Genomic DNA, 121,205 nt, shown 5'->3' with positions numbered 1-121,205 from the left:
CCAGCAGGTGAGAATTAGCATCACTGGAACCAACCATTTTGATCATTTTTGCAAAAACAACTCACAGCTTGGCAGAGTTAGAAAAAATCTGAGAAATAATGAAAAACTGCAGAGCTTTGTTGATGTAATTTCCCAGTAAACATAAAAATATGTCTTTGATTTGGTTGATAAAGTGTTTAAGCTCACAACCGTAATCTGGATGGTTTTATTTATTCGTCCCTCTGGAATCTAGAGGGCCACATAAAAGGGCTGAAATGACTAATAGTAATAATCGTGATTAATCGCTTATTGAAACAATCAACTAAATTAGTAATCGATTAATCATTAACTGGAGAATAAAGACTCAAAAAGCCATTTGGGGAGAAAAAGACAACATATTCAGAGCATGTGAGTTTTGGGTAAGTTTTAATTTCACGTGGTTTGAATTCTGGAAAAAAAAAACAACTTTTTGAATTATAAACCACTTAATACAAAAATAGTCACTAGATTAGCTGAGCAACGTGCTGATCCCAGTTCAGTCAGAAAAGAGCTTTTCACAAGTTCATGTCAAGTGTTCACTAAAGGAATGTAAATGTTGGGTTTTAGGTAATTAAATGTTTTATTATTTAAAAAAGGGACTGAATTATTCCTTTATTTTCATCTTTTAAAGTATTTCTAACATTGTATGAAAAATCTGCAGAATGTGGCCATTTTTAACTGATCAATCGTCAGAATAATTGATTAATCCATAGCTAAAATAACAGTTGCAGCCCTGCTTTGATTATTCATTATATTAAATAGTTTAACTATTTTATTGTGCTTCCTCTGTAAATGTCTTTATTTACAAAAATGTAGCTTATTTAGTCTGTTTGACATGTTTAGTTCACCTTAAATGGTGGAAACCAGCAGCGTTGAAACTGAGTTGAGTTTTTCAGGACAACCGATTCCACAGTGACGACGTGAACCTGCATCGCTGCTGTTTACGGTGGAACGTAAAATAATGATGCAACGTGTTTCTTTAACAAGCAGGTCGGCAGTGAAGGCGGCCATGTTTCACCGCTCCTGTATGAAGCAGTAGACAGACGCTGCTCCGCTGCTGCAGCTGTTCTCGGGGAACCATGTCGGCTCCTTGGCCTGGTACACGGCTGTTGCCACGGTAACGAATGCTGATGCGCCGAGTCTTGGGCATGTCGCCATGGCGCTGCTGTGGAGGGGGATTGAAACGTGCTCAAAACAACAGCAGAGAGAGAAAGACAGATGCATTTCAGAGGAATATGCTGATCAGTTTTGTCTTTATCCATTTAATTGATCATTTTTTTGTTTTCTTTTTGTTGTTTGTTCTCTAATTGGTTATTTTGTCAATCAATACCGCTCTCTGCTTTCTATGTACTAACTGACGAGTAATAATACTATTAACTATTTCTCAGAGAAATCATTTGCCACAAATTGTTGTTTTGAAAAGTTTCAGGATCATTTTCTGAGGTTTGAGGATTTATTTCTATTTAGAAACAATGTTTGAATCCTGAAACGACAGAATCTCCACCATGAAATATTTACAATTTCACAAGCCTGTGATGAAATAGAAGGATTCTTGGGTAACCCAGTAAATACTCCGTCTTTTACAACATGTAATCAAAACCATCAGATGGCCAAACCAGCACCTACTCAGTTTTATTATTAAACATTTTAGTTATATTTGCTGGATGGCAAACTATCTTCTCTATCAAAAGCTGCAAATATTTGATGAAAATCTGGTGATTTGTTTAATAACTAAACTGTAGATAACATCAGTAAGTCAGGACTCCTAAAGCACGCTGCCTCAATTTACGGAAGAATATTGGTGCCATAAAAAGTTATGACTTTAATATCAGAATCAGAATTATTTAAATCGTTTATATTACATCAGGCAAATCTAGTCTTAAAATTCAAATCAACAAATAAATTTGAGAAATACATTTTTAATAGTCCAATTTCTTAACAGAAAATTTCTGAGCTTTATCTCTAAACGTGGAAAACATGAAGGTTTACAAATCCTACCACAAGGAAGAGACAGTTATAAGATTATTTTCACATACTGGCAACATAGTTGACACCCAAGAAAGTTTGATTATTCATTTGGATTTTCACATAGATTGGCACAAAACTAGGAGATTAAAGTCAAAATTCTGACATTCACCTATTTTTATGCAAACTTGTTTAACTTAAATAATTTAATAATAAATGACAAATAAAGTTAATTTCACCTGGACTTTTGTTTGTAAATTTCTCTCTTTGCCTCCAAAACTTTGGATCCTCCCTCAGCTTCTTCGTGCTCCTTTTAAAGGGCCGGGCCCCCCATGTTGGGAATCACTGACATGAAGACAAAGTCAACAAAATCCAAAAATAAAACATGCAGTTCTAATGACATTTACAACTGATACATTATTTCAGAAAGCCTCTTGGTGAATATGACTCTGATTTCTGATCTAAACAAACAGAAAATGGAAACAAACTTGAAACATTTTCCTGGTTTTTCATAAAATGTGTGTCATTTAGTAGCTAACAGCAGAGGGCATCATGCTACAGAGAGAAAATATGTTTCTGTTTCTGCAGCACAAAAAACATATATTTACATCAAAAATGGTACAAAACACATTCACTGCATTCTTTTATCTTAATATAACTTGGTGTGATTAATTTTTAAAGTGGTTCCCAAAGTGTGCGGCGGCCCCTGGTGGGGGGGGGTCAGTGCCATTGCAGGGGGGCGCGGGAAGCAGTATGGATGGAAAAAAAACACAGTTACACAAAAGTGTTTCACTGTAAAGATGGTTTGCAGTTTGTTTTGTTGCAACCTGAAGTGTGAAATAAACTTCAGGGGAGTTTGAAAACAAAATATGTGTAAAGGTTTATGTCTGGTTGAACCATGAGGGACCAGTTGATTTTGTTTTTCTTTTTTGGGGGGATTTTATTGTAATCCATAGGGGGCCCAGAAAATCTTTGGGCACCACTGGGCTGAGCAATGGAGCAGATTACAAACCAATCAGGAGCTCAGTTTTCAACAATAAAGATTTAAAAGTGGATTTAAAGGGGGCCGACTATGCAAAATTAATATTTTATAGTATTTTGTACTCAGGTTTATTTCACATTTCTAAACTTTTGTTGTTTTAAAATTAATTTAACCCAGGTTTGCTTTATTTCTCCCTCTCAGATGGTTTCTTAATGTTTAATAATCAGATTTATTTATTTCTGTTGACAGATGCTGTGAACGGTTAGAAGATGAAAATCCTCAAGAAGGACAAGCAGCAGGTTTGTACTTCCACTTTACTGAATTTAACCTCCAGATTGATATGAATGATCAGGTAAATCTCACACATATTCTGTTTAATCCAGTTTAACACCCAGTTAAACCTGGATCACTGCTGTGTGAGTTTTCCTAACTAATTCCTAAAGAGGATTATGGGAAATCATCTGAGGGATGTTTTCAGCTTGGCGTTGTTTGGATCCATCAGATTCACTGTTTTTTTTTAAAAAATATATTTTGATATTTTGCTCTGCTTTTTTTTTTTGTCAAACGTTTGTGCTACATTTGTGCTGGTTTGTGCAGCAAAAATTTTCATTTGTGCAGCTTTGGCTTTGAAAATATTAAAGTTTAAAGGTCAAAAGGTCAGCCAGTCCCCCACTTCCATAAAATCAGACAAAATAGGTGTCAATCAACTCGGCTACGTTTTTGCTGGTTTGTGCAGCAAAAGTTTTTGTTTGTGCTGCTATCATTCTAAAGATATTAAGAGAAATGTTTGTAGAGGTCATCAAAGGTCAATGATCATCAGTTCTTTTATAAACAATTTATGCTAGTTTGTGCACTGATTTGAAGTCGTGAAAATAAGTGCTGATGACTGTCGATCATGAAATTGAGATGGAAACAGCAGACTAGATAGTTAGCACATGTTTTGCTCTAGTCCTACTTTTCGTATTTCAACAGTACAGGTTGTCTAATAGCGCCCTCTGGTGATCAGAAACTAAAATACAAGTCACCAAGTGTTATTGTTGTACCAGTTCATTCTAAATAAGACCTGGTTCCAAGTGAATTTCATCAACGTTAAAATTACATTATTCATGTTCATAGGTTAGCACTGAACAATTTCAAATGAAATTCACAGATCCAGCATGAACTGATGATCATTGACCTTTGATGACCTCTAGAAACATTTTTTCTTAATATCTTTAGAATGATTGCAGCACAAACGAAAATTTTGCAGCACAAACGAAAATTTTGCAGCACAAACGAAAATTTTGCAGCACAAACATTTGACACCAATTTTGTCTGATTTGAAGAAGGTGGGGGGCCAACTTCACTCAGGTGGAAAACATTTAATTTGCAGAATCCCAATAATAAAACTTCAATTGTGAATTGAATGATTACATTGCATCTAGACACAAAAAATCAACTGTTAATTAGTAATCATACTATGGAAATGACTAACAAGATCTGATCAAACAAGAGACTTGACGACCTCAAGGGATTTCTCACATTGGAGAAGGAACCGTCTGACTTCCTTTAGCCCACTAAATTTAACCTTACCAAAGTTTTGCCGTTAAGCAAACAGGTTCTGAGTTTGAAGCGGATCAGACGCCTTCAGCCATCTACTAAACCTAGACTCTGGCCTTTCTCACTGAAATATAAAACCTTAGACATAAAAAAGTTAAACATCACTTAATTATCATCAGCTTGTTGTTTGTACTCATCTTAAACAAGTGGCAGGAACGTTTGGATAAAAAAAAGCTTTATAAGTTAATCGATTTAAGTTGAGTCCATGCAATAACTAAATAGATCATTAATTATATGACTCTCCTTGCCCCTTTCCTGTCAGCCTACTTTCATACAAGGGACACTAGAGTCCAAAAAAAAGACATTTCCTTGTAAATGTAGCCATGATAGCTGTTTGAATAAGGTTTCCAGTAAAAGAAAAAAAAAGCGTGAAAGTCTATTTATTATTTAGCGAGTTATGATTAATTAAATGCGCTGATACTTCATTACGCCTGCCAAACACATAACGCCGCCTACTGGACAAATACAAAAATAGGTTGCTAATAATAAAAAAAAATTGATTAATTAATTTAATAAAATAATATTTTTTTATTTTTAGGTCCCCCTCTAGAGAATGACATTCTAGGCTAATTACGACAACTACAAAATCTTTTTAAAACAAATGTCCTCTGGCTTATGAACTATACTTATTTATCTCAACAAGAGCTTTAAAAAAATATCATGACATCTTTTAAGGGGTAAATAAAAAATCATTTAAAAATGTCTGAAACGACTTAATTTTACTCAGGCACTCTATAGTCTATAGATGGGGTCCTCCGACTACACATTGCCGCGGTGCATGCTGGGTTCTTCCTTTCCAATCCCTGACTCGCTTCTGCAATCATGGGTAAGACTCAGTTTTCATAAAAAATACTCAGTTTATGTCTTGGTTATACCAATTTTTCATATCAACGTTTTATGTGAACGTCTTCTGTGGTGTTTCTACTGTGTTTAGTTCAGTAAAATGCTAAAGTGAATGAGAAAAAACAGGTTTATACGGCGGCGTCTCTCCGCAACGTGGAGCGGCCATAATGTAGCTATGCTAGTTGCTGGTCGGCAATTTGATCTTAATGCTGATTAATTTGTAACGTTAATATTACTAACAGACTGAAATTAGCGTATGTAGACTAAGCAGATAACATCAAAAACTTTTAAATGAATCGTTTCTGGAAAGTTACTTTTTTTTGGAGATATCTGTTAGTACGGTTTCCATGTTGTAGTTCCCTGTAAAAACTGCTTTGCTTTCGGTATTGAATAATACTTGTAGTTTTTAACATACCGATGCTATTTTGTGAGATTCATGTAGATGTAAACAGTTTTTTGTTTGACGGGGCGGCTTCAGACTCCTGCAGCAGATCGAGAAGTCAGTCAATCAGGTCCGAAACAGTCCGGTTTATAAAGTAACAGAACCAGGAAGGTTTCGCCTTATAGTCCCGTAACAGTTGTTACATTTCAGGCAAGTAAATCATTGTCTCAACAGAAAAGTGACATTAATATTTATTAGATCTGCCTTTTGCAAAAATAACAGCCTGTAGTTGCTTCCTGTAGCTTTTAATGAGTTCTTGAATCCTGTATGAAGGTATTTTTGACCATTCCTCTTTACAAAACAATTCCAGTTGAGTTAAGTGTGATGGTTGCCGAGCATGGACAGCCCGCTTCAAATCATCCCAGATGTTCAATGATATTCAGGTCTGGGCTGGGATGGCCATCCAGAACATTGCAATTGTTCCTCTGCATGAATGCCTGAGTAGATTTGGAGCAGTGTTTTGGATCATTGTCTTGCTGAAATATCCATCCCCGGCATAACTTCAACTTCGTATCAGCTTCTTGAATATTATTCTCAAGAATCTGTTGATATTGAGTGGAATCCATGTGACCCTCAACTTTAACAAGATTCCCAGTACCAGCATTGGCCACACAGCCCCAAAGCATGATGGAACCTCCACCAAATTTTACAGTGGGTAGCAAGTGTTTTTCTTGGAATGCTGTTTTTTTTTCTCCCTGCCATGCATAATGCCCTTTTTTATGACCAAACAACTCAATCTTTGTTTCTTCAGTCCACAGGACCTTATTCCAAAAATGAAGCTGGCTCGTCCAAATGTGCTTTTGCAGACCTCAAGCGGCTCTGTTTGAGGCGTAATTGCTGAAAAGGCTTCTTTTGCATCACTCTCCCATACAGCTTCTCCTTGTTAACACATACTATCTGTAATAGTGCAGCTAAACTAAATATGAGAAAAAAGTGAAGCCCTGATCATAGTTTAATACACTACACACTACAATTACACTCTCAATGACCGATTGAACTCACCAGTCTGAGTGGGTAGCAAATTCTGTTAAAGTAAGTAAATCACATTTTCCAGTCATAAATTGAAATTATCAGACAGAATGAAATCCTAATGTCAAATCGTATTAATAGTTTTCATTAAGCGGCAAAAAGTGTGTAACTGGTCACGTGGCGTGTCACCCATTGATAACCAATAGTAACGTGACGTTGTGGAACTACTGCATCCCACACTGGGATCTTCTCCAGCTGTGTCCTATCAACATGCCTGTCCTAACGATTTTGCGAAGGGAGAAAGTGCCTTTACCTGAACGTGTCGTCTTCTAACCTGGTCAATTTGTTTATTTAAAAGGAAAGATCTTACTCATTCTTTTGCTAAAGGGTATTATCTGTGCTACCATGTGGAAATTTTTCAAGTGCAATAGTAATGAGTTCAGCTAACATGCTCACTGATGTGTTTGTTTGATACCCAAATGTTTGTTACTATTTAAAGCACTCACATTTGACAGAATATCTTTTCAATACAAAAGCTTTTATTGATGCATTGTGTACATTTATCAATTGTTTAAGACAAACTACAGGAAATGCTAACATTGACAGCTTTCGGATAAACAGATGTCACAACTGTGACCAAATTAGAAGTGTCTTTTTTGCTGTCCCAGTGATACATAATACATTTTGAAAAAAACATGTTTAATGACAGATAGCACAACAAAAAAATACATCTCCAATAAAAGCTTGTTTTACATTTTTGCTGAAAACAGAAGTGAATGATTTCACAGACCTGAAGATGTTGCACAATGGAGATCCATGGCTATAAAAAGCCAAAAACTACTTATATCATATGTTAGACAGATTCTTCAAACATACAGATTTGAACATTTTGGACAGTGAGACACCATGTCATTATTCCAGCAAAGAACCAAGTAGTACTATAAGACAATTTTTCAACGTTAAACATGTTAATGTTTCACCTTCGCTCTAAAAGACATAACAAGGCTCAACTTCTGGGAGTCTGACAATGACGCCAAGTTTTTCTTGAATCCACATGCCAGGTGTGACCACTGCTCACATGTGTTGCAACGTCGCCACTCACGCCACTTCTTCTTGGCATTTTTTTTCTCATCACTGAACAGACAGTGGCAGATGTTGCAAACATCCGTAGTATCTAAATAAAGAAAAATAAGTCATTTATTGACAAATGTAGTTTAAAAAACATAAAAGAAGCATAATGCCTTAATTTATTTAAATGCATACCATCTGTAGTCGGTTCTCTTGACAGCACTTCCGTCAAACCCATAGGCTCTGTTACGCTCCGCTCATCTAAAGATCATCTAAAGTTTAGTTGCAATGTGATCTCAAGGTAGGTCATACCTTCAAGTAACGTTTAACATATTATACTTTATACGGGAATATGTTGAACTCAAGCGTTACTATCAGTTCTGTGTAAACAGCATATTTAAACATATTGAAACAGTTTTGTTATTAATACTTTTTATTTTTATTCATTGTCGTCAAAATTAGGGCCCTGAGGATGGGCATCCTGCATGTTTTAGTTCTCTCACCGGTGGAAGTTACAAACTTTTCATCATGTCAACCTATTCATAGGCCTTGCATTAAACCAGGAACAGAACTAAGAAATGCAAGGTGCTGGCCATTGAGGAACAATTTTGGGAACCCCTACTTTAAGCTATTGGTTAGTGTGATTTGTATGTAATTATTTCTGCAATTTTTTTTTTTATGTTGAAAACAAATTATTGCCTGCTCATTCATTAGTTCCGTAATTTGAGATGTCTTCTACTTCCTTAAAGTTAAACAAGTGATGCAAGATAAGCATCTATGCTTTAGTTCTGTACTACTGTATTTTGTGGTACATCTAATTTAATAATTTCTTTAATGTTTGCATGTGTAATTAAAGCTGGAAATGTGGTTGATGTACATAGGGAATGAGAGTTTTCTGTGTTTTGTTGTGTGACTGATGGTCTCCACCTCAAGTGGTTTGAATAAGCAATAAAACATAACCAAACATAGTGCTGCAAAGTATTCGGATTTATGTCAGCTGTGACACCAGCTGCAACTATTACTTTTAACAGCTCACAATAAAATATTTCTGTATTCCGCATTTGTGAATGTGACTATTGTTCAGAGGGAACATCAGCTGTTGTGAGACTTGCCAACTTGCTAATTGTCACAACTACATTTGTTCAACAGTCTTAGCATGAGAAACGCATCACATGCACTATATTACACATAAATTGTTGTACAACCACAATATCAATGCCGAGATGAATCTTGCAGACATTGACATGACAGTACAGCTATAATCCAACTATACATAATAGCCATATAGAACATTTTGAAAGGTGTTACATCCTCACTAATGAGATCACCCAATACACGTACCCCAAAGCGTATGTGATTTATCTAAGTATGGAATATTTATAATTTCTTAAACATATCTGGTTGTACGTCAGAGTGACCTAAAGACAAAGCTGGACTCCCCACACTTTTTGTATCTGAAAACCTATAAATCATCCGGAATACATATTTTCCTAAGGAAGACCAGACATATTGTGTTACCGAGGGTGTAGTGCGCTTTGTAATATACCCACATAACATACATGACAACATTGTAATGGAGGACATTCAGGATAGACATGCAACGAACTTACCATTTGCACACATTGCATTCAAAATGTCTTCCACAGTTGGTGTCCTAATTTTCCTCCCGGGGTCTGATACAAAGAATAAAATATAATTATTGAAATTGTTTTTCCAACATATCTTCAATATGAGTACAATAAAATGCAATATCAAAACTTGAAGTACAAGTATCCAGGACATGGCTTAAACAGTATTTCTCAAGTACACATTGTGAAGTGTGAACGATTAAAGGTTTTCTTAAGGCTAATATTAATCAACACAACATTGTACTTTATTAATTTTAATGAACGAAAGGACAATTTCCCATACTCCAGGGTATATTTGTTTCATTTCTCGTTGTAAGTTGGCATCTGCTTCTGCAAACTTTTTACAGTAACTATTCCATCATAGACCATAATTGCAAATAACTAAGCAGGTATCTGTTGGGATACACTGAATAGAATTGTCACAGGGAAAGAGATTGATTTCTAATATAAATCTGATATAAAAACCATATATACAATTTCAAATGTAATTGTATGATTAAAACAAGTCCAAAAAAACCCCCCTATTACATGGAAAGGGATACTGAATGAAGTCCTTCCAATAAGTGTATTTGAAAGTCATAGGTATAATCTTCTACTTAACACCACTAAAATGTATTAAGGAATACAAACCACCTTCACTATGAGAAAAAAACTGTGTATAAAGTTCAATCTGAAGACATACCATTTGCAGTTATCACCACTCCAGTGTCAGATGTTACAACTGATTCTTCAACAGTCTTTTCATCTGAAGAGAAAATTGAAATTAGTAGTGTGAATGCTGCATCCATTTTGTTTGTATATGTGGCGACCACAAAAGTGTGACATTTGTGTTTATGACTTGAAATTGTTAATACAAGTTCTGTACTTTATTTTGGAGAAGAGTTTTTCTATATTTTTTTAATGTGCTCCGTAACATTTACTCCACGCCAGTAGGGGGCGGGTGGCGGTTTTGGTGTCCTGCTTGTATTTTCCCTCATTGCTGCATGACACTTGAGGTTAACAAGCCGTTTCCTCGTCTTTCTCCTGTTCTTCAGGTGGGTAAATATGTGAATAGGTTTTTAATCCAGTAATTAGACATGCTGGAACGTATTTGGAATATTTGTGAACGTATTTGGAATAGTTATGTACTGTATTAGTTATTCAGTTTTTGACTTTGTGTCGTTATGTTTGAAGAAAGTAACTACGCACGGTGTACATGCTAATATTAGCCATTAGCCAAGTCTGTTTAATACATGCGCTTCACCCACTTCAGGTTATGCTGGAATAACCGTTAGAAACTGAAGAACTCTGTCTATTTTTCTGTTTTGGCTTTTGTAAGGTCCCCACCACCAGTGTTAAAATAGTTCTTTTACCATTAGGATTCAGGATGGAAAAAAAGCGACTTTAAAAATGATGTTTGGTTCTATTAAGGACTTTAGTTTATTGAAGGTCAAATGCAGTACTGTCTTAAGTTAAAAAGTAGCTGGTTAATGTAACCACTGTCTAATGCGTTTCATTTGGGATAAACAGCTAGAAAGCTAAGAAGAAGAATGAGTGGATATGTGGAAAGTGGAAAGAGATGTTTGTTTTGTCGCTAAAAGATGTTTGTTTTTGTCACTTATGGACACTGAAATGTATTAAAAAGGTTGAACTTTGAATATATAAACTGTAAAGAAAGAAACTCAATACAACAAGTATGTTTGGATGTGAAACTTGAATAGATTGCTGCATGACACTTGAGGTTAACAAGCCGTTTCCTCGTCTTTCTCCTGTTCTTCAGGAGTATATCTGTCAACAGCGGTGCTGTCGCTACGGTACCCGTTACATATAAAAATAATTATTGCACTGTCAATACATTAATTATAATACATGTTCTTTGTTGTCAGAGGAACACAATAACGCCTTCGTCAGCACAGAAGTTCGAAAGCAAAAAGAAAAAACAAAAAAAAACGAGGATGGATGATCTTTCTGCTAAAATATGACTTCCCATCATCCGTGTTCTTTCAGCAAACATTTGAGACAGAGATGGTTTTTGTTTGTTTTCCACTTTACCTGCCATAGAAAGTATTCGTAAACGTTTGTCTGTTATCCTTCAACTCATGTGACCGTACTAGCCGAGGAGATGAAACGTTAAAAACAATAAACATTGTCTTGTACAAAACAATGGAGCAACTATTGTCAGGATCTGTGTTTTTCTGTGTTTATTTAGAGTTTTCTGTGTCCTTGAGTCTCTTCGTTGTCCTGTCCTCCCCTTGATTGTTCCCAGGTGTGTCTCGTTTCTGTGATTACCTGCCCATGTATTTAACTCCACCTGTGTTCCTTGTTCCTCGTCGGGTCCTTGTTGTTGTCGATGTTTTGTCAATGTCGCTAGTCAATGCGTTCTGAGTCCTTCGTGTTGTCCGTTGGTTTAACGGTTGCTACCGGCGTCGAGCCCTGGCTTCTGCTCGGCCGTGCTGCCCGTTGTTTGGACTGAGTTTCTGCCAATAAAATTCATTATTCATCTTACCTGGGTCCGCTGTGTCTGCCTCACCACACCGTTCCATGACAACTATAAATAAAGAGACTTTTTTGTCCATTTATTTCTAAAAGGACAAAAAGTGTGTCTGTAAGAAGCTATTACAGACACGCCATTATAGTACGCAAGTATAGTTATTTAGAAGTTTGACTACATTATACTAGATGAGTATGACAAAATGTTAAGGTGATTATGACAGTAGTGCTAAACAATAAACTTAAGTGAATAGCACAATTCATGGGGCACAGCAGTTTGAGCGAGTGTATAAAGACAGACTACAGAACTCATGCGGCCTTCCAGACTTTGACTCTGATCCTTGGATCCTTTACCAAATGCTTTTCCCAAAACATATGCTACTTTTGGATTCTGCTCTTTAAATACTTCAAATTAAAGTCTAGCAGTGCAAAAGGAATGACTAAATATAAGAACATAAAATGATGAAAATGACATCTCAACAACAGACCACCCCATTGCATGATTACAAAGTACGTTTTTACCGGATGACTTCCATTTAAATATAATCTATCAACATTTATGCTCAAACACTTACTAATTTTAAAGGAAATGTTCGCCGCATTATTTAAAATGACTTCTAACTGTTAGTCTTTGAATTTTTATTTTCAATTAGAACACTATGCTTTGCCTAAAAATTATGTGACCCTTATAAATTTATAAGCAAAATAATACAAAAACTTAGCAATACTTATTCCATTTTTAACAGTGAAAATTATTGTCACCTTTTTTTTTTTGGTTATCAAATTAAATCTTTATATAAAAAAGTATTTTCTTTTTATTACCATTACCTTATATGATTAAACACTTTTTTATGATGTGAAAGAGTTAAGTGGGGTAAACTGCAAGCACAGACTAAATATGTCATGCGCAAGCATCTTATCACAGATAAATAATAAATGGCATCTGGAGCAATGTATAGTGCTTCACTCAGTCTAGAGGAACTGAAAGGACTTTACACTACATTAAGTAATTTACACACTGATGGTGGTGGGCATTAGCTCACCACCCAATAGGGTTATAGCCACAGCTGGTTTCAGGCAGTCTGACAGAAGTGAGGCTGTCATGCACTGGCACCACTAGCAGCCAAAGCATGTCGACTAAGACAGACGTAGTAGGCATTCAAACTGGAAACCCAATGATTACAGGGTTAACTCCTAACACTATTTCCAATATACAGTTAAATGGCTTGAAAACATTCTTAAGGTCTTAGCATATATGGAAAACCTCTATTTTCATCTGCTTTAGGTGCTTCTTCAATTTCAGGCATCGCATATCTGGGCTCATGTCATCTGAAGTGCGCTGAACTTTTAGAGCTGCTGCCTCCTCCGCATATTGCCTCTTCTGCTCTTCTGCCAAAGTGGACCATTTCTGCGTAATATCTTTCAGGCTTCCTAGCAGGAAAAACAAAACAAAGAAAAACAGCAAGCAATCCATTGACATTGTACAGATCTCGTATGGCTCACCCCGACTCAATGGGTGTAGATTTTGATAAAGTTAAGGAAACTCTCTAACATTACATGGCAAATAGGAAAGGTTTCATCAAGTACTCAAGATCTCACAAATGTAATTTGACAAGATAAACTAGACAATACAAGTCAGATTTGTTTTGTAAGGATGGCTTATAAAAAATAACAGTCAAGGGCTCCTGTGAGCAGAGCAGAGCCAATTACAGGGGTGCCCAAACTGGGTCCTTGAGGACTGCTTGTTTTACTTCTCTGTCTGGTGGTTGTAACCTCCTCAACATGTCAATTTCCTTCTTTGGCCTTCTAATGAGCCATGATTGAATCCAGGTGTGTTAACCTAGATTCAATCATGGCTCAAGGGCATGAAGGTTCCAGCCCTTGAGAATCAACTTTGGAAACCACTGTTCTAGAAAGTAAATCGAACAGAACAATGCAAGAATTACACAACTACAAAATAACTAAGACAAGATACTTTTTCCAAAAATTAAGTTTATGAATAGCCTGGTAAAAAAATGACCCATTGTAGTACACATTGAAGCATCCAGAGGGTCTGGGCTATGGCTATTGAGACACTATTGCTCATTTAACACCTCTATAGAGGTGTTAAATTTTACCCAATCGCTAATGTTTGTCTGTGACGTATGTCATGTGCCAGTTCAATGCCAAAAGTTCTACTTGAAATTGCATTTGCTGCAAAAATAAAATAAAATAAATAAATACATAAAATCTGTCACTACAAAGACAGAAGCCCTGAGCTCATCGAGGCAGCTGTCCATGTTAATTCCATATTTGGAAGGCCAACAAAGACTGAATGGCTTCCTTTACTTTGCTACAACTACAAGCGGACTGCAATTCTAAAACAGCACAGAAAATTGGCAGTCTTAACAACTTCTCCTTCTGTTTACTGATTGGCACAATGAAACGTCTGCAGGAGATAATCCGAGTCAAGGGGAGAAAGCAAAGGCTGTGCTGTAAGTGAGAATTGCAATGATCAGGCTAGCTATACACACAACAATGCTTGTCAACATAACAGCTACAGTAAATCCTCTCTCACCCTTGTTCTTTAACTGATCCCTGCAGAACAGGTTGTAACCAGACAGGTCCTTGGTGTATAACTTCTTGTTTTTAGGTTGAGAAGAAGATGTTTTTTTTATTCTATAGTTTCCAATCCAGTTCTAAAAAACACAAAAGTCTTGTTACAAAACAGGAAGCTTGAATTTATTTTTATATAAAATTGCATCTTGCTTTCTGAATTCTGAAATTGAACGGCTAGAAAGAACTTTGGTAAACATACATCAATGACAAACGGTGGCAAGCCAGTGGCCTGGGATGCTGCTCCAACCAGTGGAGATCCCACCCTGGTCATCCCTTCTTTATAGGCTTTCTGGAGGAAGACCTTCGCTTCCTCCGAGATATGTGTTCTCTCTTATCATGAAATGAAAAAAAGCAGAGCATATAAAAAAATAATATTCAGGACAAACACATATTTTCTTAGATCTTGCTGTATAGCTCAATGTTTAAGAGATGCTACACATACCTCTTCTTGACATTAAACCTAAAACAAAGACAGAAAATACAACCATGACTATGAATAAACAGAAGGTAGCTGTTTTTTCTGGTATGTGATAAATAAATATTAGCATGCATTGTGCTTGCAGGGTATCCCCCAGAAAACATGGTAAGCCCGGTGGTTGAGTTTTATGACAGTCAGTCATCCTGTAGCTGGTCATGTTTTTGAGATAAAAAATGTTAAAAGTTGACGGGAAATTTGAAATTACATTTTGAGAATTATGTGTTATTGAAAGATTAATACTTGAACAATAACTATAAAGTCATAGAAAATGCAAACATTTTACAAAGACTTAAATAAATAAACAATGCTTAGCCTGGTGGGGCAACAAATAAAGAATGATGGCCTCAGGGCTTATAATACACTGTGGGAAACGATGAAATGTAATGAACTGTATGATAGAATCCTAACATTAAATCAATATACTGATATAAACTAGTATACTGAAAAGTATACGGTTTTTTAAGATATATGAAACAAAATTTTAGCACATTGTTATTAAAGGTATGAAGGACAGCTACATTTGAACCTGACTGGCTTTTAAGAGGCTACTTTAGCTGCTAAAGTAGCCTCTTTTCTACCAAATAGGGTTAAAAACGTGTCTAAATCTGTACAAACACATGCTGTGCCACATACTCGCTAACATTAACTCATAGAACTACCATCAGCAGATTTATAAATGTAGACTTTCGGTCTTTTACTACATTTTTATTTGACAGATTCAGGGGCTACTCACCAGCTCCCACCGTGGAAAGTGTCGCGTCGAATGACGTAAGCTTCTTCTTCTTCTCTAATGTTTTGTCGGGTGCAATCCATAATTTATTATTATTACTACTAATACAAATATTAAACATTTTCATATGGTACAAACACAGATTTTCATATAAACATATGAGCAAATCCATCCGTATTTTTATTTTTAATTTTTTTAATTAAAAATAAGATTAGGGCCAACCCTAACTTCTTCTTCTCATTATTAATGGATTGCAAGCAACTTCAGATGTACATACAGCCACCTAGTGGAAGGCTATGAGGTTGGACAACTCATAACACTACATAACTCTAGAATATACCTTTTAATTTCATTGTATATATATATATATATGTATATAAAATTGCACTACCGGAAGATAAAAACACGGCATGTATTGAGAGAACACGTATTGTAAAGATCCAATAAAATTAACCAAGTATGTTAAATTTTGGCATTTATTCTGAGTGAATTATTGAAAAAAATCCAAAGAAATAAAAGGCATATTGGAAATATAGGTCTTTAAAAAAGCGAACAAAAATAAACAAAACAGAAAAAAAACAAACTCCGGTTTTAGATTTTAGTGAGTTGTTTTTAAATACTGTAACGATTATTACAATACCTAATTAAAATCTTATGACGGATACGTTTGGCTTTTGTATTTTTAGTAAATTCTTAATACCCTGTTCAAATTCGCAAATAAATTATAAATAAAGGTTTTTTTAAAAAAAAGGTTCTATTAGCGACAAGCGGCTGTTATCACCGATAGAGTGGTTGATAACAGCCTGATAGCAGGCAGAGCAGGGACCGACTGAGGCCATTCTATGGGCTGATAACGTCCGAAGCAGGTGTTTTGTTGCCTTATGTGACCTTGGGTACAGTTTCTGTTTTATGTGGAGAACCTTAAATCCTCTTTTTTTTACCAGATCACACACATAAGTTTGTAAAAATGATCAGAGGTTCTGTTGCAAATTAAATACAGTTTATTGAATTCACAAGTTCAAAGATAGTCCGTTTATTTTATTATACACAAATGAGCATATTAAAATAAGAGTCTATGCTGGCCCTGGAAACCTTGTAGCTGAGACATCGTTAAAGCCCTATTAAATAAAGTTTGACTTTTTTGGGGAGAGGAATAATAAAGAAAACACAAATGCAACTAAATGCACCAAGTGATCCCCAACAAAAACACAGTCACACAAAATGCCCTGGTGAAACAGCAAAGGAAAGAAAATCTCCCCTTCCACTAGTCTCCTCAATCTGAATAAAACAGCCTGGGACCCAGAGACAGCAGAGATCCTTTTATTGTGTTAAACAAGCCAGAGGGCTGGACAATAAAAACTCTGCTTCCTTCAACAAAACCAGCAAAAAGAAAATACTTTTGATCAATAATAGTGATGTTACGTGATGTGCCGAGGCTTCGAGGCGTGTGTCGAGTAATGGAGGGGGCGTTTCCCTAAAGCGCGTATCGAGGCTTGCTTCATTTAGGGGAGGAGCCGGAAACGATGACGTCCGAAGCCTCGCTGCCCGGCTGTACCACGTGACTGCTTCGGGAAGTGGCTCAGAGTTTGGCGCGGGGTTTGACAGCTTTAGACATAGACATAATATAAGGGTAGACGCCGCATTGGCCGCTCCGGCGCAGGAAATACGGCGGCCATCTTAGAGCGGTAAACCCTCGTACTTTGCTGAACCAAAACAACAGAAGATGCCTCAGTTCTGCTCGGCTTATTCGTGTTTAAATCTACGAACTGTTGATGTCAGGGACCGGGGGATAACTTTTCACAAGTAAGAATGACATATTATTGTTAGTATGTTGTGAATGTAATATTACTGTACTGTATTTATGCCCACCAGCGAAATGACAGCAAATGTTAGCTATCGGTCTTCAGCCGGAGATTTGATGACAGGACTATGTTTCAAACAGGCCTACTCACAATTTCAGTAGCTTTGTTTAATTATCATTATCAACAAATTTTAATCAAATTTGGAGTTTTATGTTCTTTAAAATATGAAGATCAAAAATAGTGAGTGTAACGTTTTTCTGAATGCTCAGCTTAAGCAGGCAACAAGGCTCCTTAGTTTCAACCGTTGCAAATAACATGGACCTCATTCGGACAATGTTTTTGTGTACACACTCCCAGATATCACGTTTTTGTTTTAAAGGTTTCCAAAAGATAAAGAGAGGAGGAAGAGGTGGGAAATAGCTTTGAGGAGGGATGGATTCACTGCAAGTGATTCATCTGTACTATGCAGAGAACATTTCAAAACGGAGGATTTTGACAAAACAGGTCAGATTGTCAGACTGAGAGCTGATGTGATACCATCAATTTTCAGCTTCCCAGTTCACCTTCAAAGAATAGGTGCATTATTAAAAGTTCATTAGCATTCATAAATGTGCATAATGTTAGCCTTAAGGGATATATGTGTGTTTATGTACAGGTAGTATATACTGTGAAGTCCATATTCATAAGGTTTTTACATTTAAGGTTGAAAACTACAGAACTACAATAACCTCCACAAAAGCCCAAAGTAGTGAGTATGTGGCCTCTCAAGATGACCCAGAAACTTGTAGTTCAGACCTGCAACCTCAGTCTAATGATGTGAGTATTTTTTCTATTGTAAATATCATATCATAATGGTCAAGATCATATTAAAATCTAAATTATTTTCTAACCCTCATGTTGAATGTTCTCACAAATAAAACAAATAAAACCAACATAGTTGAAGACACACACAGTGCTGCTGTCGTCTGAAAGAAAGTGTGCCATAGTGATGTCTAAGTGATGGGTGATGTCCATCTCTCTGTCTTTAGGATCATTGCTATGCTTTGCCAGCTTCTCTTACCGCTGTCACTGCAAAACATAAGAGAGCGTTGGCAAGAGTGGAATATCTGGAGCGGGACAAGAAAAACACCATGGCCAGAGAGAAGAGGGCAAAGACCACAGCAAAGTCACTTTTGGGGGAATTGAGTGAAAAAAATCTCATTACTGAAGAACTCAAAGAACGGCTTGAATTCTACTCTGGTAATTCAAAATTAATTCCTCAAAATTTATGTACATTTTCTTGTATGTTTATTTTTCCTCCTGAGCTACATCAGAAGAAGAGTTTATATTTTTTCCTCTTAAATTGTCAGATCTACAACTAGAGTTTATGGAGAAAAAGGGCCATGAATACTCCAACGAATATAGAGAGTTTGCCCTCACACTTCATCTCCATGGCCCAAAGGCATACAAATACCTTAGAGAGAAGCGAAGATTTCCCCTCCCACATCCGCACACATTACAAAGGTAGCCTTAATATTCCCCAAATGTTTTTTTTATTTTATTTAACCTTTTAATATTGCAAACATGTTAAATATTGATGCTCCTCCTACTTTTTACAGGTGGTTGTGTTCAGTAGATGACAGGCCTGGCTTGAACAAGATGATGCTGGACATGCTGGAGAGGATGCACCACATTGCAAAAGTCACATGTCTTGGTTTGCAGAAAGGCAACACCAGAAAAAAGCTCTGCAAAACTGTCCTATTTCAAGGCTATTAGATTGTGTAAAAATGTAATGAATATGTAAATATTGTTGTCACAACAGATAAGTATGTGTTTGTGTGTGTATGTATATATATATATATATATATATATATATATGTGTGTGTGTATGTATAAGGCTATTAGATTGTGTAAAAATGTAATGAATATGTAAATACTGTCACAACAGATAAGTATGCATGTGTGTATGTGTGTATATATGAGATTATCGGAATATATACATAATGTGTGTGAATAAATTGCATCTTTGGTTGTATCTTGCAAAACATGTCATACTTTAAAACATTGTATTCCACCAAAATTATTTAAATATGCTAAACTATACGTTCCTATACATGCAATTTTAATAGCTGTATGCCTAAAATTTAATTATGTGACAATGTGATTACTATTCAGCGTGTTATGATCTATTAAATGCGCTGATCCTTTATTGTGCCTGCCAAATATATAAGGCTGAGTGGAGTGGTATACCGCTCCAAGATGGCCGCCCTAAATCTCGTCAGCTCCAATAGGCGAGAGCGGCCCATGAGGCGTCTATCCATATATTATGTCTATGGCTTTAGAAACCACACAGGCTCCATTCAAAATGTGGGTTGTTGTAGGCGAGTTGCGGTCAGTTGAGAGAGTGGATAGAGTTTTGATAGTTTGGATAGCAGAGTTTGGATAGTGGTTATTTAGTTTGAGACAGTTAGTTTGGTGTTTGGAGAGTTTAGTAGATAGATAGATTTAGGAGCGTGAGGACAGGATAGGAGTAGGATGGAGCTGGCGAGAAAGAGGAGGATTTCCCCTATGTGGGAACATTTTGATTTGATAAGCCCTAACAAGGTAAGGTGAACTGAACATTTGCAGATGCATTATGTTTGCTTATGAGGAACTGTATTTTTCACTGTTTCTTATGTTCTGTAAAGGTGAGGTGTTTATTGTGCTCCAAGGAGTTGGGGTACAATAACAACACCTCATCCATGTAGTGTCAAAAAAGAGAAATCGTTTGAAACCAAAAACTGTGGAGAAATTGTTGTTTCTTAATAAAAATGCATGAAATCATCCAAGTTACACAAGCATTAGCCTATTCACCACCCCCTCCCTAGTTCCACAAGCACTTTCACTGTCCTCTGCCTGATTAAGCCCAGGCCATTTTTCTAGAGTCACAGAAAAACTTTACTACACAACATGCCATATCACATGACACTACTATTTTGGGAATAATTACACACAGAGAATACATTCAAACAATATTTTATTATACACATATGTGTATACATAATTTATGTAGACAAATGATTTCGTCCTACACCTTTTGTGAAGTTATTCCCAAGAGCCATAATAGACAAAAATTCAATGCATCACACGTGTTAAGATACAGCTGGCTGTGATTATACACCTGGCCAGTAGGTGGTTTCGTGTGCACATGAAGCTTCAAGAAATGAACCCTTTCTCGAACCAGTTGGCTCAAGTGGTTCAATGCCTCATGAGGCTTGATCTCACCATCACTAATGGGGGGGATATAATTATATCCCCCCCCAAAAAATAATAATTCTAAACTAAAACAAAAACTGAAACAGTAGCAGGCCAACCTACACACAAGAGACCAAGTTAGACAAGCACCTTAAGTAGCCAGATAATGATGAGAAACTGCCTTCACCTTCTGTAAAGTGAAACCAGTCAGCGGCGCTCTGTACGTCCCTCCAGCCTCTGCAGGAATCATCAGCCTGATCTGATCTCCTCAGAGATCTACCTGCTTTTAAATGGAACTGCTGATTACCTGTGATTACCTGTCTGGCTAACGAACCAGCTGCGCTCTGTCACAGCGTCTTCCATATATGGGCAAGAGGAGTAATGCACAGCACCATACTTCCGGGACAAGATGCCCCGGCTACACTTATAAACACAAACGTCAGCGTATTTTGTTTGAATTTTAATGAACATAATTGTAAAGTTTAAGCAGAAAGATTTTTTTAAAACAATTTTTCATTATAAATATTTGAAAAGTGTGGCATTCTGATATTCCAAAATAAAACTCAGCCAATTGCTTTTTTATTTCTTGATCTGTTAACACGTAATAAATGCACTGCAAAAACACAAACTCTGACCAAGTAGATTTGTTCTAGTTTTTTTAGTACATGAAGTAAGACAAAACTAACTTACAAGTAACTTTTCAACAAGATATGAGCTTTATAAAGTAAATAATTCCTTAATATTAATTTTAAAAAGTAGTTCCACTGACAGGTCATCCTTTTAACAAGATATTTTTCCCATAAGTGAAATAATCTGCCAGTCAAACTAATACTTTTTAAAACCAATGCTAAGGAATTATTAACTTAAAACAATCTCCTCTGTTGTGTGTAAAAGTTACCTGTAACAGACAAAATACACATAAAAAGTAAAAACAAAGTGCAGTACTAACTGGTGTGTCAACCAGAAGGACGTCAAACTTACTGGCAAAATAAAACACATTCAGATTTGCTATTTTAAAAAAAGTTATTCAGAACTTGATTTAAATAACTGTAAATGTGCACATCTCTAATGAGTAAATCAAAAAGCTGATTTATTTCAATAATATTAAAAGTTGGCCCCCATATGGATTCCTTGCACATGTTCTACATTTTTATTTCTATGAGTTTTGATTATGTGAAATATTATGTCCAGTAATGACAAAGACTGTTGACAGATTTGCAGCAGAAAGTCTCTTAGCAGACATTTTTACCGTGTCTCTATAATAAAATATTAGAAAATTCACACAAAAACTTCTTTATTACGGCAAAATCTAACAGACAAAAATATGTTTTAAAAATGCACAGAAAGGATTTGGGTGTTTTTAAAACAGATTTGCTTTTATTTGCAAAGAACTTGGACTATTATCGACTACTGAAGCTGAAACTTCATCAGGGAAACATTTCAGAGCTCAGAATGATAAAACATTTGCTAGACACAATCAGAAATGTTGAGATTATCAAAATGTTTGTATTTAGTGTTTGTTTTTGAAAATGAGCATTTATCTAAATCCGACAACACTGTACGTTCATTAACACGCACTGGGCAGATTAGGTGTCGTGGTTCTGTTGCTGTGGTTCTGAACCGACCGTCAGCTGTTTGGCCCCACAGGTGGCGCGCCGTCTGTCCCTCAGGAAACTGCTGAGCGGCGGCCAGGCCATCGAGCTGCTGGCGCAGGACGGCGACAGGAAGAGGTTCCGCTTCAGGACGCCGATGGGACAAACGCCCGACTGCTGCTTCTCCTTCGCCGGGCTGCGGAACCAGGTCACCTTGCTGATCCAGAAGCAGGAAGTCGAGGAAGGTAGGACGGTTTGTGGACTTCCTGTGCAGCTTTAGCCTTCCTGACCACAGCGATCCCTTTGCAGGCGTAGAGGAAGGAACGGTGCTGTCGTGTGTGAACGACATCGCCGCCGCCACGCAGCACACCCTGACCTCACACCTGGCGAAGAGGACGCACCGGGCCGTCCTGTTCTGCAGAGCCAACCGACTGCTGCCGTCACAAAACCCGACGCTGGTGAGAAACTGTCCACTGGATCCGATTGTTTCTATTCCATCACATTCAGTTCAGTTAGCCGCCAACCAGAGCATCAAGATCATCAAAAGTTTCTGAGGAAACCAGCTGGGCTTCCAGTGTTTGACATGCAGCGATCACTCCTCCTGACCAGCAGGGGGCGACAGCAGACAGAGAAACTTCCCTTTAACAGGAAGAAACCTCCAGCAGAATCAGAACCACCACCGGCTCAGGCCCAGCAGCCATCAATACCTGCGTTTCCATTCACTGTACAATTATGCAAATTGGAATAAAAAATGAATAAAATGAAACAAGATAATTTCAGAAAAACTCGTTTTTCAACAGAAAGTTTTTGCTCTAAGATGAGATGTTTTTCACCTGTACCAAAATTCACAAAACTTCCATAGAAACATTTTTCACATCACGCAAGTCACATGATCAACAACAGGATGTTACTGCTGGCAGAAGCGACAAAGATGACGACAGGAAGTGGGATGAGGATTTTAATGATTCATTGTGTGAACAAACTTTTGACTGCAGTCGTCTTGAAATTCTCTGCAGGCAAATATTTTATCTGCTGGGCAAGAAAACTAACTTCAGAATCAGTATCAGTTATTTACAAATTAAAAAAAGAAAGCTGCAGTGTTTCCATAGCAACCCAGCATATCCAAACTTTTAGATTTGACCCAGAGTTTTTTCCAGGTGTAGTCTGGAGGTGTTCCCAGCAACCAGTACATCTGTAAAGCTCTGGCGGTCGTCGCCAAGGCGACCGGGTTGCGGCTGCTCTGCCCTCCGGCCCGGTTCTGCACCCATAACGGAGCAATGGTCGCCTGGTGAGTTCTGGTGGCGTTTGGAAATGAGTCCAGTTCACCTGAGGCATTTGGTTTCCTCTCCGCAGCAACAGAATGGAGCGTCTGAGGGAAGGAACCGGGACCCTGGCGCCGGAGGTGGAGGTAGAGGTCAGCTACGAGCCCAGGTCAGTCAGAACCAGAACCAGTTCACGTTCTGGTCAGGGCTTCACTTCCTCTCATTCATATTTTAAAGAAAAAACTGTTGACAGTAGATTTTTGGATCATAAAATAACCAGTACATTCTACCGTACCGACCCGGTTCCTGCTGTTAGCAGATCAAACCCTCAGACTGACATGAGCTGCAGGTTCTGACCCGTTCTGCTGGTTCTGCTGCAGAGCTCCGCTGGGCGTGGACATCACAGCCGAGGTGAGGGACGCCGCCATCAGGCCGCCGCCCATCCGGATCAAGATCCCAGCCTGACCGGCAGAACTCCCTCTATCCAAACAGTGCAGATATGAGATGTTTATATATTAATGAAGTATTTTAATATGAAGTTTTATGACTTATTTAAAGGAATCTGATCAGAAAGGAATAACCATGAGGTGTGAAGGGGGCGTCACCATCTAGGCCAAACACACCACCTTCAATCCTCAGAGCTAAAAAAAGTAAAGGAGTACTCACTTTTAACCCAGACATTAACACCAGGGCAGAGCGCGAACGCAGGCCCCAACTACCATAAATTGTGCAGTTGAGATTCTCCCATGTGGAGAATTCACAGAGGTCAGATCGCCGCAGTGCAATGGCTGATCCTCACCCTGGAGATCCACCTACAGGATCATTTGATCAATGAAAGACTTGTCACGCCACACAGTTACTGTTGTTAGCTTGTCCGTGACAAAGTGGCACCATTCCAATCCGCTGGTTTCCAGCTGACCCTGTACCTGCATGTGAATGCCTCAAAACAGCCTGGCCATCCTGAACCTTGAGCTGAGCAACCTGAGACACATCATTCTTCATGCTGCTTTTCACCTCAACCAGTCCAAACGGGGCTGATTCTGATGGGTCACATCTGGAGTTGCACCAAGATATGATGTGTCAGGGCGAACAATGAATCCCACAGGGAGCAAGTTGACCCTCAACATCTCAGCAGAGTTTTCCAGCAGCTCAGACTCCATCTGCAGACCAAGCTTCATGGTGGTCTAGGCTTAGGCTTACATTAGCATTTTGCTAATTTTAGCTTATACACTAATTTCAACATACTGAATGGTGCAAGTCCAGGTTCGTCAACATGCTTGTTACTCTTCACATGCTATTGATTACATTGCAGCTTTCTTTAGCATTGATGCTAATTTTTAGCATCAGAACGCTGGGTCCAAACCGACGGGTACACTTTGGCAGGCCCCGGTTAAATTTCTTCAGGAATTTTCTAGTTTAACCTTTTTGTTCATTTTTTTCTCTGTTGGCACCGTTGTCAATAAAGGTTGGTAAATTGAAGTAGGCACTATACACATCCACTGAAGAAAATAGTTCCATAGCACATTTGAATAAGGAGGACTATATTTATTTATTTTCATTGAGAACGTTTGTGAGTGCTACATCGGTTTTACATCTGTTAAACCGATGTAGCACTCTCAAAATTAATCTTGTGTTTCTTGGAAAACGTAAAATTGTTAACTGCGGATGGATATGGGGTTTCAAAATCAAGCGTCTTTTCTTCAGCAGTCCGTTGGCGCGGAGTCTGCGGGTTGGCTGTCCTACGAAAGAATCTGTAAGTACATTTCTTCTGTCTGTTTTACCTGTATTGTATAAAATTTTAGGGAGAGATTTTAAATCGCTAGTTTAAAAAATTTGCTGCTCGTAACAGATTGGATGACCGGAGCGTAACGTCAGTCCGTGATGTTAGCCTGCACCGTTAGCATACGAGGCTACTTAACGGCAACTAGACTCTGTAACGACAGTGTTTTCCGGCGAGCCTTTCGGGTCAGAGCTGCTCTTAATGAAGGTGGAATTACGACGGACGATAGTATAAAACGAGGTGATGTTTTATTTTGAGTCAAAGCTTATTTAAATGCTGAAAGTGATCGACTTATTTCTCTTGCTGGTTGTCAGGCTAAGGTCAAGAAGCTGGCCGGTTCGGCAGCTAACGCTAACCGATACCTGTCTCTATACACGTGTAATGTGACAGTAAGTCCTTCTGCTAGCGGATAATGGCCGAACCTCTGGATCACACTGATCGGGAGTTAAGATGTTGAGATAAGATGTTGTTTCTCCAAAAGTTTCATTCGCTGGAAGCTACCTCTGTGTAAATATGATTGTACCAAAGACCAGAGGCGTTGGTAGGTTTTACCACCCGGGGTAAAACCTATGTATCAATTAGGAATGGAAACGATTAACTATTTGGAGCTTCTCCCATGCATCAGAGGGCGCCGCTGGTCATCCTTAAGCAGAGCCAGTTGACACAGAATCAAAGATGGCGGGGCCATACCAGAACAGATGGAGTCTGGTGTGGGATGCAAAATTCAGTTTATGCGGTTCTGCTTAGAAAAATAAACGCATGACAAGATCATTAAGTTATTAGCTTAAAGGCACTCATTCAGCAGCGTCAAAAATTTCAGATTTTTTTTATCGAAGATGAGGATGTGATGATGACGGCAATTCAAAGGACAATATGCAAAAAAACTGACATGACATAAAAACACGATGCCAATAAGCTCTGCTGATTTTGAGGGCTTTCTAAGTTTAATAACGGGAGAAAACCACATCTTTCTGTTTATTCAGTCTGTGTTGGACCCACAAAAAATGTTAAAATATAATGATGTGCTTCTTTTTTCAAATTCAGCATATGAAAACTGTAGCCCTTTATGTTATGGAAAGACGGTTTTCCATCCTGATAAAATGGGAAAAGTCGGGTTTTTAAGACAAATGTTTGAAGGTTGTACAACAACTCAAAGGACTTTAGACTACAGACAGATTCACAACACACACAGTCATGCACCATGATAGCGATACGATTTACAATAAATAAAGAACTAAACAGCATTAATTAGGGTTGGGCGATGTGGACTTAAAGTTTTATCATAATATTTTGTGGTATTATTTTTTAGGTAACTAAATAACTGACTATGCCATTATAGCCCCACAAACACAAATCCTGCTCTTGCAAAACACTAACATTTACAATACTCTCCTTAAGGACTGCAGCCACTTAAAAAGTGAGATTTATATTAGAAACTGTACACAGTAATGGCATTTAATTATATTTTCAAATATAATCCCAACAATACGTACAATTTTAGGATGTTTTAAACATCATTATCAGGAATTTATTGTGACAACAATAAATCAAAATTCTTATCATGATAAGAAATCTATCACAATAAATAAAAAACAACACAATGGTGTTAATATCGTCCTGCGCCTTCCCAGCTGCTAGATGAATAAAATCATTATTTCTATTGAAACAACGAGGTTTTCTTCTGCTGGTTTGATCATTACTCTTGTTGCTTAAAGCAGATTTTTAAGCTCCATTAAACAAAAAGCACTTATGTTGTAAAATCCTGCTTGAGTTAAAGCAGAACTCACAATACAATATAGTCCAGGGAGATCTGGCACAGGAATCAGGTAAAATATGTTACACCATTAATTTGATTTAAAAAAACAAAAAAACAACCACTCAATAAGAAATTTGTTGATTTTTAGCAGCAATGATTTATTCAAAAAGAATTACAATACTAAGAAATAATAATGGTTATCTTAATAAATAGATCGATAACCAAAAATCCCTCAAAAAATAATTATAGGTTAGATTTAAATCACTCAGTTTGTATCAGCAAAGAACCTAAATAATTAAATGTCCAAAAATTTTTCCCGTTCTTTTTCAAAAAGATTACTGTCCCCAAAGGAGTTCCATATCCTCCAACAAAACCAAAGTCCTGGAGGTATTTCCCTGTTGTAATCCAAAGGCTCGATCCAAAATGAAAAATCCAAACGTCCAATCTTAATCTTAATATGCATTTCTAATATTGTATTTAAAAAGGCTTATAAGTGGTTAAATAAAAATCTGCAGAATGTGCCAATATTTTAATCAGATTTTACTCTGAGAATAATCAAAAGATTCATCGATTACTAGGTAATCATTAGTTGCAGTGCTGCTGTTTTGCAAAGCTAACATGTTCCTGATCAGTGAAATAAACGGCGGCTCTTTGAAGGACACGACTCAGAGTTGACCTGAATTCAAAGTCCAAATAGATAGAAATTGTAAAACAAGATGGCGGCCCAGGGCGTGCTAGCGTCACTCTGGACTTTAGAAACCCCAGGAGTTCATTGAGAAAAAAAATCCAGATTTTCCAAACACTAAAAACCAAAAAAGTGATTAATCGATAAGATTGATTTATCGTCCCATCCCAGTTAAATGTGTCAACATGTCGGCTCTCCTGGAAGTCAGGTGACCTCTTCCTCCAGGCTACGACTGGAAGCTGGAGTCTGTTCAGATGTTTTCTACTCTGCTTCAATAGAAAACCGTTAATTGGATCTGGCGGTCCCTAGGAACTGTGTTTGGCCTCCTTCTGTTTTTAGGACACATTGTTTTAGCTTTTAGGGAACCAGAAAAGAGAACGCCTCACTGATATTATGAATCATTAAGTCTCTGCTTTGTGTCACTTCCTTTCCTTGCAGTAAGCGGCGACCCCTCACTGACTGACACCCTGCGATTCCTGTGGTTCCCCCGCATCCAACTTCAGTGCGTCAGGGTTCTGTCGGTGGTTTGGACTCTCATTGGACGCTTTATTAAGTGGCCATTTGGTATGGCGCAGCGTCCCCCTGGGGCTGTACCTAACCCACAAGATGGAGGCGTTTCTCTGGAGCCCTTCATACACCAGGTGGGCTGCACCCTGAATACGAAGAACCTGACTTTTACACTGCAAAAACAGAAATTTTTCTAAGTCATTTTAGTTTCTAGTCCAAATATATTAGTACCCTTGAATTAAGACACAGGAAACACAACTTATAAGTAACTTTTTATCAAGACATAGCAGCTTGTTTTCAGCCAATAATTCCTTAATATTGACGAAACGGTTCTAGTTCCATTGTCAGATGATTCCACTTAAAACACTTATGGGACATTTTCCCATAAGTGAAATAATCAGCCAGTGAATTTAGTACTTTTTCATCAATATTAAGGAATTATTAACTAAAAACACTTAAAAAAAATAAAATCCAGCTGTTTTCTGGCAATAAGTAAATGTTTTTTGTGTGTCTGGAAAATGAACTGTTTCAAAAACTTTCTAATCAGCACCTAGCAACCCCAGCAGAGCTCCAGCATGTTTGGTCAGCTAGTTTTACCTAATTTTGGATTTAAAGTGACAGGACTCCCTAAAGCAGCTCAAAAGAGGCAGAACTGACCAGACTGAAATCTCATTATCCAAGAATCATTATGAACATGTTAGATATGTCCTAACAGGTCACCTTTAAAACAAACGCCTGTGTCTTGCTAAAAAGTTGTTTCTAAGTTAATTCAAGTTTCCTAAGATTTGCACTAGAAACTAGATTAAAAATACTTATAGATTTTGTGTTTTCGCAGTTCTTTGTTTAGTTCTGTAAATCCAGGATGCCTGGTGGATTTTCATGCCTGTGTGTGTGTGTTGCAGGTGGGGGGTCACACCAGCATGATGCGGTACGATGACCACACCGTGTGTAAGCCTCTGATCAGCAGAGAGCAGCACTTCTATGAGTCTCTGCCTCCTGAGATGAAGGAGTTCACTCCCGAGTATAAAGGTCAGTATCCGCTCTCTGATGTTTCGAATCAGAACCGCTGGGCTCTTCATGCCGCCAGACCTCATCTCAGTGCAGCATTATGAAACCTGCAGCACACATTACTGGAGCTGAATTGATTAATCAATTATCAAAATAATCATCAATTCATTTAATAAGTCTCTCTGTGGTCCAGTAATTTTCGCTCAGCTCAGAATAACTCCCTGCTAAACGGCTGGAGTGGCAGAATGATGCAAAGGAGGAAGGAGATCTTAATGTCTAGTGGAAGAGGAGACGTAGCGGCTCTGTTCTCCATCAGCGGCTGCTGCTGGATCTGCCTGACAGCCTGATGATGTAGAAACAAACCCAAACAAACGGCGACAGCTTTGGTCCTGTTCCCTGTTAGAAATACTTCATGGTTGATGGAGCAGCCGTCTTATTAATCAGTCTGTTCAAAGGAGGAGAGCTTTTTGGGGGAACTTTATTTTTAAAGCTGGCCTGTTATGCTTCCTTGAACAGATTAGGATAGATCTGTACAAAAAGAAACATGTTCATAAAATTTTTTGCACAAGATAATTTTTAGATGGAGATTTTATTCTGCTCAGCTCTGCATATTTTGAGCTGGTTTAGGGCGTCCTGTCACTTTAAATCCAAATAATCTGCTGCTGGCCACGCCCCCAACTCAACATTTGTACTCCAACATAAAAATGGCTGCAAACAGGTAAACAATTATACAACTGTATAGCTTTGAAAAGCATCAGTGGAACCTCCTGCTCAACCAATAATAACGCAGCAAGTGGTTTCTGGACGGCAAATCAACAAGAAAACATTTGTTTTTTTCAGCAGCCACTGTACAGCGCAGCAGCGGTAAAACCAGCTGACTAAACGTGCTGGAACTCTGCTAGTGTTGCTAGGTAACAGACCGGGTTGCTAGGCAATGGCAAAGTGTGACTCAAGATTCGAGAGATTTTTGAAATGGCTTGTTTTCCAGACACCAAAAAATACTAATGTATTACCAGAATTGGTTTGGTGTTTTTTTTAAGTGCTTGAGTTGTTTTTAGAAGCAGTAGAGTCCAAAACGGAAGTACAAAAACGTGCAAAATGTGAATTTTGCATAATAGTTCCCTTTAAAGATTTAGAATTTTTTTTTTTTTTACTCATGACCTTAGCACCACGGCAGACAGAGAGGAAACCGTCCCATCGACCTGCTGCAATCATTCCCAAAACCAGGACACGACACAAACTGTGGAAACCCATTTCCTTACTGAGCTCTTTGTTAGGATAAATCACAGCAGCTTTAATGGGACAAATTCACAGTTTAAATAAACACGAATACTGAGATGAAGCTCTGAAAGCCAGACGTTCGGTTGTGTTTGGAGAAATTGCTCCATAATCATCTGAAATAATGCATGCAGTTTAGTGAGGTTATGTCCCTGGGAGGGATTGAAAGACTTTTAAAGAAAATGGATAAGAAGCGCAGACATGTTGGTGCTACTGGAGCACTTCCTGTTCCCACAGGATGCAAAAGGAAAAATCTTTAGTCTACTGGTAATGCAGGGATTTTCAAACCTCTCATTACATCGTGAAAAAAGTCTTGAAAAAGTCGTGAAAAAACAGCGACAACATCCCAAAGCTAAAAGTGTTCAGGATTGCTACTTTTACCATTTTCTCCACATTTGGATCCATGACATCATCAATAAATATCAATAAATTTGATTAGATGCAGATGAGTGATAAAAATAATTTTCCTTTTGGTTCTGATGAATTTCAAAATGTGAAAACTTTTTTTATCATCAGTTTTATCACACAAATAACACAAAATATCAAAAATAAAACGGAATTCCGATAACATGACAGCTGCTAATCCACCTCATTTGCTTTTGCTGCTCCTCGTTTTGAATCTGTCTGGCCGTTTGGGTAGAACTCTGGTGGAAATCAGGATATGATCTCTGATGGTTCCTCCCGTTCTGCATCCATCAAGATTTCCTTTTCAACTCCTCTGGGATTTGGGGTAAAAAGTTCAGGTGTTATTTGAGTTTTTAGATTCTAATTAGCTGCTTCCATTTGTAAAAACAGTACCTTGTTACCATGGTTACACATCATAGTTGTCTAAAAGTTAAGAGCAAAATCCTCCCAAGCTGCACAGCATCCAGACCAGAGGGAATAATTGCAACCAGCGACTAAACCAAAAGAAATGAACAAAAGTCAAGAAAAAGAACCAATCAGAGCTGCTGTTGTAGCGATAACTATGGAGAAATATTTGTGTTTGCAGATTTTATTCCATCCATAGAAAAAAAAAAACAACCTTCTGGGAATTCTCTAAAATCTGAGTCAGGAAGGTGAAGTTCAGGTATATTTGACTCCCTCTGCAGGTCTGACTCCGTTAGAGAAGCTGAATATTTTCTCCAGTGGTTCTGCATTCCCAGCAGTCCTCCCTGATGTTGACGGCCGCCCAGCCAGCCTACATTTAGCCCTGGATCCCTGCCTGCTGCCATTGTCCTGCTGGTTAAATAACAGCAGACGGACAGCTGCCCAGGAGCAACTTTTCCAAGCCGTCACGGTTGTTTTGCCCACATATTTTCTGACACTATCTGATGAAACATTGCGCTGCTAAGTGGTTCTGCAGATGGAGGCGCATGTCCAGAAGATGCTGGCAGGTGGAAAGTTTGATTAATTACATGAAGGAGAAGCTGAGCTGACTTTTATTGTGACATTATTATGAACGGAGGGAGTTCCCACCTGGTTTCTGTGGAAATAAATAGGAGAATTAGATCTGAAGCAGGAGGACTAAATGTTTGATTTGTTTGTTTTTGCCTCTGTGGGTGAGAGCGCTACCCAACACTCAGTCCAGCTTAGGAAAATCTGCCGGATTTGAATAAATGTCTAATCACACTGAGGATCTGAAGCACTTTTATAAACAACGTCTAGTTTCTACTGCAAATGTTTTATTCCACTTGAAATAAGACACAACTAACAAGTAACTTTTCAACAAGATTTAAGAGCTTGTCTTAAGTCAATAGTTCTTGAGTATTGATGAAAAGGTTCTAGTTACTCTGGAACATCATTTCACTTGAAACATGGAAAAATGTCTTGTTATAAGTCATCATCAATATGCCAATCATCAATATTAAAAAATTATTTGCTTTAAACGAGTCCCTATAACTTACGGAAAAGTTCTCATGACGTCACACTTGTAGCTGACAGCCATCTTGGCAGGCAGTTGCAATGGGGTTGCTATGACAACAATAAACAAGTCACAAGCTTAGGACTAGGACTAATAAGATAAATATCGGTGATATTCACTGTAGAGCTTTCTGCCAAACTAGCAAAGTAGCTCAGCAGCTTTAAAACCAATTGTTTCTGATCGTCTCTGGTTCTGTCTGTCAGGCGTGGTCCTGGTGTGCTTCGAAGGCGACTCCGACGACTGCATCAACTGGGTGGCGTACCCCTACATGGACAACATGGAGGACGTGACGGGGGAGCTGGAGGAGCAGGTTGAGGAGAGGGAGGAGCGGGCCGAGCAGAGAGAGGAGCAGGTTGTGGAGAGGGAGGAGCGGGTCGTGGAGAGGGAGGAGCAGGTTGAGGAGAGGGAGGAGCGGGTCGAGCAGAGGGAGGAGCAGAGGGAGGAGCAGAGGGAGGAGCGGGCCGAGCAGAGGGAGGAGCAGAGGCAAGTAAACAACTTGTTCACTTCATCACTAAGCTTCGCGTCCATTGCAAAACTTTACAAATATTCTGCTTATGTCAAAAAACACTTTTGTAATTGCGTAGTTTCAGTTAAATAAGAAACACTGCAGAAGAGTTTTCCCATGTTTTAGTTGCTTTTCTTTTCTTGAGTTTGTTCATGCTGTAAGTAATTTAGAAAATGCCGCACCATCGTTGTCCTACTACTTCCTGTCACCTTTTTCTTTGTCTTCTCCACAGTAGTAACTGTTGTTGATCACGTGACTCATGATGCAAATAAGTGTTTCCATTGCAATTTTGCAAAATAAACCAACTTCGATACAACAACAAAAAATTACCTCATTCATTAAGCAAGCTGATTTTAGAAATGTCAAGTTGCTCGATTATAGACGAGTTGCAGCGTGACGTCACATGCGTAAGATCCTCCCTCCACCTCCCAGCTGGAGGGCAAAAAGCTGCTCGCTGGTGATGATTAGCATTGGTTTTAGCTGTTAAGTTGTCAACATAACGCGCTAAATCTTGAATGTATGCGTGATGTATAAAATAAAAATGAAGGTGGTGCTTTGCTACTAATTGTCAACACTGACAACTAGATAGCAAGGTCAGGAAAAAGTTTTAATTATAAAAAAATAAATATAAATAAAAAATAGCGAGGGAGAGGAAAGTAGCTCAGTTATGCTAGCTTGACTTTGACAAATTTAACATGTAGATGTGCTGCAGAATTTGGTGTTTCAGTTCAATTAAAAATTGTGCGAAATTTCCGGATGTAAACGATAACATGCAACATGTCTATATTGTTAATGGAAACGCAGCTACTGATAATGATAAAAATATTCACAAGATGTGCGATATATCGACTGTCGTTATTTATTTGAATGAACAACAGTTAATTAAATCACAATAACAACCTGCTTTCCTGCTTCAGTTCTGTGAAACAGAGTCCCCGGCTGGACCCAAAGGTCCGCTCGGACGTCCTGTTCCAGATGCTGGACTCGAACAGCGGCGCGGCCTCGGAGAAGATCAGCCTCAACCCCTGGAGCCTGGTGTGCCACAAGCAGCAGCTCAACCGCATGAGATCCGAGTCCAAGGACCGCAAGCCCTTCAGTATCCTCCATCCATCCGCCGGGACAGCCTGCACTCACCGTGACTCACTGGACACTTTGTTAGGCTCAGCTGTGGAATCACCTGTTTAACTCGGCCAATCACATCGCAGCAACTCAAAGCACAGGAGCTTCATGGAGTCTTTTTGTTTTGCAGTTCCTTCAGAATTTCATAATATTTTTTGTGATTTTATTTTATTTTTTCCTAATCAGAATTACTGATTTTTTTTAATGCTACTTTAGAAATATTTGCAGGGACTTCTGCAGCATTTTTTTCATTAAACTCCTTCCAAAAAACTACATATACAAGAAAAAATATAAGAAATAAAAACAGCAAGCAGGCAAATTAAACTAGGTCGATTTCTGTACCATAACTGAGGTGGAGGCAGCAGGTTAGTAGAAGTAAGAAATACTGCCACCTGCAGGTGGGAGTTAGCGTCACTTTAACCCAGGGGAGCCCAAAGTCAGACCTCGAGGGCCGGCATCCTGTTTTAGTTCTCTTACTGGTGTTAGTAACAACCTTTTCAGCAGGTCAGTGATCTTCTTAGGCCTCTAATGAGCCATCATTGGATCCAGGTGCGTTAAACCAGGGAGAGACTAGAACATCAATCATCAATCAAATGTTATTTGTATAGCACATTTCAGCAGCAAGGCATTTCAAAGAGCTTTACATCATATCAAACACAGAAACACAATGCAACATAGAATCAATCATTAAGTCAAGTTACATCAATAAATTTGTAATTGATTACATTTCAAATATAATCCTGAACAGGTGGGTTTTTAGTTGAGATTTAAAGGAAGTCAGTGTTTCAGCTGTTTTACAGTTTTCTGGAAGTTTGTTCCAAATTTGTGGTGCATAGATGCTGAAAGCTGCTTCTCCTCGTTTGGTTCTGGTTCTAGGGATGCAGAGCAGAACCAGAACCAGAACATGTAGGTTGCCGGGCCTCCAGGACCCACTTTGGGCTCCCCTGCTTTTACCCGATGGTGGTGTTGGTTTCTTTGTTTTTTTACCTTACCACCACTTTTTTTGTGAAAATTTTGCAATGAACTCACAATCATTCACTAGTGCAAATAAATACATAAATCTGCATAAATATTTGCAATCTTCAAAAACTGGAGTGTAGTTTTTTAGCTTATTTTAATAGAACTTAAAAAGACAAGTTAAACCAAGAATTATGAAAAATATTATGTTTTTATCATTCTCGGACTATGGCGTTTTTAATACCTACATTTTATTTAAGCAACAAATATATATCACTTTTGGCACAAAATGACATAAGCCATTATTTTTGGAAGGCGATTATATTCGTACAGTTAAAAACAACAGACACAAAAAAAATCTCTTAACTTCATTTTTAAACGTTTGTTTTTACCCACAAATTATTAAAAACTATAAAAACTCATGTCCCTTAATTTGAAGGAGCAAAATTAGAAAAAAAGATTCTCGTCTATCAACATTTTAAAAGTACTTAAAGTTGTGGACAGAATATTTTTTTTAAACACATCTGGATTGGGCGTGCCGTGGTGGCGGAGGGGTTGGTGCGACCCACATTCAGGCAAACGTAGCCTCGACGCGGCTGTCGCGGGTTCGACTCCCAGATCCGACGACGTTTACCGCATGTCTTCCCCCTTTCCTGTCAGCCTACTTTGAAAAAAAGAGACACTAGAGCCCACAAAAGACCCCTTGTGGGGCGAAAAAACAAAAAAACACATCTGGATTGATTCAATTAGTAAAACTTGCTTGATTGTTTTTTCAGGGTATCAAAATGGTTGACAAAATTCATATAATATCAGTAAATATCAGGCATTGTTCATAACAGAAGTATAAATATGGAATATTGGAATCGGCTGAAGTTTTCAAGCCTGTAAATCCCAACTTTTGGTGTAAAAGAAAGCAGAAATCTTTTTAAATCAAATATGTTTGTTTTTTTTTATCGCCCCGCAAGGGGTCTTTTTTTTTTTTTTTTTTTTTGTGGGCTCTAGTGTCCTTTTTTCAAAGTGGGCTGACAGGAAAGGGGGAAGGAGAGGGGGGAAGACATGCGGTAAACGTCGTCGGGTCCAGGAGTCGAACCTGTGACAGCCGCGTCGAGGCCACGTTGCCTCCGAATGTGGGTCGCGCCAACCCCTCCGCCACCACGGCACGCCCCCTAAATCAAATATATTTGTATATTTTTCCAACTGACATTCTTAAAACTAGATCAGAGTCAGTCTGCGGTCGATGAAATCCTCCAGGTTTTATTCCCTAACTGCAGCGTCTCAACCAGAGGGCCTGCTGCTGGAGAACATCGTCCACCCCTTCTCCTTCCCCTGCATCCTGGACCTGAAGATGGGAACCCGGCAGCACGGCGATGACGCCTCGGAGGAGAAGGCGGCCCGGCAGATAAAAAAATGCGAACAGACCACTTCGGCGAAGCTGGGCGTCAGACTGTGTGGCATGCAGGTAGAATGGCGAAGGAAACGCATCAGGATGCAGCTACGGAAACTCCTATCAGTCCATCTTTCATTAACCCAACGTCACGCTTCACTCAGCTGCAGAAAAGTGGACAGAATTGTCATGATTTCAGCCCTTCAGCTCTACCTTGACTGTGCTGATTACTCATTTCCCTCACCTGCACTGAGCTGCTCCCTATTTAAACAGCTGTCGTCACCAGCTCAGTGCGAGATCATCTGTTGCCACTGTCACAGCTTTCAAGCCTTGTCTCATGTTCCAAATAGTTTTCTGGTTTTCTGACCCTGCCTCCTGCCTTCTGGTTACTGGATTTTCATTGCCTGAGACCCTCCCGTGCATGACCCCGGACCATTTCACGACTGGTCAGCCTCTGGTTGGAGGATTTTATCCCTGTCTTCTGTTTGTCCTGCAGACCTCCCATTGTCCACTCACCCAACCCTCCCCCAGCTGGACTCCTGACCCCTGTGGATCCCCCATCCCTGACCCACCAGTGTGACCACAGCCTGCTACATCATTATTTTTGTAATAAAACTTTTGGTGAACCGTCCTCTTGTTTTGGCTGCGTTTTGGGTTCTGGCTGATTTTGCTCTTAACATTACAAGAATAGCTTAAATTGAAAATGCTACGTTCAATTTTTATTCAGTTTCCAGCTTCTGCTGAATTAGAGAATACATCATTTATTTCCTCTACTTTTAAAGCGGCAGTATTATGTAACGGTAACCTTTTTGGGCATTAGCTCATGTTAGAATGTTATTCCCTCATCAGAAAAAACCGGAGTGTTGCTTTGATTCTTTGATGTTTGCAAAATCCTTTAATCTCCATGGCAACCATTCAGCAGTGCAAAGCGCCTGGGTGGACCTAGCCCCGCCTTCCAGGTACAGCTCCTCCTCAGAGCTGCAGTTTCCGACCTCCCCTGTTCCGCCTCAGCTCCTTCAGACTAGCCAGCAGGAATTAGCAAACACCTGGTGGAACTGCTGAGCTCATTATAGGAGCTACTTCTCACTGAAACATTGGTAAAAAAGTTGCTAAAGGGTTAATAGAGGAGCCGTGCAGTGATGACGTCCTGAAGGTGAAGTTTCAAAAAGAGCAGGAGTTTCTTAAAAGACAGGCCCAATTTCAAGGCCTTAAATCAGGAAGTGAAATTTCTTTTCAGTCATGTGTGATATTTATGTATAATTTTTATAACAAGTTGAAAGTAACATAGTTTCTTGATTATGATATAGATTGGCACTATGTGCCTGGTAAATACATAATACTGCCCATTTAAAGAGGACCTATTATGTAAAATTCACACTTTGCACATTTTTGGTCCTTTGTTTGGGTTTCTACTGCTTCTAAAAAAAAACAGCCCAAGCCCTTAAAAGAAACCACCCAGCTGTGTTTCTTTGGCAATAAGTTAATGTTTTCTGGTGTCTGGAAAATAAGCCATTTCTAAAACCTCCTGATTGTTGAGCCACAATCTTAGGTGCTGTTACCTATCCACCCAGCCTGTTACCTAGCAACCCAGGCTGAGCTCAGAACATTTGGTCAGCTGGTTTTATCGCTGCATGTGCTGTACAATGGCTGCTGGAAAACACAAGTGTTTTGTTGTTGACTTACCATCCAGACACCACTTGCTGCATTTTTATTGACTGTGCAGGAGGCTTCATTTCTGCTTTTCATCAATGTGTTGTTGTATGATTGTGCATCTGTTTGCAGCCATTTTTACATGTGAGTATAAATGTTGAGATGGCCAGCAGCAGCTTGTTTGGATTTAATGTGACAGGACGCCCTAGAACAGCTCACAATAGGCAGAACTGAGCAGATTAAAATCTCGTTATCTAAGAATCATTTTGTGCTAAAAACGTAATGAGCATGTGTTGTTTAGACCGATCCTAACTTGTTCAAGGAAGCGTAATAGCTCACCGTGATGAATTATTTAAACACCGCCCTCTCCCCCTGCAGGTGTACCAGCCGACCACCGGCGTCTTCCTCTACAGGGACAAGTTCTACGGGCGCGGCCTATCGGTCGAAGGCTTCCGTCAGGCGCTCTGCCAGTTCCTGGACAGCGGGAAGGGCCTGAGGCGGGATGTCTTTGAGCCGATCCTGAAAAAGCTTTGCAGCCTGAAGGTGGTGCTAGAGAGGCAGGAGTCCTACCGCTTCTTCTCTTCCTCGCTGCTCATCATCTACGAGGGAAAGGTGAGCAGGTTTCTAATTAAGTCTTTATTATGTAATTATTTATAAGAGATCGCTGTGGTGGATTAGCGGATTAGCTACCGCTGCTATTAGCTAAGCTAGCAGTGCGGTGGTTGATTAGCTCATTTAAACACCACTCACTCTACTGATGATCTGTCAGTTGATGTTTAGGTTCCCTTTTTATTTATTTTTTATTTTATTGTACTTTTTTAACTGAACTGAAGCACAGAATTCTGCAGCACATCTATAAGTTAAAGTTGTCAAAGTCAAGCTAGCATAGCTAACTTACTTCCTTATCCCTTGCTATTTCTTAACTAACACTTCCTGATCTTATTGTCTAGTTCTTGTCATGCTAACAAGTAACAGCAAAGCGCTGCTTCCCTTTTTTCTTCCATACATTTAAGATTTAGCATGTTATGTTGACAACTTGACAGTAAAGCTAATGCTAGCCATCGTCATTGAGAATTTTTTAATATTAAATGATTTACATTTTGTTCAGTTACTAAGTACTTCAGTTGCCTTCTTGCCAAATACTTTTTTACTCTTATTGAGTAATTTTGTTTTAGACGTCTAAGTAAAAAGTAAAGTAAAATGTCATTCTCTTATTTTTACAATTTTTGGATACTCTACCTGTTTCTGACTGAAATGAAGCTCAGATTAATTTTTTTAATGAAAGTTTCGCTGAGTCGTTCCCTCCCAGCGGTGTGACGTCTCAGGTTTGAGTTTCCGAATGAAAAACTACAGACTGACATTTTTCTGCTTCTATTTTTGGTCTGTAACTCCTGAGGGAGACACGCTTCAAGAATAAAATGAGACGACATGGAGCTGAGACTGAACCCAAACAATCAGCCTCTGGAAGGGAACGGGCTAAATAAAGAAACTCGCATCAGAACCGAGCAGAACCGCGGTTCAGATGATCCTCTGTAGGTTCACTGCTGAGGAAATCTGTTGAGATTTCAATGATTAAATCGTCATTTTTACAACTCTTCCTTTGTAATTCTGGACTGACACATAATTATTAACACATAAGTAGCTGTTCCAGCTAATTTAACAAGTTTCCACTGTAATGTTTTAGGTCTTATGAGTAAATCTGTTACAAAGATACAAACCATACTAAAAAGAATGTACTATAAAATTATGTTTATTTCTGAAAATTCAAAGGATTTAGTCTCCCGTTGGAAAATAAATGGTAATACTGACTCTAGAATCAATAACTAAACTAATAATAATCACAGTAATGTAATAAATTAATAGGTACCACTGACACCTTGTAGTAAGAAGGTTCTGGGTTTGAACCCGGCCTGCGTTCCTCCCCAGGTTTTCCAGTTTTCTCCCACAATCTGAAAACAGGACAGTTTTTACACCTGATAGACTCGGTTTGATTTGGGAACAAAATGTCAACATTTCTTACATTTTCAGCTGCTGTGGAGTCAAACCTGTTCCCCTCCTCACCTGAGGGGGCGCTGCACCAAGGACCACTGAAGGAAACAACATGAAAGAGGAAACAGCTTTTGCAGTTAGTTTGGATGGTTTGACTCAGAGCAGCTGAAATGTAACAACTGTTACAGGACTATAAGTTGTGAAACCTTCCTGGTTCTGTTAGTTTATAAACTGGACCGTTTCGGACCTGATTGACTGACTTCTCGATCTGCTGCAGGAGTCTGAAGCCGCCCCGCCGCCCGGCCCTGGGCAGAGCGCCGTCCCTGCAGACATCCACGCTGCTCCCTTGGACCTGGAGCCTCTGTCCTCTCAGGGACCCGGACATTCGGCGCCAGACGCCCCTCCCCCTCCCTTCCCGCCCAGCGTGACAGACTGCTGCCCCTTTGTGCCCTGCCCCCCATCAAAATGTCCCTCCCCACTGCCGCCACCTCAGCAGCTCCCTCTGGTGGACATGCGCATGATTGACTTTGCCCACTCCACCTTCAGGGGTTTCCTCGACGACAAGGTCCTGCACAAAGGCCCGGACCAAGGCTACCTGTTCGGACTGGAGAACTTCATTCATATTATAAAGGACTTTCGAGATGAGAACCTGCCGTAGCTCCAGAGGCAGGAGGTTCTGGAGCTACGGCAGGTTCTGTTTTGTTCTGTTCAATAAACCACCAAAAAACGTCCTCCCACTCTAGAGACTGATCGGTCTTTAAGCAAACACACACACACACACACACACCTCTTACTGTGAGTCCATTCAGGTCAGACTGCACCGAGGAGACGGGACGGCGCCACCAAAATGGCCGCACACCAAACTATGACCTCCGTGGTTTAAAGTTTTCCCTCACCATAACACATCAATGCCTAACCACAGAGCGGCGGTGACATCACAGCAGGTGGCCCGCCGCCGTCCTGAGGGGATTTTAACTGCTTTAATCCAGAACGGTGCCGGTTCTGATACAAAGTTAGAAACAGCAGCTGAAACTACAGAGAAAGGTTTTAATTGTGCATAAATGTATAAAAAGCTGCGACTGCAACCAGCCGGCTGGCAGAAGAAGGGAACCCGTGTGGCCACTAGGGGGAGTGTTTTTCTAGATTAAAGCATCTTTAAGGGAAACTTAAAGATGCTTTAAGTTTCTTTAAGTTTGAAAGAACTTAAAGAAACTTTAAGTTCTTTAAGTCTGAAAGAACTTAAAAGTTTTCAGACTTAAAAAAGTCTGAAAAAAGTTCAGACTTTTTTAAGTCTGAAAAATTCAGAGGATTTTTCTCGTCCTGTTGGTCGGACTCAACCACATCCTGGGAACATTGTGATTGGACGAAACGTCCACTAACCGACCAATCAGCTCCTCCTCCTGGTTCCTCAGAAACCAAAACCCACAACAGCAAATAGGGGCCAAAAAGAACTAAATATCCACTGAAAAACTCAGACATTAACAGAGTAATTTCAGAAGTTTTCTAGAAAAAACAAGGAAATTTCTGATCTCCAAAAGTCTAAAATGTGCAAGAAAGAAAAATCTTAATTTTTTCTAGAAAACATTGTGGAAATTTTTCCATTTTCTCCAAACCAAATTTGCAAAAATGTTTACTTTTGAAACTCCAAATTTCCAAAAGAAATTGCCGTTTGAAATTCAATTTTTTTCTAGATCATTTCTGATATTAATCTCAAAAGTTTTTGTTTTGTTTTTTGGCAGGAATCTACTCGTTTCTTTTTCTAACCATATCGGCCCCAATACGCCGCGGTAGAACCCGTATAACCTCGGAAATGAAAGAAGAACAAACACACTAAGGGGGCACGCTGTGGTGGCGTAGGGGATAGCGCGACCCACGTTTGGAGGCCTTGAGTCCTCGCCGTGGGTTCGATTCCCAGACCCGGCGATATTTGCCGCATGTCTTCCCCCTTTCCTGTCAGCCTACTTTCCTATAGGAGACACTAGAGCCACAAAAGACCCTGGAGGGGAGAAAAAAGAGACACAGGCCCAATTTCAAGGCGATGAATTACAAAGTAAAATTTCTTTTAAGTCATATTTTATGTGAAGCATTTTAATAACAATTGAAGGTAACATAGTTACCTGATTAAGCAGTAAAATGGCACTATGTGCCTGAAAACACATAATGCTGTCCCTATAAACTTCATTCTGGTCGCAGCAGAAACGCCCGTATATCCGATCATCATCATCAGCTGCTGCAGCTGCAGCGTGTGCAGAGGGAGTGGAGCAGCATAAACAGGATGCCGGCGTCTCTTTCCTCTTATCTGTGTCTCACATGTGTTGGTGAGGCTGTGAACGGGCCAGCTGATGCAGCATGTGTGAATACCGAGTCGGTGTGTGTGTGTGTGTGTGTGTCTGCGTCTTACTGACCAGGCAGATTTGTATATTTATATTTATGTTTGTCTGTTTTCAGTTACAGTGAGCGACACTTTTTTTATTAAACATTGTAAGCAGATTTAATGTTGAGATGAGAAACGTGTTTAAATCACAGAGGCGTTTTAAAGGAATTCAGTCGCAACACAATCGTCTCTTCCTGTGAAAACTGAAAGTTGTCATGAGTTGTAATAGAGAAATGGAATCAACTTTACTGGCCATGTTTGTTTATAAACCATGAATTTTATTTCACATTTTCACAGCATTCAGACACGAAAGGTGACCAACGGTACTTTATGGGTTACAAAACATGTTAATTACATTTATTGCATAAAATTATTCCTACATAATCAGATTTCAGTCCCTTTGGCAGATGCGTAACTATACAACGGTGTATCTTTGAAAAGCAGAAGTGGAGCCTCCAGCACAACAAACAAGGATCCAGTAAGTGGTTTCAGGATGGTAATTTAACAACAAAACACTTGTCTTTGCCAGCAGCCATTGTACAGTGCATACAGTGTTAAAATTAACTGACCAAACATGCTGGAGCTCAGCTTAGAAAATCCATGTGAACTCTGGTGCGCATTGAATGTATATGTGAACGACAAGTGGACCAGACATCGTTCCAAAAGGAAGAAGTGGACTACAGCGCAGGGCATTCTGGGTAAATACAACCAAAACAAACACATTAGGCTAATGCTAATTGGAGAAATCCTCCAATCACTAAAATTTAACACCACTCCATTTTTGTTTGCGTTTCATAAAGAAGGAAGTTGAGCTCAGTGTCTTCTTCAGAGGTTATCATGTATTCTCCTTCAGTAGTTCTTGGTGCAGCGCCCCCACAGGTGAGGAGGGGAACAGGTTTTTCAAAGGGTTTGGTTGGTTTGACTCAGTGCAGCTGAAAATTTGGTCTCCAATCCAACTGAGTCAACCGGACTATCGGGGTGAAGACATCCTGAATGAGGCTTCAGGCTGGCTTTAATTTAACTGCAAATTTCAGAGACTGAAAGTCTGGTTTTCTAAGAGCCAGAAGAGAGAAGCAGGCTGGATGTGGTGGCTTTTAACAACTCCACATATTTCTCTTCATTCTCATGGGCTGCTCATTTATTCAAAATGGCCGTGTGAACCACAAACACGACTGCAATTAAAATGGCCGTGTGAACAAACATTAAACTCCTTTGTTCTTAATCATTTTACTCAAACCTAACCCTAACCCCAATCAGGGTCTAAACATGTTTTAGGTTATTTCCAAACACACAGAGGTGGTGACCCTCCTTCCAGGGTGCAATATTTATTTGGAGAAATGAGTGGCCATCAATCAGATTACTGATGTATGAGGTCTGAGTCGGAGCCAAGTTCTGTAGTTTAAAGCCGAACATGATACTCACCAAGCGGAGGCAGGGGGGGAAAGGGAAGAAAGGAGTGGAGGAAGGGAAGAGTGGGAGACTTTTCTATAAAAAACCCTAAAAATGGGAGAGAAGTACTTAAAAAGCAACGAGAGAAAGAAAACAGTAATGTTTAAATATCAGAAAGAGAAAAAAGAAATGTAGCTGCATGAATAAACGACAAAGAGTTTGAAAAACATTAACTTACAGAGAATGTTAAAATAAAAAGAAATATAAAATATCTGGATGACGAAGTGAGAAGTGTCGGAAGGAGGAGGAAGAGGAGGAGAGAAACCCAGAAAAGGGAGTGGAGAGAAAATCTGAGGCAGAGCTGGAGGAATAAACGTTTCTCACACAACAAATGAGGAGGAGAAGAAGAAACAGAGTTTCCACATTGTTCTAAAACCCAGCTGAGCTTCTGCAAGACTGAGCGCTATCAGGACTGAACAGGCGGCTGCCAAACCCATCCACACACACACACACACACACACACACACACACGCACACACACACACACACACACACACACACAGAGGCAGAAAGCAGCGTCAGATATGACTCCATTCGGCCTGCTGGACCGGCGCTGACAGTTGGAAATAACTGGTTCTTCATCCTGTACGGTGAGTTTCCTTTGCTTTCAGCAGCTGTGACTCATTTTATTATTATATTACTGAAGTTTAATCTGTTTAATGCCTCAATTCAAAGTTATACTGAGTAAACAGATAGGTTAGCTTACAGCAGTCAGTATCCTACCTGCTACAGACTAACGATTGTTTTAATTATCGATTATTCTGACAATTAATTGGACAAAAAAAAAAGGAAAAAATTCACCACATTCTGCAAGATTTTTTATTTAACTCTTTTATATGATAGTAGGGTTAGTTGCAGTCTGAACTTAAGATGTCGGAAATGATTTCACTGGACTTATTTCTAGCAGTTCTTAAAGATAGGCAACAAGATTCTATGAAACAGTGTCATTGTTTTTAAATTGTTTTTATTGTTTTATACTTGTGCATATGCATTAATTGTTTTTATCTTGTAACCAGGTTGCTATGTATTGCAAATTTTTTTTGCCCAGGTCCCTCTTGAAAATGAGATCTAGATTTGAACAGAGTTTACCTGGTTAAATAAAGGAATATATATAAATATATAGTAGAAATATATTAAAAGGTGCAAATAAACAAATCTTTCAATTCCTTCTTGAAATAAGAAAGTAAATGTTTTTTGCTTTTACCTAAAATGGAATTAGGGCCAAGCTAAGAAACTGAAAATGAAAGAAAATTGTAGTATTATGAGAAATGATGCATGAGAAAGTCATAATATTATGACTTTAGAGAAAGAATCAGACTTTATTGACATCAAACAGAAACACATTTGTTTTTGTTGGCATCCAAAGAACAAAAAAAGACAAAACATTAGACGGCCTGAGGCTGAAGCCGTCTTGTAATATAATGACTTTATTCTTACAATTTAATTCTTTTAATTATAATTTTTAATTTTGTCTTATTTTGGCCCTAGCATAGTTACTGACCAACTCAACAATGGTGCTCTGAGAACGGTTATTTTTCAGCAGATGGTCTTTTTGAAGCCTGTTTACATCAATTAATAATCGATTATTAAATAAAGTATTTTTCTCAACACTGACTCTGAGGGACCGTGCAGCAGAGATGTTGGTCGTGGCTTCAGACTGACTGGATGTTGTAACTGTGATTTTCAGTTCATGTCATTTCTGTTGTAATCTTCTGATCCCGGTTCGTTTTCCTGGCCTGCTGCTGTTGTGCATTTATTTTCAGATATCAGGTTTCATTTCTGCAGAAAAGTCGCATCAAGAATTCACTTGAGTGGGAACTTTGGCTGAACTGGCGTTGTTTGGTGATTCAGTTTCACAGTAAATCTTCAGCTACTCAGAAGAGATAACTTTTAAACCTTGTCACATTTATCAAACACTAAATGCTTTCGAGGAAGATTTAGGGTGAAAGTCATTCAGCCAGTTTGCTTTTCAGAAAACCTCAACTGAATTTCAATGGTTTCATATTCATGTTGTTATGTAATGTGTTATTTGTTCTCCAAATAACACACCGTGTCTGACTTTTCTTTTGTCCTGCTGTTTCTCAGGATGTTTTCCTGATAGGCCAGTAGACTTTTGTTACATGTTCTGCTGCTGCTCTCTGTCTTACTGTCAAAGGAACCTGTTCCCCTCCTTGCCTGTGGGGGCGCTGCACCAAGAACTACAAAAGGAAACAAAACAAAAACCTCTGAAGACACTGAACACAACTTCTTTCTTTACAAAATGTAAACAAAAATGGAGCATCAGATTTTAGTGGCTGTAGGATTTCTCTTATGTCTTTATAGAAAGACCACAAGATGTTTCTCCCATTAGCGCTAGGCTAACATGTTTGTCTTTGCTGTATTTTCCCAGAATTTTGTGAAAAAGGAAGTTACGCTGAGTTTCTTCTTCAGAGGTTTTTGTGTGGTTTCCTTTAATGTTTCTTGGTGCAGCGCCCCCACAGGCCAGGAGGTCTGAGGTTTGGTTGGTTTAACAGTGCAGCGTGAAAGAGAGAATCTGCTGCTGGTAGCAAATGTTACAACTTTGGTCTCCAATTGAACCGAGTTTACCAGACGATCAGCTGTGAATGCACTTTAAGTTTTGTAAATTGCAGAAGCAAATCTTTAAGTTAAACTCATGTTCCATGTTTCCTCCCGTCTTCAAGTCAGAAGTTTTCTCTCTCAGAACCAGAGCAACTCTTTCTCATGAACCCATCAGTGAGGGCAACTCAAACTGACCGGCTGCCAGAAAAAACATCAACGCAACAAACCGGGTCAGAATCAGCGCCCGGTTTATTTATTCCTCTTGTCCTCAGTTATTTATTCCTCTTGTCCTCCGTTATTTATTCCTCTTGTCCTCCGTTATTTATTCCTCTTGTCCTCCGTTATTTATTCCTCTTGTCCTCAGTTATTTATTCCTCTTGTCCTCCGTTATTTATTCCTCTTGTCCTCAGTTATTTATTCCTCTTGTCCTCAGTTATTTATTCCTCTTGTCCTCCGTTATTTATTCCTCTTGTCCTCAGTTATTTATTCCTCTTGTCCTCAGTTATTTATTCCTCTTGTCCTCAGTTATTTATTCCTCTTGTCCTCCGTTATTTATTCCTCTTGTCCTCCGTTATTTATTCCTCTTGTCCTCAGTTATTTATTCCTCTTGTCCTCCGTTATTTATTCCTCTTGTCCTCAGTTATTTATTCCTCTTGTCCTCAGTTATTTATTCCTCTTGTCCTCCGTTATTTATTCCTCTTGTCCTCCGTTATTTATTCCTCTTGTCCTCAGTTATTTATTCCTCTTGTCCTCAGTTATTTATTCCTCTTGTCCTCCGTTATTTATTCCTCTTGTCCTCCGTTATTTATTCCTCTTGTCCTCCGTTATTTATTCCTCTTGTCCTCAGTTATTTATTCCTCTTGTCCTCCGTTATTTATTCCTCTTGTCCTCCGTTATTTATTCCTGCAGTTAGAGGTGAAGGATCTTTATTAGGAGGTTTTTAGCGGCTGGCTGCCATTTTGCTCTAGTGAAGCGAGCCGATCTTCAGGGCTCTTGTCCTGCTTTTATTGCCCCTCTGACTCGTGTTGATTGTTTGTGGACGCATCATTTAATGAAGTGTGTAATTGATGCTAAAAAGAAAGGAATGGCAGAAAGAGACGGAAATGTTCAGCTTTCTTATCCTGTATTGTCCAGATTTGATGAAAAATGAGTTTTAGTCTCGTCTTAATGCAGTGTTCTGGTTTTTATAATCAATCAATCTGAACAACAAACTGACTCAGTTTTCAATCAAATTTTCAATTCAATTCCGTTTATTTATAAAAAGTGCCAGTTCACAAGTGTTGTCTCAAGTAACAAAAGTGATTTATTTTACTTATTAGTTTGTGTATTTTATTTCCAATGTAAAATGAACAATTCAAATGTTGATATAAACAAGAGTTTTAAGGAGTAAAAATCTTCTATAACCTTTTTATTTTTTATCAAAAAGGACATAAATTACAGGATTATTTTAGTTTAGTAATCAATTATTCTATCAATTGATTGATTAACCAGATTAAAAATGGGCACGTTCTACATATTTTTCAATTTAAAAAATGAAAATAAACAATTCAATTCCTTTTTAAAATAAGAAAATAAACGTTTTACAGCCAAAAATGCAATAATATAGCACTAAACTTTATCACAAGAGGAATTTCGGGTCAACATATTTACAGACAAAAATATTTTTATCTTAAATGCAAAACTTGTTATATATATTTTTTTAGTCTTTATAACCCAGTTAACGATTAAATGATTATTAAATTAGTTGACGATTATTTCATGGTTAATAATTGATTAATAATGATCAGTCCGACTAATCGTTTCAACTTTACTGTGATTAAGGTGTCTCTTTGATTTTCATCAGAACCGTTGGAGCGTTTTGGATCAGCTGAAGGATTTAGCAGCATTGTGTTGACTTCCTGTCACTAAACTCCTACTGTAAAAATCTCTGTTTCATTTTCTCAGTTCTTTACAGGCTGAAGTGGGAGGGAGAGATTTTTTTCTATGGTCGACTTTCCTCTCCACTCCCTTCATCTCAACTGGTCTGTAAACTGGTTTTGGTCAGGCGTGCCAATCATAAAACCACATGTTCAGTGTGTATGGGGTTAGACTTTCCCTTCAGGATAATTTACATTTTATATAAGCAGTCAGGGAAACTCTGTCAGATTGACTGGGTCATGTTTTATACGGTGCGGTTCTGAACTCTCTGACACCGTCTGGACGTCCTCGGAGGGGGTCCTGTCAGCTCTGCTGCACTGACTAATAAAACAAGAATGTTGTAAAAATTCCTGGGAATTAAACCCCCAGTTCAAGGTAAATAGACTAATGCACCATTATTATTATTAATAGTTGAGAAAAAGGTTTTCACACAGACTTCTGTTGTTGATCTCTGTCAGTTTTACGTAATTGTTTGGACTTTTTCTATTCTGCTGAAGCCCATTAGCCTGATGTCATAATCAGAACCAGTCTTATAAATTTTACATTATTTTATTCAGTATTTGGACTCTCGCTTTTGCCTTCGGCTCCTCCTTGGAACTGGTTCAGACTCAATCCACTGTGTAGAAAGTCGGCCATTTTGTTGTGTCATACACAGGTTTTAATTTTACATCCACAACATGGTGTCACTCTTCCCACAAAAAGCTAGCTGTGTTAACCACCAGGGACTACTCATAAACATTAGCTCTGCTAACGCTAACTGGCTACATCAACCTAATATTTAGCAGAAGCTAATGCTAACACGCTAACTTCAACTATGTTGATACCCCACATCACCTGCTGCACCACATCACAGGTGCAGAATGTGAGGAGAGGAAATGGAGCTGCTGCCTAAACAGATTTCAAAATAAAAGCATGAATATAAAGGTAGAACTACTTGAAGAATTCATAACAATTGATAACCAAAACTTTAACAGAAATGTAAAACTTTATTCAAGTGAAATCTTACAAAACAGCCGAGTAAATTTGCACTTTAGAATTTAATTTAGCAGACGCTAACTGCGCTACATGCATTCAAAGTTAGCAAAAGTGCTAAGCAAAAAAATTAGCTGATTATTAGTATTGGCGAATTAGCGCTGTAGAGTGAAGTGAGAGATGAATAGACAGATAAATATCAAGACTGCCATATTGAGGCTCCAGTCTGTTCAGGTGAAGGAAAATCAGAAGTTTTTGTTCAACGGTCCAACGGGTCACCAGCCAAGTAAACATGTTTTATTTCTTTTAAAAATATAGAGCTAATTTAGAGTGACTCAACTAAAGTTTGCCTCAAATTAGTTTTTCTTCTGTTGTTTTAGACCCTTTCGTTGACATAATGCATAAGTTAAAGAAATTGTTTATCAATACATGTGGAGTCTTACAGCATCTCAAGTCCAAATAGTCCAAAAAAGGTATTTTTTTAGTAGCTCTGATTTTAGGCATTTTAGTCAACAGAAAATCTGGCATCCAGCTGACATTTGAACAATTATAGATAAACAACTGAACAAGGCGCACGTTGTACTTCACATTAAAATCCCAGGGGAGAAAAGTGGTCAAAAATGAGTGAAAACGGAGCTCAGTGTTCACTTACTGAAGATCAACTTTTAGGGCCAGAAAAGACAGAAACCTGTGATTTCCTTGTTATTTTTATAAGGCTCAACAGGCAGGTCTAAACAGGACATGTAGCAATTATAATAGGAACTCTATTTTGAAAGATAATAAATGATTAATACTGAAGTAAAATTTTCTGAAAAGGTTTTTTAAAGTGTTGCTTTAAGGATTTTGTGCAATTATTCAACCAAGTTATTGCAACTTGTAAAAACATTTGGTACATTTTTCCCATTAGTGTATTTGATTGTTGTATTGCTAAATTGTTCATATTAAAAATGCAAAACAGAAAATTATATATTTTTTATAAACAAATGACCAGAAAATTTGTTTTTTGGAAATTACCCTAGTGAAGTTATAAATTTACTAGGGTTATAAGGATTTAAAGCAGTGGTCCCCAAACTACGGCCCGCGGGCCAGATGCGGCCCGCCTCCACATTTGGTCCGGCCCCCTGAACAATACCAGAGTATTTTCATATATGTGCATTTTTATTTGATAAGTTGGACTTTTGCAATAAAATAAATGTTCCTTAGTAATGAACTTTATTTATTATTAACTACTAGTTAGTAACTATTTTATACATGCATATAATTGACCCTAACCCTTTTTTTTATGTGGGGAACCCAGTGTTATTTGGTTATTATTTATTTCATAAATAGTGTTATTTCCTGACTTTTGTTCTCTGAAGAATCCAGAAAAGGTTATTTGATTGTGCTTTCTGAAAAACAATACATTTTTATGTTTAGCACTCTTACAATCGTCACACTTTTTCTGTTACAAACTGACCCCGGCCCCCCATCAGAGAAGGGACAAGTTATGTGGCCCTCACAGGAGAAAGTTTGGGGACGCCTGATTTAAAGGGAAGCGTTGTACAAAATTGACACTTCACTGGACCATTACCTAGCAACGCCAGCCCCTCACCTAGCAACGCCAGCCCCTCACCTAGCAACGCCAGCGGGACTCCGCTACATTTGGTCAGTCAGTTCTACTGCTATAAAATGGCTGCTTCATTTCTTTGACGTTACCTTAAATTTTAATCAGTGATCTCAGATTAACTGGCATCAAGAAGAGACTAACTCAGGTGATTAATTATTATTATTTTTTGATAGAAGTTATTCTTCGCTAAGAAAGAAAACCTGTCCAGCAACACGGCTAAACGTGGTGAAATGTTTTATTTCTCTGGCTCGACTCCGGACTGCAAACTTGATTTAGGAGAGAATTTCCATTTCACCCTCGGGTGAAGATTCAGGCACACAGGCCTTTCATTGGCTTTATTAAGTCAGTCATGTGAAATGGAAAATGAACATTTTACAAATGGTGACTTAAAAACAAAATAAGAACAGGTTGCACAAACCTGAACTGCTAAAACATGTGTGTAACTTTTGAAAAGGTTTCAAACATGAGGCTCCTTTTTTCCTCACAGGGCTTCCAGGAAAATCCCAGGACAAAAAAATGTTAAAAAGCCAAAACCTTTGAATAAATCTATTAAAATCTATTTAATTTCCCTTTGGGGTCCATCAAGTATTTCTGAATTGAACTGAATTGAATCTAACAGTGCAGATCCCCTTTAGCAGAATGATTTATTTGAGGTTCTCCAACAATCCCAGAGGTTTCTTGGTTTGTTCACCTGGAACAATGCAAAACCAAGTTGTGCTGACAAAACATGTTTCAGTTGTTTTCTATTTGTCCTGTCATGAACTTTAACAATTATACACACACCAAGACTTGTACATTTTAAAAGGGACCTATTATGCAAAATTCACATTTTGCACATGTTTGTACTTCTTTTGGGTCTCCACTGTTTCTAAAAACAGACAAAGTGTTTGGTGGTTGAGGGGCTGAACGTTACTAAATGAGAAAAAGATTACTGGCTCGACAGCGCCACCTTGTTAGCACCTAGCATACATCATCTAGCCAGGATGTGAGGATCTAGTCCTTTCTTCTCCGTTTTTATGGCAGCAACGTTTAGATGAGCATTACTGCCATCTACTGGAATGGAGTGTGGATCGGGATGCTAAATATATTAGATTTTAAAAATAAATCATAATAAAACAAAATAAAAAACTATATTCTGTCTATTAATTTTGTTTTCTTTATATCTGAAATAATGTTTGTTGTTACAACTAATGGTGGATCTGTTTGAATATTTTCAGCTGGTATTGTCTGTGAAGTCCTTTTTATTTTTCTTTGTTCATTCTTGCATCACATTTGGACTCTGTGAGACACAAAGCTGCCTCCTATCATCTGCACAGATTATTATCCAAACTGCAGAGTTAAAGGAAGTTGAATGGACTTTAGGTCCGGATATGAATTAGGGAATTCCCAAATTCCTGACATCTTTACATAATCACACCCACCTGCACTGCTTGGGTTTGGAGTAACAGCTGTAATTCCTGTTGAATCTGTGCAGCTGAAGCAGAGTTTTATTCCAGATCCATGTGTGATTTTTCCAGCTGCCGCAATAAGCTTCAAAGAAGTAACTTAAAGTTTTGTGAACCATTAGTTTCCATGATCCTGCAGCGTCTGCCAATCGCCATCAAAGTCTCATTTTAAAAATAAGTCCCACAACAGTAATCTAGTTTATTTATATTTTATTATTTAAGCTTAAAACTGTTCTGATTTATAGTGATGTTAGAAAGTGCTGATCTGCTGTTTTATATGCAACAATACAAACTTTGGTTCTTGGACAAAAACTCCTGTTTATAGAGCCTGATGTTAGATTTAGGGGAGGAATGAATCTTTGTTCAAGTTTATTTATGCTTTGGATTTTTAAAAAGGTCCAAAAGAAAGAATATTAAAACAAGACTGAATATAAACACAAGGACTCGATTGTTTAAGATGAATCCAATAAATACGTCTTAGTTCAGTAACATATGCAGCTGTGCTCAGCAGAATGCAGATTATACACAAAAGTTTATGCAAACATGACAATGGCAGGCAGCTGAAATGGTTTGAGTAAATGACAGGTATGATCTGGAACAGGTGAGCAGCCAGGTACCAATCAGCTGACTGAAAACATATTCAATCACCTGTTTTCTATTTACTTAGAACAGTTTTCTGCTCTAAATCACATTTCAACAAGTGGCAAAATATCAATTTCCAGCTGGTGCCTCTCCCATACAGCCTGTCATGAACAACATGTATGTCAAAGTAAGTGAAGGTTTTTATTTAGGTTCGGAAGCCCCATCAGGTCTTCCCATGAAATGCTGATATATCAGTTTTCCACTGGAACAAACATTACAAATGAGTTCAGGTATATTCCAACAACCCTCCAGTGTTGTGTAAAACATTTTCTGCAACCATCATTTCTTCCAAGTGCTGTTAAATCCTAAAGTGTATTAAATCAAGTAATCCAACTTCAGAGAGTAATTTATGCAGCCAGTGTCTCAGGAGAAGTTTCAGGGTTTTTAAAAGAACGTTACAATGAGCTACTTTGTGGTTAACTTGCAGAAATAAACAGCAAACCTTGCAGCCTCCAGCTATTAGCTTAGCTTGTTGATCTATTTTGAACAGTATGCTAGGTATGCTAAGAGGTTAGTTTGTGAACTTCCAGAAAACACGGGAGAAATGTTTACATCATCTCTTAGTTTAGCATGCTAATTAGCACTACATGCTAACCCAAATCTAATTTGAGCTCAAGAAAATTTTATGTTACAGTAACTGAACTGAGTTTTATAATCGTCTTGTGTGATTTGCTTTCACAAAGAACAGTAACAGTTCCCACATTTACTGCTAATGGGTTAGCATGTTAGATTTGTGCTAACAGGCTAATTAGCTCTAAATGCTAATTACTCTGCAGGTTTGTATCATTTATGCTGATATGTAACAGTGTTGGGCTAAAGGCTACTTGAAGTTACTCCCTTTGAGAACCTGGTTTTATCGCAAATTTATTTATAAAGATTTAACTGTGACAAAATATTACAAATCTGACAAAATATCATCAAAAAATGAGCGGTAGGAGACGATAGGAGGCCTGTTCATCTCCAAACACTGAAACAGTTCACATATGTAACCTGCTTTTTGTGGTTTATTTCCATTTGTATTGTATTTTGTGTGTTCAGCATGTTTTGGGAACAGGTTAACTGTTGCTGACAGAGAGGTTAATGAAGAGGGGGTAGCGGTACCGCAGAGAGCTGGTGTGATTACAAACCCAGAGCTCCTCTCCTCTTCCTCTGCAGTCCTCATCCTGCTCCTCACTTCCAAAAGGCAAATAAATCTTCATCAGCTGTCAGCTATTCCTGTACAGAAAGGGGCAGAGGAAGAACAGATGCTTTACTTTTTCTTGAGTAGAAAATAATCTGGGATTTAGATTTGGAGGTTATGAATGTTTACAGGGCCGGTCCAAACCTTTTTGGGGCCCTGAACAGATTTTCATTTGGGGCCCCCAAAACCAACATTTCAACACTAGATGCTTTATCATTCCTAATATACTTTGTATACGTACCATACATATTATCATTAGCATCACTTGTAATCCTGCTAGCGTTGGCTATTGATTTTAATCTTACAGGAGTAACAGATGCTAAAAACGGAGATTTTGAGATGCAGAGTGGTATTGATGTGTGCCATATTATCTTATTTACTTGAAAGCTGATAAACACTACGTTTACAGTAAACAAGTTAAGTTTGATATATCTAAAAACAATCTGGAACATTTTACATGTCTAATAGTGTGTAGTTTGTATTAGTCAATGTTTTTAAATTTATTACAATCACATTTTTTATTTATTTATTTTTATTTTTTAGAAAGATTGCAGCCAACATCAACTTACAATCTCAGCAGCATTTTAGTCAGAAATATCAAACTTCTTCAAGTCAAATTAGTTTGCCTGACTATTTTATTTTTATTTTTTGGTGAAAAACATTTGTAATCAATATTTTAGTCTGGAAGATCTGACAGTTTTGACCCTTCATATGGTTCTCTGAAACATTTTCTCAGACTCTCCAATGACAAAAAATCTTATGTGCAATATATAATGTGTATTTATATATACAGGAAAAACTTTGGTAGTCATGTAATCTCAGTGAAATCTCTAGACAAACACAACTAAATTCCATTTGCACCAAAAATATGCAAGAAAAAAGTGAAAGCTTTTGGAAATGTAATAGTGTAATTTCTTGATTTATTTTTTGCAGATTTAGAGGATGAAGTGACACCAAAGTGACTCTCTGAGGCCTGGCATCATTACAAACGGAGCAGAAAAACCAGGTAACATTGACAATTGAAAACGTTTTGACTGAAATCGGACCAAACTGTGGAAATGAACAGCTTTACGTTCGCAGCTCTGAGCATCTGATAAACACAAACAGTCTGGTCTTAATCCACAACTGGATTCCAAAGCTTTCAACATTTTTCAGATTTTTTTCTTGTATTTTTATTGATAAACACAATCAGACGAGGATTATCCCCATCGACTTTCATACAGATGTCGCTGTGGCGCGTTGGCATGTTCATCTTCAGAGGACAGAGATGGATGTTGCTGGAAAGTTGTTTGGATTTGTGTTGGAGAGGAAAAAAGAACAAAAGGAGTTAATTTGGTCCGATCTCAGATGTTTGGATGTTCAGAGATGGATTCTGCAGGAGAAAAATTCATGTAAATAAATTAAGAGAGATTTAGTTGTTTAATCTGTAGACTGACTTGGTCTGAAAACACAAGATCAGGTTGTTGCCTCACACACAATGTACGGTAAAACATCCTGAGAAGATGGAAAAAGACAATAACAGAAGAAAAATTCTGACATCAATTTACAACACCAGCAACAAGGGAAAACGCCTGAAAAATAAAATAAAATAAAAAAAAGATATATATATAGTATTGGTTAATGTAGAGGTATGAAAACCTTTGATCCAAAGGACATGAGGGCCAAAAATCATTTTTTCTGTTTTAAACAAATAAAATAATCATATTTCTTGTTGGGAATTCATGTTTTGTTTTACAAAACATAAAAAGAGTTTTGCAGAAACCAAAATGAGAAATTTTATTTTTCAGGTATAAGAAAAGAAGCAAATTTAGTCATTTATGTTTAATAAATAATTTAAAAGCTGATTAAAAAACAGTAACTGGGTATATGTGGAGCTGCAAGACGATGAAAAAATTCTGGATGTTTACAGACGAACAATTTGTGTTGACAATATTTTCTACTGCAAGATGTTTTATGTGAGAATTTTGCTCCAAAGAATATAAATCTTTTTAATAAATTAAAAATAAAATGCAGATATAAAATGTAAAAAATTAACTGACAAAGTCCACACCAAACATTTTGTATGTAACCAGCTGACTGACCGCTGAAGACTTTTTGTAAACCTGGTTAAACGCTGATCAAGACTCAGCCAAAGCTGCCGTCTCTCTTTGAGTTTTGAGTTTTCAACCACACAACTTCTGTAAATAAATAAAACTAAAAACTAAAATAAAGCTAAAAATTAACAGAAAACCATGAAAATTCAGTCAAATTAAAGCTTACAGTACGAAGCGCGGCCTGCTGAATGCGCTCTTGGATGAATCGTGTGAGTAGCCATCTACAACAACATACTTCTTCACCCCAGAGACCATGAGTCATCTGTGACCTTTGACCTCCTCTAATATGAGCCAGCAAATCATGTTTCATTGGGCCCTGAGCTGGAGGTGAAGAGTGTCTGAGATGATTTAAAAGCAGAGATTCAGATTTAATTAATACAAGTTTCATTGGATTTAGATGAGGGGTCCTTCTCACAGACGGGCTGCCCCTAGCTGAGCCTGCTGAAAAATCTTTGTGGACAAATTGATGGCTACTTTTAGGATGTTTGGTTTGTGTTGCAGAGATTTAGACCAAATAAATAAATGTAAATAAAGTGTAATAGTGCTTCTATTGCCACAGAAATGCAGAATAATTATGATTTTGGCGCTAAAACTGGATCTGAGCCTCTGAACCTGGGAAACCAGCAACCAGCTGATGATCTGGATTAAAAAGACTCCAGAGCCACTATTGATGAAATCAGTCTTCTGATTTTAAAATAAAGGTTTTCAAAATAAAAGTTTAGTTTTTGTTTTAAAATTCAATTAGGGAAATAACAATTTCAAGAATAAAAAACCCAACCTTTTTATTCTATGTATTTTTATTTCTATTCTTTTAAGGAAAGATATTAATAATATTTGGTTATAATATTTGGGACTTAATGGTGGAACCCCAAATCATGGATTCAAGTCTTATGTTTTCATTTAGCATGTTAGCACATTAGCATGTTTGTCTGTGAACAAACTCTTCTTCTTTGGTAACTTCTGTAGTTTCTGGTGTTGCTACATCCGGGTGTCAGTGGATCCTTGAAAAGTTTGTGTATCTAAACTAAAACCTTAAAATGTCTTAAATGCATTTTAAAAAGTAAGTTAGTCTTTAATATGTTAAAGACCAACTTTAACATATGAAACTTGCTAACTGGTCTTGGCAAGACTGATGTAATATATTCTATATATTTTTGTTTATTTACTCAGACATCTTCCATGTTCTGTGACTCGAGTCAGTTGAGGCTACCGCTAAGTAGCTGCTAACTTTTTTTTTTCTTTTGCAAATGTATTACCAGTTGGCTGAATGAAGTTTTTACATTTCTTTGGATATACCGGTTTTACATTAAATTCATAATTGTCTTGAAAAGGTTTTAAATGGTCTTAATTCAGACTTTTTAAGGTCTTAAATTGGTGAAACCTTTGCAGAAACTCTTTCTGAATTTTTATTTTGGATTTAGGTAGGTTAAAGCTTGAATTTTCTTTTTCTTTTATTCAGGTTTTAAAAACCGAGGGGGGGGGGACACGGTGCTTTGTGCGATTTTGTTTTGAAACTGAATAATCAAAGAACAAAATACATGGATTTTCTTGCAACATTTTGAAAAATGTTTGGGAAACATAACTTGCTATTTATCTTTCTGCTTCAAGGACTCAGTAAATATTTGTGTTCAATCATTATAAATGACTTGGAAAGGTTTTTTTCCTCTGTTTTTTGGACAAATGATGATGAGAAAATAGTTTGAAGTCGATAAAAGGGACTTTATAGGAGATCAGACTAATTAGAGGAGACTGAAAGAAATGCTAATGCGTCTGAAGCCACAACTAAACGGCCCCCCAGGCTGCAGACGGAGGAGGGAGAACGCCAGAGAAACCCAATTCCCTCCATTTTAGTGGTTTTAGTGTCTGGAGCCGCTGGCCTGCAGCAGAGCCTCACAAGGAACGCACACATCGCTGGCGAACACACACAGCCCTGACCTTTGACCTCCACACCATGCAGGACCCTGTAAATCACTAAAAGGTCAAAGCTAATTTTTTTCCACACAAACCCCCCAGTTTGCTTCCAGGCAACCCCCCCCTGCAACACTTTTCATCACCTGAGGAATGTTAATGTCTCATTTCACTTTTTGCATCCGTGCAAATTGGCAAAATTCTTAAATCACAAAACTATTTCCAGTTTTTGTGATCCCTGAAATGCACGTTATTAATTAATGAGTTAATTTAAAGTTGATCTTATCGGCATTATCTTAAAAACCTTTTTCTCTTATATCATAAGGGCTGAATTTTTCATAATGTGCATGATTTTAAAACGCACATTATCTTTTAAAATCTGTGGGCCTGCTGTGGTGGCGTGGTGGTTAGCGCGACCCACGTTTGGAGGCCTTGAGTCCTCGACGCGGGTTCGATTCCCGGACCCAGCGATATTTCCTTCCCCCTTTCCGGTCAGCCTACTTTCATATAAGAGACACCAGAGCCCACAAAAAAAAATTTAAATTGTCAGCTGTGTTAAATGGTGGCTGAATAAACAGAAAATGTTGTGGTTTTGTCACATTATTAAATATTTATAAAACAGGAATCTATGACAGGTCATTGTAGAGAGAAGAAAAGAAGATTTCTGTTCAGAAATCTTGAGTTTTCTAAATATGTCATAATCCACCATGACCAGAGATTTAACTGCCAGTGATGCGGACTGCAGCCTTTATTGCCTCTTCATATTTCATCTGTGATGAAACTTTCAGGTCAGTTTACACTTTAACTTGTTAGTCGTGCTTTTTATTCAGCTTCTTCTTGTGGTTTTGGCTCTGGAAGGAATGTTAAAACTTTGCGATAACCTGAGAAATCAGCCGCCGTGCTACCTGGTGCTACATTTCTGGTTTAGACGTTTAGATCTGCGCCGTGACTGAGCGCCGACAAGATGGAGGCAAAATGAGCCGAGTGTTTATTTTTCACAACAGAACCGCATAAAGTGAATCTTACGTCCCAAACCGACCTTTGTTTGGACCGTTTCTATTTACCACCGTTCAGCTACGGCCGCCATCTTTGATGCTGTACCAATCAGCGGTTCCGTTTAAGTTTGATCAGTGGCGCCCTCTGCTGGATGGCGGCCAAACTACAGCACTAAAAGATCTAAACGGCCTTGAACTAATTTTAATCTGATAAACCATTAATAGACAATTATAAAACAATTAATTTGTGCATTTCAAATAAAATAAACTTTGACTCAACAAATGACCATTAGTGAAAACTCAGTAATGGTGATCGGAGCATCTGAACAAACACAAGCATGCTTTTAGATAAGATAAGATTTATTTGTCATTGTCATCAACAGATTACAACGAGATTGAGATTTAAACTTTTCTGTTTAATTAGAAGAATTGACATTTTATAATTATAATTCATGCATTTTTGTAAATACATCTCTGATCCATTCTCTCCATAGATCCAAAACTCATATTTTATGGCCACAGAATCTCCAGTTTATGTATCAGATCCTTGTATTGCTGCCATTCTGGGGCATCTGCTGCATACTTTTTGTTTCTGCTGTGTTTTCCTTTTAATCCTCTGCAGAGCCATGATTTCGTGCAAACACTTGACGTCTCTGTCACTTTATTTCAGTGAAACATCTTCAGCTGTGTCTGCTGAGGTTCGGTCGGCATGTTAAACGCTTTGTTTTTGCCGCATTAACTCGTTTTCGGGGATAAATCAAGTCCTACTGACCTTCATCTTTCTTCCACACTGTAGATGTTTGCATTGATATTTTTACCAGTTGTATTTTTGGATTCCTGTTTAATTTAGCTTCATTTTGTGCCATGCGACGCCCCACAGCTCCGCCTCTCCTGTCTGTGCTGCTCTGCTTCAGAACCACACGGGGCGGTCTGCAGGAAATCCCCAAATTCCTTTTGAGAAACACAAAGAAAACACACTACGCGTTTTCCTAAACAAATGAACTAAATAAAAAGACTTTTGATTAAAAAGTGAACAGAAAGCAAAATATTCTGTTGATTATTAGATAAAAGTAACTTCTCTAAACTTCAAATTGAAAGTTTGACTTTTTGTGGCACAGTTTCTTCTGAGAGTCTTCAAAACAGGAAAGACAAGAAAACATGTGACTCTAATTTGGAAGAATTATAACATGGTTGCATTTTTGGAAGAAGCGCACCATACCTAGCTTGTCTGCATGTTCAGTCGGAACAAATTCAAATTTGTAACGACTGAAGCTGTGAAAAACAAATTTGGAAGGGTTTAAAATCTCCTGTAGCAAAGCTTAGCGTCAAAACGTCATGGGAACCATTCAATTTAAGACCATTTTTCCAAAAAAACACCCAGAAAGAAAAAAGAGCAGGAAAGGAAAGTTAAAACAGCAACTGAATTATTTAATGCTGATTATTGATTAACTTCAGTTCATTACTCAAATTAGTTTTAAAAGTTTTCTAATAGTGAATTAGATGATTGAATATTTCAGAAAATCCTCCACATTCAGATACAAGAACGTAACTTAGCACAGATTTTCCCAGGAGCCGATAAAAAGATGAAAACTGATTTAATTTGATTCATAAAATAATATTTAAGCACTTGATTATTATCTTATGTGTCCATTTTAAGTCTGGAGGGCCACGTTAAACACTACAGCGGGCCGGATTTGGCCCCTGAGCCTCGAGTTTGATCAAGTTCTAAATAGAGAATCATTAAAAACGGGTATTTTATAAGCATTTAAAGATGATTAATCATCTGAACAAAGTTCGGTTCTGATCTCTCCTGGCCTTGGTTGACTACTTAAAACCTTTCTGGCCTCCGGTCCGGAGTATATGCAGATTCTGGGTCAGGACTACGACCTGGGTTGCTCTGACCTACTTCCATTGACAGCATGAGGCATTCCTGCCAGGATGTTTGTTCTTGGATGACTTTGATTTAGTTTATCTGCTTAGAAACTCTAAAACATCGAAGTCGTTGCACAAAAAGAAAAGCTGGAACTTCAGGATGTTTGTTCAGATCCTCCTGCAGGATTGCAACAGTCCGACCCCATGGGACAAATTCCTGCTGCGTTTCTGCTGAACAAAATGCATGAGAAAACTCAACATGCACACAAATCATCTCCATATTATCGGCCATCTGGAAAACAAATCACGTTTGTATAAAAATGCATCAATCACAGAAATCCATTTCATTCCTTTACATGATGAAGATGACGCATAAACCTTTAAATTTTTTATGTTTCAGCAGTTATTCCAAGGTTTGAAGTGTTTGATTTTGAATCTTCTGCAGGACATTTAAAGAAGATTTTCTGCAGAAGAACTGGAATATGTTTGAAGTCTTGGTTTGGATTCGTTTAGAGAGAAAACAGATGATTACGATTAAGTTTTAATGTTGTTTTGGTTCCAACCAAACTGTAACGACCCACATGAAAAAGTGAGCAGATGTCAAACAGATTGTCTTACACAGCTTGTTGTTTTCTGGACATGGACTTTTTCTACTTTTATGTTATTTATATACATGCAAAGTAAAACATTTAATGTAATTAAATGCAGATTTTGGGTTAATTCCACTTTTGCATTTTAATTTATTTCTCTTCATTTGTAATCTTAGTTTTAGGTTTTTAAAATCTCTGCTTCAGTTTTTTTTATTCTTTGCATTACTATCTCAGTTTCTCCATCAGTCCAACGTTCTGTCAGCACATTTCTGTTCGGTTTTAGTTGTTGTCTCACTGCCTCTAACTGTCATTTTGCTCTTTAGATGGACGCTGGCTAGTTGAAAGGAAAGTAAAGCGCAACAAAAGATGAAAACAACTAAAATCTTTGTTTTAATTTAAAAAAGAATCACCTCCGGCACGTTAGGCATTTAAAATGTGCATTTCTGTCATTGCAAACTTGCAGAACCGGGTCAGGACCTTGAGTTTGGTCACATACAATATTTGTGTTGCCTTTCCCGTATTATTCCACTTATGTGATCCAGAGATGCTGTTCTGGATCATCTGACTCCGGTCTGGTTCTCTAGGTGTTTCTGCTGATAGTTGAAGATGAAAAAGACCAATGAGAAACAATTAGACCCAAAAGAGCTAAACATTAGTTTGAACGTTGCAGGTTTTATCCTGACTTATTTAAACCGGGTCAGATTCTCTGCTGCACAGCAACTCGGACTGGGCGGGATCTCTGAAATGTGGGAAAATCCTGGTAATGTTTTCTGGTTTTGTTTCGAAAGGTTAAATCTGTTGGTTTAAACCAGAAATGTGGCCCGGCACTGCAAACATTTAACTTTTATTGAAATGTTTCCCTTTAATTTCATTGCAATTCAGACTACACCTATTGAGCAACTTTTATAAAAAAGCAAATTTTACTGAACCCAAATCTGCTTTTAATTGACATGTTCAGTTTGCTAAGTATTGCTGGGAATACATAAAATCTTTTCTATTTTCTTTTATCAAACCCAAAAGAATTTGCAAACTATTTGCACACCACTTAACTACAAAAGAAATGATTGAATTAAAATGTCGCATTCTGAATTTGTTGTCTATTAGGTAATGAAAAGGAAATCAATTTTTTTGTAATTTAAAAAAATACATTTTGGGGGCAAGAAAATCTTCATCATCATCATCATCATCATCATCATCATCATCATCATCATCATCATCATCATATTTTTATTCCAGTGAAATAGGTCTGTAATAAAACCTATTTCGCTGGAACAAGAAAGATAAATAAAATTGAAGTTTTTTAAACAGAAAAAAAGAAAATGGAACTCCTTTTTTTAAATTCAGTTAATTTGTTGCATGTAATCAAATTAAGTTTTTCATGCTTAATTTATTTACTTTTGTTTAACATGGCAGTTTAAGAAACTTCAGTTTATACAAGTAAATATATTAATTTGACTACTTGTAATAAAATAACTTTATTTTTCACTTCATGATCATCTTTAATTTTTGAGCTGATCTGGAATCTGTGTTTTTATTTAATGTGTCAAACTCGAGGTTGGGGGGCCAAATCTGGTCCGTCAAGACTCAAAGCATCACATAAACAGATCCTTCAAGATAATTGTTGCTTAAATATTATTTTATAAATCAGTTTTTTCTCTCAATGCTGCCAAATTACATAAAAGTGAAAATAAATTTAATTGGTTTTATCAACATTTTGTGCCTTTTCAGGACATTTTTGATGTTATGACCTAAAATGAAAAAGAGTTTGACCTCTGTGATGCAGAAATGAACTACTGACATTTTTTCCCCCCTTTACATGAATTTTGTGCTGCAGGATGTCGGTGAAGCTGCGGTTCAACTCGCCGTCAGATGGAGGTCTGATCCACAGAAGCCGCTCTTTCACGGGTTTGGGCTCGCTGAGCGGCCGGCCGCGGTGAGTTACCTGAAGCTGACGGCGTCGGGAATGAACACTGATTACCAAATAAGTACATCCTCTGGTGTCAAGGAAAATAGTGACAGCTGTACGGTCAGTTTTTGATGCCTGGCCACAAATATTTCATGACTTTTGGTATGAATGAAGATTTTATTTGTGATGAAACTGAGAGAAGCAATTTTTAGAGATGATTGGATTGAGTTTCTGCAGTAAATCTTCTTTTATAAACAGTCAGTGTCTAAGTATAAATGTAACTTGCAAAAACAAAAATACTCCAAGAAAATGCCATGAGTGGCAACAGGTGGGATGTTTCTGAACATGAATTAAAATAACTTCAATAATTTCCTATTGTATGATTTATCGTTTTTTTTCTCTTTCTACCAAAAACCAGATGATAAAAGTCTTCAGTCTGGTGCTTTTGTCTCAACTAGCCCTTTTTTTTAAAGGACAGTTTTATTTAGAGAGACCTCATCATTGTCGTTTCTGTGACAATAAATCACAAACTCAAGCATAAACTTAACCACTTTGGCTGTTTAAGATGGAAGTCGAAAAACATACAAAGTGTGGAATTTGCATAATGAGTAATGCAGTAAACTGTTTCCTGAATGCCTGTGTGACTGCACAGTGGTGGTGGTGTTACATAATTAAATATGCAAATGCAGATTTTTAAACGAGTTGCTCAAATAGACGAGATCCGTTACAAATTATTTAAATTTCAGAAGACGTGCAAACCGTCCGCCTCAGAGGTTTTATGTTCCAAAATCAGGTGTGAAATGTTTAAAATCCCAGTGCTGTTGGCCACTTCCTGTGTGTTTTTATACTCTACACAAACAGCAACATTCAGTAAAACCTGCTGCGTTTCTTCAGTGGGTCTCCCAGGAACCATCATGTTGAGGCTTTGATGGGAAACAGGAACATGTCACAAAACGCTAGAACTCTTAAACTCATGAGTTTCAGTTTTCCACTGGAAAATCTGCACATTAAATATTTTTTTCATCATGTTGTTCTGGTTCTTAGGTCTTCCTCAATACGTAGCTCTTTCCGCTCCAAAGCCACAACAGGAAGTAAACCTCCCAGAATGCACCTCTCCCCCCGCCGATGGTCGGCCACTACCTGGTCGCAGCCGGAGCAGGTGGACAGGATTTTCCAAGCACTGCGCAGCGGACTCAAGTATGTAGCAACCGACATGTTTCACAGTCTGTTATTATTTAACACCAGAAATACGACCAGCTGTTTAAAATACGCAACTTTGATTGATTTAATTAGACATTAATTTACAGAATATTGTATGTGTTTAAGTGGTTGATTTAATCTCATGACAATAACATTTTAAAGAAAAAATGCTGCAATACCCAGACTGTGGCAGCAGGTGGCGATAGCATCAATCTAGATCATGTGCATGGCTGAAGCTGTTCTGGGCAGCGCTACTATTGGCATTAAATGCACCGAAACAACGAAGGAAAACGCTCTGAAAAGGTCAAATAAACATTTTTAATAGCTGTAGGAGTTGGATTAAATCTAAGTCTGGGGCTAGCCAGAGCGATTCACTAAGTTTTATTATAAATGAGTTTTAATAAAGTACCAAAGCAAATTTTTTCTTTTCTAACAGATTCGTTAATAAGTCATTTTTATGGACCTTTTAGTGAAGAAACTCGATAGTAATCGGTGCGTTTAAAGCAAAAAGGTCATTTGTTCATTTGCCTACTTGTCAATTAACTGGTAAAATGTCTTTGAGCGAGAAACTCAGATCTTTAACAAAACTTAAATGTAATAACTAAATCGTTGACTGACTTTTGTGGCGTCGTAATGTGTACAACTTAGATTTTCACTTGTTTTGTGTGCAGGGAATATTTAGAGGTTCACCAGGCAGAGATGGAGCTCCTGTCGTCACAGCAGAGAGAAACCAAGAGGAACTCCAGACTGGTGAGAAAAACTCAAACCATTTTTTTCTGTATGGTTGGCGACAGTTATGGTGTAAATAATGGATTTTCTTTCCATTTCCAGGCATTTCTATATGATCTGGAAAAGGTACAAATGTTTTCACGTCTTGTTTACCTTCATGGTATTTTGATTTACTGGTAAAGAGGAAGAAAATAAAGATGTGGTATAAACTCTCTGTTTTCACAGGAGATTAAAGCGTTGGAGAGGTACATCCGACGATTAGAGTTTCAAATGAGCAAGGTAAATGATGTTCTTTAAAGGGGACCTATTGTGCTTCCTTCAACAGGTTAGAATACGTTTATACAAAACAGGTTCATTACGTGTTTTGTATAAAATCATTCTTGAATAATGAGATTTTATTCTGTTCAGTTCTATTTTGAGCTGTTTTACTACGTCTTGTCACTTTAAATGAAAATAATCTGCTGCTGGCCCCCCAACTCAACATTTACATTCACATATGAAAATGGCTGCAAACATATGGACAATTATACAACCGTACATCTTTGAAAAGCAGAAGTGGAGCCTCCCGCACAACCAGCAAGAATTCAGCAAGTCGGAACCAGATCCCATTGGGACTGCAAAGGACTTGACTCTTTGAATACAACAAGACTTGTGTTTCCTTTTAAATCATGATGTGCTGGGATTTCAGTTTTACAGTACTCACTACTACTACATAGTAACACTGGATTAACCAATGAGTAATGGTTGATGTCAGATTCTAGATATTTCAAAATAACAAGTGCAATAACAATTTATCATGCTAATTAATAGCATAATAAATTAAATCAAACTTAATCTCTATCTGCCTGATTTATTGATTTTCTCTTTTTTATTTCTTTACCACAAACTGGATGATAAAAGTCTTCAGTTTGGTGTTTTGGTCTCAACTAGCCCTTCTTTGAAAGATCATTTTGTTTAGAGACTTCATAACTTTATTTTTCCTGTTGTTTTATTTATTGGGGATATTTAAAATGGCTTCCAGTTAGTGTTAAATGTTTGCGATAACACATTTCAGCAAAATATGCTATCGTGACAGGCCTAGTAGCTCAGCATTTTAGTGAACGTTGAGCTATTAGTGCTTTCCTGCCGCATGATGACCATTTTGAAAGAATCTTCCTGAAAATCTGCTAAATGTTGTGAAAAGCTGCCCAGATTTTAACAACCTGCCCAAAGTTGTTTTTTCCAACCAAATGTGTTAAAAAGTTATTGGAACCATATTGGTTCCCGCCCAATACGTGTGTTAGAACTCAGCTTGGGTTGCTAGGTGATGGGTGGAACTCCCCGGGGTTGCTAGGTAACAGGTTGGGGTTACTAGGTCAGGGGCAGTGTCTGCTGATTTGTGGCATTAAATTAAGCAGATTTTTGAAATGACTCAGTTTCCAAACACTAAAAAACATTAACTTGTTGCCAAAACAACAAGTTAATGTGTTGATGTTTTTTAAAAGCACTTTAAAGCCACTTATTTAATCAAATAAGCCAGGAAATTTTAAAACACCCAAATGGAAGAATAAAAATGTGCAAAATGTGAATTTTGCTTAATACATCCCCCCTTTAGGTTCTCATATTTTATGTTTTTGTAGCTTTTGAAGATCCATGTGATGGAAAAACTGTGTCTGCTGTTGAACCGTCATGGCTGAGGGGTGATTTCCGTTTGTCTCCGCAGGTGGAGGAGTTGTACGAGACGTACTGCGTTCAGTGGAAGCTGTGCCAGGGAGCGGTGAACATGAAGAGGGCTTTCTCTCTGTCCCCGTCTTCCAGAGCCTCCAGGGAGAGTCTGCTGGAGCTCGGCCGCAGTCACCGGCACAGCCTGCAGGTACTGCTGGGGGTTTGTTCCTGAGCTACGGTAGAACAAACATGTGTTTATAGGAACCAAGTAGTCAGTCAGCAACATAAAAGTCTCACAAGTTTGTGTTGTAGAAAGAAATGCATGCAATGTGTATTTTTTATGCATTTTTTGTGCATTTATTGTTTTTGTTGGTCTAGAAAAACTTTAAATGTTTTGGGGAAGCAGCTAGAATAGGATAAATAATTCCAGGGCTGTTGTAAGTGATTATTTTAGTGATCTGTAGATTATTCTGAAGAGTAATTGAGCAAAGAATCGTCCTGTTAAGTAGCCACTTAACCTAGTAAAAGATAAATTCTAGTAAAAATGTTTTTGTCATTGACGTGTTGTGACTGAGGTACAATTAGACGACTGCAGCATTTCTTTCCGTATATGGAGATTAGTGTTTAACTGCAGTCATTTTTTGTATATAAATGTTCCTGCATGTACATCTGACTGTGTTTGTACGTTAAAACAAAGTGTAGAATGAAGCTGAACATCCTGATTTTCCCTCCTCCTTCCTGCTGCTGCTCCGTTCAGGACATGTCGACCATGGAGGGAGATCTGGAAATCCTCCTGGGAGAGCTGCACATCAAAATGAAGGGTGAGTCCCGGAGCAGATCGCAGTTTATCGGCTTTGCATCGTCTTTCAGTCCTTCGTCCAAACACAAGTTTCCATCTGCAGGACTGATCGGCTTCGCTCGGCTCTGCCCTGGAGACCAGTACGAGGTGAGATTCCCCTTAAAACACTGAACATCTGGATCCCACCGGCTTAAAGGGACGATAATGATCAATAACGTGGGAAGGAGCTGCAGGAATTACATTCCCTCTGATTCAATTTAGACTTAGACTGACTTTATTGTCATTTTGCATGCACAGGGTGTATACAGAACGAAATTTCGTTGCATACAGTTTAGGACAATGTTTTGAGGTTCTAATGTTATGAGGTTACTCTGGAATATGAATATAAAATATAAATGCAGGACTGACAGTAAAATAGAAGTTATTTAGCTCTGTACATGTGCAAGGTATAAAGTGGAGACCAGATTTTGAGTGCAGTCCAGTTAAGAGTTCAGCAGTCTGATGGCAAGTGGGAAAAAGCTGTTTCAGAACCTGGTGGACCTGCACCGGATGCTGCGGAACCTCTTTCCAGAGGGCAGCAGGGAGAACAGTCCATGGTGGGGGTGTGAGGGGTCACTGACGATGTTTCGGCCTCGGGACACGCAGCGCTGGGATGAAATGTCCTGGATGGAGGGAAGGGGGGCCCCGATGATCCTCTCTGCTGTCCGCACCACTCTCCTCACGTTCTTCCAGTCGGAGGCGCTGCAGCCTCCACACCACACAGAGAGGCAGCTGGTCAGAATGCTCTCTATGGTGCTTCTGTAGAACGTCTGGAGGATGGGCGGGGGCCCAACTAATTTAAAATTAGAGCGAAAGTTGGTGAATGTAGAAGAAAGTGAGTCAAAAGTTTCATGTTTTGTGTCAATTTGTTGATGTCAAGTGATTTTTATTCATAAAGAATAATTTAAAAACAGTTGATCAGAGTTTTACAACACAATAAATTGACATCGCACAAAAAAAAAATTCAGGCGGGTTTAAAATAGAGTAGAATAGAAATATAGTTTATTTCTATTAAAGGAAGCCTAATAGACCCGAGTCTGGAAACTCTGGTCTTTTATGAAATCACATAAATGACGTAAAAGTCCGATTAATGCGATATGACTGTTCTGACTGCAAACGCTTTGATTTAGTTCCACGCGTGGAAGTGGCACAAATCAGATTTTTGGTGGGTGAAAAGATTGGAATCGGGTCGATCAGACTGCTGTGAAAAATAATTTGGGTCACGCTGATGTGAATGTAGCTTTACAGCTGAGAGGAAGGACCTGCGATAGGACACAGCATTTCATCAGTGGCTGAGTTTCCATTACAAATGTCTGCAAAACTTTGTCAATATTCCGCTAATGTCAAAAAACAAAATTTCTCAGTTGCGATGTTTCCATTAAATAAGAAACAAAATTAAAAACCTTCTTGACTAAGTCTTAAAAAATACTTATTCAACTATCTTGAACACCATCTTCCTCCTACCACCTCCTGTCGTCTTCTTCTGCGTTTCTGTCAGTAGTAACACATGAGTGTTTTTCAGCATCGGCGTATTTCTATTAAGCAAATTTATATCGCAATTCCAATTAGCTTAATTATAGGAGCTCTCAAACGTTTAACACAGGAGAGTTTCTAACAGCTTAATAGCAACAAAATGTTTTGTTAAGTTTATTTGCTTATGAAACAAAACAAAACCACAAGCTGGAATCTTATTTTACACCTTAAATCGTTATGTTTGCAGTTCTGTGCATTTCTCTGCTTCTGTTTTGGATTAAATCCAATTATAAACACTTTTTATTCCAAACTGACGCGCTCCTGTCGTCACATGACCAGGTGGTGGTGCGTTTGGGACGGCAACGATGGAAAATCAGAGGAAGGATTGAGTCTGATGACTCTCAGTCCTGGGATGAAGAGGAGATGGTCTTCCTCCCCCATGTGTACCATAACTTTGAAATCAAGGTTGGTGTTGAAGGACTGTTCTAATAAATATCAGATACTCAGATCAGATGAAAACTGTTTGTGATTGACTTTAAGTTATGAAGTTGTTTTCTTGTTAAAAAACAAAAAAATTACTTTGTGAAAGGCACATCAAATGTTGCGCCTTTTTGGCCCTTGTGGCTTTCCATACATGAGAAGCAGGCGAGTCAGTGAGGGCGAGCAGAGGAAGAGTTTATCAGAGTTGAGTTTGTATCAGAGCGAATGTTTGTGAGATTTAAAGGCACACTACAGATTATCGTTCGCTCACATCAGTCTCACAGCTCTTTGATTCAGTTTTTGAAAACTGTCGGATTTTAATCACCTCACTAGGAAAATGGCCCCATGCTGTGATGTCATTATTCTAAAAAACGCAACAGGGAATTGAAGAATATGATCCAAACAAAAGATAAATGTATCTATGCTGCATTCCTAGAAACTCAATGTGCACAACAAAATATATTTAAGAGATAAAGTGGATATATGTAGTCTTTAAGTTTGTTTGCTTGGAAGAAAATTAACTGTGAATCCTGTGTGTGCCTGTTTGTAATCCATCCAATCAGGTGATGGAGGCCAAGGGCCTGGGTTGGCTGCTGGTTGGCATGGTAACGTGCGCCAGTGTGGACTTCTTCGTGGCGCAGCCGCAGCTGATGTTGGTGGACATCACAGAGCTGGGAACCATCAAGCTGCAGCTGGAGGTCACCTGGAAGTACGCAAATGCCCGAAACGCAACATGAATTAAAACGCCGCCGAGGTGGAAAGACACTCAATCTGTTCCTGATGTCAGGGGTCGAGGGTCGAGGGTCTAACGGGGTCACGGCGAAGATTCAGGTGGATGGAGTAAAATTTCAAAAGGGCAGCACAGATTCAGGGAAGTGGTGGGAACAGCTGGCTCTTATTGTGGAGTAAAATATGTCAAACTGTTGTCAAAGTGTTTATTATCACCTTATGAGTGTGGCCTGCATCTCATGCAGAAACAGAAACATTCGCTTCATAGCAGAAAGAGAGAACAAAGAAAACCTTTAATAACAGCAGACAGGAGCCTCAGTGTTAAAACTAAACTCAGCCTGTTTTGTAGATTTAGCCAAAGAAATGGGAGTAAACTCCTGCAGGCAATGAAGAACCAAACAATCTTATGTTGTCCAAATGAATTACAGGTCAGTTGAACAGAAAATGAAAAGTACTGGACTGAAAATCAATGAAAACTCATTGAAAACCCTTGAAATGTGACTGAGCACCAGTTGAAAGCAAATCTTCACCCCTGAATTTCGAAAAAAATGCCCACAAAGTGGGCGGAGCCAAACACAGAGGGGCGTCTCCAAATGTGGGGATGAACAGGGATGTGGTTACAAGTATTTTTGTCTAGTTTATGGTGTAAAAATCCTATTGCACATTAAAAAGGACAAAACTAATTTAACCTTTTCAGCAAGATATAGGAGCTTCATTTACGTCAGTTCATTAAAAAGTTATTTCCACCCGCAGATTTTTACTTGTAACAAAAATGTTTCATTATAAGTGAAATAATCTGCCAGTGGAACTAGAACTTTACTTAAACAAACTTTTATCTTGCTAAAAAGTTATTTGTAACTTGTTTTTCAAGTGTACCAAAATATTTTACACTAGAAACTAGACAAAAATACTTGGTCAAATTTAACGTTTTTGACGTTACTCAACAGGTTGTTGCTAGGTAACCAAAGAGTGGGTGAGTTGCTAGGTAACCAAAGAGTGGGTGAGTTGGTAAATTCCACCAACTTAACTGACAGTGAAATTGAGCAGCTAATTGCTAATCCCACCATGTTTTGCCATCTAATGAAGGATTAATTTAGTTTTAATTACTTCTTACACTTTTTATGATAATTGTTTCTTTGTTTTGTATTTGTGTATTGATTGTATTTTGTGTAGTTAAGTCATTTTAACCTTGTTTGTATAGCCTTTGTTTGGTTGTAGCAAGACAAATTGATATTGATCACATGTCTGTTGCGATATCGATCATCGATTATCCAGCCCTACTGTATGTTGAATATTTATGAATGATTTGCACACAGACTCGGTATAATCTGTTTTTGTTTTTGCAGTCCGTTTGACAGCAGTGAGAGGATGAAGCCGCTGTCCGTTAGCAAGCAGTCGGTGTTGAGCAGGAAGGGTTCGGTTTACAGCTGGACGGCACCGAACACGCCTTCATTCACAGAAAAATACTTTATAGTGAGTACAACAACAACAACATGGAAAAATTAAAATATTATATTTATACTGTTAAGAAACCTGTCTTTTTATCAACATAGACGTAATTAGTTTATAATAATTCATGAAGGAAAGTGACATAATTTATTACATCAAGAAATGTCAGCTTCACCAATCAAACTCAACTCAGTGGGCGGGACTAGGGGAATCCCTGACGTCTGATTGGCTGCTTCAAACAGCAACTCAAGACAATTTCCAAGTTTATTTAAAAATTAGCTTTGAAATAAAAACAAATATATTTGAGGCACATGCAATTCTATATTAAATTATTTCTATATTTCCAGTTTTAATAAATTAATTACATATTTAAATAATTATTTCAGAAGCTATTTTTATTGCAATTTGGCACTCTTCACTCTCCATACGCATAAAGTTACTAATTAGTCTGTCATGAACTGTAAATATTTCATATGCTGACTATGGACTAAAGCTGCATGAATAAGAGGAGGCAGATAGTTGTTTTTTTTTAACATGACCAGATCTAAAATATCATTCAGTCAGTTTTCTTTCTCTTGGATCCAAAGTGTTTTTGGTTTTTTATTCATATTGTTGAATCTGGTAGTGAAACAGGTCTGGTGTAACTAATATTTACACAGAGGGAAAACTAAACATTTGCCTCTTGTGGATCAACTTTGTGTGAACGTTAGCTGATTATTTTCAGTCGATGGTCCATGAGCTGCAGGATCAGGAGGGTTCCCTCCCGTCCCTGCTGGCTAGAAGCCGTTCCAGCAGAGGAGGCGTGTCGCTGCTCAGCTACCTGTCCAACCCGTCACACACCTCGGCCACATCGGGCCCTCAGAGTCCCTTCATCCCCAGGTAGGCATCAAGTGCAGAACCATAAGTTTTCTTGAATGTAATAAAGTTTTAAAAGGGAACCTATTATGAAAAATTCACATTTTACACATTTCCATTTGGGTTTTACTTCTTCTAAAAACAGACCAAGTGTTTAAAAAAAAAAACGTTTTGTGGCAATAAGTCAATGTTGATTGGTGGAAATAAGCCCAAAAACCTCCTGATTAAGCCTCGTTCAAAGAGGACAGCTGCGTTACCTAGCAACCCAAGCTGAGCTCCTCCCGTTACCTAGCAACCCCAGCAGAGCTCGGCCGTTACCTAGCAGAGTTCTGCTGGGCTTGCTAGAGTTTTGTGTGATTAAAACAAACTTTTGGTGTAAAATGGTCTTCCAGTCTGACTCGCGCTCACAGCTACCCGTCGACCAGCCTGGCAGGAAGTCAGACTCAGCTTTCCTTTGAAGAGGAAGAGGAGAAGCTCGTCGAGGGGAAGGTGGATGAAGAGGAGTGGGGAGGCGTGTCGGAGACTTCGTCAGCAGAAACGATTAAAACGACGTCTCATCTGGCCTTACCCAGGTGAGAAGGCAAGAGATTCACACTGCAAAATTACAAAATCTTAGTATTTGACTTGTTTCTGGTATAAATATCTGTTAGATTAATTATTTTTACTTTACCGTGGAAATTGTTCCATAAAATAAAATCCTTTAATTGAAATGCATCTTTCCACCATCGCTGTTCTATATCTGCATTTTTTTAAGTCTCCGTTCCTTTTCAGTTGTATTTGCTTTCTCATTTTACAAATCTGTTTGAAATATAAAGTATGCGCTTTGTACATTTTAAAATATTGTACTCAATTATGAAGTTTCAATAAGTTTAACTGTATAAATGTTCACAGTTAAATGATGCTAACGCTGTGGATGTTTGTGCAGGTCCAGCACTCCAGACATCCTGAGGAAGAATCCATCAGGAGAAACCGAGACGCAGCAAGGAGCACAGGTAGGTGGCGCTGCATCGCCTCCAGATCCAGCATGACGGTGTACTGGAGAGGCAGCAAGAGGAGTAAACTTCAGCTTAGAAACTGACATTTTCTAGAAAACCTGGAAATATTGAAAAGTCAAAATTTTGCTAGGAAAATGTTTCTAGAAAGAATATGGAAACTTTTTAGTCTCAAAAGTCAAAAAAATTCAAAAACCGAGATGAAGCTCAGATTTTATTTTTTTGCAGTTTTATCCAGCAAATTTTCAACTTTTCAAATTCATAGATTTTTTAGATTAACCTCAAGAATTTTTAAAACACATTTTCTTCTTCTTTTGTCCCTGCAGGAATCCCCCAGCATCCCAGCTGTCTCTGGAGCTCCGCCCTCTCCGTCGGTCCGACCCGGGCCCAGCGGCGCCCCGCGGCGATCGCAGACCGTTCGGCTGGCGGTCCTGATGGCGGAGCTGGAGAAATCGTTTGGCGGTGAGAGCAACGCTGAAAAGGAGCAGAGAGCTTTGGAGCATCAGATCCAGCACCTGGGAACCATCCTGAAGGTAACAGAACATCAGCACCGAATGATCCGGACCAGAACCGGGCCTGAGGTTCTGTTTCCTCCTGCAGAACGACCTCTCCCTGCTCCGGAGCTCTGCATCAGAGGAAACGCTGGCCGTCGAGGAAGTCCTGGGCAGCTTCGACTTCCTGTCCAACGACTTCAGCGCAGATGACGACACTTCCTGTTTGGGCAGCATGAGGCTAAAAGACAGCGGGTGAGTTTACAGACGGACAACATCTAAAATAACCAACAATTTATCTGACTAGAGCAAAATGAACAGTTTGAGATGAAATGTGTTATTATAGAAAACAAACTTAGTTGGAAGCTTCACATCAAATATATTAGAAATAAAACAGCAAAATCCTTTTAAAATACAAGATTTAATAAAGGTTTTGTAATATTATCTGAAATGAAATGATTTAAGTTGAGAGAGTAAATATAAGTTGATATTAAAGTCAAATCTAGATGCGTTTAAGTTATCGGTGGGAAACTAAAACCTGTCACAATTCATCATTTAACTGCATTTTAAGTTAAAAGAATCTCAATTTCAATTTGCACGATTTTTTTGTTTCTGTCTCTCAACCAAAACTGGATTATAAATGTCTTGATTTTGGTGTTTTGGTCTCAACTTGCCTTCAATTTTATTTACAGAGACTTCATAATTCATTTTATTTGTTTTTCTCTGTTTTATTTTGGATATTTAAAATGTTTTCCAGCTTCAGTGTTAAATGTTCATTAGAAATTACAGTTTGTTGATTTTTGAGAATGTGTTCTTCCATTATTATGCCATTATATTACGTAAAATGATCTCAAAACCATGCGATAAACGATAACCATCGTTTTCTATCACTTCTGGGACGATTTATCGTCCAGCAAAATTAGTCATAATGGGTGTAGAGAAACTCAATTAAATGATCTCAAATTATGTAAACTGAGTCTTCCATTGTTAAATTATAAAAGTTTACACAATTATTCAATTCAGAAATACTTTATTGATCCCAAAGAAAATTAAATCCTGAAAATGTAGATGAATTTACCTCCAGCTGATTCTGAAGCGAATGTTTCTGTTTCCTGTTCCAGCATCAGTTCGTTCCAGCAGAACACCCTGAAGAGTCTGGGCCTCCTGTCTGCAGGCAGCCAATCGGATTCAGAGGACGAGCTGGTCATCGCCCCACTGACTTCTGGGAACTGGGGTCTGGACCAGGCGCTGGAGACGCACCTGGACATCTGCTGCGTCCTGCTGCAGGTACGGGATGCTAACCTTGCTGCGTTAGTCAGATTAAAGATCAAATTAACCACCAGAAAAACGTCAACAATTTGAAAATAAAGATCATCACATATACGGAGGCCTGATTCTGCCAAAACTGGCAATAAATATTGAAATAAATAAATGTTATTAATGCAAAAATTAATTTCCCAATTTATTTGATTACATTTTTCCAAATATATTTATTTACTGTCACATTTTATTTCATTATTTCCAGAAATGTAATACTGTTGAAAAAATGTGATAAATAAATAAAAGAAAACTAATAAACAATAAGATTGGAAATTAAAAGAAAAATTAAAAGGGATATTTTTAATTTAATACAGATAAAAATGATAAATATTAATTTATATTTATTTAATCAAATAAGCTGGGGACATTTTTTTTTCTTGGATTTAACATTTGGCACATAAATTACTTCATAGTTATTGTAATTTTGTTAGGATTAGACCTCCATACACGTATAAAAGCAGACCAAAACAAAAAAAAACGTCAAAACTGATGTCTAATACCACAAAACGTTTTTTATTATTTATGATCACCGGTTCTGTTTAATTTAGCAAATAATGAAATGAATGAAAACGCCATTAAAACAGTCCCAAACTGTAAACTTTGCAGCCAATAAATGATCGTTTGTTTCCAGATGATGAAAACAAGCGACTTCAGTCTGTCTCGCCGGGAGCTGCTGCAGGAGATGTCCAACCAGACCGCGGTTCTGGACAGAGTCGGCGGTCTGCTGCTGGAGAAGAGCCACAACATCACACCGAGAGACGGTCAGAGGACAGGAAATCACTCTGCTCACTCCGTTTATTTAAACGGGACCTACTATAGTAAATTCATATTTCACATGTTTTTATTCTTCCATTTGAGTCTCTGCTGCTTCTAAAAACAGATCAAGCACTTGAAAAAACACACAGACGATTTAGGCAATAAGTTCATGTTTTTGGTGTTTCAAACACCTTCAGATTACGTCACATTCCAGGGGCACTGTCCGGTTACCTAGCAACCTCATCTGAGCCTAGCCCGTTACCTAGCAACCCAAGCAAAGCTCCAGCATGTTTGGTCAACTGATTTTATCACTCTATTCACTGGAAGAGACAAATGTTTGGTTTGCCAACTTACCATCCAGTAGGGCTGGACAATATGGCTGAAAAACCTATTATGAAATAAGCGTTTCATATCAGTCAATATCAATAACGATTGATTAGTTTTTTTGTGTTAAAAATCTTGCCAACCTGGTGGCGTGACATTTACAGTTTTATCTAGTTTTCACCCAACTCCATTGTTTTTCATTTTAAGTTAGGAGGAAAAACTAACTGTAAAAGTTACTCTAGAGGTTGTTGCTAGGTAACCAAACAGTGAGTAAGTGAGTTGATGCCCTCCAACCTTTTTTAGCTGAATGAGAGGTTGTGCAGCTAATCCTGCTCCTACATGTCCCAGAATGCTGTGCGGTTCAATTAATATTTTACCAGATGTATCATCTACTGATATTGATAGTGTATCTATTGCAATGTATGTTATTGTTGTTTTATTGTCCAGCCCTATCATCCAGAAAACACTTGCTGCATTCTTGTTGGTTGTGCAGGAGGCTCCACTTCTGGTTTTCAAAGATGTACAGTTGTATAATTTTGCATCTGTTTTCAGCCATTTTCACGTGAGTGTTAATGTTGAATTGTGGGGGGCGTGGCCAGCAGCACATTATTTGGATTTAAAGTGATGAGACGCAGTAAAACAGCTCACAATTAAAAGCGGAGCAGATTAAAATCTCCTTATCTAAGAATGATTTTGTGCAAAAGCTCTAATGAACATGTTTTGTGTGAACCTATCCTGGCCTGTTTAAGGAGGCTCAATGGGAACCTTAATGCTCTCCGTGCTCTTGCAGTCCTCCCTAAGGCCCAGAGGTCCAGAGGTATCCTGCTGTTCTGGGAGGAGTGTGTGAACGCCAGCGGCTCTCCGTTCTACTGCAGCGTGGAAAACTTCTCCAGGACGCTGAAGAAGCGTTACACTCACAAAGTGAAGGCCAAGCTGCCTGGACAGTCAGAGAGAGGTACAAACCTGGCGAACAAACCGACCTGATGGGTTCCTGGGAACGTTTTTCTGCATTTCTCCCTGTGTTGTCGCCTCTGCAGTGTTTTCCAGACTCCTGCAGCAGCTGCAGGCTGCCTGCAGGCTGCTGCCCGGCTGCCGGCCCGCCTGCAGCCCTGAGAGGGTCACTGTTTTCCAGCTCTCTGTTTATCTGAAGCGCTGGAGCTTCCAGGATCTGGGGGAGCACATCTCCCGCCTGTCCAGAGAAGGTGCAGTTTTCACTTCTAAACACTAAACATGGGTGGTTGAAATAATTTAAAACGTTTCAATTAAAATACAATAGAAACAGCCTTTATTATCCTGCAAAGGAGAACTTCAGGTTTAACAGAAGCATCAGGTATGAAGGTTCACACAACGAAAATGGGTGTCAAAACAATTTCTAAAAAACAGCAGTAGTGGAGCTGAAAATGAGGCTTTTTCAAGGTTTGGAAAGTGCTGGATTTCTCCATTTGACATCCACACTGCACCGTTTTGTAATAAAGTTCATTCACCTACTAAAAAGAGAGACTTTTTTCCTCAGTGTTTGAAGTTAATCAGACTAAACTTTTCCTGTTTTTAGTGAGTCAGAATGACCAAAATTATTCCTGTTTGCTAAACACTAAAATACTTGAACTTTATTGTAGAGATTTTAGTTTGTAACTTTCTTTCTATTTTGTGTTTAAACATTTAATTTGTTCAGCAGTTTAACCAGCTGACCAAATGTTCTGGAGCTCCATTTGGGTTGCTAGGTAACGGGGCTGGGCTGGCTGGGGTTGCTAGGTAACGGCGTAGTGTTCATGGAATGTTTTCCAGAAACCAAATTATGAACTTCTCAGCAGGAAAGTCACTAATTGATGACACCATTTGCTTGGATGAATATTTAATTTTCCTAACGGCTCAATGATTTCTTGATCATCTTATATTTTAAAGTTTAAACAATATGAAAATTGAGGGATTTCTTGTTAAATCAGTGTGTTGTTCTCTGGCCAGTCTAAACATTTCAAAACATAAATTTCGTTATATTTTAGTTTATCTTGTTTACCTGAATGTAGAATACCATTACAAGACATATTAATAACAATGAATAATTCAAACTCAAAATGGAAATCAAATGTTGTTGTAACTCATAATATCATATAATAGTGAATTGAAACTGTCTTTTTTTCAATTCATTAAAGTTTGAAGAACTTTTGAAAAGTGAATTTTACTGAGAGAAAAATGAACAAACTGAATAAAACGTCTTTTATTTCTTTTCTGCTCGTTAGCTGATTCACCTAGCTTCACATTTAGCTTGTTTTTTAGCTCATCCGTTGTTGTACTTGTTGTTTTTAGAGTACATCCTGTCAGCGCTGAACGGCCCCAAACGGAGAAAGTGTTTAAACAAGCTGAGGGGGCGGAGCCTGTCGGAGCTCCTCCCACTGCAGAGCACGCTGCAGACTATCGCCGCCCTGCTGGTGGACTCCAACCACAAAGTCTGCAAAGCTGCAGCCAGCTGCATCAGCAGAGCCGCAGGCTGCAAGGCCTTCAGGAGCAAGGTGGGCCCAGCGGTTCTGAAGAACCAGACCGGTTCACTCTTCTGTTTTTTATAGACTTACTCTGATCAATTTTAAGGATCCCAACTTCATTGTTTATTTACCTTCACATGTATTTTTGCAAAATGCTGAAAATAAAAACATTAAAATAAAAAGGCCATTTTAAATTGGCCAGAGAAATGTTGCATGAGGTTTCTAAATAATTGATTTACCTTTTATTTAAATATTTAATTTTCTATTTTTTCCTACCCATTTCTAAAAATAATTTTGGAAATTAACATATTTGTAATTTTTTTTATCACAAATATATTCAGTTCTTATGGTGTCTTTTATCATTTAAGTTTTACCTTTTTTTTTTTTATCGGTTCCTAAAAATAAATTAGGAAATTATACAATTTTTATCAGAAGTAGTTAACTGTTTTACTGTCTGTACCTATTTAGCTATTTAGTTTTTGTTTTTACTGTCATTTAGTTGCATTTATAAGCTTTACCAAAGTTTATTTTATCAATTTCTCAAAACAGTTTTGGAAATGTGTTTAATTTTAAAATTTTACTTGAAAAACATTTTTTTTGACTCAAAGTTCTGAAACTGATGAAGTTTTAAATAAAACTGATTAATTAAAACTTAATGAGATTCAGTTAAACTTCCCATGAATCCCTTTTTGTGTGTTTTTCTTGTTTTTCTTCCAGTCGGTGGTTTTCTACACAGAGAGCCTGAAAAGTTCTGAGGTTCTGATCCAGACGGGTTCCTGTCTGGCTCTGAAATGCCTTCGGGTGAGCAGAACCAGAGAAGAATCAAACAAACAGTTCTTTTTTTTTCCAGTTCTTGACTGACTTTGTTGCGTTTCAGGCGACGGAGAGCGTGGAGCAGATCACGGATCTGTGCAGGTCGGCAGACGAAGATCTTCGTGGCGTCGCCAAGGAAACCGTTTTATCGTTTGGTAACGACCTGATCGATAATCGTTCATCACCCGAACTCTCTTTAAAGGTTTTTGACGTTTCGTGATGCGTTTTTTTCCTTTCAGGTAAGAAAGGATTCGAAGCTTTCCGGAGGATGGAGCAGATGTTGGCGGACATGCAGGATGAAGAGTATCAGAACCTGGAGACAGAAATCACCATTTTATAAAAGTTCAGAGACAAACTTTACCAAAAACCAGCAGCGGAGAAGAAGATCCGACGTTTTCCTGCAGAACTTTGAGCAGAACTTGAATTCCTAATTTTTATTTTTTTGGTCAGAATCTTGTTTTAAGAGACGCTCTGTTGCAGAAACATTTATTTAACCTGAAAAATGCAGCTTTAAATGGCTGGGACTGTTTCATGTTGGAGGAAAATGAAACATTTATTTTCATCATAGTTGATGTTTTTTAGTTTGTGATAAGATGCATAATGAGTAAAAATAAATATTTGGTGCTTATGAAGCCCAGAAGGACTGAATAAATCCAGAGTGATTCCAAAACGAGTCGAGCTGCTTCAGAAGTTTAACAGTTATTGAATGAAAAATCAAATTATTACAACTGAAGAAATTCACAAACTAATTTAGTTAGATTTAGTACAAACATTCTGAAATGGAATTAAATATTTAGATGTTAAATTATAAAAAAATAAAGGTATTCATCATGAGTTGAGGACAATTTAAGAAAAATATTTGGTAATGAAAATATCAGGTTTAATTTAAAAATATATATATTCATGAATTTTAGAAAATTTAAGGAAAAACATGAAACAAATCGAAACATTTCAGGGATAAAACTGGATTGTTGCTCTAAATGACCTCTTTATATATCTTCATATGTGAAGATATATATAGAGATATTTATATAAGATATATAATATATCTTCATATATATATATCTATATGTGTATAGATATATTTCTATATATAGAGATATTGACCTTAAAATCTGCATGTGTTAGAATATAGCCCACTTTTTATTTACAAGTTAATTTTTTAGTGAAACTTTTCAAAATTTCAATTCATACAAAATTGAAATCAATTTTAAATTCACATAATACTGACTTTAGACCGTTCCTTCAACCTACTATTTCAATATTTTTTAAATATTGAAGAAAACCTACATTTTAAATTCACAAACTACTGGCCTGGTAATATTAATTAGCCTTCCTCTGGAAAGATTAGATTTTTTTCATAATGCAAAGTAATGTAAATGATCAGTATTGTTAAAATACTGATCATTTATTTTGGATTTTAGAAAATCTCCAAAGATTTCAGGAAAATCTTTAATTATTGTAGACAAAGTGCTGCCCTCTGGTGGCTCAACCAGCAAACTGGAGCACAAAAGGTGTTTAAAGTTTAACTTTTTCCCCCGTTTTCCTTAGCTTGACTTTTATTTCAAATTGCTTAAAAATTCTGAGGAAAAAAACAGAAAAATCATATTCAGGTGTCCTGCAGAATCTGTTCAGATAGTTAGAAAAAGATGTTTAGAGCAAATAAATGTAGACATTTGGTACCAGAACCGGACGTGGAATCTGATTCAGATTCTTCCATGACTTAAGAGACGCCGATAGTTTCAGCTACAAATATGAGTTTACGACTGCGTTACGGCCAAAATACAAGAAAATTATTTCTGCCAAAAAAAAGGACTGATTTTGAGATCTCAGAAATTCCTTTGTAGAAAATGTCTAAAGTTGAGTTTCACATGTCAGAAGTTTGACTTGAATTTTTCATGTTTTCTAGAAACTTAAACTAATTTCCAGTTTCAAAAAGTCAATTTGACTTAAAAATTTCTATGTTTTTGAGCAAATTACTGATATCAGTCAAAAATGGGCTAGAAATTTTGATTCTCTAGAAAAAAATTTCAAACTAAATTTGTTAAAACAAAGATTCTGCTTTTCAAATTCAAAAATGTCCCTTTTTTTTCTAGCAAATTTCTGAGCTGAATATCGAATGTTCTAGAAAGAGCAAAGTCTTTCTAGATAATTTGCAAACTGCAAATTAGCTAAAAATTACATTTTTCTAGGAAATTTAATGAGTTTTAGTTTAAATTTTTAGTTTTTCTAGTAGATTTTTGTAACAAATTTCACCTTAAACTCAAATTTAGTAGTTTTTGTGTGTGTGTGTGTGTGTGTGTGTCAGAGAATGTCTTTGTAACGGCTGCAGCGCTTCGTCGTACCACCAGGTTGAACAGAATCATGCGGCGGCGCCGGTCCAGGTTGAACACAGAGGAAACTTTATTTAAATTAAAACGATCCTGTTGCACATTCTGCGCTGCAGCAGGCGACTTTCTCTCCCCGCAGGAACGAACAGTGAAACACCTGGAGAAACGAGCCGTCTGCAGGTGAGGGTCTCACTTCCTGTATTGCTTACGGTTGATAAAAATGGCCGACTGTTTCCGCTTTCACACGTCAGGATGAAACAAAAAAAACTCACAGCGTTTTGATTTCTGTTGGAAAGTTTCAGCATTTTGTTCAAAATTCATTAAAGTCTGTGAGAATGTTTTGAAACCAGCAAACCATGCACAGGAAAGAACAGAAAAAAATAAAAACTAAACGGGGTCAAAGGTGAAGCGTGGAGGAACCCGGAGGAAGCTCAGCATGTATCTGATGGACAGGAAGTGACTCCAGGCGGTGATTGTCCGGTCGGTGTGCAGAGTTTCACTGGATCCCTTTGATTCCTCCTCTTCCTCCTCCTTGCAGCGTGGCAGTATCATGCTGCGGGACGCCGCCGCCTAGGTGCCTATGATGGCGGGGTCATGTGCGGCGGCGGGCAGCGCGGCGTCCTGGCAGTGGTACAGGAAGCAGTTCCCCCAGCAGCTGTAGCAGATGAGGAAGAGCGCGGCGAGGAAGACGAGGGCGCAGATGGTGCAGGGTTTCCTCTCCAGCAGGAAGCTGAGCAGGTAGAAGCCCATGAACATGGAGTGGTTGAACCACAGCGCCGGGTTCAGCGGCTTCGGGATCAGCAGCACCGGCAGCAGCCACTGGAGGCAGTACATCGTCACCGCAGGGGGGAGGGACGGGGTCAGAGGTCAGAGCGGAGGGCGATGAAGAGGCGGTTCTAGCCAACAGAACCGGGATGAAGGACGAAGCTGCTGGAGGTTTCTGTCGTCAGGTCATTCCTGGAAGGAAAGAGAAAAATTAAACCAAAGTGATGGAAAATTAACATTCACAATAAAAACATTTCAGTGACTTAAATATGTGAAATACTGCGTGATTATCTAAATTAATCAATACGAGACCAGCAGTTAAAACCTGTACAAGGCTTTTAATATTTGAATTTATTTTGTATTTTTATTATCTACTTTTGTCTTAATAAAAACTTAATAGAAACTTATTACTGGGGAGAAAAACAAAAACGCTGTAGATATGTGTTTTATAGATCTGCATTTGTAGGAAAATGCAGATCTATAAAGCAAGTTTCTATAGCCATAAATCGTCAAAATTATTTTCAGAAAAGTGATAAAATTTGCATTATTGAAGTACTGCAAATTTATTGTCATCTCAAAATTCTGACTTAATACTCAAAAACGTTCATTCTTTATGTAAATAATTGACATTAAAGTTAAATCACAGGATTGTGCTCTTATCTCAAACTAATCTCTAAAATATAAACTAAATATCTCACTTTTATCTAAATGTCAAAGTTCTGGCTCAGCCCCCATCCAGCTGCTGCCATTTTAAACCAGATTAAGGAGCTTTATCTTAATGTGATGAACAGCCTCAGCCGGTAAAATGACTGTTTTCAGCAGGAAAACAAAGACACTGCTGGCTGATTTATTTCTGGCAGAAGCAGCTGTTGGCTCTTCCCTGTCTGCCACATGAGCAGAGAGCATTAAATATCGCCTGTTGGTTGGACCCAAACCCGGCCTGAGTTCACTACCCAGCTATCTGGGTTAGAGAGACTCATTGTGTCAGCTGGTTTCACAAACCCAAAGGAAATTAAAGTTACACGTTTTATTTACCTCTTTATAAAGGTTTAGATAAACTACTAGCTTGGTTAAAGCAATCCTCTACGTTTGCCTTAAAGGAGGAAGCATCTAAAACACAACCAGTCTAAATAAACTGCGACATAACATTTCAGGTAGTTTAATATCAAAGTCTAAGGTCCAGTTTCTGGTTAGGTGAATTTATGGACTCTTATTACTGATTAGCACTAACTCTTAGCGCTAACGCTACTTACCAAAATACAACACGTTAAAATCTTTAACGCCTGTTCAGAAACCAACTGTGAACTAAATACAGTGGTTGGTTTCAGTTATTGTTTAAATTTGGTGGTGTTAAACCACGACCTGAGGCCTTTAACGCTTGGAATAAAACCCGAAACAACAGCATGATGGAAAGCTAACAACAAGCTAACAGACTAATAAATACTTTCCCGAACAAACACAAGAGAAAACCTCCATAACAACACGTAAACGTGACACGATGAAAGCTGGAAAAATAACATGAGCAAACCTGACATCGGTAGGGTTCATTCTCAGCAAATGGAAACGTCTCGTATTTAACTCTAACGGCTGCTGGACTGCGTATTTAGCAACGGCTAACTAGCTGCCAACGGCTTTAGTAGTTCTTCTTCTTCTTCTTCTTCTTCTTCTTCTTCTTCTTCTTCTTCTTCTTCTTCTTCCTCGTCATCGTTTTTTTCCCCTTCTTCTTCTCTTGCCAAAAGGCAGTTGACAAACAAACTTGCCGCCACCGACTGGCCCGGAGTTTGAAACAAGCCCTTGAATTAGGTCGGCGTGTGTTTTTTAAATTTTATTTTAAATGTCATTAATGGAGCAGATATGAACCAGATGTAGCTTAAAGTCCTCTGTTTCTATCACTTTGTTTAGTTCTTCATATGGAAGTGTTTAAGTATTACAGCGAGCTAAGACACAAATAAAAGAGCAGAATCTTGTTAAGATTAGAAATGTATCGTTTTATCAACATATAAAACTTGTTAAAATTAGAAGATATTGATCACTTTACTTCACGGTAAAGTGGTAAAGTGCAGTGCTGCCAGCTAACGGACTGGAGTGTAATAACAGCCGATGAAACATGAAAAACTAAAAATACTATTTGCACCAAATTGATTTCTCTTTGGAGGAAAATAGGAAGTAAGATAATCTCGAATGTTTTCCTCTGGAGACTTGCTGTTTCTGGTAGGTATTATTGATCACATTCATTATTCATTATGCTACTTAGTAAAATAGCTAAGGGCATAGCAGAATATGAAACATATGAAAAACATACTTTTATTTGTGAGTTATACCACATTTGTGTCGGTCTGTGGCTGTAAATCCCAATAAAATACAAACATATTTTAATTATTATTGTATTACTGTAATTATACCTTAGAATCAGCAAAACTCCAAAACTGAAAATAAAGTTGATTTAAAATCAAAGAAGCTTTGATTTATTTTTTTATTGTTTATGTTGTATGATGTAAGAGAGACTCTATAGGCCACCTTCTGTCAAATTTTAATCGGAGTTTGATGGATGATTGATTGATGACTAATAGATTTTGATTTCCGGTCACAGGATGCCCCTCCCCCACCTTTCCCACCCCTCCCCCACCTTTCCCACCCATCCCCCCACACAGATCCGTTTTTCCCACGCCTTCAGACCTGTATGAGTTGTAAGAATAATACAAGTAAAGTATGGAAATTATGAGTTTTAAGAATAATACAATGAAAGTATGAAAAACAATGAAAGTGTTAGATAATTGAGAATAATATACAATATAGTATATTTAAATAGGATGTTGTAGTTACCTCCGGTTTTAAACGGAATATTTTTCCTGAGACACTGCGGAAACGGGCTCTGCGAGGCAGGTTAAAAAAACTCCTAGTTGGGTGATTCTCATGACCTTTGGGGTCAAAACACATGCTGTACAAGGAAACTCTATGTCACCGACATCCTCTGACAAACAATCGATAACAATGGTGATCAATCTCTGGTTTTAAAACGGAATATCTTCCTGATCGGGTCTGCTATCAGCTCTTGGAATCTGCATATGTCACCACCCAGACCCCCTACCATGGGTGCTTGTCTGTGTGTGTGTGTGTGTGTGTGTGTGTGTGTGTGTGTGTGTGTGTGTGTGTGTGTGTGTGTGTGTGTGTGTGTGTATAAAGACATATAGAAACAAAAGTCCCTAAAGAAAACCTACAGTTTAACTATTTTACTGCATTATTTATGGTAGCACAATTATCCGGTCTTGACTATGAGTTTGTGATTTCCTTCATCACTTCAATTTTAAACTCTAATAGATTTTCTTTTTCTGTAACACTTGCTAGTGTGATACATTTCAGTAAATGTTCCTCATTTGTACACGTACTTCTTAAGAATATGTGACAGACAGTAAACAGGCCTACTCAAATTTAACTTTTATCTTTCCGCAGTTAAAGAATTTGTTCAGACTTTTCCAGAATTTGGCCCGGTATCACTGTGAATGATTTTGTTCAGGTTTTTTTCTTGCTGTTGAATCAACGCTGATCTTCCCACTGCTTCATGTTTTCTCCAAAAGAGTAAATCTTGGTTTAAATACATTTGAAACTCAGATTTTTTTTCTGTAACACTTGCTAGTGTGAAACATGTTAGTAAAAGTTCCTCCTCTGTACACGTACTTCTGAACAATATCTGACAGGGACTAATCAGGCCTCGGTCAGGTTCCCTTGGATTTCTATTGATTTATTGAATGTGTAAATATTTATCAAACTGAATGGCCATTCAGTTTTTATATAGTTTTTTTTTTCTTTTCGTGTTTGTTGCACAAATTCAAATATATGCCGGCTATCAGCCAACAATTCAATCAGTGAATTTGTGTTTTTTCTTAAATACTCCCTCTCTCCGAGACTTACTTACATCTTCTGACAACTAGCCCCACTTATAATAGCATTGACTAAGTTTGCTATTGGTACACTTTACCTAAAAATAAAAATTAAACATACTCACTACACAACCATGCTCCAAGAGTTGCTCACAAAATTGGTGAATTGTTATGTTACCTTAAAAATGATCTGCAGCTTTTGTTCCTTGATGCTGTCTGTTCACTAACAGACAGTACATCTCTTGTAATTGATAAGCTTATAAATGATCAATGCGAAGCATCAGTATGCGCTAAAGAAGATCATATCAGTCAGATTAAGTAAAATATCATTATACTCAAAATTATATTTCTCTGAAAGGTCTTTTTTTTCAGGGAGTTTAGAGTGTATGAAAGGAATCAATGAAATATACTATGAAATATTTAATCTGCTGCATCCCGATAATAAAACTTCAATTGTGAATTGAATGATTACATTGCATCTAGACACAAAAGAATCAACCGTTAATTAGTAATCATACTGACTAACAAGATCTGATCAAACAAGAAACCTGACAACCTCAAGGGATTTCTCACATTGGAGAATAAACCGTCTGACTTTCTTTAGCCACTAAATTTAACCTTACCAAAGTTTTGCCTTGGAGCAAACAGGTACTGAGTTTGAAGCGGATCAGACGCCTTCAGCCATTTGCTAAAGCTAGACTCCGGCCTTCCTCACTGTAAAATAAAACATTAGACTTAAAAACAGTTCAAGCGAACATCACTTAATTATCATCGACTTGTTGTTTGTACTCATCTTAAGCAAGTGGCAGGAACATTTGGATATATTAAAAAGAATCTTTACAAGTTAATCTATTTAAGTTGAGTCCATGTAACAACTAAAATAAAATAAAAAGTGAACTATTTGAAAGAAGTGAGGATTTTGGGTGGTAAAAGTTGAACATTTTAACATGCCCAGACACTACGCCATTTCTGCTCAAGCAAACTAAAAGGTTTTAAACAGAACAACCCTGTCAAATAATGAGACCGTGTATCTTTAATCTATGTAGCAAATATATTGCTGCTGCTGCTGTAAGCAGAAAATAAAAGAAGTTTTACGGAGAATAATATTTTGGATGAGTTTAAGAATATTGTTTGCCAAAATCACACGGTGTAACTACACTTTCTTTTATATGTTGCAGTAATTGAATCTTTTTGAGGCAATTGGTTTGCATAAATTAAAGTAAATACGACCTATTTTCCTGCTCCACATACTTAGTTAGCAATTTGTCAGTTAGCTTCCCAGTCTGAACTTCTGGGCAATGTCTTGATTCAGTCAAATCTTCTATCCTGTATCTCCTGAACGCTGATATTCTACTATATCCACTCTGTGATTGTTTTGCTTGCTGGTCTTCATCATGCTTTGAATGGAGTATCTCGTTTCTCTTACTTTAACCCGCCCAACTTACACCTGATTGGCATGTTAGCCTTTTGATTCCCTCCCAGTGAGGCGGTGCTTCACAAAGCAAACTGTTTGTCAAACTGTTGATCTGCCTCATGGCTGTTTTAGAAGATATGGTGACTGAGGTTTAGACAGTACTAGCCAGCTCATGCAGCTTGTTTTTACTAGATGGCTGTCCTAAAAGTACATATCTTTAAAATATGAATAAATACGTACAATTCCATAATTATTCGATCCAACGGTTATAGAAGTTTTGTAATAATGCAATTCAGGTATTTTACATTTTCTGGACTAAAGGAGGATTTCAGTTCAACACCTGTGGTTTCTTAATGTAAGTGTTTCTGCTACTTGACAAGAAACAGGGTTAAAAGAGGATTTAGAAAGCAAAATACAAAGATGAAAGTTGTTTTTACCGAGAGCAAGGCTGTGACTAGTTATCAGGACAGAATGAGACCTGTAAAACTGTCGGGCCCATACGACCAAGGAGGGAACCAGTCATCTGCTCCAATAATTTATTGGCCTTTAGGAAATATTTTTGGACACAGCCATCCGCAGGAGCAAGATGAAGCAAGAACATCGCAACATCAGATGTATCTTTTCATCCTTCTATCCGTGATTTAAAACTATTTTTAATTTTGTGTCATCTTAAAGATGGAAAGAGTCAATTATTTTTTCACCCATGGAAAAGTGTAATGTGTTTATTATGAGTAGGATTAACCAAGCTGAAGGAAAACAAAGAAAAAGGATAAATAAATATTAATTGATACAGATCAGCAAATATGAACTTATGAAACTATTGAAACCTTCAAGAATTTTATGTTGTGTAAGATATTTAAGAAACTGATACTGAATCTGCGTTCATGAATTTCTTTATTTGGTCATTATCTCTAAAATACGTTTACCTTTTGTTTTGTTGAACACCAGACATCTCATCTCTTTCCCACAGTTTTTTTTTTCCACTTAGTTCCACTACTGCTGTGGATTTTATAGTCAATGTTTAAAGCCAGCACAGAGTCTGAAGCGATGGAGGAAATTTACGTCAATATGGAACCTGTTGGAAAAACTGCATCTAATCACACAGGTAAGAACAAAGTTACAGAGAAATTTAGTATGTAATGAATTCAATTATGCTAAGGTTGAGGTTTTTGTTAAGGTTGGAGCAGCTCCAAAGAGAGGCTCTGCCTCCGTGCGGCTGTCTGTTTGGGAATCCTGAATGTTTTACTTTTGGCTGAACTCATCGCCCTCAGTGTTCACAGTGAGTCTTGTTCTAGTCATCTTAATGATGTAAAAAGAGTAAATTTTATGTTTCTGTTATATAAAAAAACAAAGTCATTGTTCCCCTTCTAAAATCAAACTGATCAAATAGCAAGGGTTTAAAAAGAATAAAGCGTAGTGACTCAAAGTTTTGCAGAGAGGTGAAACATTACACTAAGTTACATGAGTCTGATTCATTTTCAGCAATGGTTGCATTTGCAGCCATTTAGGTTAGCGTGTCTTTAATACCTTTTCTTTTTCAAACTATTTACCCAACGATTTATTGTTCAGTGTTACCTCAGTTTAAATTCTACAGGCATAACCAAAATCATGAAACTATTTTATAAGTCTTAAGTGAAAACACGGTCTTGCCACTTCTTTTTGCAAACATGGTTGTTAATTTTTTTTACAGCTCATGACATGACAGCAGATTTTTCTGACATCAGCAACATTCTGACCGAGCAGAACAGCAACAGCAAGTTTCCCTCCATGAACGCTAACTTCACTGAAACGGCTCCACAAGCTGAAGACACTTTAAGGTTGGTCAAAACTTTAAAAAATCTGGATCTCGTTAAAAATTGAATTCTACTCTGAATTCTAGAGTATAACTAATAACTTTCCTTTTTGGTCTAAATGAATATAATGTAAATGAACAACTTTTATTTTAATTTATTAAGTGCTCTATCATTTGCGTGTGCTGAAAAACAACAATGTAAAACAAACTAAACTTTGACTTTTTTCTCCTTAAAGGGAAATTGTGTCCTACAGAACGAACAAACATCAATTGTTCCTGTTCAACCAGGGGCTGCTGAAGAAGAGAAGAACAGATCCACTAGTGATGGACGATTAGGATCTGTGTTCACTGTGATATTATTCACCAACAATAATGTAGCTTATTAGTACGGTGTTACATAAAATCCTAAAGATGAAATGTACACTTCCAACTGTTGTGACCTGCATCTAATAACACAACAATTTTATCGCCTATACTCTGTGTTTTTCTTTCTTGTTAAAACTCTGACATGATAAACAAATGTTTTTTTTTATGTTTGGTTGTTTGTTTTTTTGTATTTTTGCGGAGAATCGGTTTAGCATGATGCGCTCTGATTGTGTATTAATGTGACTTTTACTATGAAACTTTATGGAGTTCCAGTTGTGTCCGGTAATAGAGGATTAAATTCTATCTTGGTAGAATTATATTTCTACATTTCCAATTATTTACTATCATTTGTAATAAAGTGATGCCAACACCACGGATTCAACAGTGAGGAGTTTGTTCTAGTCATCTTAAAGATGGAAAGAGTCAATGTTGTGCTGATTCTGAGTAGCTGAATGATTAACTGAATGACTTTTCATTCATTTCAGAGTTCAATCAGCGAGATTATTCATTTTGTGATGGTCCTAGTCTATGAAAGAAAGAAACAAAGAAGAAAGCAGCAAATGTACATGTTGGTTCCCCTGAAAATACGGATAAATTCAGTCATTGTAGGGTTAAAGTAATTTGAAGAGGGAGAAGCGTATAAACAAGTCAATGACGAGTCAATGACTTGATGCATTCTGCATTTTTCACTCGGTTAACTTAACTTTTTGTTTTTTTACTGACTTTAATACATTTAAATCGCTACGTTGTTTGATAAGTAGAATGGAAATTACTTTTTTTTTGTAAATGGTCTTGTAAATTAGCGTTTTATAAATCAACTGAATTGAATTAAGAAATTTGACCATCGGATTGGACTGAAGAGAAATGATGAGCAATGTTTTATGGGTGGATGAAAGCAAAGATTGGTATTTTTGTAACATCAAAAGTTCATTTTTGAGGCAAAACTAAGAAACTTATAAAAATTTCAAATTGCATTTTCCTACATACCGTTGCCTGGTGTTTTAACAGGTAAAGGTTGTCAAAAACCATGATCTTAAATTTTATTAACAAAGCAATTTTCAAAGAAAGTCCTAATATTCTGTACAACATAATTCACAGGTTACAAATACTAAAAAAGTCAAGCATCAGAATCACTAAAAACTCATGACAAAAAAAACTTGTGACAACAACCTTTGGGTCAGGAAAATAAAGCTAGAGAAGCAAACTCTTTCACAATTTAGATTTACAGATTCACAGGAAAAGCTACGTTTTCAACAACTATATAGATTTAGAAAAACAAAAAAACAAATTTTAGGCATAACTATTGTATTTTACCTGCCTCAGGTGATTTGTTGGATCATTTTATGTAGCATGATTTAGTAGTAGCATCATGTAGTACGATAGTGACAGAGTGCAACATCAGTGTTTGGAATAAGTTTCGTATCTTTAATGGCAAGAAACATCATTTTTTACATCAGTGGGATGTTAAAAGTCTTGTATCTAAACATCTCATGTGGAGGTTTTTATTGTTTCCTTATTTATTGTTTCCTTAAAACTGTTTAAGGAGTGTTGATTTCATCCAAAATTTTAAGGGATTATAAAGGGTTTAAAGCTAAAAAAAACCCAATGAAAATGTACTACACGGCATGCATTTGAAGCTTTGACCCAACACAGGGCAGGCTGTACACTGTGATGGAGATATTTGTCTCTTTAAAGATCTGTTCCAGGATCTTTGACACCTTTGACCACAGCAGCTGGTCCAGGCCACAGCCAATTCTGAGGGAGGAGATACGAAACAAGCAAATTGATTAATTATTCCCAATAAAGAAGAAGATTTAAGGGTATTTATTATAGTCATTTATTCACAGTAGTTCCTACAAACCGAGGTATTGATATCCTATTGACACCATTTTCTAAGCAGTGAGATTTCATGTCTTCCAGACTCTGTCTTAGGTTGACATACGTGGGTTTCTGGCTGGCTTTTTTCTTTGTGATCTGAGACACATAATAGGAAAGATACAGTTACCAGATTGAATAATGAAACAGGTTTTGGTCCTATGTGGTATGTTTACCAGATAGTAGATGAAACAAATCTCCGGTGACATACTTCAATGTCCAGTTGGTTGATTGATAGAGTTTCTCAGTTTTGCCCATGTTCATACTTTCTTAAGCGCAACTTGGAGAAACTCTATCAACAATAAAAACCTCCACATGAGATGTTTAGATACAAGACTTTTAACATCCCACTGATGTAAAAAATGATGTTTCTTGCCATTAAAGATACGAAACTTATTCCAAACACTGATGTTGCACTCTGTCACTATCGTACTACATGATGCTACTACTAAATCATGCTACATAAAGTGATCCAACAAATCACATGAGGCAGGTAAAATACAATAGTTATGCCTAAAATTTGTTTTTTTGTTTTTCTAAATCTATATAGTTGTTGAAAACGTAGCTTTTCCTGTGAATCTGTAAATCTAAATTGTGAAAGAGTTTGCTTCTCTAGCTTTATTTTCCTGACCCAAAGGTTGTTGTCACAAGTTTTTTTTGTCATGAGTTTTTAGTGATTCTGATGCTTGACTTTTTTAGTATTTGTAACCTGTGAATTATGTTGTACAGAATATTAGGACTTTCTTTGAAAATTGCTTTGTTAATAAAATTTAAGATCATGGTTTTTGACAACCTTTACCTGTTAAAACACCAGGCAACGGTATGTAGGAAAATGCAATTTGAAATTTTTATAAGTTTCTTAGTTTTGCCTCAAAAATGAACTTTTGATGTTACAAAAATACCAATCTTTGCTTTCATCCACCCATAAAACATTGCTCATCATTTCTCTTCAGTCCAATCCGATGGTCAAATTTCTTAATTCAATTCAGTTGATTTATAAAACGCTAATTTACAAGACCATTTACAAAAAAAAAGTAATTTCCATTCTACTTATCAAACAACGTAGCGATTTAAATGTATTAAAGTCAGTAAAAAAACAAAAAGTTAAGTTAACCGAGTGAAAAATGCAGAATGCATCAAGTCATTGACTCGTCATTGACTTGTTTATACGCTTCTCCCTCTTCAAATTACTTTAACCCTACAATGACTGAATTTATCCGTATTTTCAGGGGAACCAACATGTACATTTGCTGCTTTCTTCTTTGTTTCTTTCTTTCATAGACTAGGACCATCACAAAATGAATAATCTCGCTGATTGAACTCTGAAATGAATGAAAAGTCATTCAGTTAATCATTCAGCTACTCAGAATCAGCACAACATTGACTCTTTCCATCTTTAAGATGACTAGAACAAACTCCTCACTGTTGAATCCGTGGTGTTGGCATCACTTTATTACAAATGATAGTAAATAATTGGAAATGTAGAAATATAATTCTACCAAGATAGAATTTAATCCTCTATTACCGGACACAACTGGAACTCCATAAAGTTTCATAGTAAAAGTCACATTAATACACAATCAGAGCGCATCATGCTAAACCGATTCTCCGCAAAAATACAAAAAAACAAACAACCAAACATAAAAAAAAACATTTGTTTATCATGTCAGAGTTTTAACAAGAAAGAAAAACACAGAGTATAGGCGATAAAATTGTTGTGTTATTAGATGCAGGTCACAACAGTTGGAAGTGTACATTTCATCTTTAGGATTTTATGTAACACCGTACTAATAAGCTACATTATTGTTGGTGAATAATATCACAGTGAACACAGATCCTAATCGTCCATCACTAGTGGATCTGTTCTTCTCTTCTTCAGCAGCCCCTGGTTGAACAGGAACAATTGATGTTTGTTCGTTCTGTAGGACACAATTTCCCTTTAAGGAGAAAAAAGTCAAAGTTTAGTTTGTTTTACATTGTTGTTTTTCAGCACACGCAAATGATAGAGCACTTAATAAATTAAAATAAAAGTTGTTCATTTACATTATATTCATTTAGACCAAAAAGGAAAGTTATTAGTTATACTCTAGAATTCAGAGTAGAATTCAATTTTTAACGAGATCCAGATTTTTTAAAGTTTTGACCAACCTTAAAGTGTCTTCAGCTTGTGGAGCCGTTTCAGTGAAGTTAGCGTTCATGGAGGGAAACTTGCTGTTGCTGTTCTGCTCGGTCAGAATGTTGCTGATGTCAGAAAAATCTGCTGTCATGTCATGAGCTGTAAAAAAAATTAACAACCATGTTTGCAAAAAGAAGTGGCAAGACCGTGTTTTCACTTAAGACTTATAAAATAGTTTCATGATTTTGGTTATGCCTGTAGAATTTAAACTGAGGTAACACTGAACAATAAATCGTTGGGTAAATAGTTTGAAAAAGAAAAGGTATTAAAGACACGCTAACCTAAATGGCTGCAAATGCAACCATTGCTGAAAATGAATCAGACTCATGTAACTTAGTGTAATGTTTCACCTCTCTGCAAAACTTTGAGTCACTACGCTTTATTCTTTTTAAACCCTTGCTATTTGATCAGTTTGATTTTAGAAGGGGAACAATGACTTTGTTTTTTTATATAACAGAAACATAAAATTTACTCTTTTTACATCATTAAGATGACTAGAACAAGACTCACTGTGAACACTGAGGGCGATGAGTTCAGCCAAAAGTAAAACATTCAGGATTCCCAAACAGACAGCCGCACGGAGGCAGAGCCTCTCTTTGGAGCTGCTCCAACCTTAACAAAAACCTCAACCTTAGCATAATTGAATTCATTACATACTAAATTTCTCTGTAACTTTGTTCTTACCTGTGTGATTAGATGCAGTTTTTCCAACAGGTTCCATATTGACGTAAATTTCCTCCATCGCTTCAGACTCTGTGCTGGCTTTAAACATTGACTATAAAATCCACAGCAGTAGTGGAACTAAGTGGAAAAAAAAAACTGTGGGAAAGAGATGAGATGTCTGGTGTTCAACAAAACAAAAGGTAAACGTATTTTAGAGATAATGACCAAATAAAGAAATTCATGAGCGCAGATTCAGTATTAGTTTCTTAAATATCTTACACAACATAAAATTCTTGAAGGTTTCAATAGTTTCATAAGTTCATATTTGCTGATCTGTATCAATTAATATTTATTTATCCTTTTTCTTTGTTTTCCTTCAGCTTGGTTAATCCTACTCATAATAAACACATTACACTTTTCCATGGGTGAAAAAATAATTGACTCTTTCCATCTTTAAGATGACACAAAATTAAAAATAGTTTTAAATCACGGATAGAAGGATGAAAAGATACATCTGATGTTGCGATGTTCTTGCTTCATCTTGCTCCTGCGGATGGCTGTGTCCAAAAATATTTCCTAAAGGCCAATAAATTATTGGAGCAGATGACTGGTTCCCTCCTTGGTCGTATGGGCCCGACAGTTTTACAGGTCTCATTCTGTCCTGATAACTAGTCACAGCCTTGCTCTCGGTAAAAACAACTTTCATCTTTGTATTTTGCTTTCTAAATCCTCTTTTAACCCTGTTTCTTGTCAAGTAGCAGAAACACTTACATTAAGAAACCACAGGTGTTGAACTGAAATCCTCCTTTAGTCCAGAAAATGTAAAATACCTGAATTGCATTATTACAAAACTTCTATAACCGTTGGATCGAATAATTATGGAATTGTACGTATTTATTCATATTTTAAAGATATGTACTTTTAGGACAGCCATCTAGTAAAAACAAGCTGCATGAGCTGGCTAGTACTGTCTAAACCTCAGTCACCATATCTTCTAAAACAGCCATGAGGCAGATCAACAGTTTGACAAACAGTTTGCTTTGTGAAGCACCGCCTCACTGGGAGGGAATCAAAAGGCTAACATGCCAATCAGGTGTAAGTTGGGCGGGTTAAAGTAAGAGAAACGAGATACTCCATTCAAAGCATGATGAAGACCAGCAAGCAAAACAATCACAGAGTGGATATAGTAGAATATCAGCGTTCAGGAGATACAGGATAGAAGATTTGACTGAATCAAGACATTGCCCAGAAGTTCAGACTGGGAAGCTAACTGACAAATTGCTAACTAAGTATGTGGAGCAGGAAAATAGGTCGTATTTACTTTAATTTATGCAAACCAATTGCCTCAAAAAGATTCAATTACTGCAACATATAAAAGAAAGTGTAGTTACACCGTGTGATTTTGGCAAACAATATTCTTAAACTCATCCAAAATATTATTCTCCGTAAAACTTCTTTTATTTTCTGCTTACAGCAGCAGCAGCAATATATTTGCTACATAGATTAAAGATACACGGTCTCATTATTTGACAGGGTTGTTCTGTTTAAAACCTTTTGGTTTGTTTGAGCAGAAATGGCGTAGTGTCTGGACATGTTAAAATGTTCAACTTTTACCACCCAAAATCCTCACTTCTTTCAAATAGTTCACTTTTTATTTTATTTTAGTTGTTACATGGACTCAACTTAAATAGATTAACTTGTAAAGATTCTTTTTAATATATCCAAATGTTCCTGCCACTTGCTTAAGATGAGTACAAACAACAAGTCGATGATAATTAAGTGATGTTCGCTTGAACTGTTTTTAAGTCTAATGTTTTATTTTACAGTGAGGAAGGCCGGAGTCTAGCTTTAGCAAATGGCTGAAGGCGTCTGATCCGCTTCAAACTCAGTACCTGTTTGCTCCAAGGCAAAACTTTGGTAAGGTTAAATTTAGTGGCTAAAGAAAGTCAGACGGTTTATTCTCCAATGTGAGAAATCCCTTGAGGTTGTCAGGTTTCTTGTTTGATCAGATCTTGTTAGTCAGTATGATTACTAATTAACGGTTGATTCTTTTGTGTCTAGATGCAATGTAATCATTCAATTCACAATTTAAGTTTTATTATCGGGATGCAGCAGATTAAATATTTCATAGTATATTTCATTGATTCCTTTCATACACTCTAAACTCCCTGAAAAAAAAGACCTTTCAGAGAAATATAATTTTGAGTATAATGATATTTTACTTAATCTGACTGATATGATCTTCTTTAGCGCATACTGATGCTTCGCATTGATCATTTATAAGCTTATCAATTACAAGAGATGTACTGTCTGTTAGTGAACAGACAGCATCAAGGAACAAAAGCTGCAGATCATTTTTAAGGTAACATAACAATTCACCAATTTTGTGAGCAACTCTTGGAGCATGGTTGTGTAGTGAGTATGTTTAATTTTTATTTTTAGGTAAAGTGTACCAATAGCAAACTTAGTCAATGCTATTATAAGTGGGGCTAGTTGTCAGAAGATGTAAGTAAGTCTCGGAGAGAGGGAGTATTTAAGAAAAAACACAAATTCACTGATTGAATTGTTGGCTGATAGCCGGCATATATTTGAATTTGTGCAACAAACACGAAAAGAAAAAAAAAACTATATAAAAACTGAATGGCCATTCAGTTTGATAAATATTTACACATTCAATAAATCAATAGAAATCCAAGGGAACCTGACCGAGGCCTGATTAGTCCCTGTCAGATATTGTTCAGAAGTACGTGTACAGAGGAGGAACTTTTACTAACATGTTTCACACTAGCAAGTGTTACAGAAAAAAAATCTGAGTTTCAAATGTATTTAAACCAAGATTTACTCTTTTGGAGAAAACATGAAGCAGTGGGAAGATCAGCGTTGATTCAACAGCAAGAAAAAAACCTGAACAAAATCATTCACAGTGATACCGGGCCAAATTCTGGAAAAGTCTGAACAAATTCTTTAACTGCGGAAAGATAAAAGTTAAATTTGAGTAGGCCTGTTTACTGTCTGTCACATATTCTTAAGAAGTACGTGTACAAATGAGGAACATTTACTGAAATGTATCACACTAGCAAGTGTTACAGAAAAAGAAAATCTATTAGAGTTTAAAATTGAAGTGATGAAGGAAATCACAAACTCATAGTCAAGACCGGATAATTGTGCTACCATAAATAATGCAGTAAAATAGTTAAACTGTAGGTTTTCTTTAGGGACTTTTGTTTCTATATGTCTTTATACACACACACACACACACACACACACACACACACACACACACACACACACACACACACACACACACACACACACACACAGACAAGCACCCATGGTAGGGGGTCTGGGTGGTGACATATGCAGATTCCAAGAGCTGATAGCAGACCCGATCAGGAAGATATTCCGTTTTAAAACCAGAGATTGATCACCATTGTTATCGATTGTTTGTCAGAGGATGTCGGTGACATAGAGTTTCCTTGTACAGCATGTGTTTTGACCCCAAAGGTCATGAGAATCACCCAACTAGGAGTTTTTTTAACCTGCCTCGCAGAGCCCGTTTCCGCAGTGTCTCAGGAAAAATATTCCGTTTAAAACCGGAGGTAACTACAACATCCTATTTAAATATACTATATTGTATATTATTCTCAATTATCTAACACTTTCATTGTTTTTCATACTTTCATTGTATTATTCTTAAAACTCATAATTTCCATACTTTACTTGTATTATTCTTACAACTCATACAGGTCTGAAGGCGTGGGAAAAACGGATCTGTCTGGGGGGATGGGTGGGAAAGGTGGGGGAGGGGTGGGTAAGGTGGGGGAGGGGCATCCTGTGACCGGAAATCAAAATCTATTAGTCATCAATCAATCATCCATCAAACTCCGATTAAAATTTGACAGAAGGTGGCCTATAGAGTCTCTCTGATGTACTAAATAGATAACAAAAAACAAAATAATATGTATGTTTCAACTTGTAGTTTTTTACACTTTTACTGGTGATACAGGAGAATGACTGGCAATCAATTGAACATATCAGGAAACCAAAATTACAAATAAATAAAAACAAAATGTTTAGTAAAAAACTTTGTTGTTACAACTTGAACCTTTAATTCATAAACTGCAAACATCAGCAAAAATACAATCAGAATAAAATTAGCAAGAGAAAACAGCAACATAAATTATATATAATGTGTTTTAAACATCAAAAATCAACTCAAGTGGTTTAGTGTATTTTGCTGCCGCTCTGAAAGCTACATGCTAGCTTTTTGTCACTTAGTGGTAGTCAACATCATCAACATGGCCGCCTGAGCTTGAGTAGTGCTCTCAAGATGGCCGCCAGAGCTGAGAGTAGTGCTCTCAAGATGGCTGACCTTTGCTACAGGCGGTTGTATAAACAGGTTCAAACTGCTCTTACTTCATAAACACCTCATGATCCTGTTTATCTGACAAAATACAGCCAGTATACTGTATATATACAGTATATATACTGTGGTATATATGAAGATAAACATAAAAATGATAAGCAGTATCTGCCAAATGGAGAGTTTAAATAATTAGAAACAACATAAACATGGTATTTAAGGCCATGACAGTTTGATAAAGGGTCTGTTTTTATCTTCAAGGACTTGAGAAACCAGGTTTGACTTAATGTGACCAAAATAGCAGAACTGCACAAACATTTTAAAATCTGCTTCATTTCTTTCTATTTTCTTTCCAAATCAGCCAAAAATATTTTTAAAAAGTCTGGGTGAGGTTTTTATTCAGTATTTCTGAAGGTTTGTATTTTGAATGCTCTTCACACATCATACCATTTGCTCCAAAAGCTGCCCCCCCCCCCCCCCCAAATCTACAGCCCATAATTATTCATTTATTCATTACCCTGTTAGTACTAGATTTTTAATTATTTACAGCTTTAAAGGTGGGGCAGGCATCTATCAACAGGCAAAACAAACAAAAATACAATTTTGTTTTATGTACTATCGTTTATACAATTTTTCACCAATCCAACCCTTCTTTTAATTCCATAAAACCTTTTGAGATTTCCATTTATTATTTTTTCTTCTGTTATTTTGACAAATTGTCTTTGCAATCCCTTCAAATTCTAGATATTTCTTGCTCCAAAGCAAGAATATTACTTCCAATCAAAAGAACCATGTTTGTAAAATAAAAACATTAGCCTGGTTACCATGGATTCCATGCAGCACTGCTACAAATCTGATACAAATGTTCCATAAATGTTGCAGTAATAACCTCTAAATTATGTCACTTAATCTCTTGCTAAGCTATGCAGACACTCAGTCTGTGCCGATGAGGAACTACTCACCTCAGCATGACAAATGTGTGAAGTGGGTGACTCAGGACGGAAATTGGATGTATTTTTTAATTAATAATATTGTAATTAATAACACACAATCTTCAAATTCATGAATGGACTTAATGTTTTAATAGATGTTCTCAGTTAATGGATTTAAAAACGCAGCCAAATTCTAAAGTGAAATTTTGAACAACCTAAATAAAGTTCGGATTAGTACTGATCAGGACCTTATTTAGTGCCGTTTGATTCAGAATTGTGTGCAAAATAAATTTTTGATATCCAGATTGATATCAGTGCTTAAGAAATTGCATTTCAAAAAAGTGATCCTTCAAGGGCAAAACCCATTGGCTGAATAAAACATATATGTATTCATACATTTTAGACACAATAACCAACAATGACGCCGTTTACATTCTGGCACGCTACAGAACAACATTTGCTTTGGTCCAACAACTGGTGTGGGACTGGAAACAAATAAAATGGCGTACCAAACTGCACCGACTCTTGCTGTATCGATACGGTACCATTTTCAAAATTACAGTCAAAAATAATGAGAAATAATTTCAGTTATTTATTCTGTCATAGGAGACAAAACGAGAGCTCTTTTCTCAGTCATATTTTAACCATCTTATTCATTCATTTCTAAATGTTACAGTTTCAAACAAAATATTTAGTTAGCAAGTTAAGCTTTTAGCGCCAATCTAAAGCGCTTGCTTCCTTAGCAAGCTAAATATTTAGCTAACATGCTAATTCACTTCAAACACCTGTTGCTTTAAGCTGAATTGTTGTACATGTGAAGAGGAAAATGAATGCAGAGGTGACATGAGCTACAACCCAAGCCAATCAGTTTCACCATCAGGAGTTTATTTAGTTTTACAAGACTTTTATTTTGATAGTCCACTCTATTCTACTGCTAAATTTTGCATATTAGCTAAATATTTAACTCTGACCTAAATATTTAGCTAAGGACAAAATATTTCATTTGTAAACTAAATAGCCTGGTAGCAAAATATCTGGTTTACAAACCAAGTATTTAGCTTAACTAAATATTTAGCTTGAAGCTAAATATGTGGCTTGCTAATTAAACACTTAGCTCCAAACTAAATATTTAGTTAGCAAGCTAAATATTTAGCCACAATCTAAGAAGTTTACAAACTAATTAATCTCCTAGCTAAATATTTAGATTCGTTATAAAGCACAGTGGCTTTAATGTTGGCACTGAGGCGATATTAGTGATATTACCAAATGAGACAATATGACCACTGTGGCTCAACTGTAATGAAGAGTCAGACATTACATTTCTAATGGTGAGATGTAAAAGAACTTCAACGTGTCCCGGCTGAGTTCAAATGACATAAACCCAAAACTCAAACTAAAGTTTGGTGACTCAACCTGGACGTTACAGCTACAGTACATATATATGTACACACATATATATTCATGCTTTTGGGCCAGAATGTTGCCCATGTGTCAACAGTAGGTCAGGAGCAAACTAAAGCAACCATTCCAGCACTATTTATAAAAGCACATCAGGCTAACAGAGCACAGGTAAAGCTTCATGTAAAGTGTTGCACAGCAAACAGCAAACTTCTTCAACAGGTAAAACCACTACTAAAAGCAAAAATAGTGATATTCCAGTCTCTGTGTGTGGCTAAGTTCAACATGATGCAGCATCTCAGAGGTCGTCCTTCCAAAATGAATCAGTAAAGTGCCAAACTTTTCTTTCACAGTTGGTAGAGGTGACACCTGCTGTTCGACTCGGGAGAAGTCACTGCTGTCGCACTTTAAGAGACGTTCCTGCTGGTGAAAGCGATGCTTGGCTAGCAGCAAATATTTTACTCTCAGTATAACATTCATTTGAGTAGTAACTGTAATAAAACAACATACAGCAGAATTACAACATAACAGTGGATCTAAAAGTCTGCATCCGCTTGTTAAAATGCCAGAAGTTTGACGTAAAAGTGAGATTTAATTCACTTGATCAGTCATGAACCTTTAATGCTTTTAATGTGACACACAATTCAACTAATAACTCATCTTGGTGTTGCCGTTTCTGCCCTTTGACTAGGCCTTTCCAAGACGTTGAGTTTAGTCTGGTAAAATCGTCGTGGATCTCTAGTGTTATTGCACACACAACGTCAAACAGCAAAATATAAGAGATTAGCACACAGAACCTTATTTCTGATTAATCTGACTGCATGCAATCATGGGAGGTTTGGACAGAAACATATTAAACACTGGAAAGTTTTATTAAAAGTGTGCATACTGAATTTAAGTCACATTAAAGCTGAAGAAAGTTTATAACATTATTTGAAACAACCTGGCATTCAAACAGGAGTGTTTACTTTCTGTATCACTACAGCAACAGCTTTACAGACGGTTTGCTGTTTTAAACTGTTCCATTCATATGGCAGCGCTTTAGAGCCATTGTAGACGAAAAATAGACAGGAGTCATTTTCTTTCTCTAAAAACTCTGAAAATTTTACGTTAAGATCAGAAAATTTCTAGAAAAAATGTGAAATTTCTGAGCTTCAGAAGTTGAAATATTTTTACTTTTGAAACTCAGAAATTTTCATGTTTTTTTCCAGAAAATTTCTGAGATTAATTTCAACATCTCAGAGTTTTTTTTAAAACAAATTTTCAACTTTTCAAACTCAGAAACTGACATATTTTTTCTAGATTGTTTTCTGAGAGTTGTCTTAAAAGTTTTTCTAGCAAACTTTTGACTTTTCTAGAAAATTTCTGAGATTTTTGTCAAAATTTCTGAGTTTTTTGGAAGAAATTTCCTCTTTTTCTGGCCCGAACACGCCGTCGTAGACACAGCTGCATTCTGTTGCAGGTAATCAAACATTTGAGCTGATAAAGCTACTAAAGCTACTAAAGCTACTAAAGCTTGCAGGTGGAGAGGTGATTGGTCGCGGACTGTGAAATCGTTTCGTGCAGCTTCAGTCCGGAGAGCTGAGAGCTTAAGGCACACCAATCAGAAGGGTTCTGATGTGGTCTGGATAAATTCGCAGCGATTGATGAAGCTTCAATGTTTGATTTTGACCTCAGTGACTCCTCCAGCTACAACCCTCATATTCCCAGTCGCAGCTACCTTCCTCCCCTCTGCCATCACAGTGATCTTTCTTCTAGACTCTTCTAATAAAATAAATCTCCTCTTCCTCAATCAGAGATGTGTGTCCTGCTCCTCTTCATCATCCTCAGTTGCTGCCTGGTTGACGAAGGCCTGCAAAATAAAGATGAGAGATTGAACAGAAAATCAGTTGAAAGCATCCTGATTGCTGTTTGCAACATAAAAACAGTAGTAGAGGTAAATATTAATTGATCTATGATCCAGTATGTCTGAATTTTCTGCAGAAATATATCTATTTTAATTTTAAAATTTCTCACTTCAGGTTTTCAGCCAATTTTATGGCGTTCTCTTACACCCACAATTTATGGTCTAGTTCTAATGCGAATATCTTCTTACACTAGAATTAAGACAAAACTAACATACAAATAACTTTTCAGCACAATATAAGAGCTTGTTTTAAGTCAAGTATTCATTGATATTGATGAAAAAGTACTGGTTCCACTGTTTATTTGCATGAGGACAAGTGTTAAATATGAACAAATATTGAGATCTACAACATTTATAGCCTTAGATAATTCGCTTTACACATCCCATAATGGGCCTCTGACAACAAAAACATCCAGATTATTTGTGGAGAACATTGGGCTCAGTGTTTAATTTGATAAAATTACAACTTTCAGAATTTTCTTTAACCAGTTATATTTTATGTTTATGTCTTGTTGCTTTATTAATTTAATGATTAAAATATATTTTTGAGATTTCGAATTGGCGGACTAGACCCAAAAGTATCATGTTTTCCTCTCTTTTCTTTCATAAAAGTAACAAACATTAGATAGAAAAATAGAAATAAGTAGTTAAAAATAGTATAAATCCATCATCCAATCACCTGCCAGCGACTGCTGTCGTCCCCGCCCCCTTCTCCCGCCCCCGTGAGCCCATTGGTGCTCGGCTTCTTCTCCCGCATCTCAGCCTGGCTGTCATTGGTTACATCCAGGGTGGGGTTGTCGTGGTAACCGTTCTCCACAGAGTGAAGCTCCTCTGCAGGAAACTACCAGAATAAGGCAGATTTACTTAATAAGGCAAAGACTTCTGACTCAACTGAGAGCTTTTATCACATTTCAATCTTTATGTGGTCTAAAAAGAGAGGAAAGAAGAAACAATAAAACACCGAAAATAAGCCAGAAAGGTCAGATTTTATTATTCTGAGCCTTTAAACTGAACCAAGTAAAGTTGAAGATTGTTTTTAATGTCTTTCTTTAATTGTTTCCTCACTAAAAATAATAACAATCCAACAGATTTAGTCTCTTATCTCACTGGTCTAGATATATAATATGAATATTTAAAATAATTTATGCATCTATTTAAAACATCACTCTTGGCCTACCATGCTCTTCATTCCCGGCAGCCGCCTCTGCCAGCAGATGTAGATGAAGCCGGACGTGATGATGACCATGCAGATGGAGCCGATGATGACCAGAACCACGAAGAGTTTTCCGTAGTCGCTGCGGGTCTTACTGGGCCGAGACTGGCAGCTGGTTGCTGCGCTGTAGTTCTGGATCCCCACCTGACAAACGGGTCAGAGAACGTTTTATTATCCCACAGAATTCAAACGAAACCAATATCAACACACCGTACAGTGGGAGAAATCAGTTCTACAATTTTTACAAAAAGAAAACTAGAAACTGTCATGTTATATTTACAGAACTTTGATCAGCAGCACATCGTTCTTAATTAAAGGTGACCTATTATACTTCCTTCTACAGGAGGTCTATGGTCTATTCAAAACATGCTCATTGCATTTTTTACAAAATAATTCCTATGATAAGATTTTAATCTGCTCAGGTCGATCCATTTTCAGCTGTTTTTTGGCGTCTTCTCACTTTAAATCCAAATAATCTGCTGCTGGCCTGGCCCACCACCTCAACGTTTACACTCGCACGTGAAAATGGATGCCAACAGAAGCGCAATTATACAACCGTACATGTTTGAAAAGCAGAAGTGAAGCCTTCTGCACAAACAACAAAAATGCAGCAAGTGGTTTCTGGATGGTGAGTCCACAACAAAACACTTGTATTTTCCAGCAGCCATTGTACAGTGCATACAGCGGTAAAACCAGCTGACCTAATGAGCTGGAGCACCGCTTGAGTTGCTAGGTAATGGGTTGAGCTCAACTGGGGTTGCTAGGTAACAGCGCAGTGAGTGTTGATTGTGACTAAACAATCGGGAGGGTTTTGAAATGGCTCATTTTCCAGACACCAAAAATGGCCCATTGTTTTTTTAAAAGCCCACTGCTTGGACAGTCGACGGTGCTTGGACAGTTTTTGGAAGCAGATGAAACCCAAATGGAAGAACAAAAACATGCAGAACGAGATATTTGCATAGTAGCTGTCGGTTAAATGTCACTGTAAGGACATCTAGTTTAATACAAACAACTGACTGCAGAGTATATCCGTTGATTTTGAAGAAGTGAAAACCAGTCAGAGCAAAACAGCTTTGAAAAATTACAAGAAAGTCTATTTGCTTAGACAGGGAACAAACCAAAGCTGTGAATTAACTTTTTACCAGATAAAAAACCTGTATGTTCACCTTATCAAGGCCTTTGTTGATCTCTCCCAACATGTCCAGCACCTCCTGAGTAGCAATGACTCCTGAAAGACATCAGGTGACGATCAGCAGCGTTTACAGAGTCAACGTGTCTCTGACATCCGAATGCTTCAAGGCCCGACATACTTCATACGTACTGAACAAGATCCGTTCTCACTGACGTAAGCATGCGACATCTGGCTAACAACTCACAAATTTAAAAGAAGAATTTTACAAAAAAACAAGAAAATTATGGATAATCCTGATCATCGTCTTTAGGCCTGTCACGATAGCAAATTTTGCTGAGTGATTAATTGTCTCAAAAAATTATTGCGATAAACGATAATATTGTCTGAAGACCTTTTTACACTGATTTAATGGAAATGACGTAATAATGCATGTGATTTCCTGCCAAAGATAGATACACTTTATTTTCAAAATAATATTTAACACTGGAGCTAATAAACAAAATAAACAAAACAACCAAAAACAAAAATAAAATGGATTCTCAATCTCCATTAACAAAAGACTCACTTGGAAAAAAAAACTAAACATAAAGGCAAAGTGTAAATAAATACTGCATTCAACCAAAAGAGTGCAGATTATGAAGTCTGTTTATTATGTTGCCCTTCAGTAATAATTAGATTTAAATAGAGAAAATGGGCACATCGACTACCTGATGCAATAATTCACACTACATGATTTTTGCTCCTATTTTTCCCCTTACAACAATCTTAGAAAGTTGGTCTTTCTCAGATTGTGTGGTGTGTTACGGTAGATCGTCGTTGCCGCTCTGATCTAAATCAGGTTTTTCCCGACTGGGATCTTAACACAGCCTGTTGAATGTGACAGGCAGCCAATCAGAAAGCCTGGATTCTCCTCAGTGTTTTCTGAGGGGAAATTACGGAGGGGAATCCCAAACAGCTGACACGGCGCAACCTGAAGTCCAGCCGACGTGGAAACAACATTAATGTTTATTCAACATGCAAAGAATATAGAAATGACAAGAGGAGGAGTTGGAGCGAAATTGCTACCGCAGAAATTGCTACCCGGTAACTTTTCAGCTGTTCTTCGTTAACGTGTCATAAATAGGTTATAATGATTTTCATTCAGTCAGGACTCTACTCTGACACTAGCCACATGCATTGCAGGTAGATTGTAGTAAAGCATTGATTAATACCTGGTTTTAAAATTAGTTCACTGAACTTGTAGCCATTATTTTGAGCCCATTGTTGGACACCACACGGCAGGAACGAACCCGATCGAACAGTTATACCTAGGATTTCTGTCGGCTAATGTGTGGTCTCTCAGGTTTTAAAAGTGGGCCGACAATCGGCCGACAGCTCTAAGATCGTGTAGTGTGCACTGGGCTTTACACTAAGGAAATGAGGAAGGGAGGGTCAGTGGAGAGCACTGGAGTTGAGCCTTTTTTCATTCGGTGTCATCAACAGAAAGAGAAAAAGGCCGGAAGAGACGATAATGCCGATAATTGAAATGACGTCGATAGTTTTAATTTATCGTACGATTAATCGATTTATCGTTTATCGCGACAGGCCTAATCGTCTTCATGAATGTGTTCAGTTGCTGCTTTTTACGGTGTCATCAGACGATCTTCCGTTTAATTGGGTCATTGAATTCTGCTTTGAACATCTTCACAAATAAAAAGAGGCCTTCAGTGAGCCAAATAAATGCCGTAAATTTCACCATATTTTGCAGTGTCCTAAGTCATAAATGGCCGTTTTTACATGACTTTTAAACATGTCGTAAAAGTAGCAATTTGTGTCCATTCTGGTAAAAATTGTTTCTGTTCTGCCTCCATATCAGGTTTTTAATCTGTAGGTGATACAAAATGTTTAACTGATGCAGTGAGGAATTATTTACCTTTGTACAATTCTTCACTAGATAACTTCTCTAAGATTGATGAATGGTTAAAAATTCATGGACAGAAATTATAGTGTCAGTGTTTACAGAAGAGGCTGCCTGCAGAAAAGTGTGGCGATAGCTCTGTGACTGTTTCTCTAAAAGCAAAATAGAGGATGCAGGGAGGAGGATGTCCCCTATGGAAGACCAGAATGGACACAAATGCAAAGAGCATATTTTACTACATGTCTGCCTAAAAATGTAGATTTATGATTTAGGACTGTGTAAAATATGGCAGAAATCCCATGAGAACTCCGCTTTTTATGTCATTGTAAGATCTATTCTTACATTACGGCAGAAAATTACACAAAATATTATACCAAAAAAACCACTAAAAATTACGGCATTTATTTGGGTCATTGAAAGTCGCTTTGAACATCGCTACGTGTAAAAAGTTGTGATTTTCGGCATTCAGAAGGTCTGACACTGGTGTAAAAAAATGAATTTTTGCCATATTTTATAGAGTCCCGAGTCAGTGATTTTTGCGTGAATTTTTAGCCAGGGGTATAGTAAAAGTGCTAATTTCCGTCCTTTCTGGCCTTCCGTACAAATGTAGCATAACAATGTGACTGCGCGTCGACGGTTCGGCTACGGATGAAGTACGAAGGGCCGTTAGGCTTCGGGTGAGCTGAGCTTTTGTGAGGCTGGTATGTGTGTACCATGTGCAGATGCAACGTTCATCAGCAGCTGGTGTTGCTGGTGCGTCGGCTTGCTGAGGTAAAGTACCCATGATCCTTCAGGGCTGTTCATTCTGCGTGCAAACTCCCGCTCCATGATCTTCAGCAGCTGGACGCCGCCGCAGACACGAAACTCCTCCTGTCTCACAAACAAAACACGTTTTCCACCTGGAAACTCAAACTGATGAAAAGTGATGCTTTTCTAAAATCCATCGCGTTACTACGGCGACCGGTGATTCACTGCAGCGGCGGTTTTGTTGCTTCCATGGCAACCGACGCAATAGTGAGGATCATTGATCTATTTGTGACACAAAAACATATCTTGTTGAAATGTTACTTGTTAGTTTTGTCTTAATTAAAGTGTATTACAAAACAATTAGGTTTACAAAAAGATTTTGTGTTTTTACAGTGTATGTGAATAAACTACAACATGCTCTGCTACGTTTGTGATAATAAGAGCCATGTTTGCACTCAGTCCAGCTACATACAACTTGTTTAGAGCTGCAAATATTACAAGGCCTTTAAAACTACAAAAGACAACTTAAAATCTTTGGTAAATATCTACTTCTAAAAATGTGTTGTCAAAAACAAATCTGATTTTATATCTGCATTTTAGGTTTTGAAATAAGGAATAACATAAAACGTTTTAGAGCATATGTACAACATGTTTTCATCTGAAATTTATGGAGAAATAATAAGAAAAAAAAACAATAGTTTAAAACCTGAAGACAAAAAAATAGATCTAAACTCATCACGAGTATTTTTAGTGTAAATCTGAAAGAAAATAAATGTATTACATAAAAATACTCAGCTGAGTCCAGCATTTGTTAGTACATCTGTATTTACAACATTAGTTGACACTTTTTTCTTTTTAAGCCAGTTGTTAAAGGGACAGTATCATGTAAAATCCACTTTTTTAGCTTTACATGTTATCATGTTTTTCCCTAATCAAAAACATTCCTGAAGTATTTCATTCTTTCTTGCCTGTTTGAGAAATCCTTTAATCCCCATGGCAACCATTTAGCTGAGCATAACGCCTGGGTGGATCTAGCTCCGCCTTCAAGGTGCAGCTCCTCCCCCACTCAGCTCCTTCAGACTAGCCAGCAGCAATTAGCAAACAGCTGCTGCTCTCATTATAAGAGCTGCTGCTCAGTGGTAAAGACGTTGAAGGGTTAATAGAGGAGCCATGTTGGAATGACTTCCTGAAAGCGGAGCTTAAGAAAGAGCAGGAGGCCTAATTTCAAAGCATAAAATCAGGAAGAAAAAATATTTTTAAGTCATATTTGACAAATGTAGCATTTTTATAACAACTAAAGGTAACATAGTGACTTGATGGTGCCATAAAATGGCACCATGTGCCTGGAAAACACGTAACACTGCTCCTTTAAGAGCTGATGCGTGCTCCGCAGGTTTACAGATCATTGATCAGTACCAAACTTGGATGATTTTGGATTTTGACACTTACACAGTTCATGTTCTTCGTCATGTTGAGGACGACATAACCCCGTCCGGTCAGCTCGTTCCAGTTCACACAAACCACCTGAACAATCACAGTGGAGATGTTTTTAAGTGTTCTTCTGTTTCCGGTTGAATCGTCGGCTTTGAACCAACCAACCTGCCGCGGCTCCTCCAGTCCTGGATCAAACCCGGTCGCCGTGAATCCAGCCGTATGGGACGGGTCTGTGGTCAGCGGGATGATTCCTCTGAATCTGCTTCCTTCTCTCTCCTTCCTCTCATCCTCCAACTCCTCACTTCTGTCTTCTGATAGAAAACAATAAATAAGTACAAAGTTTACTTTACGTCATTCCAAACTGAAAAAGAGTCGATGAATGCTAACCTTTTAGGTCATGTTCCCGTTCTTCCCCGTGTTCCTCCTGCTCCAAACTGGGCTGCAGAGGTCGTCTGCTGGGTGCCAACCCAACCTCTGGAGCTGTGGGATTCTGGGTAATTACTCCTGCGTGTGGCAGACCTGCACCCTTCTCCTCATCTGAAGTCAAACCAGAGATAAGAAACAAGCAGCTGAAACTCTTAATGTAGCAAAGTGGCACTGCTTTGGTGTTCCTCAAGGCTCAGTTCTTGGGAAACTTTTATTCAAAACATTTAACTCTTGAATTACCTTTTCTAAAAAAACAATTATAAGCAATCATTTGGATTTTATTTTTCAGCATCATATTTTCACCATGTAATTTATTAATTTACAAATGTCATACTTTCAAACCAAATATTTAGGTAGCAAGTTAAATGTTTCATTTGAAGCTAGATATGATGTTTTGGTGTTCCTCAAGGCTCAATTAGCCTCTGCTGCTGGGTGAGAAGCTGCGGAGGATGGGTGTCAACGACTCAGTGATCTCCTGGGTGACTGACTACTTGACAGGCAGGCCACAGTTTGTCCGTCTGGGCAGTGTCCTGTCTGGTGTGGTGGTCAGTGACGTAGGAGCTCCACAGGGAACTGTGCTTTCTCCCTTTCTCTTCACCCTGTACACCACTGATTTCCAGTACAACCCTGAGTCATGTCACCTACAGAAGTTTTCTGATGACTCAGCGGTTGTCGGGTGTATAGGGGATGGAGGGGAGGGGGAGTACAGGACACTGGTGGACGGCTTTGTGGAGTGGTCTGACCAGAATCACCTGAGGCTCAACATTAGTAAGACCAGAGAGATGGTGATTGACTTCAGAAGGAAGAAGATACCTTCACGGCCACTAAAGGTCAAAGGGGAAGTGGTGGAGGAGGTGGAGGATTACAAATACCTGGGAGTTGTAATCGGCAACAGACTGGACTGGGCATCTAACACTGACGCTGTGTGCAGGAAGGGGATGAGCAGACTCTACTTTTTAAGGAAGCTGAGATCCTTCAATGTGTGCAGCAAGATGTTGGAGACCTTTTATCACAGTGTTGTTGATGGTGCCATCTTCTTTGCTGCTGTGTGTTGGGGAAGCAGCATCAGAGCCAGCGACTCTAATAGACTGGACAAAATCATCAGGAAAGCTGGCTCTGTACTGAGACTAAGGCTGGAGTCCCTGGAAACTGTGGTGGAGAGGAGGACACTGAAGAAGGTTCTGTCTATGATGGACAATAAACAGCCCCCTCTCCACCACATAGTGGACAGACAGCGGAGCACCTTCTCACATAGGCTGCTCCAGCTCCGCTGTCGTAGGGACAGATACAGGAAATCCTTCCTGCCACATGCCATCTCACTGTACAATAAAAGATAAATCATTGTTCTGCACTAATCAGTCCGATTTTGCACAACTGCACTGTGGCACACTGCTGTACATATATTTACATATACATACTGTATCTGCATTTTTTGAATCCTTGCAAGGACTGCTCTAAGCTGCTTTTATATTGACAGCATGTTATATTTGTACAATTTATAGCATTTTATATTTTATTTTTATTTTATCTACAACTACTACTCAGTGGTGGTTGTTATTGTGTCTTGTCTCTATGCTGTAACTGCGAAGTAATTTCCCTGCTGGGATGAATAAAGTACTTCTATTCTATTCTATTCTATTCTATTCTATTCTATTCTATTCTATTCTATTCTATTCTATTCTATTCAAAACATTTAACTCTGAGCAGCTAAATACTTAGCCTCAAACTAAGTTTATTCAACTCGAAGTTTACAGAGCATCCATGTAAATTAATGCTTTAGAATTTATCCAGAAAAGTGAATTTAGGGGAAGCGCGCTTAATGTTTTCAAAGTTAGTTAAATGAAAAATTAACCCTGCTACTAGCAGATTAGCTAAAGTTTGCCCACTACCATCTGAAACATTTACATGTAGAAAAAGTAACAAAAGCAAAGAGAAAATACTTTAAATTCTACCTTTTGTATAACTTCCCAGAAGTCCAAAGTCGGTTCCGGTGTCGGTCTCTGGTGTCGCTGTACCGTCAGAGTCTACAGAAAGGGTTGGATCAGCAGGAGGTGTCGGTGAGGTCTGAGCTGCGGCGACCGAGGAGCGAAGGACGCCGTAGCCGCTGGACTGAACGTCTTCGTCCTTCTCTGCTGTCCACAGATCTTTCTCTGAAGGACTCAACTGGAAATGGATGGTGTGAGACGATGACACAGTTCATGTTTTAGTTGATTTATCGGTGAAAGTTCTATAAGCAACCATGATTTGACACTTTCTAAGATGCTAGAACAGGTGTGTCCAAAGTGTGGCCCGGGGGCCATTTTCGGCCCTCAGAAGGATTTTCCTAACTGTAGAATTGAGCAAACCTGGGCATAAAGCAGAGTAGGCTGGTTTTTTATAGCAATCGTTTTTACAGCATATTACGGTTGTCAGAGTCAAGCTAGCATAGCTGACCTACTTCCACCTCCCTCTCTATTTTTCTTTATCTTTTTTAAAGCTTTTTCCTGATCTTGTCAACTACTTCTTGTACTGTCGACAATTAGCAGAAAAGCTACTCGTCCCTTTTTCTTTTATATATCATTGGGCACATTTTAGATTTAGCGCATTATGTTGATAACCAAAGCTAGTCATCAAAGGCTAGCAGCTTATTGCCCTCCAGCAGGAAGACGATCTTGCACAAGTGACATCATGCTGCAATGCGTCTAAAAGATTTATTATTGTTAATTGCAATAAAAAACAAACAAAAAGCAAAAGACACATTTCTCTGTCTTTACCTCCAAGACTGAGGGACCGCGGTGCTCTTGCGGCCTGAAATTGAGCTCTTCAGACAGGAAGGACCTGCTGGGCTCCTTGGACGGATGAAACAAAGACCTGTAGTCTGTTTCAAAAACATGCGTGTCAAAAACACGTTTCTGGTTTCCCTTTAAATGCAGTTGCAGTTTGAAACTATTTATAACATTCTTATGGAAAATCACATCTGTTGATAGTGCTGATTCAGAACATTAAGGTCTGACTGATTCCTGTCAAAACTGACCATTTCTCCCAGCCGTTCTTTAAAATGGGAAAGACAAAGTCATTGAAGGGCGAGTCCAAGTACAATCTACAGTCGGTTGTGAGTGAAAGTCAAATCTCACGTTTCGAAGGTTAAGCCTAAATCTAGAGTATTTAAGGATGAGAAAGTCAAGACAAACATCTCTGAAGGTGAGAATCCAAAGACTCTAGTCAAATTAAAAGTCCTTGAAGGACAATTGTGTATTGTTGATGTTTCAATTCTCTTGTCTGATTCCTCAATAAAACTGTTTGACAACAACAACAAAAAAGTCCTTGAAGGATGAGTGTAAGTTCAGTCTAGAGGTTTTCAGGATGAGTCCAAGTCAAATCTCGAGTCTTTAGGAGCAAATCCAAGTCAAATTTCATGTATTTGGTGGGCGAGTCCAAATCAAGTCTAAGTGGAGCCTAGTGACCATCAGACAGAACAGAGATAATCTCCTACAATCTGGACAATGCTGCAGCATCAGAAACTTCAGAAACTTCTCCATGTTGGTTTCTGGGTAAATATTTGGCGTGAAGCAGCAGGAGCGTTACTAACCGATCAGAGCGTAGAGATCTGGAGTCGTGTGATTGACCTCCACGGCTTCTGAGACGCCGCGTTCGTCCATCTCTCGTCCCGTTTCATCCTCCTCCCCACGTCTCTCTCTGTCCTCCGCTGCGTACCTCTCCCACTCGTCCTCCCCTCCTCCTCCTCTCCTGTCCTGATCCTCTCCTCCGTCGTCTCCGTGCTCTCTGTCCTCCGTGTCTGTCCCGTCGAAGCCGGACGCCTCCTGGGAGGCGTCGCCGGCTCCGAGCCCGCCGCGGCGCTCTGCCTCTGGCTCCGTGAGCTCCAGGTGTCCCTCGGCGCCGTCCAGACCCAGCGGCACCGCCAGGTGGACCATCCGCTGAAACATGGGACACATCAGGTAGCTTCCAGGAGGATTAAATTAAACTGTCTTAAACGATAAGAATCCTCTGTCAAATGAATGTTTTAACATGTTAAACTTTAACTACAGACATTGTGCTTTTAATATAATAAACGAACCTCATCGGAAAATATGGACGGAAAATATGCAGGAGTATGCACATTTGAAAATTTGGCGCATTAACTACGCAGGAGGGCAAAAACACGATCAGTCCACTAACAAAATGAAACCTGGAGATGATCTGCAGAGCGCAATATTGTTGTTTTGTGACCATTTTCAAAACATTTAATGCAAGAAAACATTCTTAAAGATCAATAAACTTTAAATTCTAACTGGAAAACATGTTAAATATTGCTGAAATAAATAAATAAAATTCATTATGAAGTCTCTGGAAACATAATTATCCTTCAAAAAAAGGTCAAGTTCCAGTGTTTAATGTTCATTAGAATTTAATAATGTGTTCCTGTATTATTATGCTCTTAGGATTATATTACTGGAAATGGTCTCAAAACAACAATATTATTGTTTATCACCATAACTTCTGGGACAAGTCCAGCATTTGTTATAGTGACAGGCATAAGCATGAGAGTGATTGTCAGCGCTAAAACCCGCCTCCTGGCTCTGATTAGTTGTTTCTAGTTTGCACTGGGAGCAATGTGAGAATAAATATTAGCTAGATTTTTTCACAGATTATCTCATGTTATACTGTCATCGTGTTATAATAAGAATGTAAAAAACATTTTTTTTAAATATAAGTTACATACTGCAGTTTTAAATCATTTATATATTTGTTTTGAATCCTTACCTCCATCACTTCTTCCACATCCAGGCTTTTATCCACGGCAGCGAGGGTCCTGGCTACTTCCTGGTTCATGGCGGACGTCGGGCTCACGGCGGAGGAATTCAACGGCTCCTGTTTGCTTTGTGACCCGGATGTTTCGTGGATCTCCGGCCAGCCCATGTCATGAACCAGGTGAGGCTGGGCGCGGACTAACTCGCGGGCCGAGTGGCGCTTGGTTCTGACTAATTCCTGGATGAAACGCGACTGGGCTTGTACCTCACCCGGAAGCAGAGGAGCCGGCGGAGGACCGAGCGGGATAACCCGTTGGGTCGAGCCCCGTCCGAAAGCTTCAGAGCCGGACAGGAGAGCTGAGGGACGGAGAGACAAAAATACACCTGAAGAACTAATTCACTGCGTCAAAACCTGACATTTTGGCCTTGTTTAATATTTATATGTAACGGAGTTTTATTTAAAAATATTAAAGATGTGAATTGTGTCAAAATGTCTTTATTTATTCTCTGAATTCATTTCGTTTAGTTGCTTCTCCAGACATTTATGGTTACTGCTATTGACAGTTGGTGGTTACCATAGAAACTAATAACCGACAGCTCCGCCCCCTTTTTCTGTTGCCTCAGTAACAGCGATATGTATTAGGATCATCTGTTTTTTTTGTTTTTTTTTTAAGTGTTATGCTTTAACAAATATCTTATAGAGATTTAATCATAGTGTTTCATGAGTCATTTTGCCATTTTCTGTATATTTTTAAAACTTATTATTGTAATATTAATACAACTGTTAACTGTTGCTAACTGATGTTAACGATGTGCTAATTGGAAGCTATTGCTCTGCAGCGTTTTTAGAGTTATGTATTATATTTTATTTAATGTACCTGGGCTGAAGTTAACCACCAACTTCATTTTATCTTGTGTTAGAATAAATATAGTGAACTTCAGTTTGTCTGTTATAAAGTCGACCTAGTGGGTCAGAGATGTAAATATGTAAAGGTTGCACACACACACACACACACGGCCGCTGACAGGGCCGGGACAAGTGGGTCTGTTGTCCTGGGCCAAGGCTGGAGGGAAACCAAAGCGTTGTGAAGGTTTCTACAAGTTGTGCCCATAAGCTTAATCATTAATCTTATATCTGTGGTCACAGCTCAGCATCTGAAGTCGGTCTCTGTCTGGGAACACAGACGGCTGTCTGAGCTGATTACACCATCATGTCCAACATGTCTGACACGTTATCCTCTCAGGTCCAACACCAGAACCACAGCACCTGAGGGTGAAAATTATCCAAGAGTTTTCTTAAACTGGTTAGTAATTGAATTAGAATTAAAATTTAATGTTTTTATGTATTTATTGATGGTTACTGTCCTTTTGGATGGGCTTTTTGTTGTTGTGTTGCAGTTTGGCCCCTGCTTCCAAGATAAAACTAATAAAATGATCTTATCCTAAAATATAACAGCAGAGCACTGCTGCCTTGCAGCAAGAAGGTCCTGGGTTCGATTCCTGGCCTTGGGTCTTTCTGCATGGAGGTTGCGTGTTCTGCCTGTTCATGGTGGGTTCTCTCTGGGTTCTCCAGGTTCTCCGGCTTCCTCCCACAGTCCAAAAAAATGACTGTTATTTTAATTGGTCTCTAAATTCTCCTTAGGTGTGAGTGTGTGTGTGCATGGTTGTTTGTCCTGCTTGTCTCTGTGTTGACCTGCGATGGACCGCCGACCTGTCCAGGGTGACTCCGCCTCTCGCCCGTTTGGATGGATGGATGGATGGATGGATAGTTGGATGGACGGACGGATGGATGGATGGATGGTTGGATGGATGGATGGATGGATGGATGGATGGATGGATGGATGGACGGACAGACGGACGGTTGGAAGGATGGACGGATGGATGGATGGATGGTTGGATGGACGGATGGATGGATGGCTGGATGGATGGATGGGTGGATGGATGGATGGCTGGATGGATGGTTGGATGGATGGATGGATGTAAATCTGCCTATTTTTGATGGTTGCATCAATAGGAGGCTCCCAAACTGTAATCGGTCAAAACTAAATATTTACGTTGGAGCTAAATATTTAGATAATTTAGCTAGCAAGCTATATATTTAGCTTTTTATCTGATTAATTAGTTTAACAAAATATTTAATTTCTTAACTAAACATTTATCTTGTTAAAACATTTTGTTTGGAGTGCTTTAACCCAAAGATAAATATTTACAATATTTAGCTAGCAAGCTATATAATTAGCTTCCCAACTAAATATTTAGCCTGATGATACAACACTTTCTTTTCAGCTCTTAAACTTCAAGTTGAATATTTAAACTATTTAGTTAGCAAATTATATATTTAGCTTGCCAACCAAAAATTTAGCTTGACACCATAATATTTAGCTTCCTAACTAAATACTTAGCTAGGACCTAGCAAGCTAAATAATTAGCTCAAAACTATATTCACTCATACATCCAAGCTTTATAAGAGATGCAGAATGCTGATAGTAGAGATTAAAAAAAAATCAGAAATTGTTTGCCGCCAAATATTTTATTTTTAGGTTGCCAGCTAAATCTTTCATTTGTAAACTAAATACTTAGTTTGCTAATTAAATATTTAGTGTGGACGTCTGACATTTATAAATGTTTGGTAAAAATATGAGTTTGAGAAACTAATCCCCATTTTTGTCTGTTATGACCGGCTAAATAATCCAAACTGACATGTTGTTCTGTGGGATTGGTTCCCTGTCTCAGACCAGATTATTGGGTTCTGTAACCCTCCCCCAGATTACTCCCAAATCTGCCAGAAGAATTCATCCCATTATCTCCTTCAGGCCCTAATCAGGCGTTTCCAAAATGTTAAACACATTTATGACAGTGATTTAACCATTTTAGTTTAGTTTTGTAACAAACTTTGGAAACAGAATTCCAACAGGACAGGAAAATGTTTGGGAAGAACTCAACAACTTTAGGTTCTACTGCTTTTAAAGTCAATGCTTCAAAACCACTAAAGTCTTGCATTACTTAGTTCAACCTCCTGAAAAGAAGAATGTGGAATTCCTTATTAGAATAATATTGTAGTTGGTTTTCACAACTATTCAATTGATTTTTACTTTACTTGATTGTATTTTTAGCATAGTTTTTATTCACAAATAAAAATTCAACAGAAAATCTCTTTCTATGTGACTTTTAAAAACTGATCTACTTAATTATTATCAGTTTATCTCATTCTGTTTATGATATAACTTCAATCTCTGTACATGATGTTATAATAACCCCTGGTTGATGTTGTTGCTACTATTATATGGTATACTGTCTCTCAATAATAATAGTAATAAAATAAAACAGTAGCATTTCAACATGGCAGCACCCATAAACATTGTTTGCAATGGCTCTTCCAAACATAATTTTGAACTTTACTTTCCACAAGCAAATACCACTTTTAGTTTAAGTCTAGAGTTGCAGGCGTAACATGTAGCATTGATATTAGACACACTTAGAAGATAAACGCGTTTCCACCATTAGCTGGCTACCAATGATGCGAGGAGCGGCCATCTTGAAACGTGAGGACCTTGTTTCCCAGTAGGAAATCCGTCTTTGAGGGCCGTTCCAGTTGAATTATCCGACTGGGAAAGTCAAAATGTTCTAATTCCAATTACAACTGGAAAACGGCGCAACTTCACAAAATGTAAACAAAAACAGAGTAGAGTATCGCTAGCTTACCGCATTAGTTTTGTTTGTATTTACCCAGAATGCCCCACGCTGTAGTTCGCTTCCCAAATGAACCAGATTTAAACAAATTGAAGCAGATTAAGCAGGGCTGGTGTGAACGCAGCTTAAGAATTACTAATCTCAATAGCAACATAAAACTTGAACTTGAAGCAACTTGAAGCATCAATTTTGCAAAATCAGCAATTTATTTGCTCACAAATCAGCAATGTGAACAAAAAATGTAAACATTTTAGATCAAATCATCAATATATATGAGGACTGGGTTCAGTTAAACTGAGAATTTACTGGGTAGGTAGTGAAAACAAAGTGAAAATTTGAATCAAGCTGCAGGATTTTAGCAGAAAGGATGGATTCTTTCTCTTAATTAATAAGGTGCAACGGTAAACCAGACAGGAAGAGCAGAAACACACCAACAGTAAATATTCCCCACAGATGGGACATTTTTTAGAGAGGCTACTAAATGTAAATGAGTTTGATCTAAAAACATGCGTCATTTATGGTTAATGCTGCACCACTGATGCTCTTTAGTGCAACAGTTAAAACTTGCATGATACTGCAGTGTGTGTTCCGTCCACTGTATTAAAACACTGCAGGCTACACCCTCCTCGTTTATAACAACACAATAATTTGTTCTGCAGCATCAACATTAAGATTTTAAAATGTAAAGTTACCCGCATTTGATGCTCAGCAGACATTTTACGGTTCTCTGTTGTGCTTTTTAAAGATTTTCCTGCCGCATTTTTGTATTTTTCTTGTAATAGTAGTAATAATAAACCAGATTATTTCCTGTTTTTGGCCAAACTATTAAGAGACAGAGACTGACCGATGAGCGTGATGATGAGGCCCGGCATGTCTGCTGCAGTGCTCTCCCTCCGCCTCCGCTCCGGTCTCTCAGGGGAATCAGCTGCGGATGCTCTCTGGATGTTCAGCGGGAAAACGGCGCCTTCACGGCCGCTTCATGTCCTGGCGGTGTGCGGGGAAGGGCTCACGGCTGCCAGGCTGCCAGGGGTTCTGTCGGAGCTGCGGTCGGAACCAGAATCAGATCTGCTGCAGAGAAGAAGAAAAAAAAAAACTGGTTTGCGGTTGGCTGACGTTTCCGGATGTGGCCGCTAGATGTCGCAGTTTTACCCATGAATACAAATATTCACAGTTTGCTCCATGTTTATCTCTAAACAAAATAAATTCACCTCTCCAAGTTAAAATTTAATTTTTAATGTAATCAAAGTCTATATTAACTTTATTACCATGACTAACATGTTTCCATCACAGCTTACTGCTGTTGATGCGAGGAGCGGCCATATTGAAATGTGAAGACGGAGGCATGTTAGGGGGATTGTACAGAAAAAATGTACATTCAAGTAAAAAAAAAAAATCATTTTCAAGAAAAATGGAAATTTGAGTTTGAAACGTGGAAAATTTGCTTGAAAAACATTAAATTTTGAGTTTAATGTCAGAAAATTTCTAGTAGTTTCAAAAGTCAAAATTTCAACTTTTGTACATTTTCTGTTTCAGAAGTTTAACCTTTTTTAGATAAAATTCAAAATGTAAGTTTTTTTGGAATATTGACAAATTTTGGAGCTTTTTTCTAGATTTCTCAAAAATGGTTGACTAAAATGTATCTGGCTGCAGCCTGGACTTCAAATTTCAGCTCATAATCAGTCACAGTGTGGGGTATATAATACATTTTCTGAGTCCTTAGAGTCTGTCGAGTATTACAGTTAACTCTTGTGCCAGGATATCATTGGGCTAAAAGAAATTTAGCTAGTTTAAATTGCAGTTTTAACAAGCTCTAGTAAAAACTCT

At 37.9% G+C, this 121,205-nt stretch overlaps 7 protein-coding genes, 4 long non-coding RNA genes and 1 pseudogene across 16 annotated transcripts; 5 read left to right on the top strand and 7 right to left on the bottom strand.

The window, feature by feature from the left end:
- The first annotated feature begins 1,069 nt into the window (after nucleotides 1–1,069).
- LOC102231380 lies at nucleotides 1,070–33,548 on the top strand. Its single transcript, XM_023324463.1, has 12 exons — nucleotides 1,070–1,135; nucleotides 3,215–3,264; nucleotides 5,292–5,390; nucleotides 22,452–22,641; nucleotides 22,706–22,854; nucleotides 23,750–23,827; nucleotides 24,039–24,149; nucleotides 25,366–25,411; nucleotides 28,318–28,520; nucleotides 29,289–29,415; nucleotides 32,779–33,062; nucleotides 33,513–33,548. Exons 3-12 carry the CDS (start codon nucleotides 5,310–5,312, stop codon nucleotides 33,546–33,548), a joined length of 1,305 nt encoding a protein of 434 aa, XP_023180231.1. The 5' UTR covers nucleotides 1,070–1,135; nucleotides 3,215–3,264; nucleotides 5,292–5,309.
- On the bottom strand, nucleotides 7,727–14,628 carry LOC111605829. The gene is made up of 4 exons (XR_002751844.1): nucleotides 14,541–14,628; nucleotides 9,497–9,559; nucleotides 8,082–8,147; nucleotides 7,727–7,992 (listed from the first exon to the last, which is right to left on the bottom strand). It is a non-coding gene; the product is annotated as an uncharacterized LOC111605829 (long non-coding RNA).
- On the top strand, nucleotides 17,408–19,420 carry LOC111605828 (THAP domain-containing protein 6-like). Of its 2 annotated transcripts, XM_023324722.1 has the most exons (6): nucleotides 17,408–17,592; nucleotides 17,971–18,163; nucleotides 18,294–18,407; nucleotides 18,620–18,830; nucleotides 18,941–19,094; nucleotides 19,190–19,420. In XM_023324722.1, the coding sequence occupies exons 1-6, from the start codon at nucleotides 17,513–17,515 to the stop codon at nucleotides 19,344–19,346; spliced, it is 909 nt and encodes a 302-aa protein (XP_023180490.1). In that variant the 5' UTR covers nucleotides 17,408–17,512; the 3' UTR covers nucleotides 19,347–19,420. The 2 variants fall into 2 exon arrangements, 1 of the variants encoding a protein (XP_023180490.1); XR_002751843.1 differs by lacking the exon at nucleotides 17,971–18,163.
- On the bottom strand, nucleotides 24,346–24,485 carry LOC111605932 (annotated as a pseudogene).
- LOC102231124 (inositol hexakisphosphate kinase 1-like) lies at nucleotides 33,020–40,910 on the top strand. Its single transcript, XM_023324721.1, has 5 exons — nucleotides 33,020–33,058; nucleotides 33,998–34,176; nucleotides 36,440–36,615; nucleotides 38,569–38,802; nucleotides 40,457–40,910. The coding sequence occupies exons 2-5, from the start codon at nucleotides 34,056–34,058 to the stop codon at nucleotides 40,835–40,837; spliced, it is 912 nt and encodes a 303-aa protein (XP_023180489.1). The 5' UTR covers nucleotides 33,020–33,058; nucleotides 33,998–34,055; the 3' UTR covers nucleotides 40,838–40,910.
- Nucleotides 38,703–40,517, bottom strand: LOC111605830. 2 transcript variants are annotated; one of them, XR_002751845.1, is made up of 3 exons: nucleotides 40,427–40,517; nucleotides 40,067–40,139; nucleotides 38,703–38,789 (listed from the first exon to the last, which is right to left on the bottom strand). It is a non-coding gene; the product is annotated as an uncharacterized LOC111605830 (long non-coding RNA). The 2 variants fall into 2 exon arrangements; XR_002751846.1 differs by having other exon boundaries at nucleotides 38,705–38,789; nucleotides 40,058–40,139.
- Nucleotides 40,911–44,300: 3,390 nt separating the features above from the next.
- ripor3 (RIPOR family member 3) lies at nucleotides 44,301–80,897 on the top strand. Of its 2 annotated transcripts, none has more exons than XM_023325716.1 (26): nucleotides 44,301–44,592; nucleotides 55,257–55,329; nucleotides 63,616–63,714; nucleotides 64,732–64,884; nucleotides 65,559–65,637; nucleotides 65,719–65,742; nucleotides 65,842–65,895; nucleotides 67,319–67,468; nucleotides 68,018–68,081; nucleotides 68,163–68,206; nucleotides 69,911–70,036; nucleotides 70,615–70,760; nucleotides 72,127–72,253; nucleotides 72,954–73,108; nucleotides 73,477–73,656; nucleotides 74,010–74,076; nucleotides 74,403–74,609; nucleotides 74,677–74,822; nucleotides 75,689–75,854; nucleotides 76,519–76,648; nucleotides 77,758–77,922; nucleotides 78,005–78,169; nucleotides 79,272–79,474; nucleotides 80,162–80,245; nucleotides 80,322–80,412; nucleotides 80,497–80,897. In XM_023325716.1, the coding sequence occupies exons 3-26, from the start codon at nucleotides 63,617–63,619 to the stop codon at nucleotides 80,595–80,597; spliced, it is 2,925 nt and encodes a 974-aa protein (XP_023181484.1). In that variant the 5' UTR covers nucleotides 44,301–44,592; nucleotides 55,257–55,329; nucleotide 63,616; the 3' UTR covers nucleotides 80,598–80,897. The 2 variants fall into 2 exon arrangements, with proteins under 2 accessions (XP_023181484.1, XP_023181485.1); XM_023325717.1 differs by lacking the exon at nucleotides 44,301–44,592 and adding an exon at nucleotides 53,247–53,270.
- A 1,739-nt stretch (nucleotides 80,898–82,636) lies between these two features.
- Nucleotides 82,637–85,060, bottom strand: blcap (bladder cancer associated protein). 2 transcript variants are annotated; one of them, XM_023353511.1, is made up of 2 exons: nucleotides 84,886–85,060; nucleotides 82,637–83,544 (listed from the first exon to the last, which is right to left on the bottom strand). In XM_023353511.1, the coding sequence occupies exon 2, from the start codon at nucleotides 83,419–83,421 to the stop codon at nucleotides 83,158–83,160; it is 264 nt and encodes an 87-aa protein (XP_023209279.1). In that variant the 5' UTR covers nucleotides 83,422–83,544; nucleotides 84,886–85,060; the 3' UTR covers nucleotides 82,637–83,157. The 2 variants fall into 2 exon arrangements, with proteins under 2 accessions (XP_023209279.1, XP_005814768.1); XM_005814711.3 differs by having other exon boundaries at nucleotides 84,881–85,055.
- Nucleotides 85,061–89,628: 4,568 nt separating this feature from the next.
- On the top strand, nucleotides 89,629–90,418 carry LOC111605929. Its single transcript, XR_002751910.1, has 3 exons — nucleotides 89,629–89,749; nucleotides 89,822–89,923; nucleotides 90,335–90,418. It is a non-coding gene; the product is annotated as an uncharacterized LOC111605929 (long non-coding RNA).
- A 2,000-nt stretch (nucleotides 90,419–92,418) lies between these two features.
- Nucleotides 92,419–92,886, bottom strand: LOC111605779 (O-acetyl-ADP-ribose deacetylase 1-like). The gene is made up of 3 exons (XM_023324461.1): nucleotides 92,854–92,886; nucleotides 92,664–92,776; nucleotides 92,419–92,557 (listed from the first exon to the last, which is right to left on the bottom strand). The coding sequence occupies exons 1-3, from the start codon at nucleotides 92,884–92,886 to the stop codon at nucleotides 92,419–92,421; spliced, it is 285 nt and encodes a 94-aa protein (XP_023180229.1).
- A 1,982-nt stretch (nucleotides 92,887–94,868) lies between these two features.
- On the bottom strand, nucleotides 94,869–95,658 carry LOC111605927. Its single transcript, XR_002751909.1, has 3 exons — nucleotides 95,538–95,658; nucleotides 95,364–95,465; nucleotides 94,869–94,952 (listed from the first exon to the last, which is right to left on the bottom strand). It is a non-coding gene; the product is annotated as an uncharacterized LOC111605927 (long non-coding RNA).
- A 7,784-nt stretch (nucleotides 95,659–103,442) lies between these two features.
- podxl2 (podocalyxin like 2) lies at nucleotides 103,443–120,488 on the bottom strand. 2 transcript variants are annotated; one of them, XM_005808546.2, is made up of 13 exons: nucleotides 120,226–120,488; nucleotides 115,705–116,048; nucleotides 114,533–114,878; nucleotides 113,718–113,821; nucleotides 112,917–113,127; nucleotides 110,926–111,075; nucleotides 110,704–110,849; nucleotides 110,554–110,628; nucleotides 109,071–109,227; nucleotides 106,495–106,556; nucleotides 105,293–105,472; nucleotides 104,795–104,956; nucleotides 103,443–104,061 (listed from the first exon to the last, which is right to left on the bottom strand). In XM_005808546.2, exons 1-13 carry the CDS (start codon nucleotides 120,251–120,253, stop codon nucleotides 104,002–104,004), a joined length of 2,025 nt encoding a protein of 674 aa, XP_005808603.1. In that variant the 5' UTR covers nucleotides 120,254–120,488; the 3' UTR covers nucleotides 103,443–104,001. The 2 variants fall into 2 exon arrangements, with proteins under 2 accessions (XP_005808603.1, XP_023180270.1); XM_023324502.1 differs by having other exon boundaries at nucleotides 114,533–114,875.
- Nucleotides 120,489–121,205: the final 717 nt, after the last annotated feature.

The sequence above is a fragment of the Xiphophorus maculatus genome, chromosome 20 (assembly GCF_002775205.1).
Source record: "Xiphophorus maculatus strain JP 163 A chromosome 20, X_maculatus-5.0-male, whole genome shotgun sequence".
Taxonomy (NCBI): domain Eukaryota; kingdom Metazoa; phylum Chordata; class Actinopteri; order Cyprinodontiformes; family Poeciliidae; genus Xiphophorus; species Xiphophorus maculatus.
Note: the sequence above shows the minus strand (reverse complement) of the source record. Positions and strands in the feature narration are given on the sequence as shown.

Excerpts from the sequence above, each read along its gene's own strand:
- LOC102231380 (XM_023324463.1), top strand. The coding sequence starts at position 5,310 with ATGGGGTCCTCCGACTACACATTGCCGCGGTGCATGCTGGGTTCTTCC. Across the intron at positions 24,150-25,365 it reads GAACTCCCTCTATCCAAACA|TCCGTTGGCGCGGAGTCTGC; the intron begins GTGCAGATATGA and ends TTTCTTCAGCAG. Across the intron at positions 25,412-28,317 it reads GCTGTCCTACGAAAGAATCT|TAAGCGGCGACCCCTCACTG; the intron begins GTAAGTACATTT and ends CTTTCCTTGCAG.
- LOC111605828 (XM_023324722.1), top strand. The coding sequence starts at position 17,513 with ATGCCTCAGTTCTGCTCGGCTTATTCGTGTTTAAATCTACGAACTGTT. Across the intron at positions 18,831-18,940 it reads ACGGCTTGAATTCTACTCTG|ATCTACAACTAGAGTTTATG; the intron begins GTAATTCAAAAT and ends TTAAATTGTCAG. Across the intron at positions 19,095-19,189 it reads CATCCGCACACATTACAAAG|GTGGTTGTGTTCAGTAGATG; the intron begins GTAGCCTTAATA and ends TACTTTTTACAG.
- LOC102231124 (XM_023324721.1), top strand. The coding sequence starts at position 34,056 with ATGCTGGACTCGAACAGCGGCGCGGCCTCGGAGAAGATCAGCCTCAAC. Across the intron at positions 34,177-36,439 it reads CAAGGACCGCAAGCCCTTCA|AGGGCCTGCTGCTGGAGAAC; the intron begins GTATCCTCCATC and ends CGTCTCAACCAG. Across the intron at positions 36,616-38,568 it reads TCAGACTGTGTGGCATGCAG|GTGTACCAGCCGACCACCGG; the intron begins GTAGAATGGCGA and ends CTCCCCCTGCAG.
- ripor3 (XM_023325716.1), top strand. The coding sequence starts at position 63,617 with ATGTCGGTGAAGCTGCGGTTCAACTCGCCGTCAGATGGAGGTCTGATC. Across the intron at positions 65,896-67,318 it reads TAGAGTTTCAAATGAGCAAG|GTGGAGGAGTTGTACGAGAC; the intron begins GTAAATGATGTT and ends TTGTCTCCGCAG. Across the intron at positions 74,610-74,676 it reads ACCTGGGAACCATCCTGAAG|AACGACCTCTCCCTGCTCCG; the intron begins GTAACAGAACAT and ends TTCCTCCTGCAG.
- blcap (XM_023353511.1), bottom strand. The coding sequence starts at position 83,421 with ATGTACTGCCTCCAGTGGCTGCTGCCGGTGCTGCTGATCCCGAAGCCG.
- LOC111605779 (XM_023324461.1), bottom strand. The coding sequence starts at position 92,886 with ATGTCACCGGAGATTTGTTTCATCTACTATCTG. Across the intron at positions 92,777-92,853 it reads TTTGTTTCATCTACTATCTG|ATCACAAAGAAAAAAGCCAG; the intron begins GTAAACATACCA and ends TATGTGTCTCAG. Across the intron at positions 92,558-92,663 it reads AATAGGATATCAATACCTCG|AATTGGCTGTGGCCTGGACC; the intron begins GTTTGTAGGAAC and ends CTCCTCCCTCAG.
- podxl2 (XM_005808546.2), bottom strand. The coding sequence starts at position 120,253 with ATGCCGGGCCTCATCATCACGCTCATCG. Across the intron at positions 110,850-110,925 it reads ACGGGAACATGACCTAAAAG|AAGACAGAAGTGAGGAGTTG; the intron begins GTTAGCATTCAT and ends GTTTTCTATCAG. Across the intron at positions 104,062-104,794 it reads ACGACAGCAGTCGCTGGCAG|GCCTTCGTCAACCAGGCAGC; the intron begins GTGATTGGATGA and ends TTTATTTTGCAG.